The sequence below is a fragment of the Oryza glaberrima genome, chromosome 1 (genome assembly GCF_000147395.1).
Source record: "Oryza glaberrima chromosome 1, OglaRS2, whole genome shotgun sequence".
Taxonomy (NCBI): domain Eukaryota; kingdom Viridiplantae; phylum Streptophyta; class Magnoliopsida; order Poales; family Poaceae; genus Oryza; species Oryza glaberrima.
Genome location: NC_068326.1, coordinates 4476096 through 4591022, shown reverse-complemented (window position 1 = coordinate 4591022; position 114927 = coordinate 4476096). Strand labels below are relative to the sequence as shown.

Here is a 114927-nt window from a genome sequence, read left to right as displayed (position 1 = left end):
TTCTTCTGATCACGGGCGCTCTGTTTATTCCCGAGAAGTTGGATTTTTACCTTCAGCATATTGTGACTTGTTGTCTTCTGCATTCATGCTAGTTTCGATTATAGGAGAGAATATCTACCATATTTGATGCTCTTTGGTAATTATTGAACTTTGGAATATTCTCCCCAAAATTTTCAGCGTCTTCTGTTAGATATAATACCCGCATGTTGCAGGGAATAATTTAGATATATTCGAGAAAAGAAACTCATGGAAGAAAATTGGTAAATCATGTCAGTCGTGATATCTATCTAAAGCACTATAATAATTGATATGAAATTGTAATTATTAATATAATCAAGCAATTTAATATAAAATATAAAATTTTAAACCGTTAGTATAATTTACTATACAAACTTCAAACCCAATGTACAAAACAATGTCTTTCTTTTTCAGTTACAGAGGTATATATAATAAGAGGTATACACATAATTGTGAATGTGTCTCTTTAGATACACGAGCAAATAAACGAAGACTATTAATAGATCTCATCTCTTCGAGATCCTATAAAATGTAACCACGTATGACTAAACGAAGGGAGATTAGAGGAAGTTAATTATACTGTTGTTTTCTAACAGGGATTTTATACTCAAGTCAAGCTGAAAGCCTAGCTTGACTTAACTCGTCTTCTTCCAACGGGTTAGCCTACCACGTCTATTGGGGTGCAGTGTGAGTATATCACCATGTAATTAATAACATGGTCTATGCTATTGTCTCGTGGATCATAAAGGGAGAGGTTCTCACAACGTCTCAACTCGAACAGTAGAACTAGAGATTCTTTTGCAATGATTTTTGAGTGGAAAACCAACACGATAAAATCGCCGCTCTAGTTACACCGATATATCAATTCTGTCATGGAAGAAAAATTGTAAATAAGGGCATGCACACTGACAATTAATAGTGAGCTCTTATAGTTTTTAGCAAAGTAAGTTTGCTCATATAAAAATATTGGAATTATAGTATGGACTTTAGTAGTAAAGGTTCACATGTCTCTCTTCTTTCTATGGGTTGTTACTTTGTGATTTTCGTGTAAAATTTTTTATATGAAAATCACAAAAGAACGATCCAAAGGAAGACAGACGTGTGAACCTTTACTACTACCTTACATTACTCATTATAGGAGAGATCTCTTTAAAATGGAGAGTGCTTTCCTAGTGACTAGAGCCATATGTGGTGGAGAGAATTAGAGAAACGTATGTGTACACGCTCACTCGCCTTACACCTCACGTTACGACTTATATATGGAGATCACGCAGACATTCTGATCACGCATGCTGATATCTCCATATGATCCAAGTTATCGCCTCTACGCAGCACACACGAAAACAATCCAAAGTTTGCCTCATCCTCTGTCTTATACGCTATCGCTCCTCTATGTTTGGGCGCTGCATGTCGATATCGACACCCGGTACTGCACGACTTATTTGGTTTGGTTATGACTTATGAAGATCGTGCATGCATCTTGATCACGCATTCTGATATCTCCATATGAACTGAGTCAGCGCCTCCATACAACACGTGCAAAGACAGTCTACGGTTTGCCTCCTCTTCTTTATTGTGCTATTGTTCCTCTGCGTATGGACACATACATTAGTTCGCATGCACGCAATGTGAACTCAAGCGAAATTGTTTATTCTTGTGCGTGTGTGGGGAGAGGGGGGGGGGGGGGGCGAGCAAACTCGCGCGCCGTCACGTGTTCGTATCTTCGTTCAACGGTGATAGTATATTTTTTTATCAATTCTTTCCAGCTTATATATTTATGTAAAATCAATAAAAAATATATTTTGAATGTTTTTCAACATGCTCTAATGCTTGTTTACGTACTTATATTTTTCATGGCAATGTGATCGGTGCTGTGGCTGTCGTTCGATCGATACCTTTTGCGTTGCTTCATCAAGATACTGAGCCATCCTATTCTATGTGGGCACACCGTGGACTTCTTCTTTCTCCCCGTATAAGAGACCGCAGTACAGCTTCTGTAATAGTGTTGGAAAGTCTTCTCTTAGTATAGTCAGCTGTCGTGTCGGCTGTCGTAGTTAATTAACAGTTTAATACGATTGGTGTGTGTGTGTGTGGGGGGGGGGGGGGGGGGCAGTAGAGCAAGTTTAATAGCATAGCTAATTATATAAATCTATATTAGAGTTAATATATATAGTGGATGAGCTATAGAGTTATCACTATTTTTCTTCTTTTCTTCGAGAGAATCTATTCTATGCCACTGAGTTTATTCCAGTTCAACAATTTGCCACTGGCATTGTCTCTTTCTATAATATACTGGTGACTTTATCAATTATTGTACAATATGCCATTGGGATGGGCATCTTTTTTAAAAAAATACCGAAAATGCCTTTAGAGACATACATGGTTAACAATTAATTTATCTCATTAGAAAGTTTCAGAAGAATATGAAAATTTCTATATGGCCTCCTTACACAACATGGAAGCATGTAAATAAGTTTCAATTTTTTTGGTATTTTTATTTTTTAGAAAAAAATATTGTGTGGTATATTAGAGAGAAATAGCTTACACAAAAGATAATAGCAAAAACATATCCTATGTCGCATATGAAAGATAATTTACATTCAAAACAACAACACAAAAAATATCGTATATATCATATAACAAATAAGTTATATTTTTAAAAAATAGAAACAAAAAAAATAAAACTTATATACAGACTTTTATAGTGGCTAAGAAGGCCATATAAAAATTTTCATATTTTTTTGAAACTTCTAATGATATAAATTAACTGTTAATCTTATATGTCCATAAGTTATTTTAGGTATTATTGAAAAATAAGCCCAACCCAATAGCGTATTGTAAAACAATTGATAAAATCGTCAATATATTGTAGAAAGAGACAAAGTCAGTGGTAAATAATTGAACTATTACAAACTCAGTGGCATAGAATATATGCTCTCTCTTCTTATCTCTACCTCTCGCCTGCACATTTAATGCATTTATTTTGAAATATACTAGCAAAATGCTCAACCTTTGCTATGGATAAAAATAAAATATATTATAATACGTAATAGACAAAAAAATTATTGAATATGTTAATTAGTACCACGTGTTTGCATTTTTGAATATATGGTATTCACTTGTTTTAACTAAATATTTAGACTATTTCATAATATTAGAAAATATCAAAGGTAAATTGTAAAAACTATAATCAGTAGGGGAGTGATAGATTCACCATCACCACCGCTAGAGACTTTTAAATGAGTATATACATATGTAAAGAGTTAGCTTTCATTGAAAGCCAATCATTTTTATTTTTCAAGTTCTCTTCTCCACATCACTTTATAATTGATTTAAGCTTACTACTCCGTATTAAACTTGCTCCTTGTATATCATCGTCATGTCGGCTGACGACCCAGCAAAACTCCGGTCCAAAGCCGGAGGGCATCCGCGACGACGAACACGCACTTGTACTTGCTACTATAGCTTGTACTCCCTACAGGGCTACAAGTACGAACATTTGGTAAAATCCTTATCAAACACGACGAAAAATCTTCCCTCTCGAAGGCTCAAAAATCCTCGAACATTGCCTATGTGATTGGTCCAAGCATGAGATTGCTGATCGACTGCGTGGGTTAATATCGTAATCTTTATTTATGCGACTATTAGTTCTTTCGAACTTTTAATGTTCTGGCAGATGAACAGATTAATGAGCATCAGTCAACCACGTGGGCATCTTTTGTTTAGCTGAACAAAATCAAGCATGCCCACACATTCCGGCCTCCCAAGGGAAAGTATATGTTGATAACTATATATCTTAAATGAAAACTTAAAAACCCTTTTTGTAAAAGTTTTTAAAATAAGTCTTTAAAAAAATCACACATGTTGGTAATACGTAAATAAACAACCTTACAAAGTTGCATGAACAAATTTAACTTCACTAATGAGTTACAAAATTAACAAATAACACTATTCATTTTTTTTCTTTTTCTGCTATGTTTCTCAATTTTATCTCACAGATGAAGTTCAGTTTATCCTTAAAACTTTGCATGGTTGTTCAATTTGAGATTTTTTTTCCAAATCTTTTGAAAACTTTTATATCATTGTTTGAGATGTAAAAATGAGAAACATAGAAGAAACAATGATATTTTTTTAAAAAATAAAAAATAAAATCTCATAGATAGCTAAGGTAATAGTACCTGACAACCATGCAAAGTTCCATGAATAAACTTAACTTTATTTTTGAGATATAAAATTTGAGAAACATATATAGTAGAAAACGACAAAAATAGTAATATTGTTATTTGTTAATTTATATCTCATTAATGAAGTTGATTTTGTTCATGCAACTTTGTAGGGTCGTTCATATATTACCTACATGTGTGATTTTTTAAAGAATATTTTAAAAAAAATTTCAAGTTTCCACCTAGGATGTGATTTCCACCATATACTTTCCCCATCAGGAATAACACTATATGTGCATCTTCCGTAAGTGCAAGAGCATCTCAAAGAGAATGGCCAAATGGCTCTCCAAGCTAAATTTTGGCAAGTACGAAGAAAAAATACCCTCTAACAACCTCTCTATTCGGTTGGCTAAGCCATCTGGCTACCCAAATCACAACACTCACTGGCCAAACTTGGAGAGTCATTTCGGCTGGCCATCCATGGGCTCCACCACTCCTACCATCTCTCTCTGCCCAAACAGCAGAGGACCATGGCAGCGGTGACGTCGCAAATCGCAGATGACCATGGCAGTGGTGGCGTTACAGTAGGCTTCCTCGTCGTTCGCCGCCGTCAGCTCCCGCCTTGCGCGCGTGGAATCCGTCGCCTGCCTCACGCGTGCAGGGAGCCACCGCCGCTGTCGCCGCCTGCCTCGCGCGCCCGGGGAGCCGCCGCCGCCGTCGCCGCCCGCCTCGTCGCTGCCCACGTGCGCGGGAAGCCGCCACCGCCGTCGCCGCCCATGTAACATCCTGAAAATGTGTCATTTTCTAAACTTGCATCATGCTGATTCTTATGTTATTAATAACCTTCTAAACCTAAGAAAATATAATTAGCGGGACCTCCTAAAACTAACTCGCATAAAACCTCTCTGGTATTTAATCCCTTTTGTTTTTTTCATTTAAAAACATATTTGGCATTTCTTGTTGGAATTCTATTTTCGAATATTAAACCTTCTTTCGTCTAAAACTCTTTTATTCAAATTTAGTTTGAAAACCATTTTTACTATTATGAATTATGGTCCGAGAAATCCTCCAATCTTGCCCTTGAACCTAAACCAAAGTAATTCCAATCTCATTGGAATTAATTGTTAGCCCGTCCTTTGATCTTAAACCCATCCTTTGATTCTCGATCCAAATATTCAAATTTCTCTAATTTGATCTCGCCACCAATTTAATCTTTGTGGCTTGATTTCCTCTTCAGCACAAGAATAGTATTATTTTAAATATTGTGAATAATTGCTCTTGTGCTAAGAAAATTCCAACTTATACTCTTCATTCAATTTCCCTTTTATCCACAAATATACATAATACCAATTTTAGAATTGGTATCCTATTTATTGTCTTCAACTAATTCCCTTCAATATTCCCAAAAATATTTTGAGGAATATTATTAATTTCTCTTCCTATTTGAGTACTTCCAAATAAATTCCCTCGAACTCCACCTCTAAATATTGCACTCAAATAAATTAGAAAATCTCTTTTGTGAATTCTTTCCAAATTCAAATTCTTTGCTAAACCTAGTTATCCAAATCAAGTATTCAAATTAGACTTCTTCCTTTTTGTCATCGGGCCGAAACTCCGTTCTTTCTTCCTTTTGGCCCAATCCTTTTTCTTTTTATTTTCCTCCTCCCTCTTGGGCTGCCGGCCCAGCTAAGCCGAGCCGGCCAAAATCGGCCCAACCAAGCAGCCGCCCTCTCCCAGTGCGCGTGTTGCGCACGGCGCGCTGCCGCAAACGTCGCCGCTAAGGAAACGAAAGCCGGCCGCCGTTGCCCTTCCTTGCACGCCACTGCCGTCGCCGTGTCCTTCTCGATCTCCTCCTCCACAACCGCCTTTCACCACCGCATCTCTCCCCTATAAATAGCCGGCCATCCCTCCCCTTCTCTACATGAAAACCGAGCTCTCTCTCTCTTCTCCATGTCCGGCCATGTCATCCACCGGCCAATCTCACTCACCGGAGCTTCGCAAGCCAAACCCTGGCGCAACAACTCCGCCTCGCCGAGGTGATTCCATTTTTCCCCTTTCCCCTCTCCCTCCACCTTGAGATAAACCGCCACCACCACCTTCTCTTATAGCCGGAGCTGAGCTCTTTTCGCCGCCGTTCCGGCCATCTCCCTCTTTCTCTTGGCTAGCTACCACCCTCCCCAAGTGCGCGTCGCCCGGGAACACGATATACCGCCGACGTCGCCGCACTTTGGCCACTGGAAGCCCGGCGCCCCGCTCGCCCTCTTCTCTAGCTCTCTCTCGGCTGCTAACAGAAGAGAAGAAGGAGGTGACGGGAGGAAGAAGAAGAGAAAGAAAAAGAAAAGAGAAAAAGGCTGACAGGTGGGCCCATAAATAGTACCTTTTCGTATTTTCTAGATTTAATTCAAATTCCAATCTTTAGAAGCCCAAATTTCCTAAACCGTAGATCCGATTCCAGTGAACTTTAGACCTAAATTCATATAAATTCAAACTCTTCATTTTGATATCAAATTTGCTATTTTAAGATTTTATTTGAATTTCCTTAATTTATTCAAATACATTTTGAATAAATATTTGATTTAATCTTATAATTGAATTTACAATTTAAACTTATATTTGCCTGTCAAATGTTTTATTTTATTTCCAAAATACCCTTTAGCCACTAAAAAGCCGCCGGTTGGAACTTTACGCCTTCCATGGGGACGTTTGCGCGGTCTACGGACCTCAACGTCGGACCGTTGGTTGTAAAGCCCGGCATAAACCAGACCCAAGGTCTAAGTGCTGCTCCTGGCACCCCATGCCTTGATGCGTATAGCGGTCGGAGCTTCACTATCCCCTCGATCTCCATTGCACGCCGCACAGTTAACTCTCAGGCTCTGTGTGATCCAAGCCGCTCCGCCGCCACTCACGGTTGTCGGAGTAACACTTCCACCCCACTAAACCTACACCCACCTCCTATTCTTCTAGCCGATATGTTATCTATCGACACGGCTAGGAATGATACCAAACCTAGTCGTCATGCTGTCCAACTCTAGCGACGACTAGCAAACACCTAAAACCCTAGCCGATATTTATCCTACCTCGATATCGGCCTAAACAACTAAATCCTAGCCACTATTCTATCAAAGCCAACCTTGACCCATATTAGCCACATGCCTATTTAACCATATTAACTATCTAATATATTTCCTATCGTCCAAACCACGAGAGCCTCCACATAAAATATAGAGCCTAGCCAATATGCTATCCTACTCCATAATCGACTCCCATATAACTAAACCCTAGGTATTATACTACCTAAACCTATTGCCAACAAATATTAGCCCAACAATCCCTATACCCTATAAAGGAGATGGGTTATACCCTAAACCCTAGCCCTCTTAACCATTTGTCGTTTTCTTGTTATTCTATGGCTTTTTATTGAATTTGGATCTTCCTCTTCTACAGTAGAGTCTGTTATATTTTGGATGGCAACCTGTGGTATTTCAAGGATTGGATAATCAGGTTGCCTATCTCAGATTTATTTGCGTTGGAGCAAGGCAATTTATTATTCCTCCCCTTTGAGCATTATTATCCTATATTCTATATCTCTATTATTCCATGCATTAGCCATTCATGATTTTAAATGCATAACTTGAACATATAGCAAACCAGATATATGCTAGATTTTGCTTAGCCCTGCCTGGTTAGACTGCATAAATATAATGAACTTAGATTGGGACAGTACGGTAGAAATGGTTGATTTCTGGGTGGCTAGTATTGTTCCAACCGACATAAGACTGCCAAGTACATGTGAGGAACATACGAGTACGACCGCAATTCTCGTATGGGCATAGACCTAGCTGATTAAGTTATCTAGCAAAGGTGGTACCTCTGTGTAGTGGTTCTTATTTAAGTCCTCGCGCAAGAGGCAAATTTATGCCGCGAAGGGCAATTGTGATATTTACCGAGGCGCAGGTAAATATATGAGATTTAAGATTAATGTCATGACTTATTTGTAAACCCTGATTGCGATGACATGGTGTCATACAATCAGTTCTCTCTAAAGACCTCGGGAACGCCAGAACTTCTCTCACTGCTGATAACGTTACGTTCAGAGCGCATGGGGACTAGAGTTCATGGAACAGGTACCACTGATGTTAGTAACCGAAAAGCTTTGTCATGACAAGGCTAATGTGTTTGGCACGTCATGGATTGTGAGTAAAGCGTACATCTTCTGCAGTATGAATATCCTCAAAACTATTCGAATAGCCGTGCTCGCGGTTATCGGGCATTGGGACTCACAATGGCATCTTGATTAGAAACATAATTTCAAACTTTATTAAATACTGTTGCATTTAAAACATTATAGACTTTCCTTCTACATTCTCTGCTTTCTGCAAGTAAATCTAACCCCACTCAAATACTACTATTTCATGCATTCATTATTGATTAATATAATAGCTTGCTGAGTACGTTGTACTCACCCTTGCTTCAACCCCTCTTTTTCAGAGTCTATTTGGAGTTTTTGCCGAAGCTGGGAGTTCAATCACATAAGTTAGTTCCCTTTAAACCTAGTCTTCAAGTCTAGTATAGTTAGATGGTTTAATTCTATAGTAAAACGGCAGAGTTGAGTCATCGTATAGCTTCTGCTGTAATAGTTAGCCACAAGCTTGTAAATGTCCTATTATTTTATATACAGATATCTCCTTTGGAGTCTTGACTAAATGTATGCGATGAAGATCCAGATTGTTGAACATGTATCAATCTACTGATTCAGGGCTTGATACAGTTAAACATGTTGGTTTCTGAATTGTTAGTTTTGGGACCAGACAACCCCGCGCGCACGGGAAGCCGCCGCCGCCGTCGCCCCACGCCTCTCGCGCGCGGGGAGCCACCGCAGCCGTCGTCGCCCACCTTGTCGCCGCTCGCGTGCGCGGGGAGCCGCCGCCTGCCTCGCGCGCGCGTGCAGCCGCCGTAGCCGTTGCCGCCAGTCTCGTCGCCGCCCGCGCGTGCGGGAAGCCGCCGCCGCCGTCGCCGCCCACCTCGCGCGCGAGGGGATCCGTCGCCGCCGCCATCGATGGGCTGATGCGGGAGAAGAGAAAGAGAAAGAGGAGGAGGACGAAGGCAATGGAGGCTGATATGTGGGTCCCTTTTTTATTTGGAGATGTAAATAGAGAGACTGTTGGAGTGAATACCTAGTTTGACTACCCAAATTAGTTGGAGAGTTGGCTATAAAAATATTTAGAGAGTCTAATTTAGAGATACTGTTGGAGATACTCTAACAGAGAAGAAGGGAAAACGGTTCAAGATCGAGGTCACCGAAAGATGTCCTCTAGATTTGAGGTCTTAAGAAATATCCTCCTGTTCTCCAACAGATCAGACATGTCTCCATATAGGGAAAAACTTAGTGAAGGCCCAACCCGACCCATCAATCATAAAAATAATGTGGTATCGCTAGGCCCAGTCCATTACAATTCTTGACCAATATTTTTTTTTATTTTCCTTTTTGTTTTTTATCCACCTAATAAAGGGATAAACTACATCCAATTCGAATCCGATAAGAAGGGTGAATAGCTAATATGGTCCCTGAAGTTTCACTTCGGACTCAGTTTAGTCCTTGAGGTTTTCAATCGTTCAAACAAGTCCTCCAAACTAATTATTTGATAAAAAAAAGCCACGTGAGCATGCCAAGTTATCCTCGTATGCAGCGGTATGAATGAAATGACCATTCTACCCTTATATACCATATAGAAAAGAAAGAAAAGACATAACCAAAAAAAAATAACAGGCCAACCCATACCCAACATTGTTGTGGAGAGTGGCCGACAAAAGAATTTATACGATCAATGCTAAAACGATCATACATGTATGAAACATTTGTTTTCTTTTTTTATATGGTATATAAGGGTAGAATGGACATTTCATTCATATCGCTGCATACGATGATGACTTGGCATGCTCATGTGGTATTTTTGGTGGGTCTATGTAGCGCTCCGCTTTTCGTGAGGCGTTAAAAACTACTTCGGCAAAATCCTATATGTGAAAATTTCGTTCTTTGTGTGAGAGTCTAAGTCGTGCCATGGATCTCAATTCAATCTCCATCGTTGTTCCCTTTCGTCGCCATCAAAATCCTCCACCTCAAGATTCCAATTCCGATTCAAGTCTCTGAAATCAACATCCTGAAATCAATCGTCGATTCCTTCGTCCCTATCTCTCTCTCCCTCCCTCTAATCAATCTGCCTACCTACTATCTATCCATCGATCTGTCTATCGATCTTCCTATTCGTTTATCTACCCATCAGCCGATCTATCTGTCTATGTATCGATCTACCTATCTATCTATCTAACCAGTTGTCTATCTATCTATCAATCTATCTGTCCCTCTACCTATCTACCTTTGGAACCTATCCCATACCATTGTCCCAACTTCAAAGATAGGTCTCACTTGAATCCCTCTCATCTAATCCCTCGGAGCGCCGAGTATAACTCTGCTCCAAAGAAATACCGAATTTTCGCTTGGGTGCTTCCCCTTGATTCCTCCCTGCTTTGTCAGACCAAGCCTCAAGTTCGAAATCCAAATTCAATTTCCAAATCTCGTTTCCCTCCGAATCGATTTCCTCGGAAAAAGTCTAGTTTACCTCCCTCGGTTGTTATGGGCCGAACGCCCCTCCCCAGCCCATTTCCTCCCTCTGCCGTCCTCCTCCCTCCTCTTGCACGTGCGATGCATGCGCGTGAGCCGAGCCGAGAGAGAGTTCTCTCGTTCTCTCGTCCTCTTCCTCTCTCTCTCGCTGTTTCTCTCTCTCTCATTCGATCTCCCTCTCCCCGGCGCCGATTTCCCGCCGCCGCCGTTCGAAATCCGGCCGCACCCCCGCGTCGCGCGCGCGCTCGCTCGCGAAGTGGCCGACCGGCCGGTCGCCGCCGCCATCAGCCCTTGCGCCGCTGACGCCACGTGCTGCCGCCTTGCCCCCGCTCCATGACAAATCGACCGCCGCCGCCATCGCCGACGTCATCCATGGCCCCCGCCACTCCACGCCGCATCGTCCATGAATGGGAGAAGCACCTGCTTCCCCTCTCCTCAATATGGCAAAGGACCACCCCCCTTTTCCCCCTTCTTTTTCCCTTTCCCCGACCACCACCGGCGTCACCACCTCTGCACCGCTTGACCGCTCGCGCCACCCGCCTCATCTCCTTGACCGCCCCAAGGTCGGTTCTCTCAAACCGACATCGCCACCTATAAAACCCACACCTCCCACTCCCATACCTCTCGCTTCCTCTCCTCCATCACACCACTGCCGCCTCGCTGTTCGTCGTCGTTCTCGCCCTCCTCTGCCATCGTGCGTGTCGGGGACCTAGCGAGAACGAGGAGTCGACGAGGAGCTCCGTGCCACCCCCATCCTCGCGCCTCTCCATCTCTTCTTCCCCGGCCGCGCCCTCTCGGTGCCGCACCGCCCCGCCGTCACGTCCGCCTCACCGCGACTCCATCCGCGCCGCCGATACCGTTTCCTCACGCCGGTGAGCTCCTCGCCCAAATTCTTGCCATTTGCATCATCTTGGATAAGCCCCGAGCCGTTCGGTTGCTCGCTCGTCCCCCTAAACGTGCCGCCCCACCGATGCTCTGCTTCCGCGGCCGCCGCGCGCAGTCGCGCGCTACCGCCGGTCGGTCCCGCGCTGAATCCCGTCGCCATCACCCTCCCCGCGTCCCTAGCAGCCTCCCCGGGACATCGCCTTGGCCGCTCCCCTCCTCTCTCCCCCTTTTCGCCGCGCCGCCCCGCTGTCGCGTCCACCTCGCCGTCGCCATGACCCCCTAGGCTAGCTCGTCGCCGCCCGTTGCTTGAAATGAGTTCCCAAAGCCGTGTAGAAGCTCCTTCCCCGGTGAATTGGACTCTCGTTGCCCCGGCGAGTTTTCCCCTTTTCTCTGCCGGCGATGGCCGCCGCCGCAATCCGCCGTCGTCGGCCCTTCTCTCGCCGATTCCTTGCGCCGTGACCCTCCCCGTGTCCCCTTGAACCTTCCCAGGCTGCCGCCCCAGTCGCCGGCCTCCCAACCCGTTCCCGTGCCATGCCAACCCTTCCGCCGCTGCATAGCGCCGCCGCGAGTTCGAACACGGCGACCATCAGGTCCCGCGTCACCTCGTGCGCGTCGCAACAGCATACCGGTTCGGCTAAGCCTGAGCCCGTGCGCCCTTCGCTCTTTTCGCGCGCGGCCACGTTGGCGTGCCCGGCTAATCCGCTCCGTTGAATTGTTTTCCCCTTGACCTCCTCTATCCGTCGGTGTCCACCTCTCTCTCTCTCCCACCGCCGTTCGCCGGATTGCGTTGCTCGCCGCCGGCCGTCCGATGCCATTCCCGGCCTCCTCTCCCTTCCCCATCCGACGTGGCGTCCACGTGGATGCCACCTCAGCCGCCCGGCCCCGCGGAGACCGGTCAAAGGTCTCGTGGTCCTCCAATCCATTGCGCCGCCTTGCGTGCACCCGGCCCGCGTGAGCCGTGTCGCCGCCTTGTGGGTCCCACCTTGCGCCCAGCACGGTGGACCGCGTCCACCGGCTTGCGTCGCGTAAGCCGCGCCTCGCTCGGCCCTGGGCCGCCTCCCTCCCGCGCGCCGGCCCGCTTGCCTCGGCCTCGCCGCAAATGCCCCGGGCCGCGCCCTCTTCGCTCGGCCCAAGTCTAATATACATCCCTCCTTGATTTCCCTTCCAAAAAGGGATTTAATAAATCCTTTTTCCTTTGTTCCACAAATCAATTCCTTATTCCAAAATTCTGTGAATCATTTTCCCTTGGTCCCGCTTCTCAGTGAAATTCAATAATATTCTTGAGAATATTATTTCTATAAATTCCATACACCATTTCTCGTCTTCTAGAAATTCCAATTAAACCTCCAAAATTCATATATCCTCGACCGCTCGTCCGATTGACTCCGTTCCACTTCCAGTATTTCCATAAAATTGAGATCTATTTAATGGCACTACTAATTAGTCTAAATAGGATCCTTCTTTTGGTCTTTTGTTTAGGTTTTCGATTGTTTGCGTATAGTTGCGGTTACCGGATTTTCGTCGATCGCGGGTTTTCTCGAAGATTCGTGAAGCTTCGTGAAGACCTTGAGCAAGGCAAGTCATCCTTTGACCAATTGCTCCTATAATTGGAAAATCATTATTATTTTGTTTGCAACTTGCATTATTAGAATCACACACTCAACTTGCTTGGCCTCGGTATGCGTGCCAAATCGACGGACCTACCCAGTAGTCGCACTAATTCCTGTAGGTTGTACTACCCTGATTTCCTTGTCGCTCCACCTTTGTGGTACCTCGGTATCCGTGCTCTCTGAGCGCGTATACCAAATATCCCACATACACCGTTGTTTGTCGAAAACTTGGGAAATGGGTTTGAGAAGCCTTGAAAACCTGACATGTGGCGTCGGTGTGTTTGAAAATAAAATAGATTGTGAAAACTCGCGATGCGGGGGTCGTGCCTGTGTGGCACTGTCCCGTATTCGCATATAAGGACCGATTCTTGTGGGAAATTCATCCGAGCATATGATAGTGCGACCACATGGGTGGAATGGGACACCCCTGGCTGAGTAATTAGCTAATCAGGGGAGCCTTGATGCTGAGAGACAAGTGGATTCGCCAGGGTGGTGTCGGGGAGGACCCCTGGGCTTCCTGGCACAGTATGGTCTGGGACCTAACCTGTTGTTGGTCTGGGACCCCTCTCGTCAGCATATGGTAAACCTGTGTCGGCTTTGGAAATGCCTTGTCATGAAAGCCTTAAGGTCTCCCGACGTGGCTGATCTCACGGGCTGGGTGATCCGGGTTAGTAATGTCGTGTGGGTAAAGTGTACCCCCTCTGCAGAGGTTAACTAACTGTTCGAACAGCCGTGCCCACGGTCATGGGCGGATGTGAGGTGTTTCCTGTAGCGTAGAATTGCTTGCCTGTGCTTTGAGAAAAGTTGTTGTGGTGTGGGAATCGTTAGCAGAATCAGCCTATGTGGCAGATGGATGACCTGAGTGGTCAAGAAACGAATCTGTGTGATTCGAGATGTCTACGGGCATCATAGACTAGGCTTCCCGAGTGAAAGCGGATTGTTGTGCTGCTGGGCAGCTGGACTCTGGGAGTCCGAGAAAATGAAAACGACTCTAGGAGCCGATTAATCAAGTGGAATGGCTCTGGGAGCCGAGAAGTAATGATCTGACCCGGGAGGTCGGTACATTACCAAATGAGCTGTTGAAAAACATCTCTTAAAGTCGAGTCGAGACGCAAGTCTCTTTTCGGCCCAAACTTAGAAAGAAATAAATCACTTAGTGATTTCAAAATGATTTCAAAACAAAAGATTTGCAAAAACAACCTTGCCTCTCTTCCAAGCTTGCATCAAACACCTAAATTCCCGTGACTTGCTGAGGACGAAAGTACTCACCCTTGCTCTATATAAAAATATATATAGCTCCTCCACCTTAAAAAGAAGATAAAGTGAAGTGAAGAATAGGGTTTTGTCCTGGTTCCCAGCCGTCGCCTGTGGTGTTGGGCGTTAGTCCGTTGGTTCCGCTGCTGCTGCTGTTGTTGGTGTCCGCCTCATCCGTGTCGTCGGTTGCATTCTCGGGCTGTCTGAGCTGCAACCTAAGTTAAGGTAAATAAGTCCTCTATTTATTTTAAGGATTGCAATGATTCATATTTGTCACCGTGGGTACCAGCGCTATGTCCTGGGACTGGTACTGTGATCGCGGTTTCGTAGGAAGCGGTTCGCGCCGTTTTTCCTACGACACGCTTCTATCAGGTGCCATTAAACGGCGGTGCCAGATTGGGGTGTGACAGTCCAAGAACTATGTTAACTCAAATAATTAATATGGAGGGCTTGTTTGGTCGATTTAAAACCTCAGGGACTAAAGTGAGCCCGAAGCGAAACTTCAGAGACCATATTAGCTATTCACCCTAAGAAGAATCAAATCCATTGCCGAATTCGCCGGAGATCTCTGGTTGTTGTTTCCCCGGACCAGCTGGTTGCATTTCTCCCTGATGGGAAGAGAAGCTAGCTCGGCTGAGGCTGCTGTGCTGCGGTGTCATGGCTCCGCACTTCTACACCGGAGCTCCTCGCATCCTCCTCCTCCAGTAACGGCAGCGACAAGGTTCTATAAATAATGCTTGTTTGTTGATATAGAAGTCGAAAATAATGCTTCCATTATCGTTATCTAGGGAGTGTGGATTTTGATCAATCGAGAGGATGTCTTCTCGTTATTTGTACGTTACTCAAATAATTATGAAAAAAATTAAAAATATATATTAATATGTTATGTTATATTATATTTAACTTCTACATCTTATAACGAGAAAAACAAATTAAACTACAGCTTGTTAACATATATTCATAGTCAAATTTATTTTTTTCCGTTGCGAGATGTAGAAGTTAAATTCGAACTCATATGTTTATGTATTGATATATCATATGCTAATACATCTTCTTAATTTTTTTTCATAATTATTTAAGTGACATCCAAACAACGAGAAAGATTCCACATTAATTATCTAAAGCCTCGATCTCTACCTGATCCGTCCTCTCTCTCTTCACCTCGCCGCCAGCCTCGGGTGGCGCCGCCGCCTCCTGTTCATCGTTCTTGGCGACGATGGCGGGGCAGCTAGCTAGCCGCGCCTCCAGCTCCCGGTTCTTCTCCTCCGCCTCCGGCTTCTACAGCTGGTTGTTGCTGGACGGCGGCGGCCGCTGTCTGCTGGTATTAGCACGCCTGTACATTCTTGCCGTGTGCATCTTGGTCAGCACCGATTCTATCTATATAGATAGAACTGGCACCTACCTATAATCTTTATATTAAAAAAAATCCAGGCTCGATCGGTAATGTGCCGCCGCCGTCTACATCTGCATCTCGTTATAGTGTAATTATGTGTGAACTACACTGTAGTTACATGGTGTAGCATTTAGATTGTAATTAATTTTATTATTGTTCTATAGTATAATTTCTACTTATTGTTTATACATGTGCATCTCTCCCTGCTTCACACAATCCTGGTCTCCACAACCACATTGAAATAGTGTAGTAAGCCAAATGCGTCCTTGGCCCGAGGAACCGAGAAAGTTGCAGCTAAACCCAAGAGTAATTAGTGTGCTCACGGATAACGAACCAACAATTAAGAGAACGTGCCAAAGAATCACATATCTCAAGATGGGATCTGATGGTAAAAAAAAATCGTATGATCATATGGTGGAAAAAAATCAAATGATTTATAGCAAAACGGATAAAATATTATAAGTACCGGCTTTAAAACTGATACCTATAGTTAATCAAATCAGAAAATCTATCGTACGGTGTCCCGTGGCTGTGCGGACCATCACGAAATAAATTAAACGACTGGATAACGTTTTAGTTCTTATCCATTCCTTTTCTCTTCTCTATCCAAAGCTTTGGTCAACACCTTCGCATTTGGGCAAGCCAACACCCGCCATTCCAGCCATGCACCGTTGCAAGAGAAGCTCAAGAGAGAAGTTCCCGGCGGCAAGATGGCCGGCTGTTGCGTGTTCCTCCGATGGCCGTCGACCCTGCCCTCCCTCCGCTCCCTCGACGACAGCAAGGTGGCCAGCTTGTCGTCTCTAGCAGTGACGGTCGTCGTCGAGAATGAGTGGTAGGTGTTCTCCGTCGACTAGCTCATGCTCGACAGCTACCCATCCCGGTTGCTCCTCGAGACAACGGTGAGAAAGGATGAGAGCAAGGCGACGCTCTTCGTCGACGTCGCCATCCTTTTCTTGTCAGTGTTATGTGCAAAGTAAATCACAACTGATACCTAGGTATCAAGTTTGGTACCAAGTACCAGGGGTCTTGGGGTCTATACGATGTACGCCATCACGCGCATGTACAGCGTCTTGGGGTGGATGAGGCCTAGCCACGATGGCAAGAAGAGGTGGTCGTGCGGGCGGAATGGGGAGCGCCATGCTGTGGGCAGCGCTAGTGTTCGTGTTCTCCGCCGCCATGCTGATACAGCTGATACCAGTATGGTACCAGCTGCATGGTACCTAGTACCTGTGACACCTGGTACCCAATACTTGTGATACCTAATACCTGATACCTGATACCTATGACACCTGGTACCCGATACTTGTGATACCTGGCACCTGGTATTTGTGATACCTAGTACCTGATACCTAATACCTATGACACCTGGTACCCGATACCTGTGATACTTGGCACCTAGTACCTAGTACCTGATACCTGTGACACTTGGTACCCGATACCTGTGATACCTAGTACCCTATGATACCTGCCACCTAGTACCTGCGATACCTAATACCCGGTACCTGATACCTGGTACCTACAGCATGGTGTACGCTAATTAATCACACATTAAAATTGTCCCGTGACTTCAGTTTTTCACGGTATCGCGTGGGCTAGCAGCCCTCTAATCAAATATGTCAGTTTTATATATTTTTATTCCGTAAAGGTTAGAGGTTTAAATGAGAGAATTTTTATGGTACAATATACTACAAGTATATACTAGCAGTATAAATGATCATACGACATAGATTGTAGCTGCAATGGCTTCAACTACGAGCTTCTTAGCCTCATGATTATGCGCTCTGCTTGCTGCCAGCACGTGCTATTGCGCTCACCTGTTGGCCAACACGCCCACCACCGCAGCTGCGCCTCCCGTTGTACTTGGCCTCCCCGCCGTGCCGTCGTTGCCTACACAGCGCCGCCGATGTTTGTCGTTTGGTCAATGCCATGAGTCGTCTCTCTGCTCCGGATAGATTAGGCATCTACGATTAATTTGACAATTAGAACGAAGATGAATCACGAATTACTAAATACCCCTTTTAAATTTGGTAGGGAATTCCAAATGTGCCCTCATTTATAATGTTAGTATATACTTCTAGTACATATATTGAACCGTAAGAATTCTCTTAAATGAACCGACACCTATAAACCGATAACTATTAGAAGTGTTGTAGTAGTGCGTACTGGCTGGACGCACCACCGATCGCTGGCAGCTCCATCACCAGTGACGGCGGCGGTGGCAGGCTAGGGGTATAACAGGTGTGCTGGGGCTCGCTCGTTGCACACCAAGGGTGGTGGTAACGGTGCCTGCGAGGAGACCTCCGGCTACTGGAATCCTATCGCCGCCACCACCGCCGACGAGGTCTCTAGGCTGTATGACTTATTAGGGAAGAGATTTGCTCCAGTCCAACAAAAAGTATCTCGAGGTACCGGTACCTCACGGTACCAAATCTTGCCCAGCTAGATCCAACAATCGGAAACGATTTGGTACTGTGAGGTACCAGTACTTCGAGGTATGTTTTTTTGGATCGGAGCAAATCTCATTAGGGAAGCTGCTGGCGGCGACAGCATGCATGGTGCGTCGACGAATGCATCAGGAGGTCGTCCACCATGGCGGCGCCGTACACCGCGTCACCGGCTCACCGCGGACTGATCATCGTCACATCATCCATGCTCAAGCGCATGCTGATCTGCATGTCATAATCCAAAACCCCAACAAAGTTAATTCTACAATATATTTCTTTGATCTTATATGAATTGATTGTTCATGATCGAGCTAGTTCATCAATGAAAAAAAAATTGTGATATAAGCCTGCCTGGTTGAAATGGCGCTGAATCTGCGAGGAGCTGATGAACAGCTGCTCTTGCTGCTGCTCCCTTTGCTGAAACTCCCGGGGGCTGCAGCTGCAATAATAATATATACACGTAAGAACAGAGGAATTCACAGACCATATATACATTATCGTCTCGATCAATCGTGATTTGTACAGTGGTGTAGAATTCCTTTACCAGTTTGACATAATGGTCCTTTACTTTTTAGAGAATCTTGTTATAATATTTGTGTCTGCTAGCTATGACTGACGACGAACATTACAGTAGTATTAGTCAACTTTCACGCTTGATTCTTAATGTTGACCTGAAGTTACTAAAGTACCACGTTAATTAATTAGCCATCCATCAATTTCGATCGGCCATCATGCAGACTTTTGGGGCTCGCAGGATCGTCAGCAGAGTGAATTAATTAACTGAGGTGTCAAGGCTAATTAATTCAAGTTGTCAAGAACATTAATTGCATGCCCGCATATTCGAATCAATTGCTAGTAGGAGTATGTGTATAAGGTTTTCCATTATCTTAGAGAGAAAAATGTGTACAATCATACTGTAAATAATGTACATGAAATTTCTTCTTTTCTTTTCTTTTCTTTTTCTTTTTTCTGATCAACCAGGTGTGAGACAGCTTTGGCGTTTGACTTCAATAAGAAAATGTTTAATTAATTAGTTAGTTATACCTTGAGCTGTAATGTTAGGTTTGCACTAGGAGGGCGGCCGCCGGAACCGGCGCTGGTGCTCATCGCCACGAGGCTGGCGCCGTCGCCGATCTGCTCTCTCAGGCACTGCAGCGTCCGGAGCACAACGTCCATCGTGCTCATGCCTCCGCCGCCGCCGCCGCCGCCGCTCGTCGTCACCTCGATCTCTACTAGGTCCTCTCGCTTCGTCTCGTCGCTGGCTTCCGGCGCCGCCGTCTCGCCTTTGTCGTTCTTGGCGGCGGGGCGGCTGGCTAGCCTCGCCTCCAGCTCCCGGTTCTTCTCCTCCAGCTCCGACAGCTTTGACTCGAGAGACTTTATGTGCTCTCTTGCCCTGATCAGTATCGATGCCTTGTCTTTCTGCTATTAAAAAGGAGAAATAATTAAGCAAATAGTACGCTAGTCCCTCCAAGGCCGATAATACTTATCGTTTTGGATGAGCGTGAGGTCAAACTTTAGAATATTTAATGATGAATTATTTTTAAAATATTTATCTTTTAAATATGGTGACTATATATATAGATTAGTATTAAAAAGTACTTTAATAAGATCATATGTTTTAATACTTTTATATATATTATAATGAAAAATAATAGTTAAAGTTGTTCAAAATGATAAGTATTATTAAACTGGAGAGAGAGTATTAGTCAAGGTCGTCATTAATCAAAAGAAGAAAATGTTCATAAAGAAGCTTTGCACATATATATATATATATGCACGTGTAATACGTATACAAATTAATGTACTATTAATTGTACCTTGGAACCCGTAGGGAGGACGGCCTTGAGGGCGAGGAAGCTGTCGTTGAGCTTCTCCCGCCGCTTCCGCTCCGACATCGTGTGCTGCAGCTGGTTGTCGGACGGCAGCGCCGCCGCCGCCGCCTCGGCCGCCGCCGCCGCCGCTTGCTGGTAGTAGTACTGGCGGCGGTACGTCGCCGCCACGTGCATGTTGGCGAGCACCGACATGGCCGTCTTGAACATCCTCTGCCCGCACGCTCCCGGCTTGGGCGGCCTCCTCGGGCGGAGGTGCCGCGCGTACCGACTGAACGCGCCGCCGGTCGCCGCCGGCAACTCTGTCGCCGCCGCCGAGCTCTCCGGGCTGCACGAGACGGAGGCGGAGCGGAAGGAGGCGGAGGAGGAGGTCAGCGAGGAGTACTGGAAGCTGCCGGCGGCGGCGTGGTGGTGCGCCGACGAGGAAGGCATGAGGAGGTCGTCCACCATGGAGGCGCCGTCGTACACCGCCGACTCGTCATCCATGCCCATCTGCATGCTGATCTGCAAACCATATATACCTACCAAATTAGATTAATCCTATCATTTTGATTGATTTTATGCATTGTTGTTGATCGATCAGAGCAAATTAATATAAGCTTGCCTGGTTGAGGTGTTGCTGAATCGGCGAGCTGACCAGCTGTTGCTGCTGCGGAAACTCTACTGGGCTGCAGCCGCAAGCAGGAACTCAAGTAGGTAACTAACATGTACTGATCAGCCAAAACCACTCAAGAACAGACGATTTACAGAGATGATATTGTCGTTGATCGATCGTGTCATGCACGGTGATCATCTCATCAAGATGTTTTAATTCAACACATATATACCTGCAGGCAGCGTAGCCGCACATGAAGCCGCTGTTGGCGCCGGTGGCGTTGGCGTTTGTGTAGCCATGGATCCAGCTGCTGCTATCCATGACTATATATGATCAGATCACCAGATCAATTGCTCTGGCTAGCTCGATTGATCAAACTAGCTATGAGTTGCACAGTTGATGCGCTGCTTATCACTATACATTCATACTAGTAGTATTTATATAGTACAGCTAGTCGTACGTTAAGATCGATCAGGAAATTAAAGGAAGCTAGTACAACACCGATGTGTTGTATAGAGTTGAAAAAAGTTAGAGATGCACGAGTGGCAGCTAGGTAGGGTGAGTCTGCAACTGATCTATCTAAACTATTTTAAATGACTAATACCACAAGCTAACATGTGGGGCTCTAAATACCCACACGTGAATGCTTTTGCTTTAGATATGATATTATATATCTAATCAACTAACTATATATGCTGTAAATTTGTAATTGGTTTTACTTTTGTTTTTATCTCTTATAATATCCGTTGTATATATATATATATGTATATATATATGTATACATATATATACATATATATATACATATATATATATATACATATATATATATATATATATATATATATATATATATATATATATATATCCAACGAAACCGCAGCAGCAGGAGAGCAACAGATCGATCGATCAATTGACCAACACAATGACTTGCACTTGCTAACCAATTAATCAGCGTGCAACTAAGCTAGCTTGCTGATGACTCTAACGAGTAAGAGTAGATTAATTAGTGACAAATTGGGAGATGGATTTTTGCCAAGCGGGAGGATATCTCCTATTCCTTGCATGTCACCTAAATTTAATCATATTTATTTTTTTGAAAAAAAAATAACTTTTATAAGTTGTAACAAAATAAACAAATTAATTCTAACTGATCCTTATGAGAATCTCCAGAAAACTTAGGTAAGTATATCTTGATAATGACAAGGTATGGGTGACTCATTGTCAAGAGTATATTGCCTACCACTAAAAAAATAAATAGTCATAAATGCGAGCACCGACATTACTGGTGGATATAGGTTCTATCAATAGGAACCTAATTATTTGATCTACACTTTCTACTTTAAAAAATCATAAGTATTTAGGTAACATAAAAGAAAAGGAACAACTATCCTCGAGGGAAAAAAATATTTTATGGGCAAATTGCTAGCGAGTATGCACATCTCGAGACCAGCCAGTGGCCTGACCACCGTAGGATGTACATCAATCGATTATAGGATCTTTCAAGTGCTCCTATGTACTCCCTCCATCCTATTTTAAGTGTTGTTATGGGTTTCTGTGTTCGATATTTGACCGTCTATCTTATTTAAAATTTTCTTATGATTAGTATTTTTGTTGTTATTAGATGATAAAATATGAATATTAATTTATGTATTACTTTTTTAAATAAAATGGATAACAATCTACTATTATATTTAAAATGTGACGGAGGGAGTATCAATGAAGGATGATGTAATGTAATATGATCAGTCCACGGTCAATTTGGTTTGGCTGGATGCATGCGAAAATGGAGAGAATTGAGCAGCTAGCGTCCGGAGACGGGAAGCTTTTGGATTAGACGACGGGTCAGATATTCTATGAGAGAGATCTCACATCATCTTCGTCGACACTGCCTAGCTATAGCTATCCGGCCCCGTTCTAAATATTTGACAAAACTTTTGGATCGTTGTGGTAGCTAGCTAACGCGCGATCGAAAGATTGGAGAAATATTTCCAGTCTAGGTTGAATTTCCGGCGCAAATTTTAGAAAACAAATATGATGGTCATGATGATGATGATGTAGAATTAATTGATGATTAGCCAGTTGGTTGCTAATTAGCCGATTAATCGGTAAACCTAGTTAGAATAGCTAAATCTGCGCATTCACGCATCTTGATGATTCATTCATTTAATTTAGAATTCATTCGGAGAAGTTAAGATGCATGCATGGAGAGAATCTACAGTACTACATATACATTTGTTTGCTTGGGCGACGACACAAAGAGAGCAAATCAGATAATAATGAGTTTGTGCTAAGTTGTAATACTCCCTCCATCTATTTTTAATAGTCATATTTTCAAATCTGAAAATTTTATTTTTGGTAGTTATATTTCAATCCAACAACCTATCCTCTTAATTACTTTCTCGGATTTAATGTGTGACACTCTATTCTTCAACACATGATTGGCTACATGGGCATCGAGAAATGTAAATATTAATGAATCACTTGTTTACGAGAAATAACTAGTAGCATGTTTAAATGGATGATAAATAGAATTATTTATCCTTGGTCTGTGTGCCAGGATGAAATATGACTATCAACAATAGATGGAGGGAGTACATGGTAACTAGCAAACAAAATTAGCGAACCAACTAACCAATCATATGAAATATTTTCTAACAAAAAAACCCATATGGGATACGTACTACTGTTTTCTTTCAAAAAAAAAGAATGTGAAACACGTGACTAGTAGTGCAAGCAGGATCCGGATCATCAACAGAGGAGTATTGTTCATGTGAGAGAACAATGAATTAACGCCATGAACATTGCCGATTTACTGCGGCTACATGATCGAAAATATTGTAGCACACTGTTAAGTAGTACGATATCCGAACCTTCCGTTCTCGATCGGACGGTCTACAGTATTCCTAATCCGTAGTACTATTCATTCTTTGCATTAGTACCTACAATTAATGCAGAGGATCTGAATTTGTGCTAGTAACGTTATTATTGGAGAGACATGAGTTCATAAGATCTCTTGATCGCATCCAACGGCCAAGATCAGATTATTAGCCACATACCTACCTATTTTCCATATATAAAAGGTGTTTTACATTATCTTTAATGATTTGAATTTATTTAAGTTTAACTAAATTAATTGATAGAGAGATAGAGCAATACTTATATTACACAATAGGCACCCCTATCTCTAGGCTTAGACTCTTTCAGAACACAAGATTGTAAAAACATATATAGGAATACTGGAATGCGAAAATCACAATAATAGAATATAGAAATACATGTATAATAAATAGAAAATTGAAAAACACATGAAACCAACCGCAAAAAATAAAATAACATAAAGAGGTTGGAGTGGACGATTTTCTTTTCTGTCACTGGAATCTACAGGAAAGATAATATTTCTTAGGATTTTCAGTCACAGAATTCTTAAAACTAGATGAAACCAAACACATTGCCGCGGGAGCTTATACGATAATAGTAGAAATAACATGTAACATAGCTAGATGTCATAAGCTTATAATTTTTTTTTTATTTTTTGATCGATCATTAGAAAAGGCCATTAAGTTGATGTGGTTTATGATATTTTAAATAGTATATAGATTGATAATCCAAAAGTAAAAAAGTAAGGTGACGTGGCTTCATGAGAGAAATAATTTGGACTATAGATTAATCATCTAAAGGCTACGGACAATTGAGGTGATACGGTTTAATGAGAGAAGATAAAAGGCATTAACTAGTGGAGATGAACGGTACATGTATATAGAATATTGTAGAAAATAATAGGGAGATATATGCTGAAATATTATGTAAATTATGTGGGATGATGATTGAACATGCTTGTATTTTAAAACTTTTAAATATACTAATATATGGATGATATAGCATGTTTACATGAGGTTTAAGATGTAATAATTGCTAATGGATGATAATGTTGCACTTTTGCATAATAAGTTTTAGGATTCAGTGGGTTGTAGCTTTATAGATACTACATATCCATATCCTCTACTTGGCTCTGTCTTCTTCCTTAATATAAGTCCAGGAGTACATGTAACTATATGTTGTTTTATGTTAAGATAATCTACAACAGAAAACCATTTTCATTAAATACACCACATTTCTTCTATCTTGAAAATGTTACTTTTTTTCTATAAACTCGGCTAAACTCGAAGCGGTTCAAAAGCAATTAACTTAACTTATAATAAACTCCTTAAAACATTTCCAACAGCCTCTCCAAATTTAGCTCTCTAAATTTTTATTGGCCATCCAAAATATTAGAGAACTAAATTTATTTTTTCCTTCAAAAATCTGCCTATTACACTCTCCAATCTTATAATAGATCCCACATGTTAGTCTTACTTCTTTTTCTCTCTATTACACTACCCAATCTTTCCCTCTAGATTCACACCCTCCCCACCATCTTCTCTCTCCACACTGCTCAGTAGCAGGCGGTGGACGAGGCAAGCATAGGATGGCAGGAGGCGACAGCGACGAAGCGACGATGGCAAACAAGGCAAGCACAGGTGGCTGACGAGGCGTGCACGGGAGGCGGCACAGGAGGATAGGGAAAGGGAAGGGAGGACAGTGCCGTCTCCGCCAAGTGAACCAGATCCACGCGAGAGCCCAAGGGGGTGAAGAGCTCTCCCAACGCTATTGTCTGTCCCTTCTTTGCTAGATCAGGTGTCGACCTCGCCGTCCCTTCCTACCTCACGCAGATCAGGGGACATGGAGCTCGGTGGGACGGTATGGAAGAGCTTGACAGCAACAAAGAAGGGGCGGTAGTCAACAGATTTTGACTCGAGGGGGGCAGAGGACGAGTTCAATGGAGATGGGGCGGTAGTTGACAAGGTGAACAAACTAGGCGGCGCCAGGGAAGGGGCAACAATCAGTAGAGGACAAGCTCAATGGCACCGGAGAGGAGTCGGTACCATGTTAGGAGGAGGAATAGTGTGTGTGGAGCCCACTATTGACATATTGTGTATTATCGTTTTCTATAAGAAAATTACTTTTTTATTATATGTGTAAGTTACTTTTAGATTTTACTAAATTACTTCTTAGGTATTTATGAAAGTAAATTGAATAAAGCCTAAAATTAATCTACATAAATCAAATTTACTTCCAAATTTTATTCTTATTCTTAAATCATCTTGTAGCGAAGGTATCTCTAGAATGGTATGGTTAGTCCTATTTTTTTCACAATATCATGAAATGTTACTTATACAGATGTAAAAAAGTCAGTTGTAATACCATGAATAGTTATTTTTATTTTTCTAGTCACCTCTCTACTATTATAAAAATTAAAAATGTTTTTTTATACTTTGGTACGTCGTCCGCATATGAGTTGGTTTTTAAGTCTGTTCGCTTTTAGAAATACAAATCCGATTTTGAGTCGGTTTTTAAGTTCGTTCGCTTTTGGAAATATAGAAGGAATCATATAAGAAATAGCTCTTTGAAAAACTCACATGCTAACTTGAGACAATCAAACTCCTAATTGCAGCTCATGATTTTCTAACAAAATATATATCCAAGCGAATTTAACAGAGTGAATTTCACCTTTACTAAAACTAAAATAGTCTTCACCCGTTACAACGCACGGGCATTTTGCAACAGGCATTTTTTCTAGTCCCTCTAATAATGTACTTGCTTCTAATATTGTGAAGAGAAAAATAGACCTATTTTCCCTAGAGTAATTATTTTAATAACGTGAAGGGTCACTAGCTTCTATTCTTTTAGAATAACTTCCAATGATGAAAATTACTTTTTTTTAAGAAAAACATAGTGATTACTTCAAAAATATATAAAATAAATGTATTTACCCGTCAATCTTCTCCACATTTTACTTCACATAATTTCTTAATTCAACATCTTCTACTATGTTTACTTTCAGTGATACGGAAAGTTACTTCTATTGTAAACTTAGTTACTTATAGGGTTTAAGTAAATTACTTTTGACTGTTTAAATATATTTAGTATTGGACTCATTTTTTCATATATTTTGAGTGAAGTACAATAGTTCAAATGGATTTAAAAAATATAAATCATCAAATGTTCTGTACTTCAAATAAAAAAAGGAGCTATAGTGCAAAGGAAAGGCAAGAAAGGAGCTATAGTGCGAAGGAAAGGCTAGTGAATTGGTTGGTACTCGCTCCGTATTTTAATGTATGACGCTGTTGACTTTTTAACCAACATTTGACCATTCGTTTTATTCAAATTTTCTGTGAAAATATGAAAATATTTATGCCATTCTTAAAGAATATTTGATGATGAATAAAGTCACAATAAAATAAATGATAATTACATAAATTTTTTGAATAAGACGAATGGTCAAACATTGGATAAAAAGTCAACGGCGTCATATATATTAATATGGAACGGTGTTATATATTAAAATATGGAGATAGTATTAAGAAAAGGCCAGTGAATTGGTTGGTATTGACCCCAGCCACGTGAATAGCGTTCTTTTTCATACAAGAGATTCTTGGTACGTCTGATCGACGATCTGCACATGTGTCGCTCGATAAGTCCAACATCGAATGTCCGCACGAAATAGATTTCATCACTAAACAAGGTGACCGCGCATATGCGCTAGGTAACTTCCTAGTTGGACTTAAAAGAAACTTTCTAGTTGAACTTAAAAATAAAAACTCAGGTCATGTTTAGTTTATGTCTCAAAATTTTTTAAAGTATACGGACACATATTTAAAGTATTAAGTATAGACTAATAACAAAACAAATTATAGATTTCGCATGTAAACTGCGAGATGAATTTATTAAGCCTAATTAGTTTGTCATTAGTAAATATTTACTGTAGCATCACATTATTAAATCATGGCGTAATTAGGCTTAAAAGATTTGTCTCGCAATTTACACGTAAACTGTACAATTGATTTTTTTTTCTCGTCCACATTTAATGCTCCATGCATATATCCAAATATTTGATGTAACGAAATTTTTGAAAGTTTGAAGAGAACTAAACACCGCCTTATCTTGATCGGTGCTGTACGATGTGGAATACTGTGGTATGTACTGTAGTAGTACACAGTAGCTATTTTACCCGGCCATCTCCTGCATTGTGTGTACTACTGTGTACACACACGGTAATGGCGCCGTCCTCCAATCCTACAGTCTAATTTATCCAAAATTCCAAGCCGTACGTGGCCGGCCACGTACGTCGGGTATAGCAGCTGCCACAAAGAAACCGCCGTTTAAGTCGAAAGAAGAAAAGTCTCTTGTAATAATATTTACGCCATTGCTTGTCCCGCTGCCACACATGCACATTCATCGCTTTTCTGATTGAAGATATATAGATTTTATCTAAACATTTTTTTCATGTTTTTTTAAAGTACTACAAAAATTTTCTATATAAAATTTACTTTAAATATCAAATATATTTATTTTAAAATTTATAATAATTAAAACGTAAGTAATCAAGCACTGAATATCCTAAACTTTATTTCATCTCAACCTATCTCAAGCACCCCACCTGAGGACTGAGTTAGGTACCCCAAACATCATTCGGTGATGGTCACGGCGCTGTCCCTTTACTCGCGCACGCAGGATCGATCGATCGAGCCCAAATCAATTTTTAATAAAAAAAAATTTAACAGTATATGTTTAACGTGTTAACGTGTTCTTCTTTTCAGTTAGATACAAGACAACTCACAAGATCCTAACCGTGAAAGTCTTATTTTAATTTAGTTTATTTTGGAACGGGGGAAGGATAGGTAGCAATGTGATCAGTGTTGTTACGTCGTTTCAAGAGAGAGACTTCCTCCTACTACTCCCTTCATCCTAATTTAAACGTTGCAATGAGTTTTCATATCTAACTTTAATTGTTCATCTTATTTGATTTTTTTAAAAGAAATAAAACATAAGTCACGCATAAATTATTATTTATGTTTTATCATCTAATAACAACAAAAATATTAATCATAAAAATTTACGAACGATCAAAATTAGACATAAAAAATCATAGATTCGCTTAAATTGTGACGGATGGAGGACGTGTACGTACGGGCACAACACGTAGTGCTTTTTTTCCGTAACAATGGGTTTGTGAAAAAGTCTTCTCTTAATACGGATCTAATACTTGAATTGGTACGGACTACGGAGGAATTAAGGCACCGTCCTGTCTCGGCTGACTCAGCAACTCCGGCCCAGAGCCGGAGGCCGGAGGGCCAGCCTCCGCCATGAACTGATTGATGAACTCATGAACACGCACTTACTTGTACTTCCCTACAATATTGAACTCGTTGGAAATTCTTCTCGAAGTATATAGGATGATACCTCAATTGGAAAAGTATTTTCTATACGGTGTAGGAACATGTTAAATACCTATTATCGAATTTGTTGGAAATTTCTCTCAAGATTATGCACCGGATACGTCGATGGGAAAGTATTTTCTACACCTTAGTGCTACAACACCTGAGTTATATAAAAATTTAATGAAATTTGATAAAAATATATTACGATAATATAAGACAATATACAAATATGCAAGTCTAAACTCGATCTACATATGAAAAAACAAATTTTATATGCTTGTACATGTAGTGTTCATTGCTTGATTTTATTTATTTTGTTTCTCTAGTTATTGAACAAATTTAGTCTTGCATGTTTGTCATCCCAAATTGATGTTACCAATTTTTTAAATTTTTCTATAACTATTTAAGTTACAAGCAAATAAAGGGTGCCATGACACTTAGAATAGAAAAACCCAGAAATCTATAACTTGCGCGTGCAATTGGGGGATGATGGAGAAAAAAATGAATACAAAAGAAAAAAGATTATTTTTCATCCACCCTACACATACAATCTTTATCTTTATCTTTACCTATATCTCTTCTTTATCTTTATAAAAACTAGCAAAATACCCGTGCGTTGCACCGGGTAATGTCGTGTTCGATAAATTTTGACTGAATGATTTTTTTAATCACAAAGGGGTTTTAAACAATTATTCCACATGTATGTGTATGATATGAACTATGTTCATGACACGTTAGCGTAATGATTGTATCATGGGAGGAACAAACGGTGAATGCCTTACGTCACTTTTATGCAAGAGTAGATGGACAAAAATTTGTATGATTAAAAAAATGTATTTAAAATAGGTAAGTTTATTATAAAACTAATGAAAACCAGTTTTTGCATATTTACTCATAGTCTCGTAGTGGTAACACGTGGATGATATATAGCGTATAGACTTTAATATGTCGTGTTTCGTAGAAATTTTTGTCTCAAACAAATATTAGAGTAAATATTGCGATGATTATGATGTGAAAAATAAAAAAATAGTTAAAAAATGTCACTCGTCTGTGAAGTATGTACCTGTACCTTAACACTTATTTTTCAACGGAAATCAATTTGGTGGATTAGCAAACTATAGGAAATTGACCGCAATTAACAAGTCTACTACAATTGTAGTTTTTTTTAAAAATATATCAATTGCCTGGTTAGATAGGCTTATCTCTCTCGCTACACATTACAATTGTCGATTGAAAAGGTTAATGAGAATTTTAATATTGGGTGTAATAGCTCTCTCCCTAGTTGTTCCTGGGATGGTGTACCTCCTGGTTTGGATGGAGGGTCTGGTTGCCGGCGATTTGACCGCATCAGAAAGTTAATGGAAATTTATGTTCCGCTCAACAAAAAAGAATTTTAATATTGGGATTGCTATACACTATAATTTAAAAGTTGATGAAATTTGTTTCTTGATTTTGCACCGAAAGCCCATTTCTTCCTTCTTATTTAGCCCTAGGCTAGTATCCCTTTCACTTTTTCCCCGTATTAGAGCATAAAATTCGGGATAAAAAAGACCAGAAAGATCACCAATCGGTCAGATTCGGCCTGGGCGGTTGCAGGAGGCGCACGGTGCAATAGATCAGTTCGCATTCGGGAAAAACAACGACAAAAAACCGGACGAAAACCAAAAAAAACAACGGACCAAAATAAATCGGAAGCTTTGTGTTTTTTTTATATATATACATATAAATATATATTTTCTGAGTAATTGATCATAATTTTCCAGCAATTTTAAATGGATCAAAATAATGGCAAAGAAAATTATGTACATAATAAAATGAATTAATTCGGCAAAATTAAATAAAATCTTATTTTGGCCTATTACTTCCATAACCGGCCCAAAAAATTGGCCCGACCTGTTTAGCACATGTGCACGTGATCGCGCGGCGAACGGCCCATCTAACGGCGACAGCCCAACGCGGGGCGAACTCTGCATGGCCCAGTTGTCTTCCCTGGCCCAAAGACCGCGTGACCCAACAGTGGTGGTGGCCTAGTTCGGATCGGTCCCGCAGCGATGAAATAACCGGCCAGAGGGGGCATACGAAAACCTTAATGTCCGACGAAATCGCTGGCCGATGAAATCCCCTTTCTCCCCTACTCTCGTTGATCCAATCTCTGTTTTTCTTCGTCTGTCTCCCTCCTCCACCCGAGTTGTCGCCGACCAGATCGACCACCAGCTCTAAGCCATCGTTGCTGCTTGCGTGGATCCGCTGTCGGCGCCTGTTTCCTGTTGTCTCTCCGCCTCCCTCTCACGCGGATCCGCCCTCCCTGTTTTTGTTTGATTTTGCTTAAGCGGGGGATGATGACGTACGGACTCTTGGACTTACAACCGAAAATACGGAAAAAAAGAGAGGTGATGATCAGAAAGTTATGGATATTTTAAATATTTAAGATTAAGATTAAGATAAATTTTTTTTTTGAAAAACCCGACATCTATCGTATATTTATGGCAAATTTTGCTATAGAACACTTCGACTTCGTGCTTTTAGCCATAGGATACTATCCGAACTCATTTTTGGGGGAAAACACTCCATAAACGTGGTAATTTACCAATGGACACCGCGCCGATTAGAATAATAATTTCTAGTTGAAGAGAAGAGAGAAATCGTGTAAAATGTCAAAAATACCCTTGGGCCCACATGTCAGCTCTCCTATCTCTCTTCTCTTCTCTCTCTATCTTCTCCCAAGCGATGCCGGTCACCGCTGCCGCGCGGCGCTTCTTGAACCGCACCCACATCCGCTTTAGGTCGCTCGCCGACGGCACGTCCTCCCGCCCGTAGCTCGCCCGCCAATTGCTCTCTTCCGGCAAGATCGGGTACATCAGCAGTGGGAGACGCAGCAGCAGCTGCACCCAGTTCCGAGCACCGCGCCATCCTAGATGCGCGACGGATCCCCATCGCGACCTCTCCTCCCTCTTCAATCTCTCTCGATCTCGTCCGGCCAGTCGCCACCGCCGTCTGTCTTTGCACCGTCGTCGTCGTCGTCGCCACCGCCGCTGCTGCATTCGCCGTCGCCATGCCGACACGTTCGACATGCCGACGCAGCCGTCACCTGCACGTAGCGCCACCGCCACACCACCGCCGCCCCACGCAGTGAAGGCATAGTCACCACCACGCCGCAATTGCCGCAACCACCATCTCCACGCGTTGTCGGCATCGTCGCCGCCGCAAAACGTCTCCCGGTGCTATACTCCGCCACTACCGCTGCCGCACGACTGCCGGCGCTCCCGGCGCTCCACTCCACGGACAACGGCGCTCCCGGTTTTTTTGACTGGAGACGACGCTCCCGGTTGAAGAGAGATGGAAGATATGAAATGTGGGCCTAAGGGCATTTTATAACTTTCACGCGATTTCTCTCTTCTCTTCAACCGAAAATTAGTATTTTAATCGGTGGTGTCTATTGGTACATTACCACGTTTATAAAGTGTTTCCCCCAAAGGTGAGTTCGGGTGGTGTTCTATAGTTAAAACCACGAAATCAAAATATCCTGTAGCAAGGTTTTAACCTATATAAATCTTATAGCGTTTGTTCTTTAAAAAAACCGACTCCTACTAACAAAACCGGAGACAACCGACCACAGCCAGACTTATCCCCACAGTCCAGAGGCCACAGCTCCCAGCCATCCATCGTTATCCACAGGCCGCAGCCGCCATACTCCTCCTCCACAGCCGCCCCCTCCTCCTCCTCACACTCCCACCCACCCCCAGCGCCGCCGCACACCACCTCCTCACCACCACCACCACTACCTCTGCCGCATCCGCCTGCTGCCACCGGCCCACGTCACGTGGTCACGCCTCCCCGGCCTCGTCGCCGCCTTCCTCCTCCCTCTCCCTCTCTGTCCCGAGGCAGCAGCGGCGGGTCAGGGGCTCCCGGCGCGGCGGCTCCTCGACGCAGCAGCTGCCCAGCGACGCGGCGGCTCAGGACCTCCACAGCGGCGGCCTCCCTCTCACCCCTCCCTCTCCTCTCATCCCCTATGTGATGTAATTTATTTTGTGATTTCCTCTTCTCTCATGTTATGTATGATTTATTTTGTGATGTGATTATTGGATTGTCTCATGTGCTGGATTTATTTTGGGATGATTTTGTAATGATGCCGATTGGATGGGATTTAGTTTTTGGTTAGATTTGTGATGATTTGGGATTGGTTGTGGGATGTTCAGACCGGATAAAGCGGAAGGAGGTGCTTCTGCTTTAGTTTTTTTAGGGATTTGGGATTTGTTTGTGTGTTTATTTGTAGCGTCGATGTAATCTTTTTTAATTTAGGTTTGTGAGCTTAATCTAGCAAACTGAAGCAGGAATCGGGCGCTTTTTTTGGATGCGGTGGGGAAAATAGTGCCAGATCAGATCAGAAATCGGATAACAGAAATCAGATGCGGTGTGAAAAATCGCGGTGATGGACGAAAAAATGTGGGTGAAAAAGATGTGACGATTGGAAAAATACGAATATTTATATTAGTTACGGATTAAAGATGTTTTTGCCGGTATTTTGGTACGTCATATGTGTATGAGTCGGTTTTTAAGTTCATTTGTTTTTTGAAAAATATATCCGTATTTGAGTCAGTTTTTAAGATTGTTCACTGTTGCTAATATAAAAGGAATCATATAAGAAATCTATTTAAAAAAACTCGCATGCTAATTTGAAATGATCGGAGTACTAACTGCAGCTCATGATTTTCTAAAAATATATATATCCAAACGAACTCCCACATTGAATTTCATCTTAACTAACCATATAACAATAATAAGATTAAAATTAAATAATAAGATTAAAATTAAAATAGTATTTAACCGTTGCAACACACGGTTATTTTTTATAGGACTCATCAAAAGATTCGTAGTGTTTTTGTCATCCTACTTGATATACCAACTCTGAAAATCTATACTTTTACCTATATTAGCTTTATCTCTACTATTATATATATATATTAATCCGGCTCCAACTCGGTTTTGTTCATCGCGGCGATAGGCTTTGGCTCCGCGTCCGGGTCCGTTTGAGAGAGAACGCGGTGTCGCGCAGGAATGTGTTTTCATTGGACTCCCTTTTCCCCGAGTCCCTTCCCAGCGAAAACGGATCCTCTGAGACGCAGAGAAATCTACGTCATTGGAGGACATCGCTAGGCCGCTCGTTCGGCAGCACACCAACGGGCACCTTCAAACTGCAGCCTCGCTCTCGGCCACTTCGCGCTCGCCAACGCATGGCCTTCGCCGACGGTGCGGCAGCGCACGCATGGCCGCCGAGTGCATGCTCCGTCGGTGGCGCCGGCAGAAGGTCCTGCATGCACACCTCCAAGTCTCTCGATCTCCTCCGTCCCGGCGGCCGGCGAGGGAGAACCCATAACGAACACACCAATGCGGCATAAACATATCATGAATATATTAAATTGGTAAAGAATCAAACCCTGGATATATATGCAAACAAAAATCTTCTGTTTGTTTATCACTGACTTTATGCCTGTGTCAAACTTATATGCTTCCTTTCAGGCAATCGTTGGACTGTGCAGGGTTGCAGCTGTTATTGGGGTTTGTTGGTGCAATTTCCTAACTGTCATTTACATTGGTAAGAGGCTGCTACTTCAAACCTTCTTCCGAAAATCCCTCTCATTCAACCTCTGAATGTCAGAAATTTCATGTCTGTCACTATTTTCTGAATGTACGCAGTCCACTGTATTAGCGACAAATGTCACTGATATTTCATATTTGATTAACTGGAACAGGATTTGTTAGTGCTCACACACCGCCCGTGCTCTACGAGAAGTATATATGAAGATCAAGTTGATGATTTCCTCTGCAATATTCTTGGCCTGCTGCGTGACCAGTATCAGAAACTCGATCAAGTTGTGTTGAGCAAGAAAGTTTTGTCAAATTAATTAGTTATATTAAATCTAATTTAACATCACAAACATATTTTGTGGTCACGATTATTATTGAGAGGAAAAGTCTTTTACAGTGGTATATGTTTGACTGTCTTGATGTGTGATCACTGATCAAGTTCTGTTGAAACCTTCAGCATATATTTATATTATTCTTCCATTATATCATCACTGTCAGATTATCAGTGCCCCCTCAGTAGTGGTTATACAAACGTTGATAGTACTCCCTCATTCTCTAAATGTTTGACACCGTTGACTTTTTTAAACATGTTTGACTGTTCGTTTTATTCAAAAACTTTTGTAATATGTGTAAAACTATATGTATACATAAAAGTATATTTAACAATAAATCAAATGATAGAAAAAGAATTAACAATTACTTAATTTTTTTGAATAAGACGAACGGTCAAACATTTTCAAAAAAATCAACAGCGTCAAACATTTTAGGATGGAGGTAGTACTATTTTTTCCCACACATCAGCATATCTATTTTGTTGATTTTTAGCTTCAATAATCTTATGTGTGCTGCTTAGTAACAAATTGTGTTTACGGTTTGTTTGCGTGTTGGTGGCCTGGCCGCAAATAGCCCAGTGGGCCGGCAGGACGTGGGTTGGCGGGTTGCCACAATACACCTCGCGGAAGCTGCAGGCAACCACAACCCGCCCACCTACCTACTCCCTCCGTCCCTAAATATTTGACGCCGTTGACTTTTTAAGGGTCCCTTTAAATCGCAGGGTAGAAAAAACAAAGGAATAGGAAAAATACAGGATTCTGACAGGAATTGAAGTGTAAAACAGAGGATTACAAAACACAGGAAAAACACAGGAATGGTCGTTTGATTGGAGCGCAGGAAAAACGCAGGAATCGAATGAGAGAGATAGACTCAAAGAAAATTTTCCAAGAGGTTGGAGCTCTTGCTAAATTTCCTCTAAAATCCAGATGCAATGTGCCATTCTATAGGAATTTCATAAGATTTGGAAAGCTTCAATACTTTGAATCAAAGGACCAAATAGGAAAAATTCCTATAGAATTTGAATCCTATGAAATTTCTATATAAATCTTTTGATTCAAATGGGCCCTAAAGACCGTTCATCTTATTAAAAAAATCTAAGTAATTATTAATTCCTTTTCTATCATTTGATTTATTATTAAATATACGGTCTATATATTTCACAAAAGTTTTTGAATAAAACGAACGGTTAAATATATTTAAAGAACTCAACATGTAGAGATGGAGGGAGTATATCCTTACCAATGCCGCCCACCGGCCACCATCTATCGTCTACCGGCGCACGAAGGCCCCGCTGCCCGCTTCGCTCAGCACGCGGGAACAAGTCAAGACGGTGATGCCGCGCCGGACGTACGTACGCCGACGGTGACGCGACGACCACCACCACGGCGTACGGCCTCGATCGGTGGCCCGCGCGGGGCATGTACAGGTCGGCTTTCCAGGGGATAAATGTGGCCGTGCCGGACGATCGATATATATCCTGGCCTCCTTTAAGACGAGTCGACGTCAATGAGCTCGATCGATTATGTCGCTGTCTCCACCACTGGCCGGCTAGCTGCTCACCGACCAGCTCACTTAATTAGGTCCCTGTTTCAAATCAAATCTGATCAGACTTTATGCCAATGTGATGGGAAAGGGCCTGTTGACTTTGGTGGCAATTTCAATCATACTATTTTTTAAGGTAAAGTTGCTAAAATTTTAGCTACGTTTAGTTTGTTATCAAATTTGGTAAATACATAAGAAAACCTGCTAAATTTTGGCAATATTGCCATCTTGTCAAAATTTGGTAAGATTTATGCATAAATTATCTATGTGTATATGGTTGTTCTTTTAAAGATATTTTTTGATCTTTTAAATTATCTATATGTGTGTATTTGGGAAAGTTGTCCTTTTGTTTTTCTTTTCTTTTTTTTTTTGGGGGTTTTGCATCTAGAAGTAAAGGACAACACTCGTTGCTTGCAAAATGCAGGGAGAGTGGGAGGCACGGCTGCACGTGGCAGTGTCACTGCTGCCGCAGCTGTATACTCTGGATGCTGCCCCAATATATTAAAAGTATTTCACTATGTTATTAATTTATAATTAGAAATCGCAAATATTGACAGCATATTCTTCCCACAGCAACTGGATCATTAGGAAGTAGGAACACATAAATAAGGACTGCTTTAATTAGTAGGTTAATAAATGAAGTAGTATTTATTACTGGACTAGAAAATTCCTATGCATCGCAACGAGTGGAAACAATTTTAGTTATACATATCTGCTCCGTACATGCGTGATTTTTTTTAAAAAAAACATCATTTTTAACATTTTTGCAATTTTACATATATATATATATACACGTATATACATATAGATATATAAACATATATATATATATATACATATACATATATACATATATACATATGCATATATACATATATATATATATATATATATAATTAAATTCATCAACTCTCACAACTAATTATATATGGATAAGGAGCCGGGCTCTACTGACGGTATTGTACCGCGATGTCCTCGCAGAGTATGGCACTGAATTCAAGCACTAGGAGATAATAGACATGGCTCCGCTGATGCGTTAGGCATCTACCCCAACAAGATCTTCACGTCCTCGCCCCACAGCAACGACATCGACATGGTTAGGCCATTAGCAGGACAAGCTACGCAAATCGAATGGCCTTGTGAAAAAGGGGCTTCCACGTTGGATGGACTGCTTAAAGAAACTCATTCTACAATGCATGTATCCTAACAGTACTAACACGAAATTTTCTATTTCAACCCTTATGTTTTTATTCTAGTCCGCCCAAATCTGATACATCCAGAATTTTATAAAAAGGACCCTAGCAACCACAAAATAATCACAAAGGGAGTATAAAACAACCTCACTCTCCACTCCCCAATCTCTCACCGTCGGCCATCACTCCCTCTCCCGGTGTCTCTCCTTGGAAGCACCGGCGATGCTTGGTCCTTCTCCATCTTCGCCGACGCCACCCCACTCCTCGACTCCTCGTCTCCTCACCTAGAAGGATCGAGCTCAGCAAGATCATGGTCGGCGTCTGGATTGAACCCGGTCGGCCCAGACCGAGCTCAGGGGTGCGGAACAAGCCCTTCCACCACCTGCTCCTTCCTCACCGTGGTGCCTCCCAGCAGCCACCGGCTTCGTACCCTTCGTCCCTTCCTGCACCGCCGCTCCTTTCCCCCTTCCGGCATTCGCCCTCGCCACGACGGCGGTGCAAATTGAGGTTTTGCCCCGAATCTCATCCTCCACTCTCGCACCGACAACAAGTTCCGCTGCCGCCTCTTGCGTCTCCCACGGCGACGAGCTCAGTGCCGCCGTCGGTGCAAGCCTTGACCACCGGATCTAGCCTGGCACGAGGCGACAAGGCCGGAGATGGAGCTCGGCGGCATAGATCTGGTCAGCGACGGCGTAGAGCTAGGGGCTGCAGCCGCCGTCAAGCTCCTCCGGTCCATGGCGGGGCGCGATCTCCTCTCTCTCTCTCTCTCTCTCTCTCTCTCTCTCTCTCTCTCTCTCTCTCTCTCTCTCGCTTTTTGACGGTTCTGACAAAGCCACTCGTTCTCCATTTGGTTGCGAGGGACTCAACATATGCATACATGGAATGGAATCTCCTCGGTGGCAGGTTGGGGCTGGATGCCACCTAGGAGCACCGTGAAAGGCCTTAGGTAGTGGCTTTAGGACATCGAGATTTCGTCTAGCTGACGTTTACACCAATGCAAGTTAGCACATTTTTCATTTTTGCGATTCGCTAAGTACTCTTTCTGTTCCAAAATATTACAACCTAGAAATTTATCCTTATATTACGAATCTGGACAGGGGTCCTATCCATTCTAGAAGGATATGGATTTTTATCCATCGAGGGATATCCCCTCGTTACTTATATGTCATTAATATAAATTTTTTTAAAAAATGACAACATAGATTAATATGAAATATATTACTCCACAAACATGCAAACTCAAATTAGACTTCTACAAGTTACAACAAAAGGAACAAATTAAACTGAAAATAGTTATCGTACGCTCGTAGTTATATTTGTTATTTTTGTTAGAACTTGTAGAAGTTGATAACTTGCATGTTTGAGTGATACATTTCATATTAGTCTATCTCGTAAAAAAATGACTATTTAGGTGACAAACATGAAACGAGTGGATATCCTTTTGAGAGATGAAAATGTCTCTTTCTTGTTGCTTACGTATCATCTTATAAAAAAATTATCTAAAGCCTCGATCTCTACCGGATCCTCTCTCTTCACCTCGCCGTCGGCCTCCGGCGGCGCTGCCGCCTCTTCGTCGTTCTTGGTGTCGTCGGGGCGGGTGGACAGCCGCGCCTCGAGCTCCCGGTTCTTCTCCTCCAGCTCCGACAGCTTTGACTCGAGAGACTTCACGTACTCCCTTGCTCTGTTCAGTATCGACGTCTTGTCTTTCTGCCATTAAAATTGATCGAGAAATAATTTAAGCAAATATTAGTCAAGATCAATACTAATCAATAGAAGAAAATGTTCATGAATATGCTCGTGTATACGTTCGTAATACGTACAAATGTACGTATTAATAATTGTACCTTGGAGCCGGGAGGGAGGACGGCCTTGAGGGCGACGAAGCTGTCGTTGAGCTTCTCCCGCCGCTTCCGCTCCGACATCGTGTGCTGCAGCTGGTTGTTGCCGGACAGCGGCGGCGGAGCCGCCTCGGCCGCCGCCGCTTGCTGGTAGTAGTACTGGCGGCGCCTGTACGTCGTCTCCATGTGCATCTTGGCCAGCGCCGACATGGCCGTCTTGAACATCCTCTGCCCGCACGCCCCCGGCTTGGGCGCCCTCCTCGGGCCGAGGTGCCGCGCGTACCGCCTGAACGCGCCACCGGTCACCTGCGGCGGCGGCAGGCCGGCGGTGTAACGGCCGTGCTGGGGCTCGTTGCGCACCAAGGGTGGTGGTGGTAATAATGGCGCCACCTGCGAGGACAACTCCGGGTAGAATCCCGTCGCCGCCGCCGCTGCCGCCGACGACGAGGTGTCCGGGCTGTACGACACGGAGGCGGAGCGGAAGGATGCCGAGGAGGATGACGAGGAGGGGAAGCTGCCGGCGGCGGCGGCGACGGCGTGGTGCGTCGACGGCGAAGGCATCAGGAGGTCGTCCACCATGGCGGCGCCGTACACCGCGGACTGATCATCGTCGTCATCCATGCTCAGGTGCATGCTGATCTGCACGTCATAATTAATTAATCCAACGCCTACCAAATTAATCCTGCAATTTCTTTGATTTTATACGCATTGTTCTTGATCGATCAGAGGCTCGAGGCCTCGAGCTAGCTAGTGAATCAATGTACAATTAAACTGCAGCAATTAAGCTTGCCTCATTGAGACGGTGCTGAATCTGCGAGCTGATGAACTGCTGCTCCCTTTGCTCGAACTCCCAAGAACCGCAGCTATAACCATATACGTAACTGATCACCAGCCAAACAACGCAAGAACAGTGGAATTTACAAATTACAGAGACGATATTATCGTCGCGATCAATCGATCGAATTCCTGATCCGAGAGATGGAGTAGCTACCTGCTGGCAGCATAGCCACAGGTGAAGCCGTGGTTGCCGGCGCCGGTGGCGGTGGCGCCATTGGTGTAGCCATGGACGATCCAGCCGCCGCTGTCCATGATATGATCAGATAACCACCACTTCTGTTGCTTTGCTACAGCTCGATCGATGATCTAGCTATGTGTTTGATCGGCACAATATCGATATGATACAGTTGATGCTGAACATGCAGACATATATAGTTATATACTAGCAGTATCTAATTAATAAAGTATAAGATGAGGAAGCTACGAAGAGCACAACTCCGAATGTGTGTCCGAATACAAAAATATAGCCATTGAAGGCAGCCGTAGCATGGAGCAACTGATCAACTGAACCAGTAGCAATTAATCCACGTGGGAGATATATAAACACATTGTCTTGTAGTAGCAAATATATATTACTACCACATATATAGTATATATGTAACGTACATTTAGTATCTGGAATCAGTGATTGATTAAGAGATTCATGTGGAAAAAGAGAAGAACTAAAGGCGCCTGATGACTATCATAAGCCATTAGTAGATTAATTAGTGGCAAACTAATTGCCTGAGTCTGGAGTATCATACTCCACGGTCAATGACGGAATCTAACTAAGATATATCAATGGAGGATGGATAGATGATAGATCAGTCCACGGTCAATTTGGTTGGCTAGCTAGCTGGATCGATATCCATGAGAGAATGTGGGAAAAAGAAGCAACTGCTAGCGGCCGGAGCCGGGAAGCTTTAATTTATTCAGAGATCGATCGACAAGAGATCATCTTCGTCAACACTGTGTAGCTAGATATTTGACAGAACTTTTGCATCTGTGTGGTACCTTGCTAGCGAAAGATTGCAGGAATTAATAATCCCAGTTCCGGTTGAGTTTCTGATGACTTTTAGAGAATGATGATGATGATTAGCCCGTTGTTGTGACAGTAAAGTCGTGGATGCGTATGTAACTTCATTCACCCACTACAGGCCCAAATCAAAGTCTCAAACTTAACTGCCTGTATGCCTGTATTGGTCTCGCAAATCCGACAAAGGTAGCGAAACTATATCTACTAGCTACTCCCTCCGTGTCTGGTCACAGGACGTTTTAACTTTAATTAAAGTCAAACTACTTTAAATTTGACTAATTTTATAGAAAAAAAATAGTAATATTTTTAACCTAAAACTAATATATTATGAAAAATTATTCAATTATAGATATAATGAAACTATGTTGGTGTTGTATATATTACTACTTTTTTCTATAGAACTAGTCAAATTTAGAGTAGTTTGATTTTGACGAAAATCAAAACGTCTTATGATAGGGAGTAGTCGCAAGTAACGACGTTGAATTGTAGTATAAGTACGAGCATGCGTATATGTTGCAAGGGATGTTCCAACTTTCGATATTTGCCCCCATTTATAGCATCACTAGGAAAAAACCATTATATTTTTACGGAAGTTGGTAATCGATTTCTAATAGGTGTTTAGTGAACTGCTTATGTTTAGGCGAGTAGAAAATTATCAGTATCCCGATTCGTATTATAGTATCTTACGATACTATGATCCAACCAAGCCGAAACAATACCGATCTCATCTAGTATCCTAATTTTTATAGTATCTCAATCCTACTATTCATTACTAAACGATCCTACGAAATCTTAGGTGTTATCTCAATTCTACGATCCCTACGATACTACAAAATATTATTTAAAATAAGCTGGTTTCAAAATATTGTAAATAAATATGCTCAAGTTTATATAAAAATCAGTTAAATATATCAAAACCAACGTGATTCCTGTTGATAAATGTCTCTATTTGCATGACATATATTATTACTATATTTTTTATATAGAATGGCCATATGTAAATAATATAAATATTAATTAAACTTTAAAAAAGAAAATTTCATAGTATCCCGGTACTACGATATGATCCTACGATACGATATTACTTTGAGCAAAATGATATTGTCTAGGATCCCAATCCTGACAACCTTGGTAGAAATAAGCGGTTTGTATGAGCGGATTGTACATCGGTGTATGAAAATCCATTTTTACGGGCCACCTCTAAAAATAAATTTAATCTTTTCAAAAAATAGTTGTTAATTTGCAAAAGCCTGATAAAATATTTTGTATTTTACTAGAGGCTCTATATACACTATGTGCATGTGAATAGAACATTTCACATTTTAGTGGGTGCAAAAATATTTTCATAAGTTACATGATTTTCCATACGAGATATCTACAAAGTTTATCGACTACAAAGCTATAGGTCTTGTCGAACTCTAAAATTTTTATATAGAACTCGTATTAATCTAAGGTCTCTCAAATATTTGTATTTCAAAATAGACGTAGGACCTTGTAACGAATATACAGAACCCTAATCGATCTCAAATAAAAAAAATAACTACAAAGCTGGAGATCTCGTCAAGAGCTATACTTTCATATAAATATGTCTTCATCTGACTTCATATATGAAGTTTGAAACTTTTTTCTTAAAATATGTTGTTTGTTTCAATTTTTAGAGTCTGTTCCTTAAGAACCACCTATGAAAAACATTTTTTTCATTATTCTTTGAAATAACTAAAGTTAATAAAAATATTTTAAGTTCAATTGAGATGAATCGATCTCTATGATCATTACAATGTTTTCTTTGTTATGGCCAGGTCCATATTTCTATAGATTATTTGGAAAAGGATTGATCACTTACGTCATGTTTCCTCCAATATGAGTTGGCATGTTATCTATTTCGACATTAGTAAATGACTATATCTCTACTATTATAAAAATTGAAGTTGTTTTTGCCGGTAGCTTGTTACGTCATCTGTGTTTGAGTCGGTTTTTAACTTCGTTCGCTTTTAGAAATACATATCCATATTTGAGTCAGTTTTTAGGTTCGTTCGCTTTTGAAAATACAAAAGGAGTCATATAAGAAATGTCTTTAAAAAACTCGCATGTTAACTTGAGATGATCGGACTTCTAATTGCAGCTTATGATTTTCTAAAAAATATATATATTCAAGCAAATTCACACAGTAAACTTCACCTTAATTAAACCGTATAATAATGATAAGATTAAAATAACCCTCACCCATTGCAACGTTGCAACGCACATGCATTTTTTCTAGTTATAGTAAATATTTTAAGAAAATATTGCCCAAACAATGTAAGGAAAATACTGAAAGAATCTCGGAGAACTTTGGTTCACCTTAATTAGACTTAAAATAACTTTTCAAAGTATGGACTTATTTTCTTAGTGCTTCAATAAACTTCTTTTTTCATATAGTAAAATTCAGTGCGACAACGTTTAACCTCTCATCAGCAATTCTATTTGTGAAATCTCCATAAAAGTGTCAAGACTGTACTCCTAAAAATATTTAATTTTGGTAAAGACCACACTGACATCTCACAATTTATGAAAACATGTCGATTGGTTAAGCACGTGCGAACTTAAGTGGTTTTTCAGGAAAACTAAGTAGGTAGGGGCGCATTTGTAATAAAATGACTTGTGGGTGAAATACTGAACTTCATGTGACTTATGGGGTGGATTTTACAAAATTCCCTAAAATTTATCTACATTGGACTTGGTTACAATTTGTTAACGACAGTTTCTTATGAGAACCACCCTTAAAAAATTGATTTATACTTAAATCTCGCCTAAAAATTGTGTAAAAATATTTTCCTAAGAAATTGGCTATAAAAATGATATTTGCAGGCGGTTTTTCTTTTTAGGAAAACCACTCGTGGAAATAGACTAATTTCTACATACAGTTTCCTTAATGAACCGACCGTAAAAATATGTGTTTTCACGGGTGTTCTATAACCCGGAGACAATCTCAATTATTTCGTACTCCCTCCGTCCAAAAATAAACCAAGACAAAACCTGATACAGTGAATCTGAATAAGCCCGATCTAGATGCTTTATTTTGGAACATAGGGAGTAAACAGCTTTAAAAAAAAAAGATAGTTGTCTAGGGCATCCATAATGTGGCTGGTGAAATAGTGGAAAATAAGCATTGAATGCATCCCTATTACTAGGTAATATACATTGTGGAGGTGGTAACAACTACTACCAGGGTATAAGTTTACTACTAGGTATTAGCACTTCATATAGATCTCGTCTTTTTTTTTAATTGTGGCATTACACATGTTTGAAAAAAAATTTAGATGGGTCATATCTTACTATCCACTCTACATATATATATATATATATATATATATATATATATATATTATAATACATCTTCAACCTATTTATTATCATCTGACACAGATCCATCTTATTACCTAGTTTTACAATAATAAATATTGACGATGTCAAAAAAAACATAGCATAAGTGAAAACTGTTTTTTTAAGTAGTGTGTAGGCCACAGGCTGCTGGGCTAGGCCGTGGCTGCCAGGAAGGCGGGGTGTCGACGTCCCTTCGACACCGCCGCCGAATGGGAGAAAAGTCCCCGTCAAAATTAACACTCCGCTCGCGTACGTGAATGCGCCGCCGGTAGCCGTCGCCGACATGCCTGCACTGCATGCGCAGCACATCGATAGCAACAGTACCTACCCTAACTACCCCGGTGGTCAATACTACCATTTCATAGCTAATCATAACCGCACGTTTCGCAAATCGAGGCAAAGCATTTTAAATTCGGAGTAATTCCGATCCATCGGTTTGGTTTGACGCATTTGTGGAGTAGTATATGTATGGCAAGAAAGAGTGTAATACTTCGTAATAGGATAGGGTTAGTATGGTCCAATATATATGTGCAGCCTGCTATCCACGTTGATTAATAATTGATGTACTGACGTATATATATCTATACTACTGAAGAAAAAAAAAACAAAGTGAGACAGTGAATCTCCTACCACCTTCCATATCAATGGCATGTGGGTACTTATCTGGACCTCCGTCCCAAAAAAAAAAAGACAAACCCTGATTTTCGTGCCCAATGTTTGACCGTCCGTCTTATTTAAAAGAATTATGAAAAAAAAAATCAAAAAGACAAGTCACGCATAAAATATTAATCATGTTTTATCATCTAACAACAATAAAAATACGAATTATAAAAAAATTTCACATAAGACGGACAGTCAAGTTGTACACGGAAACCCATAGTTTAGCTTTTCTTTTTGGATGGAGGGAGTACTCCTTAAAGTACTTAAAGTACATGAAGAGAGTTGCAGGAGCAATTATTTTTCAACTGGACAGAGAAGTGGGTGCCTGCATCCATTTTGAACTGTATGATTTAATTTTAGAATAATGTAAGGGTTTTATTTGCAAATTTTAATTTTTCCAATCTCCTTTCATGCTTATTAAGAAAAGTGGAAAAAAAATCTACATACAACTATTCTTAAAAAAAATCAAAGTTCAAAACTATTATATTCCGTCTAATGTACAATGATGCATCATATTAATTTTCCTCGAGTCTAATATATTCATTTAAATCTTTTACAGCGTTTCAAGGCGTTTAAAAGTTTTGCATACATTTCCATTTTTTTTAAAAAAAGTGTCCTGTTTAGTACCCCTAGCAGCGTGCCGCATCGAACTATTTTTCCATTCCTTCAAGAAGAACATGCCCGGAGGGTGTTGACAACACACTCACAACCGTCATATCGCTAGGGATGCAAGTGGGTAGTTCCACTACCCGCATAACCCATTTGCTAGTTTATTTTCTATATGATAGTACAAAATTTTAAAGAAAAAATAAACTAAAAATGAGATAAGCGGACGAAAAAAAAACCGTTTACCCGCCCCGCTTGCATCCCTACGTATCGCCCAGCTGACCAAGCAAACTCTATGAATCATCATTGTCTTGTATTTGGTTTGATGAACCTCCTATCCTTTCTTTTTTTCTTTCTGGGTATAATCTATGGGATGATGTAATTATTGTGTGATATTAATAAAGCTTGCAAAAGGAAAAAAAAAACTTGTACTCATATGAGCATGTTGTAAAATATTTTGTCTGGATCGAACGCAAGTTGGAAAATCGATCTCTCCTGCCAATCTGATATCTGTATTTGTACAGTTAGTAGCAGCATGAGATTATTGACTTTATATGGATGAATAATGTATTCATATATAGTTCACTGCCTTGCTTTACGCAATTGTGTTATGAAAAATATGATTTTTTTTCCTTCTATCTTCGGTTGAAACAATGAACAAATACTCTTTACCAATAGCAACAACAGGAATATTAGTTTTTTATGTACCGAAGAAAAAAACCAAGCACGTCATAGGTCGACGTGTATATGTTCGTCTTTCATATCTCTGCTCTATAAAATATATAGTGTATATAGGCTCGATTTATACTCCTAATACATTTCAAATCAAGACAGGCATAACTCATCCCCAATTATATACTCCCTCCGTATTTTAATGTATGACGCCGTTATTTTTTAACAAACGTGACCTTTCGTCTTATTTAAAAAATTTATGTAATTATCATTTATTTTATTGTGACTTGATTTATCATCAAATATTCTTTAAGCATAACATAAGTATTTTTGTATTTGCATAAAAAATTTGAATAAGACGAATGGTAAAAGGTTGGTTCAAAAGTTAATGGCGTCATACATTAAAATACGGAGGGAGTATAACCGTATACAAAAATGCCTTGCGTCGGGCGCCCGACAGGCACCGTGCCTCCGTGCCGTCCCCACCACGCGCCCCACCACACATGCCCTAGTAACAAATCACCCACATAATACAAAAATACTCTATTAAGGGAATCCCTTTCATTTTTTTTCTACTAACAATGTTTCAGCAAGTATACTCGTGTTATTTCACTATGTATAGACCAAATGTTACAGTGAATTGAAATATCATTTCGCTATTTTGCTGAAACATTATTTTTATATATGGTGAAGCAACTTCAAAAACCATTGTTCTATATATTGTAGCACAATGTTTCATGAGATGATTTGGTTGTGTTTCAGCCTTTTAAACGATTAAGACATTTTTGATCTACCTAGTGAAACAATTTTGATCTATTTAGTGGAACAACGGATTTTTGCAAAAAAGAAAAAAAATCGGACGCCTGATTTGTAGGTGGCCCTATCTATATAAGCACTCCCTGCCAAAAACAAAAAGAACAAAAGCAATCAACCTCCCAAAAGGCCCAAATAGAGGCCTGGCCCATCAACCCACGAAGGCCCGGCCCAATGCAGTTCTTCGCCAATCTTCTATTCCTTTTTTTTTCCCTTTCCAGTTCCACTTCAGAAAAAGGGGGAAAAATCGCATCCGATCCGAATCCGGCGAGCCGAATCAAATCCTCCCCTCGAGCACCAGCGGAGCGGAGGAGCAAATTCGCCGGAGACGAGACCCCTCGCCGTCGTCGATTCCCCCAGGCGAGCCGGCGCATTCATTCCTCCGCGGCGAGCAGAAGCGGTGGCCTGCCTGCGATGGCGGCGGAGAAGCCGGCTCCGGTGAGGGTGCTGTACTGCGGCGTCTGCGGCCTCCCCGCGGAGTACTGCGAGTTCGGCCCGGACTTCGAGCGCTGCAAGCCGTGGCTCCGCGCCAACGCCCCGGGCGTCTACCCCGACGAGCTCCTCGCCTCCTCCTCCTCCGCCGCCGCCGACGTCGACAAGGTCGGGGAGCGGCTTCAGGGCGTCGGGATCTCCGCCGCCGATGGCTCCACCAGTGCAGGTTTTTTTTCCTTCCTCCCCCGGCTACTTCTTTCGTGATGATTCTCTCTGTTGTATCAGTAGGATGTCAGACTCCGATCTGGGATGGGATGGTGCACGAGAGAGAAAAGTGTATCTAATCTTTGCGCTACCACTGTGTAGGGGATGCTTCTGCGTCGAAGCAGGAAGAGGTGAAGCGCTTGCCTGGTGGTAAGGTCAAGAAGAAGGTTGGTTCCCGCAGCTCACTCACTTGGTTATCCTGCAACTCAGTTATTACTGTCGTTTGCATATGATGTCTAAGCCATAATAGTTAGTTTAGTGTGTGGTATGGTGATTATTCGCGTACTGAGATACTCAAAATGTTAAATGTGCTACTACAGTAATGGTTAGCTCAGTGTGCTGGAAGAAATATAATTTTTGCTGGAAGTTTAGTGGGTGGTATGGTCATTTTAATACACATCAGCTATTGTATTGGTGCCTTCTGGTTTGAGTCCAAGGCTGTCAAAGTCCACGTGTATGAAATTTTGGTTGATAATAACATCGTTTATGATGAGTTTCCTTTTGTCTTACAGGATAAACAAGAGGTTGTGATTGAGAAGATTGTCCGCAACAAGCGCAAATGTGTTACTGTGGTGAAGGGTCTGGAATTATTCGGTAAGTGTTGTTTTCATAAACAATTAAATGACTGTTTACGAACTGAAAGCTAAAACCGGTAAGGTGACCAAAATGAACATGGCTGTATTGTTAACACTATAGAAGAAGATGTATTTTCAATATTGAATCCCCGTTTATACTGAAGATATGGTATATTTTTATGGATTATACTTTGTTTCCTGGACAATTAGGTGTCAAGCTGAGTGATGCTTCAAAGAAGCTGGGGAAGAAGTTTGCTACAGGAGCATCTGTTGTTAAGGTATACCAGTAATCAGGGCTCATATTGGCCTTTGATATCAATGTAAGCATTTTTTTTAACACCTGTTCTTTATTGCCTTTCTTAGGGCCCCACTGAGAAGGAGCAAATTGATGTGCAAGGGGATATATCATATGATATCGTGGAGTTCATTACAGATACTTGGCCTGATGTAATTCATCCATCTTCTCTTCAATTTATTGTGGTTTTACAGTTTTCTCTCTTTTTATTTACTCGCATGTTTGGTATCATTTGTGATATTCTGTCCAGGTGCGAATTCATTTAGTTTCATAACAATAGATAGAAACCTATTCAATTGGATTATAACATTTAGTTTCACATTTAAAAATAAACAAAATCGAGTAATAATATACTTCTCTAGTCCGTCTGTATGTGATGTTCCTTGAATGTATAGGAGTAGAGAACCATGGTAACATTTGGTGACTAGATATTCAGTGAAAAGTTATATCCTGTGGAGGTTTTGGTTTGTACATGGAGTTCCTAACTCCCATTCATTAACTAACTGGGAAGGTCTAAAGTTGAGTCCCAAGGCCCAAGGGCAAGGAGGAAGTCCTATGGACCAACAGAGCCTGATATACCTCTCTATAACACAAATTTGGAAAATTGTGACCTGGGAGTGTTGTTATCACCACCATTTGAATGCCTCAGCTGTTAAAATCGTAGTATCTTCATCAAAGATGTAACTATGCTATTTATTGAATTATTATCATTCATTCCTACCTTTCAGGTACCTGAGTCAGCCATTTTTTTCATTGAAGATGGAAGGAAGGTTCCTGCTGCTTGATGTTTTATGGCCACAAGGCAGAATACCAATGGAGTTACAAATATAGTAGAAATATAAGACAAGAGTATGCCTGCAGCTAAGGCATGGGCCTTGCATGAGCTCCTCAATGCTACTACTCCTTCAAAGACAAAAAACTGTTTCTTTTCATTTCTGGTCTTAAGTTCATCACAACTGGTGTTTTATCGACAACTGGTCCCATGTGTATCAACTTTATCCTGCAAGTTAGTTTGGTATTGCTAAGCCATTTGAAGTGGCAAATGTTTTGTGCGAGCATCAGGCTTCATATTTAACGACATGCAAAGAAGAGTGCAAATTAGTAGTGTTTCTGCCCTTTCTGCTTTCATAGAGAAAGGTTGTTTCACACTGCAAGTTTGGATTTGAATTTGATCTTTCGTTGAGTTCTCGTTCATCAGGGCTTCTAACTGCAAGTTATGGTTTGTAATTGGGGTTGTAATTGCAGAATTCAGGATGATCATAATAGGGTGTTTTTGTTTGCAAGAACTACATACGGGCTGTAGAATAGGCAGAGACGAGTCTGCTGGGCTTCTATTAGGCTGTATTGGGTCGGCTTCTATTTTACTTTTCCAGCTAACCAAGCCCAAATTACGTCTATTTAGAACAGAAATTCGGCAGGCAATTTTAACAGCGATTTTTATTTCAAAGTTCATTCCTAGAGGAGCTTCGCAATTGTGATCTACCTCAGAGTCATAAAGAAATAAAATAAAAATAAAACAAGTTAAAAATGGTGAAGATAAATAAAATGTGATTTTTTAAAAAAAATTATCTTCACCGTTATAATTATTTTTTTTAAAACAACGCACACAAGATAGTGCAAAGTTCTGTATTGATTTAGCAGTAAAAAAATAAGTCTAGCTCTAGAAGACTATAACTAGGAAAATAAAAAAATAGCGACACCTCGCATCTATAACCGAGACCCACTATTGAGAAGCAAAGCAGGAGCACAAACACCCCTAAGGGAATGGCAACTTCAAATGACGTCTCCAGGGAGAATACAACGTCGAGAGCGCCGCCGCCGCCCATCCTAAGAAAGGACGTGGTTTTCGCCTGAATAATCTATTTGGGAGAGGGGATATTCCGCAACAACGCCCCCATGCAGCGCCCGCAAGCGTCGCCGTTATCGGCCTAAACAGGCTAGAATTTCGCCCGTAATCTTTGTACCCTCCCATGCCGAAGTGCACCACCCAGCCTCAGCAGCTACTGCCAACTAAACACCTTCAACACGCAGCCACTACGCTGACGCCTTGTCGGCGGTTGGCCAACAAGTAGGAGCCTCCATCCATGTAGTTGGATTGGAGAGAGAGATGTTTAACAAAAAGAAAAATCAAATGCTCCTTTTCGTCTACGTTGTAGAGTAAAACTGTGTGCAAATTATATTTCAGCATGCACACGACCAATTGAGACTTCAAAACATAAGTAAGATCAAGATTTTATTTCTCTGCCATCTCCTATATATCCCAACCCCTGCTGCTGTTGGCTGCCTAGCTGTAAGGCGTTGCAAGTACCCAATCAAGCTTCCATTTTGCTTGGTCAGTATTTAATGGCCACGTCATGGGATCAATATGTTTTATGATATGACTAGGCAAATTAAGAGGCTTGTTAGTCACTAATATCCATTGCTGGAACACAAAGTTTTGGTTTACAAGTAAAGTGTAGGAATCGACAAGGCCGTGTTTGGTGCAGTTCGAGTAGTCCATCGTTTTCACAGAGATTTCTTGTTTATGGAGAAAAGGAGGGAATATAAATGGTTGGGGCCGTGTTTGGTTGGTCTCAGGTAAATAGCAGATAGCCAGCTACACTCACGCACTCTAAAAAATAAAAAATAAAAATCGTTGCATAATCAAAACTGGTAGAAAATGAGTGGCAATGTGACGTGTAATTTAATTTCAGCCGAGAATCTGAGCACCTGTTTGTAAGCAGCACGTTAATTATTGACTACATGGTTGAGTAGCGTAAAATTAGCAGAAAAAACATGCACAAGATCTGTCCACAAAGCTTAGTTTAATTAATCTTTTAATTTCACGATCGATCAGTTGATGAATATTACATTTCTTTTAGTAACTTTTACGATGGTCTTTACTAATTCAATTGTCAGCATCATCACGTAGAGACGATTTTAACTGTTAATTTATAAGTTCTGTACTACCAATAAAAGTAACCGTTCTACCAGCATAACGTATTCATCAAATTGACAGTACAAACAGATATAATTCATTAGATCAAAAAAAAACATAAACGACCTATATTAATCATACCACATTTATACATCATCATTATGAAACATCCCTACATCTCGCGGTCGACGAATCAGCGGCAAGTAGAAGAATTCAGAAAGCAAACGGCCCCCACGGGAACGAACGAAGAAACGGATGGATGAACAACTATGCTTGGCTAGCTTTCTGTAATACGTACGACGTCAGCGTCATCAGCAGCCAAGCCAGCTCAGCCAGCTACAGGGGAATGCGTTGTGGTTTTCAGGCGCAGGAAATTGGAGAGATGGGATTTTGTAGCGGCCACAGCAGGAGCAACAGCCACAAGTACGCACTGTACTCACATAGGCATAGGCTGTGTTTTCACGCTAAAATTAAAAGTTTAGTTAAAATTGGAATGATGTGACGGAAAAGTTAGAAGTTTACGTGTGTAGAAAAGTTTTGATGCGATGAAAAAATTGGAAGTTTGAAAAACTATTTTGGAACTAAACATGGCGATAACCTAACTAAGCTAGCCCCCTCGTTTATTAAGCCAATAATTAAGACCCCACACGACTATGATAATTCATGTGGCCAGCATTACATTTAGGCTCCATTCTTTTCTGGCTAACATACAGATTTTTAGGGTTTCTTTAGAACACATGATTGAAAAAATGTAGAATTTTGACAGGATAAAGGTATAAAACAGAAAATTACAAAATATAGGAATTAGAACAAAGATAAAAGACTCAAAATAAAATTTCCATGAGGTTTTACCTAATGTTAAATTTTCTTCAAAACTTATATGGTAAGAGGCATTTAATAGGAATTTCAATGAATTCATTTGTTCCATTCCTTTGATTCAAAGAGCTTTCTATGAAAAAAAAATCTATAGGAATGAATTCCTCCCAAATTCCTACAAGTTTTTTTTAATCGAAGGGGGCCTTATCTTGGTTTTCATTGGCATGTTTTCAAACTGTTGATCAGTGTATTTCGTCTGAAAACTTTCTATATAAAAGTTACTTTAAAATATCAGATAAATTCACTTTTCAAGTTTAAGATAAGTAAAACTTAATTAATCATATGCTAACGGTTTTCTTGTTTACTGAACATACTCAATCTTGAAGCAAACCCTAAGGTGTTTGCTAGCCTAGCTCAATCCGGCCTTATTATACACGTTTTGATATAGAGGTTGGATTCAATTTTATTATCGAAAAAGAAAAAGTTAGCCTAGCTCTCTCGCCTTCGGTTTTGGCAACCTTCTCTCCCACTCTCTCCAAGCTAGATTTCTGATGACTAATAACTCTCGCTGGTCAAATTTATTTAATATTAGAAACTCAGAATCTTAGAGCGCTACTTAGGTCACTGAAACCACTAGATATCTTTTTTTAAGAGAGTTCTTGCTCACATGATGAATTGGTTTTGTCCTTAGCTTTTGTACAGCTTGTGCATCCACTAAAATCCATGGGGGAGATGCACACGAGATTTCTCTCGTCACCGTCTCTGCATTCAAGTGATTCAGCCCCAACCACCGTGCTCTGAATAATACTACTAGCTAGTACATGGTGAACTACTACTGTTTCAGAAATTAAGGGAGAAGATTAAACCGAGTAAAGTATATATGTACCTGACGACAAAATCTTGTCATACAGCTCCTAATAAATCTGCTGAATAATGACAAAAGCTTCACGTACTTCAGTTACGACATTAATTATACAGTGAACAGTACATCGACAAATCATGAACTTGAATAGGAGTATTAGTACCTACAGCTAACAGCCTTTCTGATGGATCATCAGCTCCTAAAACTGAAAAAACCTGCATATATGAGACATGCGGCACAGTGAATAATTAAACAACCATCGATCACATGATCCCATTTTTCTGCAATTATTAACGAAAATCACAGTCATTAAGGCTCAGTACGATTCCCTTGATCAAAACGTCCACGAATGCTACTGCCATTAGTTTTTGCATTAGTCAGAGCATGTACAATAACATGCTATAAGTCAGCTGTAAATATATTTTAAAGAGAAGAAGAGAGAGAAGAGCAGCGGGCTATATATATGTAACCAGCTGCAGCACAAACTCTAAGACATAATGTATGTATGACAAATAAGACCAGATATTAATAGTATAGTAAGCAAATATTGTATGAATTGACTATTACATTAACTATAGATAATTTGGAGATAGTAGTTGGCTATCTACTGATCTTTGGAGTCTGGACTCTGCAAGTCAATAGGAACAGGGAACTTGCAGTCCTATACTCCTATACTAAAAGTGGCTAATCTATTGTTTACTACGAGTGGTAAGGTTATGCTCAGGAGTCAGGGCATTACTAATTGCAACTAGTTAAATATGTTTAATTCGTAGAATAATAGCATCAGTGGTAAGATTATGCTCAAAGCATTACTAAATAAATTAAATAAGCATCTGTGGATATGATAATCTCATTTGGTGAAGTAGTTTATTTTTATATATTTTTGTTGTTTGGTAATTTTTTTTGTGTAAATCTTTGTATTCGATAATATTATTCATTCCTAAATATTAACTGGCATTGTTTCCACTTTGACTGCTAGTAATAATTTTAATTTGAATGATTAAACTTCGATGAACGAGAGCTTAATAATTATATTTAAGGCTCAACACACTTTTTAATAGTATGATAATATGGTATCCTTTTAAATATTTTAAAATTCTTATAGAAAACACAAGAAGTTAAAGTTTAAATATGAATAATATTTGTTACTAATATGAGGAAGTATTTTGGAGCAGGGGAGTATTATGTTTAGAAAATATGAAACAATTAGAGAAGATATGAGAGTTGTATATCATATTGTATATAACTGGGTTATCCTTTATAAAAGAAAGCATGTGACGTACCTCTAATTCAATTAATAAAAATAAAGTATAATAATAATTATATATTTCTATTCTCTGCAACAACTAAAAAAATAGGAAATGAAAAGGCGTAGTTTGGTTTAGATTATTGAGCATATTAGTACCGTGAAATATCTATTTGCATTATAGTAATAAATTAAATATTATGAAAATAATCTTATCAAATTGCTTAAAATAGGTGGTATACGGTCTATGTAGCGGTCGAAGTTTTTTTTTTTTTTGAAGTATGGAGGAAAGAAATTCATTTCAGTAATCTGATGAAAATAAACTAAAACGATTAAAGGCATTAGTATCACAACCAAAAACCGTCTAAACATACTTAATTTAGCGTTGTATGGAGGTTGCACCTAGATTTGTACTAAAAAGTACTCCCTTCGTTTTCATACATACTACTTAGTTTGAATGAAAGTGTTGCAGATGTTACTGTTTTTTTTATAAACTCTATCAGACTTAAAAATATTTAATTAGAAAAGAAGTCAAAACAATACCATTTTTTTAAGAAGGCGAAATACCACTGCACCGCCAAATCTCCTCGCACGGAGTGGCGCCAGCCAAGCTTAGAATTTCCCGGGAAACACACTGTCACCTCTGATGATCAACGAAAGGTTAATTCCCTCGATTTTTTTTTCCAAAAAAAGAGAACAGTGAGAGAGAGCGAGTGAGAGAAAAGGCAGCAGCAACAAATGATTTGGTGAGCTCGAACCATCCGTAAGGTCACCCGTCTCTTTTCCCCCTCACCTTCTTCCTCCTCTCGCCCCCTATAGATCTCCTCTTCCTCCTCTTCCTCTCCACCACCGCCGCGCCGCCGCACCATCCTCCTCTCTCTCCGGCGGCAATGTCTTCCAACGGCAAGCCCAACCCTCCCCCTGCTGCTGCTGCGGCGGCGGCGGCTGGCAACGGCGCCGGTGGCCCGCCCAAGATGTACCAGCGACCCATCTACCGCCCCCAGGCGCCCGCCGCCAAGCGCCGCCGCGGCGGGAGGTCGTCCTGCCGCTTCAGCTGCTGCTGCTGCTTCTTCTACGCGGTACTCGTCGTGCTCCTCCTCGCTTTCGTCGCCGCCGTCGCCGGCGGCGCGTTCTACCTCCTCTACCGGCCGCACCGCCCGGCGTTCACCCTCTCCGTCGCCCGCGTCGACAAGCTCAGCCTCTCCTCCTCCGCCACCGCGCCCGCGCTCACCGACTCCATCGACGTCACGCTCACCGCCAAGAACCCCAACAAGAAGCTCGTCTACCTCTACGACGACTTCGCCGTCACCGCCGCCACCGCCGCCAACGCCGTCCCGCTCGGGGAGGGATCCGTCCCGGGCTTCGTCCACGACGCCGGCAACATCACCGTCATCAAGGCCACCGTCTCCGCCTCCGCCCTCGGCGTCGACCCCACCACCGCCGCCACCGACATCAAGAAGTCCGGCGAGTTCACCATCACCCTCGACCTCGAGACCAAGGCCGGCGTCAAGGTCGGCGGCCTCAAGACCAAGAAAATCGGCGTGCTCGTCCACTGCGAGGGCATCAAGGTGGCCGCCCCGGCGCCGCCGCCGCCGCCGGCGAAGAAGAAGGGCGGCGTCAAGCTCTCCGTTGCCGACGCGCCGTCTCCCGCCGCGTCCGTCGACGACACCACCCCCTCGCCGCCGCCGGCGACCACCGTCGCGCGCGTGTGCCAGGTCAGGATCCGAGTCAAGATCTGGAAGTGGACCTTCTAGTGACGTCGCCCAAATCCTAGGGGCCGCATTGCAAAATTTTCGGGGGGCAAAAAGAAAAGTTGCTTTACTTCTTTTTTTTTTTTCTTCTTCACGTTGGAGTGTAGTAGAAATTCAGACCAAAATCAACCGTCGGATGCTGTAAAAAAATGGTTTCTGTTTGAATTTGACGAAATTTGGCTGGGGGGAGGGAAGAAGCGACCACGCCGACAAGTGATGCGAGGGAGGAGTCTTCTTTGGAGTGTGAGGCTTGATTTTTTTACTTTTTGTAATATCTTGGTGTTAGTGCAAGTACAATTTGGGGATTTGTTATTTTTAGTAAATTTGTACTCCAAATTTATCTGAATGTGGCATCGCACGAGTAACATAATATTCCCAGATACTCTTTCTTTGAATTACTTTTTTACTTTTTAAAAAATGTGTAAATGAGATGAGAGAGAGGGGTGTCGGTGAGGCTCCATGCTAGTAGCTGAGTTTGACTGAATTTTGTACGCAAGGGAAAGGTGTGAGATATTAAATTCATGTGTAGCCTTTTCATGTGAAGCAAGCACAAATGAGGAGGTGCCGGCTGCAGCTGTGCAATGAATTGCGTGACATTTTTAATTCCGGGCGTTACGTGACTTGTGAAGAATTAGTGGGTCACTAGTCATAACAGTGGCAGTAGTGTAGTAGCAACCGTTAGGCTTAATTGTGTAGTACTAGAAAATTAAGAGTTTGATGTAAACTAATCAGTACTGGTACTTAAATAGAGTAGGTGTTGAGCTGAGCAAGCATACAGTCAGATATATGAGTATGCAACAACATTAATTAAGCTTTAATATATGACAAATATTTCACTAGCTTTATCATGAAAATTGCTTTCATGTTTAACATTTTCTTGGTACTACTCATATATAAGTGGTACTGTGGTAGAGAAACAATGATCAAAACATAGAATTGCTCATATGTAGTTTTAATATATGAAAATGAATCGGAGCATAGTTTGTGGTAATGAGTGAGGAGACGATTGTTTACCGGGATTGGTGAGGCCTTAACATAAAGGTCAACACAATCATTAAAGCGGGTTGCATCTTTTCCCAACACGTCAAAGTGACAAAAGAGGCCATGTTGTAGCAAGCAGAGTACCGAAGTACTTCATCCGGTTTATTTTAAACGCAATCATGAATTTTTATGTACAACTTTGATCATTCATCTTATTTAAAACTTTTTATAATTAATATTTTTATTGTTATTAAATAATAAAACATAAATAATATTTTATACATGATTTATGTTTTTTTTAAAAATAAAACAAACGATTAAAGTTGGACGTAGAAATTTATGACTGTGTTTAAAATGGGACGGAGGGAGTACTTTGCTGTTTACTCTAACACAATCGACAAGAAGCCACTAATTAATTGTGTCAGTCGTGTGAGATGAGAAATGAAGTAGATGAGATGCCAAACCGTAGACCAACCGCAACGAGGGATCCTCGGCCGTGTGTCTGATTCTCTCAAGGACGAAACGCTAGCTTCTTGACAGCCTACTTGTAATTTGACAGCAGACACTCCACCTGTCTTTGCTAATACTGATCATGCATACTAGTCGAGTGATAAGCAATTCACCTCTCAGAGATACTGTAGTAATTATGGTTGTAAACGTGAGATACCTGTACTTGTCTGCTGTATCGGTGCAAGCCATTTCCGACCTTATCGAAGTTTCATGCTAAGTTGTAACTACCGTGTCATGCAATGAAGAAACTCATTATCTGAAAACAAAAAATCATGAAGTGAAGAAAATCGTAACTGCGTGTTTCGTCCTGACCATATGGGCTTATTCATGGTTTGTAGACAGGCCCAAATGGTATTGGGGGTAAGAGGCCTTGTGTAGGCGAAGGTTTGTGATTGGGGTTGATCAGGCCAGCGGCCCAGCTACTCTCTTGGTACCGTAGAGACAAGGAATGAAAGAAGGAAACAACCTGTTTTTTGGTTTTTTGTATGCCGTATACGTGACGTGGAGCGCATATATCGGTGTACCAGAAGAAACTACGAGCATTGTTCAGATTGTTGCCACATTTAACACAAGGCTGTGTTTAGTTCCACATTAAAATTAAAAGTTTAACTAAAATTAGATGTTCGAAGAAAAAAGTTGGAATTTTATGTATACAGACAAGTTTTGATATGATGGAAAAGTTAAAAGTTTAAAGAAAAAATAGGAAACTAAACTCAGCGCAAACTTTCAAACTTTGTCAATGTTATAATTGGATAGGGTATCAAATCAAACATACTTTAGCCAATATTATCTTACCAACATTTAGTAATTTCAGAAACTTCTACTATTAAAAAACTATCGAAACTTAGGCCTCGTTTAGCTTGCGAAAAGAAAATTTTTGGGTGTCATATCGGACGTTTGACCGGTATCGAAAGAGGTTTTAGGACACAAATAAAAAAACTAATTTTATAACTCGCTTAGAAACCGTGAGACGAATTTATTGAGCCCGATTAATCTGTTATTAGCAAATGTGGGTTACTGTAGCACTTTGTAGCTAATCATGGACTAATTAGGCTCAAAAAGTTCATCTCGCGATTCCCATACAAACTGTGCAATTAGTTTTTTTAAAAAATCTATATTTAATGCTCTATGCTTATGTCAAAGATTCGACGTGACGTTTTTGGAAAAAAAATAGGAACGAAACAACGTATTAGCAAGGCATCAAACCAAATGCTTCCAACCTTATCAAAATGTGACACTAAAATTAAACGACAATCAGAACAAGCCCTACAGCTCCGGTCACGGTGTGCCTCGGGACAGGAACGACGTAGTAGTACGATCTACTGTATACTCCAATATATCGGCAGAAACAAACAACGCCGAAACCCCTGCTTTTTTTACTGCCCCCAACGTCACGCACTTTTCTCTCGCAACAGCGGCGCGCGCCTTGTGCTACACGACGCGCCTCGCTTCCGCCACAAGCAAACCACACCCCCACCCACCGAACCCAAGCGCCCAAGCCACACACACTGACACGAACCGGACCACGACCACGACCCGAGCCCGAGCGTGAGACCTGGTCAGTCAACGAGTCAACCGCCTTTTCTCTTTCCCCTTTCCCTTCTCATCTCCTCCTAGCGGCCAAAAAACCCGCGCCTTCCCGAAGCGCGCTACCACCACTACGCGGCGAGGGGGGGCCCCCGGTCCCATGCGGCGCCACGTGGCGTCACGCCTGACGCCTCGGCACGGACGGATGCGCGGCACGACGCGCCGTCGCCATACTCTCCGCATCCGACGGTGGTGGGTGGTTACATATACGTGCCCTCCCCCCGCCTACGTGTCCGGCTCAAACCAACCACCAGTCCACTACTCCACTCTCTTCTCCACTTGGCGGCGCCGCGGCGGTGGCGGCTCGATCGATGGAGGCGGAGGAGGCCGCCGGCGGCGGCGAGCGGAAGCGGAAGAGGGACGGGGATGCGGTGCGGGATGACGAGGAGGAGGAGGAGGAGGAGGAGGGGGTGTATGAGGGCATTGCGGAGGAGTCGGTGGCGGAGCTGATGCGGTGGCTGGAGATGGAGATCTCGGATGCGGCGCCGGAGACGGAGACGAAGACGGAGACGGAGTCCGGCGACGATCCTGCCGGCGCCGCCGCTCCGGGGTTCGTCACCATCAACGGCAACGAGGAGAGCTGCGGGCCGTCCTTCTCCGCCGCGGCGTCGACGGTCATGGCCTCCGTCGACACCCGCGCCGGCGCGCCGCCCGCACCGCCCGTCCCCTGGCCCCTCCCTCCGGCGGCGGACGTGGTACCGGCCGAGGTCGTCGTCGACGGCGTGGGGGAGGAGTGGCTGGTCGAGCTACTGACAAGTGGGCCCGCGGTGGCCTAGGGAGTCGTGGCGTACGTACGCGTGTTTTTCCTTTTGCCGTTTTGGGGTTGTACAGTGTCAGGTGTCAGAGAAATGGTAATCGTCAAGAATGGAAAATGGGGATGTGATATTAATTCTGGAGTAAAGTCTCATCATCGGTCCTAAACTTATACCGCTGTGTTATCCTGGTTCATAAGCTTGCAAATCAACCGTTCAGGTCTTACTTGTAGATCACTCGTTTAAATCTTCCAACTTGTTCAGTTGTGTCACCCCAGTCCCTAAACAGGACGGTCTAAAAACTTTATATCAAAAAATAATTCATAACTTTTTAGACCGTTCTATTTGACTAAGATGATATTCAAATCCAAGTTTAGAGACCGGGGTGACATAACTGAACAAGTTGGAGGACCTAAACGAGTGATCTGCAAATTTAGGGACCGGGATGACACAGTCGAACAAGTTTGAGGAACTGAACAGTCGATTTGTGAGTCTAGAGACCGGAATGATACAACGGTATAAGTTTAGAGACTGGTGGTGGACTTCACTCTTAATTCTTCCTCTTCTTTTTCTTTTGTAATTTTGTTTGTTTTCTTCTTGGATGATAAATGGTGGCTTGCTCGTGTCGGTGTCAGGTTCCCTTGGTTGGCTTTGGTTTAGAGGGAGGGACTGTGAACAGAAAGAAACGTCGTCTCGTCGGGATAGAGCCTAAGGGTGTGTTTAGTTCATGCGAAAATTGAAAGTTTGATTGAAATTGGAACGATGTGACGGAAAAGTTAAAAGTTTAGTTATGTTTAGTTCCTTCCAAAGTTAGAAGTTTGAGTTGAAATTGGTACGATGTGACTGAAAAGTTATGTGTGTATGACATGTTGATGTGATGAAAAAAGTTAAAAGTTTGGATCTAAACACAGCCTTTATGTGTGTAGGAATTTCGATGTAATAGAAAAGTTAGAAGTATAAAGAAAAAGTTTGGATTTAAACAAGGGCCAAGGAGAAATGCTACTGGCTGTATAACTGTATGTACGTAGCAGAGCTTCCAGATTCGGTTGCTCCCGCACTTGATTAGTGTTAGTATTTCCCGTGTATGCAAGGGAGCAAAGCACGCAAGCAAGAGCTAATCCAGCACCGGCCATCAACACGTACACAGTACATTCGCCGTGTGCATTGTCAAATGGTATACTCCCCCCTTAAAAAAAATTTACAACTAAATATGATATATCATAATAAAACAAATATGAATAGGGATATGCCACATTTTGTGGGACAAAGAGAATAGACACGGTAGCAAATTATTAGGGATGCAAGTGGATAATCCCGCTACCTGTATAAAAACCCGCTTGCTAGTTCATTTCTCACATAATAGTATAAAATTTAGAAAAAAAAATAAACTAGAAGTGAGATAAGCGGGCTAAAAAAATCCGCTTGCACGCGCCGCTTGCATCCCTACAAATTGTACGTTAGTGGGTTTTTCCCCAATGTGGACCTTCAAGCTTCCGGGGCCCGCACATTCATACGTCCGTGATGTCACATACTCTTTTCATCCAAAAAAAAATCCAATCATAAGAATAAATCTCGACGAGCACTATGTCCACTGTGTTCGAATTTTTCCTTAGAATTTCTTTTACAAAGGGATTAAAAGCAATAAAGGATCATTTTGGACCTTTACCTTATCAAATTATTGGCCATGGACATCACATTGGGTTGACCTGTGAAAACCAAACTCTATTAATGTAGAAGTAATATTGAAGTTATCGATGGATTGGTAGGGCACATTTTGTAAAAACTCAGAGTGACCTACGTTATTTTTACTTATATTTCTTTCATCCCAAAATTTATCAATCTAGTATCAATATTAGCTTGAACATAACATAGTACTGTAAATCTAAATATGCCCTATATCCAAATTTAAGATTATCTGTAATGTATAGTCCAAGGTTCATGTGAGAATGCACTCGGTTGAAAACTGCTCACAAATGTTTAAACTAGCTATGATGAGGCCCTTCTTAGTAAAATAACCACAACTCTTCTCTCTACCCGAATATCTCATGGTGTTAGGCCATGGTATATCCCTCTCGTATAAAGACATGTCCTTTGCCTTATACTTCATCCCAAAGTGATGCTACATAGTGTTATATGGGGCATATCCGCGATACCCTTGTCCAAATTCATAGTACAAGATAATAACATTTTGGGATGGAGAAAAGATGTGCAGTGTGTAACACCGGTCTTAGCTACTCTATCTCGGTCTCTCCTCTTAAGGCCCTTTTGAATCAAAGGATTTATGTAGAAATTTCATAGGATTCAAATCCTATAGAAACTTTTGTATGCGGCTATTTGATTAAACAGATTTATGCTTTTCAAATCCTATGAAATGACTCATTGCATATAGATTCTAGAGGAACTTAGTAAGAGCTCCAACCTTTTAGAAAATTTGCTTTTAGGCTATCTCTCTTATCCGATTCCTACGGTTTTCCCGCAGTTCAATAATACGATCATTCATGTGTTTTGTATTAATCTGCTTTACATTTGAACTTGTCAGAATCTTGATTTTTTTTCTATTTATCCGTTTTTCCAATCATGCAATTCAAAGTGGCCCTACATATCTAAGGGCCTATTTAGTTCGCGAAAAGAAAATTTTTAGGTGTCACATTGGATGTTTGATCGAATGTCGAAAAGGGTTTTTGGACACGAATAAAAAAAACTAATTTCATAACTCGCTTGGAAACCGCGACACAAATCTTTGGAGCCTAATTAATCTGTCATTAGCACATGTAGGTTATTATAGCACTTATGGCTAATCATGGACTAATTAGGCTCAAAAGATTCGTTTCGCAATTTCCCTACTAACTGTGCAATTAGTAGTTTTTAAAATCTATATTTAATGCTTTATGCATGTGTCCAAAGATTTAATGTGATGTTATTGGGAAAAAAATTGGGGAACTATCAGAAATTTAATACGATATAAGTATATATTGCGTGTGCTCTCCTATTGGCTGCATACATCATATTATGGAGGGAGTAATAATTTATTTTTGAAGGGTTAACCTACGAGTACTACAGTAATGTATGAACAAGAACTGTACTTTCCCGGATCTGCAGCTCTGCGAGCGCCATAACTTTTACTACTACACAGTCCCACTACAGTACTCGGTACTGAACTTTAGCTTCAATTCAGAGAAAAAGGTCGTCCATCCAGACTTGCAGCAGGCAGGCATCGATGGTGATCGATCGATCCATTGATGGCCGATCGGTAGAGTAGAGGCAGCAGTATCAGTATGGCTGCATCTGCATAGCGATAGTAACAGATCCCTGCCCTTTTTATAATCGTAATGCAAACGTTGGCAGGCTACACAATACACAATGCAGTGCTCGCATGCAAAGTATGGCCAAGCAAACACATGCATTCGACTCCTCTGCTAACATCTGCTACTGCACTGTTTTTTTTTTTTTCCAAATTCTATAATGGTATATCCTCCGTCCTAAAATAAGTTCATTTTTTTGGACAAAGGCCAAAGCCCAGCTTTTATAGCAAAGCATAACAGAGTCTTACAACCGCTGGGACTGCCAGCTCGAGATGTCAAGCATAGGAGTTTAAGTAGGACAGAAATGCTGCTGGCACAGCCCTAACAAGCCAGGGATAGAACAAAAAGGCGTTGGGAGTCCAAAAGAGAAGAACACTACTGAGGGGGGTCACCGTTACGGTGACATTAGGCGCTTGAGTCTCCTGCCGCTCGGATACTGGCAAGCAATAATCCGTGTGCCTTCTCCAGCTCGCCCCTTTGTTGAGATGATGCCAAAGCTTTCCACTGTAACATGAAGGACAGGGCTTTGTGAGGCAGAGAAACAACATTTCGCAAAAGAATATTGTTAAAAATCCAATCATTCCTCACGCGCCAAATAGCCCAAGCTCCTGCAACAAAACAACACCACAACACTCTCATATCTGATCGCCTCATATTCTGAAAAAGGTTTAGAAGATCGTTTCTAGAAGTAGGGATCGAATTTCACCCAAAAGTATCTCTGTAGCAGCACCAAAGAAAACGTGCCGGAGGGCATCTAAACATTAGGTGATCTGTATCCTCTTCCAAGCCACACAGCTTGCAAAGAGGGCTACCTGACCAATTCATTTTTTTGAGCTGCTTAGCTACTTGAATTCTTCCTTGTAACATCAGCCACATGAACACTCTTGTTTTTAGGGGGGGTAGGGGCTTTCCAGAGTTCCTGAAGCAGAATGTCTTTGACTCCCCCAAAAACAATTTCCTTGTAAAGAGATTTTGTTGTAAATCTCCCGGATGGATTCAATTTCCAAATCATAATATCTCTCTCTGTCGTCAGTTGGACTATACCAAGTAAGTCCTGCAACCTTAGCCAATCAGGTAATTCGTCTTGACCTAAAGATCTCCTGAGATTAATTTCCCACTCCCCTCCAGACAACATTTGTTTCACAGTTTTGTCAGGGTCACTGCAAACACTGTGAATGTAAGGAAATTGGATTTTCAAAGGAGACTCCCCTAACCAGATGTCATCCCAAAACTGTACAGAATCCCCACAGCCAATTTTGTATGCACTACCAAACTTCATCCACCTTTTTACTTCATGAAGTCCTTTCCAAAATTGTGATCCCCCATCAGCAGAAGACTGAAAGAAACCTCCCCCAGCTGAGAAGTATTTTTTCCTTAGCAATTCACAGCAGGGGCTGGTGTTACCAGATTCTAATTTATAGATCCACTTGCAGAGAAGAGTTTCATTCATTACTTTGGTGTTATTCATCATTTGATCATCCGTTTTTTTAAAATATTTTTGTTATTAGTATTTTTGTTGTTATTAGATGATAAAACATGAATAATACTTTACGCGTATTATTTTTTTACTTTTTTCATTAAAAAATTAAATAAGATGGACGGTCAAACGTTGGACTTAAAAACCTACAAATAAATTTATTTTGGGGCGGATGGTGTAGGCTGATCAACTCAGATGAACTGAATGAATACTCTGCTGATGGAAAATCTGGCACAGATTGAACGCAACCACAGCTGCACAGGCAAAGCCCTGAATCCTGATTTGTCTGTCTGCACCTTTATTGGGCCGAGCCTGAATGGGCTTTTAATCTAACAGCCTACTTTGGACCAGGAGAACGAGAAGGCCGGCCCACTGTTCATTTGCCGAGCAAAGTATAGAGATTTCTCTCCGTTTCGACGCCTCACCACGGAGACTGAAAGCTGAACCCGATCTGCATCAGAATTCAGAAGTCAGAACAAACTGACTGGCTGGCTGGCTGTTCATTGAAAGATGGACATTACTTTGATACCATATTCAGTTACATACACGGATAAAACTAGTTAGTTCAACTCAAAAGCTTAAGCTGAGGAGAAAACACTAGCGATTCACATATACTACTACCACGATTATCACGGCCCTGTGCAATTATCACGGTCATGTGCTTCAAAAGAGAGAGAAAAGAAAAGGAAAAAGAAATACAGTGGTGGTCGTGCCAGAAAAATGGAAGCCTTATCGATGTGCCTGTGCAAGTGCAACTCCATTTCTCATCCATTCAGGGCTTCAGAGTTCAGTCTAGTTCAGGCAACTCGGTTCTTGAGCGCATATGAGCAGTGCAGCAAAAGAGCAAAGATAAAAGATCACTGAAAACCTTTTTTTTTTTGCTGAAAAAAAAAATCCATCATCATACTGTTCTTCAGTTCTTCGTTTTGGAGGGGCCTGCAAAAAGGAGTACTATCAGAGACTTGCTGGTCAAGCCCCATGGATTCAGGATCACTGTCTGTTTTTTCAACCGATGCATCATTGACCATCCCGTCCATGATTTCATACTTCTAGAGAGTAGAGAGAGCTGCTTGCTGCATGAGAGATTTTGCGAGGAACAGAATTGCAATGCAAGGCAGCCTGAAAACTGTAACCTAGGCAGTAGCTAGAGAGGCAACGGCAAAGCGGTTTGCTTGCAATGATCGCCATGGCTGCCTGCTTGTGTTCTTTCTTTGCGAGTGCAAAAAGGAAAAGTTGCTGCTTTGGGCGCTGATTGATTCAGCCAAAGCGACGTCGCGTGTACATGCCTGCCTGCCTGCCTGCCTGCTCGTGCCAGCGTTTGCGTCGCCTGCGCTGCACTGCACTGCAACTTCGTTGAATTCAGTCACTTTTGCTGCTGCTGCTGCTGCTGCTGCTGGTCAGTGGTCACTCCCATTTCAGAATTCAGAATTCAGATATCTCTCGGTGTCTCTCTGCTAGTGTGGGCGTCAACAACGACGAGGAGATGTGGTGTGGCTTTTGCTTTCTGAATGATTGTTCTGAAGATAAACGTACTACGTTCAGTTAGTTGCATTGCATCCAAAATTCAGACATCATGCGGATATCTAACATAAAAGAGCCATCCTTTCTTTCTCTGATGGTGTGTATCATCACAGCGAGTGATGGTGATTTCTGCTGTAATTAATCATTAATCCCACCATTGCCTGATCATGTGCTGGTAATTTTGCAATAACCTAATCAATCTGCTCGTGGTTGTTAGTACAGGAAAGAGGAGAGGAAAAGCATCATTGGCCTGTGTTCTTGCTAGGGTAAGGTTGGTGGAGCCTCGATCGGTTGCCACATGCAGCTCAGCAGAATGCCTGCACTTTTCCCCTTTACAGCACCATGCATTCATGCAACTATTCGGATCAAAATTTCAGTACTGATAAACACTATGGATCACTTGCTGCTAGTCAGTTTACATGTTCAGATAAGTTTTCGGATCTTAACAAAATTCAATAACATATATTAATTTGTCATGAAGATTTTAGTATGATGTTGTTCTTGCTGAAGATAGCAAATATTCCGATCACTTTCAGAAAAAAAAAAAAGGGGGGGGGGGGGGGGGGGCAAGATCGAGTTCAGAAAAAATGAGAATAGTACAGTTAAACATGGTTAGTGCTAGCACAAATGATTAATTCATGAAACTGATACATAAACATTAAACTAATGATGAAATTAAGATCATCACTGTACCAGAGTACTACCTTATCCTATCCATCTTGTTCAGTACTCCTAACAAATCGATCACGTCATCAGGTATGGATCGAATCCATCACCCAAAATCCTAACCAATTAATGCCACGCACGAACTCAAATCATTACTACGCTGTTTCTCAACTATGCGCATGCAGATCAACTGTGATTGGCTTAAAATATACACAAATTAAATGGCATTATCCATTTCTCTTCTCCCCAAGATGATCCATCTCACGAACCAAAACTAATTAATACTCCTAGTTGCATCCGTGCCCCACGTACTAATTAATCGGCAATGAATTATGCTGTCTTGTCCCTGAATATTTACTTGTGTTCTTGGCATTTGCTTCCATCAGGCATTCAGATAGATATTCAGACATTGGGTATAGATAGATCTTTGCATTAAGGTTTGTGAAGAGACAAGAGCATGTGAGCCCAACTGTCTTGATGGCTTGTTAATTTTGTCAGGTCCACGTACGAACAGCAACAAACAACGGCTCAACTAGTGTAGCTGTGTATGAGTAATTTATACGCGCGTGAGGATGAGGAGAGTACCGAGTACAGGAGATGGACCAACTAACTGGAGGCAGGACACTTCCATTAATTTCTTGGCTCCTAACTACATTTTGAAGAAAGATGTTCAGACAGATTTTAGATCAAGGAAACAAATTTGGGGGAATTTTAGGTTCAAGCAGCATGGAACTTTATTTGCTGTTGTTGTCTGAATTGTGTACGGACACATGGTTTGAGAAATTTCAAAAAAAAAAAAACAATATTGCGCTGTCAGAGGGGACCGATACTAAGAAATTCAATAATGGAAATTTCAAAATGATTAGAAATTCCATTTCAAGATCTGTACCATGGCTCCATCCGCATCTCACCACTTGCAGTGGTATAGCCACAGCAAAGCAATCCTAAGGGAATATGAAAATGGTCAGAAACGATATCATTTCCATGGGAATGATTCTCGGTTGGTCAGAATTTTCCGTACCTAGCACTTCAACTATCTAATGACGAATTCAAACAACGCTCGCAAAAATTAGAATTTTTTTCATACACGGTCAGAATAAAAAAGATACTGAGTCCGTCAGGAATCTCCTCCACCGTTTTCATCCCTAGCGTCTATGTTTGTTGACATATACACGATAGAATTTTGATGTTATCACAGGGATTGAAAAAAATATTTTTTTATTAGCAAATATTCAACGTAGTTAGATTTACCCAGGCTCTTCAAATTTATTGGCTCTGCCACTACCAACCAGGACGGCCCTGCAGACACTTTGGTTAATTTTCTTGCTGACTACAGTTAGATGATACTTGGATTGATCTGGAAAAGTATATTGAGCTGGTACAACGTCGTCTTTTGTATCGCTGTGCAAATTAAGCTAACCTACCACTTCATTCGGCATGCATTGTATGGTGATTTTGATGGCCGGGACGAATCAACAGATAGACCTGGGTAAAAGAATAGGTTGGTTGCTGATACTTTACTGCACACATACACCTGGACCGCCCTATTCTGACTCCTGCTGAAGAACATAATACAAGAGCAGTAGTTGGGTTGGGTCTTGGTTTTCCAATCTACTAATTAGCATTACCTTAGTCATTGGACCATACTCATTTAAAAGATCTAGTGGCAGGTTTTATTTAAAGATGTCTACTCTAATCATAGAAGTTCCATGCAGTCTGAACAAGCCTTTATAACTTGCAGGTTCTGTTGAGGGAAATACAAGGTCAGATGTATTCTCATTTCTTATTGACATGTACTCCCCCAGTTCCAAGACATAGGCGGCGTTTGAATCTTCTAAAGATGAAGATGAAGATTAAGTGTTTCACGCAAAACGAAGTGATAATAACGTGTGATTAATTGAGTTTTAATTATTACAACTTGAAAATGGATTAATATGATATTTTAGAACAACTTTCACATAGAAAGTTTTCGCACGAAACGCACCGTTTAGCAGTTTGAAAAGCGTGTCACTTTAATCCAAAATTTAATCCACAGTTTTAGGTGGATTCGAACGGGGCCATAAATATTTTTAGTTTCGTCATAAGTTAAACTTGATCAATCTTAAAAGAGTTTGACTTAGAACAACATATAAATGCTTATATTCTTGGACTAGGCGCAATAATGTAGTACAATTTTTGCATGTGTTCTTCGGGGGAAAAAAACAAAATACCATCGTTTCACACAAAAAGAAATTTGAAAACAAAAATGGGGATGGTCTACATATGTGTCCACGTAGGATCACCACGTGGTCACGTGGATGAATGGCAAGTTAGCAAGCAAAGGTGGCGATCGAGAGCGAGCACACCGGTAACTTTCAGCTTTGCATGTCACGCAATCTCAGGAACAAATGCCATCTCGATCAATGCCAAAAGCGAAAGCATGAGAGAGTAGGTCAAGCGACCACGACATATGGAGACAAGCATATACACTACACATACTTCCTTTTTTCTGGATCGATTTAATTTGTTATGTACATATATATGGGTTGATGTAGCCTTGATGTCTTCAGTTCATGCAGTGCAAAGAAAGAAAGGGAAAAAAAGTTTCCTTCAGTTTTCAGGGTTGATACATTTTCGGTTGTTGCGTGTATATAAGCTTCTGCTCTAGAAGCTTTATCATCTTTTTAGTTTTTACAGGTTGAAATATGACATGGCATCATTCTAATGTTGCTGTTGCTTGATGCTGAATTGATCGAGTTGCATATGGATAAGAGAAGAGATAAGATGAGATGATATGGTGTTTATTGTGGTTGCAAATGTTGCATGGTTTGCTTGCTTCAAGAACTGGTCGAGCATGAAGTGAAAGACAATTAAGCTCCGAGAGTAATTTGCTACTAGTATTGTATTCCAAGTTGTATAATTCTTTTCTTGTCTTTGATTAATTAACTAGAGGATCTGACAGTCTCCCACGGGCGCAAACCTATTTTGGACTATCGATTTTCGTAATCTGGGCTCTTGGAAGGGCATTGCTTGCTTGTCTGTTACCGTGATCACGAGCAGCTCAAGTATGATGACAAAAGCTCCTAATTTATCCGAGTAAACTAATCGACTATCGCTGTTAATGCTGTTCTTTTTCTTGTTTTTGCCTCTAACCAATGATTACCTCAAGAGCACCATGAACAGCCCGTGATTAGCTACTAATAAACCTGTTGTTTGTGATTTTTTTTTTTGCCAAGATTAATCCCATTTTCTTTTGGTACGTGGTGCATGAGCAGAGCTCAGCTACAGCAGCAGATGAGCTGATATATGGGTCTCGCTGGTGATGGCGACGCCACAACCTCGAGTCCCGACGAAACCAAACGCAAACTGACGCAGATCGGCTGTCAGGATGGGTTTCAGATTCAGATAAACCCACCACCATCACATTCTGCAATCAAATTCGAATTGCAAATGCAGATCAAAACGCCAGAATCCGATGTCTGCTCATTTACTTACTACGCTGGGAGGGAGCAGCCGTGCGTGCGTGGTGATCGGTGATGGTCGACGCGCCCTCGTGATCAACCGACAAAGCCGTGGCACGAGGAGAGAGAGTGAGAGAGAGAGAGAGGGAGAGGGATTTCTAGGGTTCTTGCTGCTGCTGTGCATACTCCGATCCCATCCAACCCACCGATTTCGCAACAGTAAATAAAGTAATCAGTGAGAAAGAACGGGGACCAGGCTGTCGATGCAGGAGAGGAGAGTGACCCCCCACAACACAGACCAAGAATCTACAGCGAGAGGGACAGACAGACAGGCACTCTGATGCATGAGAGAGAGGACGAGCTTGCATCTCTGAGGGTGTTTCTTGGGGGTGAATAGTTTACTTAGCCCCAAGCAGAGATTCCTGCTTTGTTCTTTCTTTCTTCCTGATTAGTTGGTTAATCCTTCATCTTTCATCAGCTTATGATGATCTGGGTAGTGGTGGAGGGAGGAGTGCAGGGGCAGCAAGCAAGGAATGTTTACTGTGCTGGTTCTCGCATCTTGACCCAAAGCTCTCTCCTTCTTCTTAATCTCCTCTTCTTCTGTTGCTAATTTCTCACTAATTTATTCCTTAGCTACCACTAGTCCACTGCCTTGTGGTGTACTGTACTGCACTAACCAGTAACCACCAGTGGTACTAGTACAAGCTTTGCTTGGCTAACCCCTCTTCTGCCGCCTCCTCATTGCCCTCTTCTTCTCCCTCCCCACATGGGAGTGTGGCTGCTCATGGCGTGGTGCCAAAATGGCGGTCAGGCCCCGTCGCCTTCCTGCGGGAGGAGGAGCGGCGCCGCGCGCCACCCGAGATGGTTGTGATCTGTGATTCTCTCGCATTTTGGCGCGGCTGTTCTTGAGTTGGCTGTTCTTGGTGTGAGGCGCAATAGGGGAGGAAGGGCGAGATGCGGTCGCTCGCTTGTTGCGCGGTGCTTCTTCTCGCTTCGGTTCTTGGATCTACAGGTGAGACGAGCTCCGGGCATTCGCCATGGTTTTCAGGTTGTTTTTGCGCCTCCTGTTTTTTTTTTTTTTAATTCTTCTTCTTCAGGTTGGGATCATATGATGGGGTTGTAGATGCTGGTCCAGTAATCTGGAGATTTGGTTGTTTCTCCATGGTTTTTTCTGGGTTAATTTAGAATGCTGTTTGAATTGTTAGGAGAATTTTTAGAAGAATGCTGTGTGATTTGTTAGGAGAGCTCATGGATGGATTCTGTGATGCACATGCTGCCTAATTGATCTGTGAATGGGAAAAAAAATGCAGTTGCCTGTTCCTACTTCAAAATTTGAGCAAATTTGGGAGAGGATGTTGTGAATTTTGTTAGGATTGAATGGGCTTCTTCTCATTAAGAAGGATGGTGCAATGTCGGTGGCTTGGCATATCTGGTTGGCTGTGTGCTAGGCATCTCGTGCTAATTACTAGCCACTTTAAATTCCATCACATGTGCTTTATTTTCCACCCATTTGCTTGTCTACTGGGAAATGCTTAACTTCGCTGAATGTGTATCTTCCCCACTTGTTGCATACTACACCTTGTTTTCTTTTCTGATAATTTTGGTGCTGTGCACCTGCATTGCATTACCATTGTTCTTGTTTTCCTAGTTGCTAATTTCATACGGCAAAACAACATGGACAAATTGCCTCTAGTACTAATCCACACTCACAGGGTGGTTACCAACTTGTTTGTGCAATTTTGAGCTTAGTAGTTGGATATCAGTGTACGTACTTGTGGCACATTCCATGACCCTGTTGTGTTCTTTACTCCACTGCAGGTACTGATCTGGGTCCTTCTCCTGTGGTCGCTAACTCGCCAGATGCTCAAGATCAAACTTCTAGCCCTCCTGAACCTACAATCGCCCTCGGTCCAGTAACTCTTCCAACAGGTTGCTCTGAATTTCTAATGTGGTGTGGCATTATGGCTCTCAAGATCATAACCGGCATTGACAATTGTCCTTACAATTGCTTTGTCTCAGCACCCTCTGCTCCATCAGCAAGCCCTCCTGTGGCGAAGGGCGCTGTCAGCCCAGCTGTTCCCACTCGACCACAAAATGCGCCTACTCCAGTAACACCCCCTAAAGGTAGTTCGTCCCGCGGTTAGATCATGATGTCGCATCAATTCTAATGAGTGTATCACTAACTACGTCTTATGTAGAATATAATGCGCCTCCTCCAGTTGAGCTTACGCCTCCTGCTCCCACTCATGTGGCGCCAGTAGCTCCCCCGCAAGCTGCAGTTGAAAATCCTGCACCAGTGCTTCCTGGGACACCTGCTTTGTTGCCTTCTGTTCAGGCTCCTGCTCCATCTGTGGCCAGGAATCCTAATCTACCGATAGTGCAACCTCCTTCTGTGAACAATCCACCAAGCAGACCAATTGGATCAGGTATATATTCTTTCTCTGTTTTTTTTTTCTGAGAGGCAGCGTATAAGTATATATTCTGATAGTGGCAACTCAAAACCTTAAGTTCCTGGACTTCTTCATGTCCATGTCCAAAAAGGTTCCTTACAATTATGCAAATATTCACCTGATACATTTATTTCTCTAGGGAATGGCGTCCCTCCGTATCCACCACCTCAAAGAAGTTTACCTGCCATTCCTCCTTCCACTTCAGGTAAACTAAACTATTTGCTTTGAGGTCAATCAAAATAATCATGTTGTGTATGCTTGTGTTTTTCCATTTCTTCAATAGGAGTTCCGCGAGAAAGTGTAAAACCTCCAGTTGCACCACCTATTATTGCACAAGCACCACGTCAGCAAGCACTGGCACCAAGTAGTGACCATAGCAATGGTGAGAATGAAGTATAAACATATCCAATCCTATTGATCTGATGATGCTTTGTAAGTCCCTTTGTTCTAAATTTTTGGAGGTTTTTGTTTTTAAATATTTAGGAAACTCAGTGCCCCCAGCAAATACATCACCTCCCCATAAGAATAGTCATATTCCACGTGCACTGCCACCAAAGGAATCCAGTAGTCAAACTGGCACAGCTCACAAACCGCCAATTAGAGGTAATCTCAGAAAATTTCATTGGGTTGCCGGGCCGTGGTAGCTTGGATATGACAAAGTTGCTTGATTACAAAAATTCCTCATTTCAGGATCAGCACCTGCAGAAACTCCTTTGCCCCAGAACACAAATATGCCAGCAGTCCCAAAGAATGGATCATCAGTTTCTCATGACCGACCCCCTTCAACAGTAGCTGCTCCTAAACCAGCAACTTCTAGCAGATACCATGGTCGGGGTGGGGCACCGAAGAAAGGAGAACACCTTCCATTTGCCCCATCTTATCCACCATCTCATGCTCAAGGTTTGACAAAATTCTTCTACCAACAACCTAGTTATTGTCTATATTGAGTCATTTAGATTCTCAAAAGTTTTGCATTATAGGTCCTGAGAACTCACGGGCTCCAAGGCAGTCTGGGGCTAAAAGGCAAAAGCACCATGCACCTCCACCTATGTTTCGAGGTAATGTAGGCCATTGCTGTCTAAACATATTTGATAGGCTGTTTCTGTGTTAATTAATGCCCTATTTGTATGGATTTCACAAGAATTAGTTCTTATCCTATGAGTACCCATGGGAAAAAGGAAAATATTCCATTCCAAATGGGTCCTGATTTTATTTGATAGCACTAACAACTTAATTATTCTCCTGCCCAGGCCATACGAACTTGCCTGCGTATTCTCCATCTTCTGCACCAGTGTCATCAAGGACTCCCACTCATTCAAACAAAAGTACTCTCAAAGCCTTAATTTATCTCCCTGTTAAATATCCATGTTTCTCTTGTCTGATGAATTTTGAAAAAAAATGCTGCCTTTTTCAGGGCCTCATATTTCTCCAACCATGCCACCAATCCCTCCCCAACCAGGGCCGAAAGCACCATCAGCCCATCCTATTTGGGCATTACCTCCACCACCGCCTAATCTAGGTGCATGCTTTATTTACATGTTCACATACCTAGTATGTCCTTTCAAGATTTACAGATGGATATAATATATGTGCTCTTATTGTTTCATTATCTAATGAGCCTTATAAATGCAGATTGCAATTCATTAGCATGCCCAGAGCCTCTAACAGATCCACCTGCGGGAGCCCCATGTGTTTGTGTTCTACCAATCAAAGTTGGAGTCCGCTTAAGTGTTGATCTGTATTCATTCTTTCCATTGGTATCTGATTTTGCGGAAGAAGTGTCATCTGGGGTAAATATGGCACAGAGACAGGTTCGTGTTATGGGTGCAAATGTAGCTGGTGATCAGCCTGACAAGACAGTAGTTCTTGTTGACCTAGTACCAATGCAAGTGAAGTTTGACAATGCTACTGCTTTTTTAACGTTTGAAAACTTATGGAGCAAAAAAATTTCCCTAAAACCATCAGTTTTTGGGGACTACGAGATTCTGTATGTTGTATATCCAGGTGTGTATTCTTGCTTGTGCTTTTGATGTGCCTTCTCTATTTGGTTTTGTCACTGGTCAATGCCACCAACTGCTATCAATTTATTATAGTCATCTGGTTGATCTCATAAACAACAGCAATGTCAGACATAAACTTATTCCATCTTGCACTTTCTCATTGTTGAACATGCTGAATTTCTGCACCACAAGTTTTCACCAAAGATATGGATTTTGTGCAGGGCTTCCTCCTTCTCCACCTTCAGCACCGGAAAGTGTTGGTGACGGGGCATTTGGAAACAACAGAAATGCAAGGGCAATGAAGCCTCTCGGGGTTGATGTAGGCAGGCCCAAAAAAAGAGTCAACGGCAGCCTAATTGCTATTGCCGTCTTGTCTACTGTTATAGCATTGATTATTTGCACTCTAGCTGCATGGTTGCTGATAATCAGATTCAGGGGTTCGGATGGCTTGGCTCAAAGATTTCCACATAGCGCACTTCCAAAATTTTCCAGATCATCTGGTATGTGTACTCATCCAGCATATTTCCTCATACAGCAGAACAGCATTAGTGTGCTTTTTCAGTCATCATTGGGACCTCATAATCTCTGTTTTTTTTTTTTCCTATCTTTTCTATAGGTAGTGCATTTAAATGAGCTATCAAAGTCCTGGTTTCATCTTTAACTGATCTAGGTTTAGCCATTGCCACTGGAATCAGATGCTCCCATCTAGCAAGAGCTAGTTTCGCTGTTAGCCGTCCGTCCTTGTTGAGAGAGTGTGAATCACTCTAATAGGGTTTATGGGCTTACTAGTTTTTAAAAAGTTCAAGCATATGCCTGGGACCAAAAAAAAATGCTTATTTAAAATGGTGATGAACAGTATTTGCAAGTTGCAATGACTTTTCAGATAATGCCTTTTCTATAATTTCCACTTATCGTATCGTTACCCTGTCATGACAGTACTGGTTTCCCTCCTGAAACATGTTGAATTATTGCAGGTACAGGTCAAACACTGTTAGCTGGTCGCTATAGTTCACCATCAGGTCCATCAGGTTCATTGGGCTCAAGTATCGCAACATATGCAGGACAGGCAAAGACATTCAAATTTGCTGAGATTGAGAAGGCCACAAACAGCTTTGATGATTCAACAGTACTTGGAGAGGGTGGCTTCGGATGTGTCTACCAGGGCACGCTTGAAGATGGAACCAGGGTTGCAGTAAAGGTTCTGAAGAGGTATGATGGCCAAGGCGAGAGAGAGTTCTTGGCTGAGGTTGAGATGCTGGGACGCTTGCATCACCGAAATTTGGTCAAGTTGTTAGGCATATGTGTAGAGGAGAACGCAAGATGTCTGGTTTATGAACTTATTCCGAATGGCAGTGTAGAATCCCATTTGCATGGTAAGTACTTGAAGAATTAAGGCCACCAGCCTGTAAAGTTTAAGCAATTGACTGAAAGATCTGCCTTTGACTTTTGTAGGAGTGGATCTTGAGACAGCACCACTCGATTGGAATGCCCGCATGAAGATAGCCTTGGGGGCTGCACGAGCTCTTGCATATTTACACGAAGATTCAAGCCCTTGTGTGATTCATCGTGATTTTAAGTCAAGCAACATCCTATTGGAGCATGATTTCACACCGAAAGTGTCTGATTTCGGACTGGCCAGGACTGCAAGGGGGGAGGGGAACCAGCACATCTCCACTCGTGTCATGGGAACATTTGGGTATGAATCATATCCCTCATCCCTCTGTGTTCTGATGGAATCACAATTTCTAATGCATAATATGACTATGTCTTTCTTCTCAGATATGTTGCACCGGAGTATGCCATGACAGGACATCTCCTTGTCAAGAGCGATGTGTACAGCTATGGAGTAGTGTTGCTTGAGCTCCTCACCGGTAGAAAGCCAGTGGACATGTCTAGGCCCGCGGGGCAAGAAAACCTAGTTTCATGGGCTCGCCCGCTTCTGACAAATGTGGTAAGCCTACGTCAAGCTGTTGATCCACTTCTTGGCCCTAACGTACCCCTGGACAATGTCGCAAAAGCAGCTGCCATCGCATCAATGTGTGTACAACCTGAGGTTGCGCATCGCCCGAGCATGGGTGAAGTAGTGCAGGCCTTAAAACTTGTTTGCAGTGACGGTGATGAGGGCCTCGGATCAGGAAGTTTCAGCCAGGAATTGGCGGCACAAGCTGCAGCAATCTATGATGTAACTGGCATGGAAGCTGAGAGGGTGCTGTTATCTGAGATGTTTGGCTCAACCCCTGTCTTCACTCCCGCTGCGGATTCAGGTTCTTTCCGAAAGCAGTCCAGCTCAGGTCCACTGATGACAGGCAAGAACAGAAAGTTCTGGCAGAGATTGCGAAGCCTATCAAGAGGGAGTATGAGTGAGCATGGTGCCTCACCAGATTTTGAGACGCGCTCGCAGTGTAGTAATAGGTGAGGTTTTTTTCTGTTCCCTTTTCAATCTTGCGAAGATAAATATTCAGTTGAATGGAAATAGAGAGTTTTCAGGCCTAGTTTCTGTACATTACTCATGTGGAGATAAAAGGCTGTATAGTTCAGAAATCAGGATAGTAGCAGGGCAGAGCTTGAGCTGTGGAGTATTCAAGGATTTAATGAGATGAGCTCAGATTTGGTTCCATACTAGGTTTGTCTGCATTTGGATTTGTGATGTCGTCTCTTTTTCAGCTTGTCAGTTTGAGTTCATTTGTGATTTTCTTTGTTTTCCTTTTGGTTTGAGTTATGATTAGTTGTTTGGTAGGAACTGTTGATGTATAGATTCAGACTACATTTAGAAATGCATTTGTTGCAATGAAGATGATAAGCTTCTTTTTTTCTGGCTAGTTGCAGCTTCTGGCTGATTCCACTTGTTTCAGAAGAAACTGCCATGTAAATCTGACAGAATTGCTTCTGTTCTTCCATACCTCTAACCCAGTGGATGATGCTGCTGCATCAGCAACTTGCGAGAGTTGATATGCTTTCTTGAGAATATGGCATAAGTGCTCTGTTTACTACAAAGTATTTTTTTTTCAGAGAAAAAGCCGCTTTAGGGCCTGTTTAGATCCATTTGGAATAGCAAATGGCAAATGGCAAAAGTTTTGGTGGCAAAAGTTTTGGCATTGCAAAAGTACTAGTTGGTGTTTAGATGCATGTTAAAGTTTTGCCATTCTAGCAATAAAGTGAGAGAGAGAGAAAGAGAGAGGGAGTGGTCTCAAAGCACTTTTTGGCATAATTTGCTACTATGGACTAGCAAATGCCAAATGCCAAATTGCCAACTTTTGCTACTAGTGTTTAGATCCAAAATGGCAAAAAATGCTATAAAATAGCAAAACTTTTGTCATTTGGAAGATCTAAACAGGGCCTTAGTTTATCATGCCCTTTTTCCTTCAGTTTGGGGATGAAAAGTTTCGGCATTGATGGTGCAATCTTCCTACCCTTTTGTTATACTTTACCAGTTACACATCTTCCATTGAAAGGTGCCAAATTGCTATCATGTAGTGCTAATTAAGAAAGCTAAATCATGTATATCCTTTATTCCATAGTCCTCACACTGATTGGAAGAACGGGAAAATCCTAAGCTTTTTTGAGGATCAAAACCTGAAAAATTCCCTTATGAAGATCAAACAAACACAAGGGCTCAATGAAAAATACAGTTCAGAGAAAAGAGTAACCTTCGTGTAGGTGCTACCGGGGTAGCCACTGAATCCGGCGGCGGGAAGGTCACCACGGTGGCGCGGTTGTCGGCGGTGCCATCGCCGGCGGCTCGCCGGAGGTCGGCGGCGCCACCGGGTTGATCCGCTCCCGTACGTGGATGAGCAGGCAAAGGCGTCTTCGGCCTTCCAACTAGGCTGTTATATTGGGCCTAAATGGGCCTATTGGGCTGTTAGATAATTCAGCCCGGTCTAGTGAGAGGTGTTTTGGGCCGGCCCTATTACGGTGTCTCCTAAGTACTTTTTTTTTTTTTTTTTTGCCCTTCGTTTACCTCTAGGGCTCCTGTCCTCTCACCGCTCGGCCGCCGCCGGCGACGGCGAAGACAACATCTCCATCGCCATCTCGCCATAATAATCCATGGCTTTTCCTCTGGCCCGTTAGCCCTAGCCACATTACGTTGTTTGGGGATTGGGAATTGGGAATCGGGAGAGATTCAGAGATGGGAGATCACCTGGGGCATGCCAGATCGATGTGACGCCGCCGAGCGCCGGCGGCGAGCGGAGCGGCAGGGGGCGAGGATTGGCGCTGCGTTCTCCCCTCCCTGAATTCTTCCGCCCCGTTTCTGGATTTCTCGGTCGCAATCCAGGTAAATTTTACTTGATCAACAGCATGCTGCATTTCGCTTCTGTTCATCGTGCATCGAGCTAGGTGGTAGAGAAGGGGAAGAGACGGGGATCGCCGGGAACGCGAAACGGCCGGAGGTCGCTGGCCGGACCGAGCTCCTCCGGCCGCCGCCGGCGGCTTGAGCCTTTACGCAGAGAAATGTTGGGCCGCCGTGAGCTCCCTGGTACCTCGTCACAGGAGTCAAATTCAGGCCCATCGATTTTTGAGAGGGATTCGGCCCAATCAAGTAGTGGATGATTGAGCCGTATTTCTGGATTACTTAGGTGATGGTGATGAACTGATGATCAGGTAATTTTTGCATTTTGCTCGCTGATTTCGATCTTTACCACTAGGAGTTTTACATTTTGTCCTCTACATGCACCGGAATTTTCATCTCTCTCTTGTTTCCGGCCACCTATCGGCCGTCGCTGCAAGAACATAAGCATTGGCAGACGAAGAAAGAAATCAGAGATGTGCCTCATGAAAAGTGAGACTAGATGGGAAAAATATGTACTACAAATCTTTATATGTAGTAGTACAAACATGTAAACTACCGTAAAAATCAAGAAATAGGATTTATCCATATCACGATGAGTAAAACTTTTACTTATGATTAAAAAAATATTAGAAGTAAAATTTTTACTCATGGTTACATGGATAAATTTTGAGTAAATTCTCTATATACCCATGAAAACTCACATAATCTCTTTCATACCCCTGAAATTTATTCGATCCCTTCTATACCCTTAAAATTTTGATCCTTTCCATGCCCTGCCGTTACATTTTTCTTCTTTTCACTGTTACGTTTGGTTGCAAATGTCTGTTATGCCCTTGATGATTAATTTAGGTTTGAATATAAGCATGAAAAAGATTGAAATTTTTGTTTGAGTGCAAAGTGTGTGCATTTTATGAAACTAATGAGACTATAAATAATTATATATCAGAAAATATTGACATAAATTTTGAAAATAAAAAAATGTAATAAACTAAAAAATTTATTTGAAAATTTAATAGGATAATGGATTTTTTTTATCGGGAGCATTCATAAAAATAGTATCGTGAGCATTGGTAGTCATATCTTTGTATGAATGCTCCTCATTATTTTATGATTTTTTTTAAAAAAATAAAATAAATACATATTTTTTATTTCATTATCTAAAAATAAATTTTATCATAAATAATGTATCGTACAGCAAACTCATAACTATAATAGTTTCATGCGACAAACTTTTACATTTTCAATAATGTAATTCATAATTTTTTTATGTTCATCCAAAGGGTAAAATGGACATTTTTATAGAAATCAGACGGTCAACTGACGGGATTGGCATGGAAGGGATCAAAATCAAATTTTGGGTATATAAGGAAGTAAGCAAAATTCAAGAGTATAGAAGGAATTAGCTAAAATTTCAGGAGTATACAAATGATTTTGTCATTGTTAAACGTCTGTTTTTCGATCCTACCGTCAGTGTTCGTCTAGACCATAGTCTAGACGCTAGACGATTGGTTATCATCGAGTTTAGAGCCTAAACCGAGAATTAGACCGTTTGACCATCTAGTTAGTCAAAGACGGTTCTAGTTCTAGACTGTCTCGACCACACAATTAGACAGCATCGAGATGAGTGTAGACCGTAAAACTGTCGCTTAGACTATAGCCTAGGCAATGGACCAATGCATTTTTTTTGTGTGGCAGGACATGAAACTTCGTGCCCTCCCCAAAACCAATATGTTTTAGGGTTTTCATCCTATTCCATACTCTTCTTCTCTGCTCTAAGCCACTCGCAGCCACGAAATCGCAATGCTTCTCCTTTGCTAGTTGCTACCGTGGACCTTACTCCCACCTCCCTCCGACCCACGACTCTATGAGAGGGGCTACATCTTGGGACATGTGTAAGTGTGTTTAGTGTATTCATTTGTGTGCAAAAATAATATGTCGATAGTAGATGTATTGTCTAGACCATGTAGACTTGCATTTAGACTAGCTAGAGTCTACAGGTGGCGGTGTTGGGAAGGTGGTGCTCGAAGAGGAAAAATTGGGGCGCGCTAGGAACTTTGTGCTAGGTAAGATGACTGAAAGGGTATTTCGGTCATTAAAAACTGTGACGAACTCAGTGGTACTGAGCAGAGAATCTCTTAAAAAAATAAAAAGAAAGAAAGGAAAGTGCATTGCCTAGATCTCCTAAAGTACCTATATGTAATTTATCTTTTATGGTGTGTATTTTTTTTTGGCAAATTATCTATATATCTATTGTCTACAAATTAGCTATTTTTTGTCGAATCTTTATTTTGTTGAGGTATTTTGCTATATCCTTCCTTACTTTATTTTCCGTATGTCGTTAATTGATCTTAGCTATTGTCATATTAGATGTTGACTTGCTGGGTCAGTGCTCCAAAACTCATATCATTAAAATAACATTTTGTTATACACTTGCTCCGTCCTAAAATAAGCGCAGCATGAGTTTTCGTGTCGAACTTTAATTGTTCGTCTTATTTATTTTTTTAAAAAAAACTAAAAGACATAAGTCATGTATAAAGTATTGTTCACGTTTTATAATCTAGTAACAATAAAAATAATAATCATAAAAAAAATTCAAATAAAATGGACAATTAAAGTTGAATACGGAAACTCATAGCAGCGTTTATTTTAGTACATTCCCATTTTTCCTTCCTCCGCCGTTGGTGCGGAGGGAAGCGACAATATGATCAACCATAGTACATCCTATCCTAGGCCCCCATCGGTTGGCTTTTTTTCTAATAAGCCAAAACGGCTTATTATGGAATAAAAATAAATTTGTAGGTAAAACTTTTATATATGTGTTCTTTGTAACTTAAAAGCCAATGCTGAAAAAAAAACTACATTGGAAATATCTCAAAATTAAGTTTGAAAATTCAAAATTTGGCTTATTGTAACATCCGATGGGAGCCCTACTCCAGTGCAGTGTTAAAACACAGATCCTGTAGGAACCAAGCATATCATTGGAGGGGTTTAATTAGAGATAGTAAACGCATGCACATCTTTTCATTAGCAGAGAAAAAGCGAGGCTAGTACGTACGTTGAGCTAAGGGCCTCGGGCTTGGGGTGCCATTCCATGTCAACGGGCCGGGCAACAAAAGTTTCGGCTTTCTCCCTCCTTCACCTGTCTCCCCCATCATCACCATGCATCCATCCATCCATCCACATCTCTCTCTCTCTCTAGACATGGAGATGCAGAGGCATGCACGGCCATCTAGGCTAGGAGGAACGAGCTGGGTGTAGTAGTGATGGCCTACACAAAGTTTAGATTGGCCCAAAGTTTAAAATTTGGTTAAAGTTGAAGACGATGTGACTGAGTTGTGTGTATAAAAGGTTTAATGTGATGGAAAGTTAAAGTTTGAAAAAAAAAACTTTGTAACTAAACATACCCACTACAACCTCGATCGCGATGGCCGCCAACATTTACCGCAACTTTCTCTTCTCTCTTCTTCTTCACACAGGATCAATCGACGCGACCCCCGGGAGAAAGTTACTACTCGTACTCCGTCATCTCATCCCTCTCTCTACCTCGTCGTCTCCATCTGCAATTCTGCATGCATGAGCCAATCGATATACTCCTACGCCATGACCATGATCAAGCAAAGCAATGTACACCTGCTGCTGTGAGAGTTGCAATTCTCCACAGTGCATCATCGATCATCAATTACTGCTGCTGCTGCTGCTGCCAGGTAACCCAGCAGAACACTACTACTACGAGCTGGTACAATAGCAGGCTATTAGCCAGCTATAAACATATTTTAATGAGATAAACGATAAGAGAGAAAAACAGCAGGCTACAGATCTGTAGCAAGCTGCAGCATAAACTCCAAGACATTGTGTATAGATGAATTGAAGTTAATAATGGGCTATGCTATTAAACTTGCTCTACTCCAGCAGAGTAGACTAGTGTATGGTGTTTCTCTCTCATCTGTGATGGATGGAAGCATGCGCACACAGAAGAAGAGGAGAGAGAGGGGTACTCACTCCTACTGAGAAAGGGACACGTGACGAGGGGGGGATTGTCCGGTAGCGCTTGGCGGCGAGCCCTGACTTTGATGCGTGGGAATATTTGGTGGCAAAGTAGGCTGCACTTGTCTACCAAATGTCCATGCTCAATTCCAAACTTGCAGCCCCTCTACTACCAAGCTCACTATGCACACACAGCACAGCTTGCATTGCATATATATTTTTCCAGCTGCTCCTTGCTTAATTTTCTCTCCTCTCTCTCTCTCTTTTGATCAGGCTCAGGCTCAGCAGCAGAAGCAGCAGCAGTAGTACCCCATCATCATGCATCCATGGTGAGAGATGGATGGTCACTCACATGTGAGCAGTAGTGCCGATCTTGCCGGACTCTGCAGGGCCACCCACTGCCCAACCATTTCTTGGCTAACTTGCTACGACTACACATATATACCTAGCAATGACATGCATGAAAGCCAAACACAAACTGCTCCAATATCTCTATCTTCTTCTTTAGTTTCTGAAAATGCACATTGACATCATTTCCTCTTCAATGGAGTAGATAAACTAGATAAGCTATGTTTGAGGGATAAATTTAAGTATGACACATAAATGGGGGCTATTGCTAATAATATAATTATACTCTTTCCATCCAAAATATGAAAACATTTCTAGGCCACTGATTCTAATGCACAAACAATGTACATTTTTAACCAATGAGATGCTTGGGAAAAGGAATACTATAAGCAATTCAAATATCAAAATTTGACTACTGAATTGAAGTGACTAGAAGAGAATTCTTTTTCCCTCCACCTTTGTTTTTGCTGAAGAACCTAAAAATGTTTATATTTTCAAAAGATGGAGTATTTCAAGCTTGGTCTATGGTGTTTTTTTTAATATATTCAGGGATTGTTTCCTGTTTCTGCTGCCATGAAATCATGAGGATTCCCTGGAACAAGACAAGGGGGAAATACAAGCATTTGAGATCACCAAGGCATGGCCAAAAGGAAAGAAATGGATGGCATGGCTGGCTTGCTGGAGCTCTCGTCTGTGTCGTCTGTGATCAATCATGATTCCGTAGAAACTACCAAAGCATGCAAAAGGCCAATTGGCATAAAAAAAAACCCTGGTTATTTTAATTACCTACAGCAGCAGTTGCTCCTATATCTATATATGCGTGTTTCTTCATGTTTGATAGTATATGAATTATGAGTATATAATGACAGAATCAAATAAAACTTTTATGTGTCATACTTGAATTATGAGTATATAATGACAGAATCAAATAAAACTCATCGTGCAAGATTCACTGATTTGCATGAAGTTTAAAACGACTGCTTTCTTGCAACAAAAGATCTTAGCATTCAAAAGCCTAAAATTGTGTAAGATGCAGTGTAATACAGTACATTCTACTATTCACTTTCCAGAAAAGATGTAGCCAGTAGGACATTCTACGGAATATCTTGACTGTTCTGTCTTGAGGGAAATTAAAGTAGCTAACTCTACATAATAGTTGCAATTAATGCCCATTCCATGCACCTAGCTAGAAAAAATATTTATATTCAAATGGAAGAACAGTTTTTCTCTACCATGCATGAAGCTACAGCACACACCATAAGCTAGCCCATGCATGACTCTGGAGGGAATTGGCAACTTTATCTGACATTCTGCCTATATATGTTGTTAAATGCCTAATCTAATAACTGCAGAGTACACACAATTAAGTACTGGTGTGAAGAAGAATATGCAATGGTCCAGGCAGGGATAATAATACGGTTTATTCTTGTCAAAAGTAACATGCCTAAGCCCTAAGGTATGTCTATTGATTGATGTACTTACATTTGAAATAGGCATTGGAAACTATTTTATTTGTATAACCAAAATGTGAAATGAATAAAAAGAGTACTCCAATATTAAAAAAAAAACAAGGCATGAACTTTACTGATAATGTCACAATACTGTTACTGCTGAGAGAGTGAGATTACACTGGGTAGTGTTTATTTCCTTGTCAACGTTTTATTTTAAAGGCGGTTTCAGTAACTATAATGACATAGTAGTTCTCAGCTTACAGCCTTACACTGCTGCATTGATTAAAGTTCTCGAATTACTGCTACGGCTTTCTGAAGCAGTACCGTGTTTTCTTCTGAAAAATGTTTCATAACATTTCACTCCAATTTCATTCATTTTAGCAGAGAAAACATTTACATGTACTCCAATTCAGTTTATCAGAAATGAAGGAAACCTGTGCAGTTACAACTAAGTATATACGGGCAACAACATGTGCATAACATATGAAAACCATTAGCCCATAATTAAACACAGATTTTGAAAATTTTACTTCATCACACCACATTTATTTTCCAGATAAGTTATTAATTAAGTGCACCCCCAGCTCAAAATGCATGCAAATCCATTCTTCAGGAACTAGAAATTTAAGGGAATGATTAATGGTAACAACTGATTACAAATGGAGCTCTAATGGCAGTAGCTCTACACAGCTTTATGAGCTGAGAATGTCTAAAAATTTTATTATTACAGTAGGAAGATGAATTAACTATGATATATAGCTAGCATAAACAACAGTATATAATTTGAAAAGTTCCATATATATGAATTGAACAGCCCATACCCTCCCAAAAGAACATCGAATTATTAAACCTCAATTGGAACATCAAAAGAGAGAGAGCTGGGTAAATTCGACTCACTTACCCAGCTATGAAATAATCGTGACATGATCATCATCATCAGGCAGTTCTTGTCGAACGATCGATGAGTAGCCCACGAACAAAATTTGTTTGGATTTGCTTGCATGATTCATTCGCTATTCATCCATGGCGGCCGAGGTGGTAACTAGCTATGCCATGGCTTGTTGCTGTGGTGGTGGTGGTCGTACGGCGCCGCCGACGACGCCGACGTCGTCGACATGCAGGGATCGAAGCCAGCCATGCTCATTATGTCGCCGTGGGAGAAGGCTCGGAGACCCAAGAAGTCCCTGGTGAGGCCGTCGTTGCCGGCTCCGGCGACGCCATTGCCGGTGTCACGATCGGACCTGGCGCCCCTGCTGCTCTCGTCTGCTGCGATGAAGTGGGACGCTTCGAAGGCGAGCCCGTAGCCGCCGGCGCCGACGCAAGTGCTCGACACGTTGCTGGTAGGAGGAGGAGGGGGAGCATTGGTGGTGGCGGCGCTGCTGCTGCTGTTGTGCGTGCTCGCCGCCGCCGCCGGCGCCATGTGGGCGTGGCTCGACGGGCGGCTCAGCGTCGCGCCCATCTGCGCCGCCTTCTGCAGCAGCGCGGTGGCGGACATGTGCGCCGAGGAGGCGGCGGGGTGCGGCGGCGCGGATGACGTCGACGAGAACCCGAAGCTGAGGCCGGCCTGCTGCGCGCCGCCGCTCTCCGGCGTGGAGCTCCCGATGAACTCCTGGTCCAGCCTCGCCGACCCGTACATCGCCGCCGGATTCCCCGCGCCGGCCATCGCCTCCAGCTGCTGCTGCTGCTGCTGCGCCGTGAGCCACGACGGCGCGAACTGCTGCTGCTGCTCCCTCTTGAGGCACAGCTCTTGCATCAGCCCATGCCCCCCCATCGCCATCGCCGCCTGGTGATCAAGCACATCCGCCACCTGCGAGAAGAGCATCCCGCCGCCATGCTGCTGCTGCCCCGCCACCGCCGCCGCCGCCGTGACCGCCCTCGCGCTCTCCTCCGCCAGCGCGTCGCAGAACGCCCTGTGCGTGATGAAGCTGTCCCGCCTGCACCCACACCGCAACCCGATCATCAGAACCTCCGACGACGGCCATGGCGGCGGCGGCGGCGGCGGCGACGAGAGACGACTGACCGGGAGAAGAGGGTGCCGCAATCGCAGCGGTACTCGCGGGTGCCGCAGACCTTGGAGTGGGCCTTCCAGTCGGAGTGGACGGCGTAGCGCTTGGAGCACTTGTCGCACTTCCACTTCTTCTCGCCATGCTTGCGGCTGAAGTGCTTCTTGATGCCGGTGAGGTCGCCGAGGGCGCGCGCCGGGTCGTGGTGGACGCAGCCGGCCTCCGGGCACACGTACACCTTCTTCCTCACCACCTCCTTGGGGTTCCGCTGCTTCAGCTTCCATGGCAGGTTGTGCCCTCGCCGGTGCAGCTGCAGGTTCTGGTCTCGCTGGAACCCTTTCCCGCAGATCTCGCACACGTACCTGTTCGTCGCCATCAGCGTCCTCGGCGACAGCGCGATCACCTCCGCCTCAGGATCTACCCATAATTAGTTAGTTAGTTCATCCTAAATTCGATTAACTCGATCGCGATCGAAGAATTCGGTGCTGACCTGGGTTGCCGGGGAGGCTGCGCTTCTTCTTGGCGGGAGGAGGAGCGGGGTGGGACGAGACGCTGGCCTGGTCGCCGGACGCCGACGTCAGGTTCGACATGTTCTCCTCGGCGGCGGCGAGCAGCTGCTGCTGCTGAATTTCGGCCAGATCCTTGAGCATCATCTGGACGAACTTCTCTTGAATTCTACCAGCTGCTGCTGATTATGATATCTGAACGTATGATCAATCGATCGGCGATGGATCGATATCAATCAGATCTCGCTGCGCTGGTGGTGATCGATCGCACTTGCACCCTGTAACTTACACCGATCGATCTCTGACGGCGAGGCCGGCCGGGACGACGACTAGCTCCACTGATGCTGCTGCTGCTGCCACTAGCTATCTACTGGTGTGCACCTTCCTGCAGTGTCACTACCGGCATAGACGGAATCATGGAGCTTGGCTATAATCTCAGCAAGAAACGAGGTGATGATCGAACGATCTCAAATTCTCAATTGGCTTCTCATCACCCGATCGATCGAGAGAAGAAGAGAAGGGGAGATCGAATATATTGGCTGGTTGAATCAACTATCAAGCTAGGGTTGATGAGAGAGAGGAGAGGAGAGGAGAGAGGAATGAGGAGCAAGTGTGTGTGCAAGTGCAACCCCTCCACCCATTGGATGACACCCACAATTCACACTGAACTATAGCTTTCTCTCTCTATCTCTATCACTGTGTATTTCTTTCTTTCTCTTACTAGGGTAGTAGTAGCTTACTCTCTCTAGCTAGCTAGCTAGCTAGCTCCGTGTCAGCAACACCCCACAAGGATCGCTGGGCATTCTGTCTTTTCCTTTGCCTCTCTCTCTCTCTCTCTCTCTCTCTCTCTCTCTTCAGACTGTGATGCACTGGACTCAAGAAATCCCCTGTACATGCCTGCCTGCCTGCTTACCTGCTGTTACTGTGCTCTAATCCCATTCTATGCTCTTCCAATGGATGTTAATTACTGCCTCCAAAGCTAGCTGGGAGATTAGATTTTAGGGTCCTCTTTGGAGAGCTCCTGAAGCAGCACCTGATAAAACTTAATATCTCTAGGTATTAGATATCTCAAGTTACTAAAATTTTTACCTGTGAATACTTTCTTTAAGGATTGTAAAAATTCTTCTTCCGAATAGTGCCCAGATATACATGAGCTAAAGTGCAAAGACAAGTAGTGGACAGGTGGGACATGGGTCACAATTGACAAGTCTGAATTTTGCTTATGATCACCATTGCCCTGATTAATTGTGTAGGGCCCTGATTAATTAAAGCTAATGGTGTTCCTGAGCAGGAATTCATACTGAATAATTGAATCTTTTTTCTACATCTGAAACAAAGCATATAGGTAGTGAGTGTTAACTAACTTCGAAATGTTGGAACAGGGCGTGATAACACCAATACATGAGACATAAAGGTCGATCTGAGATCATCCACTTTTCTTTTTTTCCACATTGTTCTGAATTCTGATCGGTCACTGTGCATGCATGTGTATCTTTCAGCATATGCACATCTCTCCTCCAGCTTTGGGTTAGGTATCTTAATTACAACTGTTAAATTAGTGGAGATAAGTGAGCAGCCATGAATGTTTGTTTGCTTCAGGTAGGGCAACAAAATTAGGGCACACACAAACAATCAGCTTTGGCGATCTTAAAAGTGGGGAAGGAAAGCTAGCAGCTAGCTAGTATGGTCTGATGAAAGGTTGGTATGATTTCCTGGAGAATGATGGGCTTCTTCATTCATTTATGCTGTTAAGGAAGGGAGAAAAGTGTGCTGAGTTAGTGGGTGAAGCAGGCTAAGCAAAAGGGTCAGCTTTTTGCATTTACACACACATCATTGGCCCATTGATTGAATTTCACAGCTAAGTAGTACAGAAATAGTAGTAGATTGACATGCATGCATGCCTGAACCCTGATGCAAAATTTTATATATGTTCTCCTTCCATGAAAATTTTTAAAAGGTTGTGCCCAAGTAGCTTCCAACCATTCAATCTCCCCTCAAGTTGATTGGGGGCTTCACAAGTTATTTAATACTCCTTTAGAGCTTAAACATGATTTTTTTTTCATGAATAAGAAAGATGGTGTGACATTCCAGCCCAGGGCTTAATAGAATTAATAGAATACTTATATCAACAAGTTGCAACTTCTTTTCCGAAAGCCGATTTCCAAAGAACTCCAGGGTTAAGCGTGTTGGTCTATGAGGGAAATCTATGACCTATGAAAGCTATTAGATGTAAGCGGGCCCAGCCTGGGGGAAAGCGGGACGTTATAGATGGTAACATAATACTTAGCTAGATGCAACCCCGCGCATTACGACCGGATATATAGATAATTAAGGATGGTTGATAAACATATAAAAAAATAGTTGTGCTAAAAACATTAGAGGAATTAAGATTTGCGAGGTGAGACAAGGCGAAAATTAGGTGAAGATCCGTCTGAACCTAACCTCTAGTTTGGACCTTATTAGCCATTTGTATAGACGTAATAACTAATCTAACCGCGGATGTTTGAGGGACCAATTGATCCAATAAATAATAAAAATATATTGATGATGTGGCTCAGCGGGGATGAAATTCTATAATAATTTTTATTTACTGGCTTGTAACTCTATGTTAGAAAGTAGAACGCTGCTATACGTACGATCGCAACGTCCGACTTTGTTACGACGTCAGCAGCACATGTCAGATTCTATTACCGAAGTGAGACATTTATCGTCCGAGTGATTGAGCCTTCCATTGTGGCCGTGGTCGTACACGGTAGCTAGACAACAAGGACATATGTATATCATTTTCCTAGAAAGTATTATGTTTGCTGGAATACATATCTTTTTTCCTGAGTAAATTGTGCTCGATGAAGACCGGCCAAACTGGAAAAGTAAAAACAAGCTGAAAAATTAAAGCCAATGTCAATGCAGATGCAGTTATGGTTGTCCTGGTGTGTGTCATGTGTGGCAGGGGCTTTGTACTGCTACTCAGATTAGGTCATCCAACGACAAGAGCACAACCACACTTTGTTGCAAAAGCCCCAAATTTAAAGCCTGATCTTGGGACCCCTACCAAAGCAAAAATCTCATCTCTGGCCCGGCCTTCTGCATGCACCCCAATGCTTTCCTTTCATCTCTGCAGGGCCACACCACCATATGCCCATGCACATCCATCCATCGTCCGGCTTCACCTATGGTTTTTCAGATTCACTTCACACATCCCTAGTTTGTGCTACTCCTAGCTACAAATTGAAATTCCATATTGGCATCTCATTGTTCATTTCAGGCCCCAATATTGGGCCCTCCAGCCAGCCAGTACGTATGTCCTAGTGTCTCATGCTAGTCAACAATGACAGGACATTGGTAAGTTACCCAGCTCTGTCTGTTCTGAAGCACACAGAAATTTTACAGCATTTTTACACACAAGTCCAATGTCCATGAAAATTTAACCTCCGAAATTCCTATGTTCCAAAAGAGGCATGAATCCTGAAATCCGTGAAAAATCAAATGAATCAGTTCATTGATATAGGGATTGGGGGAAACTCATGTTTTAAAATAGGGCTTCAGTAAGATTTGTTATTCAAGGCGTTCGCAAAAACAAAAAATGGTGTTCGCAAGACTTGTTATGCAAGTACTTAAAACCTATATATATGAGAGGAGTAACTACCAATGTTTATTAAGAGGTGATGAGGCTTGAAGCCGAGCCAGCTAGCCCACCAACTTGTGCTATACGGTAAAACTCTAAGGCCTTCTTTGTTTAGGCTTATAAAACAGTTATGAATCGAAAAATCTAAGGCTAAAGCTAAACAAATAAGTAATTTTTTCGTTTGGCTTTTTTAAAGCCATAAGCTACTTTCACTATTAAGTCAAAAACTAAGTTGGAAAAACTTTTTTTGACTTATGTGAGAGAGATATATGACTCTATCATTAAACTTAGGACTTTAAATCCTTTAGCTTATAAGTAACTTAAAAGTCTAAACCAATAAATCTAAACCTAAAAAAAGCCCCCAAGTCTTTCTCTAGACTATAAGATTCAAATGGTGGAGCTGGTGCTGCTACGGATTTATGGAATTCTTTACCACTCCAGGCTAAAGAAAACCACACGAGGGTTTTAACTAGCTATGACCCACTGAGCCCACTAACCAGTACATTTGTTCTAGTGTGATGATAAGTCAACAACAATAGGACAGTGCTAAATTCACCGAGGCGCATTTTCAAGAATGGTAAATTTACAGTATTTTCACACCTATCAGCTCAATGCCCGTGAAAATCCTGCAAAATCCGTATGTTGCAAGAGAGACCTAGATCCTCTGGTATAACATATAAACTTGTGAAAAAAAAAACTTGTGGATTAGGAGGAAATCATCTTCCCAATAAGGCTTAATATATACTCCTTCCATCCTAAAATAAGTGCAGCCGGTGAACTACACGGCTGCACTTATTTTGGGACGGAGTGAGTAATTCAAGTACTGCACCTATATATGACACTCCACTCAAATGGTGGAGCAGGTGCTACTATGTACATATGGAATTATTTACCAAAATATGAGCTAACAAAATCACCTGAGGATTTGAACCAGCTACCTGCAGCTGCAAGTTGGTCCCTGCAGGCATAGATGGATGCAGGACATGTAGAAAGAAACAAAAGAAGATGTCAGCAAATGAACAGTTTATAGACCCGTGGGTTAGCATGTCCTTCACTCAAAAAAAGTGAACTTTTAAACTACGCATAGCTTGGTTATTCTTTCATCTTTGCTAATTAGTTTCCTTTGGAGACAAGCAAGGGATTTGATAGATAGATAGATGGGTCAAATATTGTTCCACGTCAGCTTCACTTTGCTTAATTTGATAAACTGCTCTTGATTTGTACTGGTGATCCAAAAAGCAAAACAGCTACTGCGCCAAAACATTGTACGGCCGATGCATATTCTTATAGTCCATGAATATAATATGATTGATCCGTGAAATTGAATTGAGTTTTCTAAATTCTTGGCAAGTCGTTGATGGAGCCTTCTTGAGAGGTTGGTCTCGTGGGCTACTTTTTCCAATATGTTCCTTCGGTGTAGCCAGGTACAGTGGATGTAACAATTGATATCGACTTATGGTACAGTGATCATGGCCCCATTGTCTGGAATCCAATGTTGGTTTTTTGTGTATTATGATGATAAAAATAAATTTCTTCCTTTTTTTTTTTTCAAAAAGATCCAATGGGTGGATGGCATGGCGCGCTATTTATACATTTTTTTTTCATTTGTCCACAAAGAATTTGTTTTTAGATAATCAATGCATTGAAATTTGAGGGAATGGGGGACAAATGCATATTAGAGTTTGAAAAGATAACGGACAAATACATTAAAGTTGAAACAAAGTTTAAGGGCATTCTAGTTTTTTTTGGCTTTCTATTAGGTCCAATGATTGTTCCCCATTTCCAACTTACACCATCAACACCTTCGACACCATTGCATTGTTCATATGGTCTGGTGAGATGGTGCATAATGGTTAACTAGGACCGTGGCAACCTTAATGTTCAAGATTTTGTTTTTTTAAGGGGAAGGCGGGATTATTGCCTGATCAATTAACCCAAGGCTTGATAATTATTCTAAAAAAAATTCTCCTCTTTCGCTCACCAAAAGATATATACTACTACATTAATGTAGTGTATATTAGAAGACCAACGACATTTTTATCTTTGAAATGTTGAGCCATCAGCCACCATATGGTTCATGAAGGGTCCAATAATATAATTAGCATATATGTTGAAGTATTTATTACATTTCAGGTTGGTTCGTTGAAATGTGCTTATTGAACATTAATTTGTCTGTCCCTACTAATTATCTAATGTAGGAATATTTCCATATTTGTAAAGACATGATTCATTTTGCTGTCCTGTAGCAGATCGACGATATAATGGACCATGTCATACATATGTCACGATGCGTTGGTCGTTGTTGCATTGGCAAGCTGTACATAAACCCATGTCGTTATCATTTCTCGTGTGTTGCGGTATCCTTGTCCAATAGTTCATGACATTATTATCCTCTCTTTTTTCTCAAAAGATCATTCGTGCCATTGTTATCAGCTTGCTGCTCGATCATATGATCTGCCTTTGTTTACTGTAGGACTATGCACTTCACTACGACTTACATTGATCAATCAACTTCTCTAATTAAGAACAACAACTAATTAATTAACTCCATATTAGGATTAATCGGATATATGGTTAATTTTATCATTTGTTGGTATCAGTAGTTGGCTTGGTAATTTAAGCTTAGGCCAGCAGGCCATCGTCGGCACACAGATGAAAAAGGTTAAGGAATTAATTAATTGTTTATCATGCAGGGATTGGTGATCCGAATGGCAGCTAGCTCGATCGGCAGAAGCAAGCAAGCGAAAGACACCAAACAACTTAAACAATCGAATTGTTAATTGAAACCGAAAGAATGTCGGATGATGGTGTAGTGGTACATGCATGTTTGCATATGCTCCACGACAAAAGGAGGACATCGTCGGCGCGAGACACAATTTAATCAGTTAATTGTTGCTCATCAGCCTTGGTCATCATATAACTTTGACGGCTATACTCCCTTCAGTTCAAATTTTAAACCAGATAAAAATATATGACAAATTACATATCTAATGTTATTTAGTACCATGAAAAGTCCGAAATAAAAATAAAGGATGTGCTCAAGCCTCAAAGTCCAAGGCTAAGTCTATTAGGCTAAGTCAGATATATAGAACTAAAATAAAGTGCATACCTTTATTAAAAAAAATTCAAAGTGAATGCATACATGGTTAAACAAGAAAACACATAGCTATATAGTTTTCAATTACACAGAATTATCTAAAAGAATGCATGTTATCTTCTTGTCTTTTAGCTTGCATCACTCTTGGTTTTTTTATGCTTTCACAGTATGAGTAAGATACTATTTACAATGGTGTTGCACTCTTAGAATCGGTAGGCAGAGATCTTTTATTTCGTTTTGGATAAAATAATTCTTACAAAACTTTCATTATAGAATCTCTATCCGATATTTCAGCGGATTATCATTGCAGGAGAAGTGGATTTGTCCCATAACCTTAATGATTCCTTTAAAAAAAAAAGAATAGAACTTAATGGTTGTGTGACTTTTGACGGAGGCCGAAGATGTGAACAGTTCCCATTAATAAAAACATATAGTATTCACCAAAAGAAACGACATACCCCTAAGTCTCTGCAATTCAATCAAGAGGAATGAATACTTTGTGGGTTTTCAATAAGTATGTTCATGTGCTCGAGTATCCTTCTCTGCTTGATTCTGAGATAATCTGATACGCGGTTAAACAACATTTGCAAGCTAACTACAGCTTTGGTGGAGCGATGATTTCTGCAATAAATTAACTTGCTCAAAAATCAAATCTACGATATTTTGAGAGAAGCTAGTCAAGAGGCCCAATTGATAAAGTAAGGAAAAGAAAAGAGGCCCAATTAAGTCTACACAAACACAGGCCCAAACCAGCTGAAGTACTGGACCATCCTACGAGGCCCACATCAACTACTGTTGGGTTCCATCTGAACTTGGGCCTATTTTTTCTGGGCCAACCAATGACCTCGCTCACGACAAAAATTGCTCAAAGGCCGAGCAGGCGAGCACACAATCATCGTGGTTAAGCACTTAACTGTCAGGCTTTGGTAATTAGGAACTCCATTTTAATATATGACTCATTTAACTTTTAAATTTATTTGAATCGATTATTTGTCTTTTCTACAAATATACTAATGCAATATTGATGGCAGATCCAATGATGCTCTTTTCACTTTACTTAACTAAATAATTTAATATATTAATATAGTTGTCAAAGCACCGTACATGAAAAAAAGGTGATATATGGTCCTGAAGTTTCTCTTTGGACTCAATTTAGTACTTAAAGTTTTAAATCGTTCAAACAAATCCTTTAAATTAATTATTTGGGTTAATATAATCTTTAGACCCACAAAAAGTGCCACGTGGGCATGCCAAGTCATCCTCACATGCAGCGGTATAAATGAAATAATCATTGTACCCTTATATACCACATAGGAAAGAAATAAAAAAAAGATAAATATTTTCACACGTGTATGATCGTTTTAGAATTATCACTTACGATTATCGCTGGCCTGTTATTTTTTCTGTTTGTGTTTTTTCTTTCTTTTCTATATGGTATATAAGGGTAGAATGGCCATTTCATTCATACCGCTACATGCGAGGATGACTTGGCATGCTCACGTGGCATTTTTTTGGGTCTAAGGACTATATTAACCCAAATGATTAATTTGGAGGACTTGTTTAGATGATTTGAAACCTTAAAAACTAAACTAAGTTTGAAGCGAAACTTGAGTGACCATATTAGCTGTTCACCCTTAAAAAAAGTAATTAAGGAAATGTACATTCCAGACCGCCCCAGGGTTATTGAAGCTAGCACACAGCATTGGCGATCTCTGCACGCACGAAACGATGTCAGAATCAGATCTCATCACGCACAAGAACTCAACTGCTAAAATAATCACTCGCAGATTGCATTGATGATGCCACCACTATGAATTTATCTATGCATATATTCAAAAATGAATTTTATATATACATGTATGCGTACGTACTAGTTAATGACAGTCAGAGAGAATCTCACCGGTCACGTAGTATACATATATATATATATATATATATATATATATATATATATATATATATATATATATATATATATATATATAGTACAATCGTATAAAATTGACTTTGCACGCAAACAATATAATGTCCTACCTCCATATTTTAATATATGACGTCGTTGACTTTTTATCCAACGTTTGATCATTCGTCTTATTAAAAAAAATTATGTAATTATCATTTATTTTATTATGACTTGATTCGTCATCAAATGTTCTTTAAGCATGACATAAATATTTTCATATTTGCACAAAAATTTTAAATAAAACGAATGGTCAAACGTTAGTCGAAAAGTCAACGACGTCATACATTAATACATTAATATACGGAGGGAGTATTCAAGTTAATTAAGCTAGCCGACAAACAAGTTTGCATATATATAAGCTGACAAGGATGACACATGACCAATTAATTTAATTGAAAAGAAATTAGACCGATGCAAAAGTAAATAACCGTTGCATTTTCAATCGACAGAACCTGAGCACCGGGGGTGAGCGCTCTGAATTTGATCTGAAGGTGTGAAAAGGGTAAGAAAATTATTGTCCGTATCGATATTGTTTCCATAAAAGTAATAGAAAAGATAGAAAAAAAAAGAGTACGAATTACCCTCCTGAACTATTGCGGTCGACCGGATTATACCCCTAAACTCAAAAACCGGATATTTTACACCCTTAATTATTAAAACCGGAAAAATAACCCCCTAAACACTTTTTTGAGCGGTTTTGACTAGAAATCACATACGTGACGCTAACGTGGCAATCCAGTCAGCAAAACAAAACAAAATAACTCCCTGGGCCCACTTGTCAGATTTATCCCTCAATCCTCCCTGCTCTCTCTTGCGCATGATCTTGGACTAGTAGCCAGCGATAGGTGGCGGAGGTGGACCTCGCCCGGTCGGCAGCAGGTGGTGGAGGCGGACTTCGTCCGGTCGGCAGCAGGCGGTGGAGGCGGACCTCATCCGAGCGGCAGTGGCGGACTTCGTCCAGGCGGCCGGCGGCGGAGGCGGGCCTTGCTCAGTCGTTGGGTGGCGGAGACGGACCTCGTCCAGGCGGCGGGTAGCGGACCTCGTCCGTCTTGGTTGAAGTCGATCCTCTCTTTGTCGTGGTCGGAGAAGATGCGGTTGCCGGGGCGGCCTCGAGCCCATGACGAGCTCCACGGAGATGGAGGCGTGCCGGTGCTCTCCTCTCCTCTGCTCTCCTCTGCTCTCTGCTCTCTCCTCTCCACGCGCGCCACGGAGCCGGCGCGGCCCCTTCTACGACTCCCGCAACCACCTCCCCACCATTGGGAGCCGCGGCGGCGAGCCGATGCACGAGTGGTCCGTGAGGAGGTAGTCGTGCGAACAGGACCGTGTCGGCGCCTAGTCGGCCTCTGCCTCCGCCATCGGCCGCCCGCCGCCCGAGCAAGCGCTGCCTCCGCCATTGACCGACTGGACTGCCTTTGCCTGTGGAGCCGCCTGCCTGCGTGTGCACACGGGAGAGAGAGAGAGAGAGAGTGTGACCGGGGGGAGAGAGAGGGGGGTATTACAGGTGGGCCCAAGGGAGGCATTCTTTTTTTTATTTGCTGACTGGATTGCCACGTAGGCGCCACGTGTGCAAACTCAAGTCAAAACCGTTTAAAACAGTGTTGAGGGGGGGGGGGGGGGTTAATTCGTCCGATATTAAAAGTTCGGGGTGAATAATGTCTGGTTTTCGGTTCAGGTGGGTAATTCGGTCGACCGCAATGGTTTAGGAGGGTAATTCGTACTTTTTCCTAAAAAAATATATATCCTTCTTTTCTCTAATCATACATAAAATTTAGTTCAAATTTCTTATTGTCACTATAAATAATTATATTCATAAATATAGAAAATTCCCAAGATTCCTTAAAAATAATATCATTTCCGATCATTTTCATCTTGTCCAAATTACTACAAAGATAAAGAATACAACGAAGTGAGTGTAGCTCAAATGATTAGGTTAATCAATCCGGGTTCAAATATTTGACTTGATAAGGGTGCTCGTGTTTTTGCTAATTATTCTTTTTTGGTAGATGTTAAAGGTTTCGTGGTATCTTTGTTAATCTCAAGATATGACAGTCCAATATTTTGGAGGTGCTTATATAAAGTGTGCATATTTTGTATTCATATGAGTGAGTTTACGTATATTGTAAGTGTCTATGTTTATAGATGTTTCTTTTAAAAAAAAGTATGCAAGAATACTCGAAGAAAATTGGACATGTTGTAACCATAGGAACATAATTCCTAAAGTATTGCATAAGTATCAATTAATCTTATAGGGTAAACAGTACTAGTAATAATATTAATTTTGTCTAAAGTGTGACGATGATTACTTCAGTCTGATATCAACTTCAAAAAATAACCAAATCTAGTTTAACTGCCCAAGTATCGAGGCTAAAGCATCTCTTGCATATACATTGACACGGATCCTCTGTCATATTATATCTAAAGCAGCAGTGGCTACCAAGTGAACCCACGTATCAGTGACAACTATTACATATATCGAACTACATACAATCCTTACTAGTACATACCACGTTTGAAATTCTTGTCAAGCTGAGTTTAGCTAGCTAGGTATGGTAGCTTCAAAAAATTACTACCTCCGTTTCACGATGTAAGTCATTCTAGCATTTTCCCACATTCATATTGATTTTAATCAGATTAACATCAATATGAATGTGGGAAATGCTAGAATAACTTACATTGTGAAATATGTCTAGATTCATTAACATCAATATGAATGTGGAAAATGTTAGAATGACTTACATTGTGAAATGGAGGGAGTAATTCCTCAATTCAGCCACGTCGCATGAAAACTTCAAATTTTATAGGTATATATGTAATGAACGAATAATAATCAGCTTTACCTGACTGATTATTGAATATATTGATTGATTCGAAGCTTAAATAGCGTACACGGGTGAACAGTGTGGGATCGTGTGCTGCAGCTGCATGTCCCGATGGATGCATGCACGCATCGATCGGCACATGAAATTTCGTGCCCATTATTATACTTTTATTTTTTTCCTTACTTTTTTCATCGCCGGGAATTAAGCAGCAGGGCACGTGCCACGCCACGCCATGATGCATGCATCCATCGAGCAAATTAAACAAAAATTAATATGCATCAACTCGATCTCACTCTGCCTTGCAATGCACTGCCTTGCAGTGTTAGCAACCCTAAACTGATCTTTACTCTACGTTTCTTCTTCCATTTCTTCTCCCAAAAGCAACGTGAATACATATATCTTAATTAATTAATTAATTACAATTAACCACAAGAGGAGCGGAAAAGCAGCTTACTGACAACTAATCACATCAAATTAACAAGATCATCGCTTAATTACTTTTGCCAATTGGTTTGCATTGAAGGTTGTTTTGATCATGAGAAAATTCATTGGCAGGGAAAGCAAGCGGCCATTAATTAGGGTTCTAAGTTTGGGGGTGACGTATACTAATTCCATTAATTACCCACCCCCACCACAAGCACTTTAAATATGTTATCTTGCTGCCATAAAATAATCGCCTTCCAAAGTAGGGATTATACGCCAATCATGTGTAGTAATTTAATTTACACCAAACCAAAAACACATCACATCAGGACAAAACAGAAGAGGAGAATACTTAATTTAACCGAGAGATATGCATGCCATGCATGCATGGGTGTAACACTACCAGCCAGAAGCTGCTGTTAAAAAAAAGGTTGAAATAATAAAAACAGTAAAAAGATAAACATTGAACTAGTAGTACTGTTTAATAATCACATTTAGATCCAGGAATTTTCTCACAAACCCCTTTGATTTCCAGAAGAACACATGAGCCCAAACAAAATTTAGTATTATTTCGGCGTGGAATTTTTCACCCCACCCCCTCTAGATTTCTGAAATGGCGGAGCTAACCCAGCTTATGTACATGGAAGGCATGGAGCTAAGCCATGGTAGAGAGGATCAGACGGAGGAAGACGACTATGGGACACGTGGCGGCCCCGCGGGCTAGGTGCAGAGGGCGCCGACCTCTCTGAGGCGCGGGACGAGGCGGCCGCTGAGGTGGAGGCCCATGAGGCCCTCGAGGCCGCCGACGGGGTCGCCGCCGACGAAGAGCGCGGGGAGCGCGGCGCCGCCGCCCAGCGCCGCCTCCTCCTCCTCCGCCGCGCCGCCCTCCAGCTCGATGACGGTGGCGTGCGCGCCGACGGCGGCGAGGAGGCGCCTCATGACGTGCGCCATGTAGCACCCCCGCCGCGCGAACACCACCACGGGGCTCTCCCGCACCAGCCGCCCCACCCTCTCCGCCGGCGCCTCCTCCTCCCCCGCCGGGTCTATCGTCAGGCTCCCCCGCCGCATCATCCCCGCCGCCGCCGCCACCGCCTGCATCTCCGGCCGGCCACCGCGCGCACCGTGAAATCAAAAAACACGAAAATAGCGGCGGCGGCGGCGGTGGCGCGCGCTGTCTCTCACCTCGCCGTCGATCCGGAGAAGGGGGTGTATATATAAGCCGGAGAGGGGGGAGACGACGAGAGCACATGGGGGAGGGTGACGTCACGGGAGGAGGAGGAGGTGGGGCCCTGGGTGGCGTCACGTGGCCGGACTATGGAAGCGGCCATTAATAACTTGTCGAGGTGACGACGACGACGCATTGAGCTAATCGTGGAGGAGAAATTAAAATAGTTTAAATTTGATTTAGAGATTGACCTGACCCGGCCTGATTAAAATTTTCTTATCTCTGTCCTGTTTGTTTCGTTAGTGACAGAAATTTTATCGTTTTTATTATTGGGATCCACAGTTTCGTCTGTTTTTTTTTTAATTTAGCGAGGAAGAGAGATGGAAGAAATCTGGTGGCTGATGTGCATATGCTGGGCGCCATCGGAATTCGACGACGGCAGGTAGAGTAGATTGTTCCTCAGCACATGGCATGCAACTGGGGGTCATCATCTCGTCAAACAAAGAACTGTACTGTACTGTGCCACGTAACGTCCGTGTCACTGCATGCATGCTCAGTAGTACATGCTAGCAGAGCTGGAGCTGAGGTGAGGTTAGCAATTAATCCCTCCGTCCTAAAAAAAAAAAACAAACATTGGGTTTCCGTGGCAACGTTTGACTGTCCGTCTTATATAATTTTTTTTATAATTAGTATTTTTATTGTTGTTAGATGATAAAACATGATTAATACTTTATGCGTGACTTATCATTTTAATATTTTTTATATTTTTTTTAAATACGACGGACGGTCAAATGTTGGATACGGAAAACAGAGTTTGTCTTTTTTTTTTTTTTACGGATGGAGTAATTAATGGTCGGCTGGCTCAGTGGCAGCTAGCTAGCTGACGACGTCACACAACTGGAGCTGGGCTAGCTAGCTTAGCTGCCGTTGACGTCGCTGTTTCCGCCGCTCCGGCGAGGGATCGAGATCGATCGCCGACGTCAGGGCATATATGCATACTGCATACATGGAGGTAGGTCGGCAGTGGCGACGACGACAGTGGATGGATGGTCCACGCGCTCACGGCAACAATGGATGGAACCGAAGCTAATGGAAGTAGTTTTCTTGTGATCTTATCCCGGCCGGCCGCGCCACTGCAGTGATCAATCGATGATCATATCATATCATATCGATTTGGAGGCAAGAATAATGCGAGTGCGCGCGAGATCCACGTTTCGTTAATTGGAGGGCTTAATTAATTGCATTACTGGGATCGAGCTTAATTTGCAAGCATTTCACTGATAGATCGATCGGTACTAGCTTAATTAGTTTGCCGTCAACTTTACTCTTTCGTTGGCCTAGCAGCGACCAGTCACGCTCAGTGACGGTCGGTTCGGTGCTAGACTTCTTCTGGGTCTATGTATTAGTGTTGTCGGTACGTGGGTTATTTTTTTTCTTTTTTCTTGGTTATGATCTTCCATGCTTATAATTTTGTAATTTTTTTCTGTTCTATCAATATAAATTTCACATTGTCTAATGCGAGTCATTAAAAAAAGAGATAGATAGATAGATAGATATTGTGCAATTTGATTGGTTGTTTTCAGGATATGAAGTGGTTATGTCTCAGGGTCTCATTAATTGTTCACTATATGGGTTATAAACCACTATACTAAAATTCAAATTTTCAATTTTAAAATTGATTTTGATGTTTCTTACATATTTTCAGTACTTATTTTTAAGTCGCTAAGATTATATATATAAAAATTTTATCTATAAAATATTTTTCAATCACTAATAGGTTATGGTTTATACTAAATCATAGGCAATCAATAGACTAGATCCTCAGCCATCAATAGTGCTACGGCCAAGCTACACAACCCAACGAATCACAGAGAGATATAATTCTTCTTCTTCCTCCTGTCCTGCGAGAATCTCCTTAATTGCCCACAAATAAATATGACTAGTACGTTAGTGGAGCAGTAACAAAGATTTATTCCGTGAGGTTCTAGCTTGTGATTCGTAGATTAATTTGTTCTGAACATGTTTTGGAGGTCAACGCCAACTTTATGTGTGTGAGGTCGTCGTACGTTTTAATTTCGAGATACTCCCTGCTTCCTTTTTATGCTACCAGTACAAGATCAATGCGTCTCATCGATATATCAATGTATCTCGACTAGAAATTAATCGCACCAATCATGGACTTGGGCTAATAATTCATGCACGGTCCATCGTCGAATTATTGCGTTTCTAGAGGTCGATCGGCTTTCGTCACCATGCACGTACTAGCAGGCCACCACCACGTACACCACCATCTTCTTATTGTGTGGGGCTATTGACTACTCCCTCCATATTTTAATTAATGTATGACGTTGTTGTCTTTTTAAGCAATGTTTGACCATTCGTTTTATTTAATTTTTCTAAAAAATATAAAAATGTTTATGTTATGCTTAAAAAACATTTGATGATGAATCAAATCACAATAAAAAATGATAATTACATAAATTTTTTGAATAAGACGAACGGTCAAACGTTGAACAAACAGTCAACTGTGTCAGACATTAAAATATAGAGATAGTAATTATTAAGTGCATCTATATATTTTCTCCTGCATGTATACTATAATTGTAATAGAAAACGGCGGATCAGCAAGCTTTTTTGGAACACAAATTAATGACTAGGATTTTCAAATTTCAATGTGTGTTACAGTTTCCATGGTCTTCTTCAGCGCTGAGCGAGCTTCCAGATAGGTCGGCAGCCACTCAAACTCATCATCGTTGATGTATCCATTAGATAGACATCAATTAACATTCAGAAAACTTATCGATCACCGAATAAAACTATTAGTTGTTCAGGTTTGATGGCACTGCTGTGGCTTCGCCATTGGATGAAGACATGCCTGTGAACGACAAAAGAACTTAATTAGACGTGGAAAATATTGTAAGTAAAGGATATATAAAGTACTGCAGTTAATTTCAACAATTTTCAGTCGGCCATACAGACAAATTAAGTTAATGTGATGGCATTTTCTACTACGAAAACAAATTAGCATCAAAATTCAGTTAGGAATTTCGGCCACTGTTTTTCATCCCCTCATCCATACATAGAAAAATCGTCGGTTAAGAAAACTTATCAAATGTTATAAATTTCTTGTCATAGTCTTCTAGTACATGCCCTTGTGATCAGCGATTATATTACTTAGAAGTTGGTTCTTTTTTCCTTTTTTACGGAGAGGGGACAAAGAGAATAGTTTCATTTTGAAGATAACACTAGTAACTACAACTAATCTTCCCAAACCAAGTATGCGCATTGACATTATCAAATATTTGGGAAATTTAAAAGTAAATAACATTGAAAAACATCATTGGTGTGGTGGTGGTGGAGTGATTGGTTCGATCGGGTTCAAATCTCAGTGTTTATAAATATGTCAGTGTGCATCCTTAATACCACCTCCATTCCAAATTAAACATAACAACCTACTAGTACTACTACGAATCTGGATATGCTTCATATATAGATAGTACTACAACGTGTCTTATCCAATATTAGATTAATAGGTTGCTATATTTTAGGACGGTGATAGTATTGATGTAGAGGCTAGAGGCCAGAAGTTATATTTCCATTAAAAAATAACTCAAGGATCATGATCTTAATTAGGAATACGAGTCGATGGGAATTTTATATGTGGTGGGTTGTACTCTCACTATCCCATAATATAAGGCACGATCAAACTTGGTATGGTTTACAAAATTAATCCTTAGCTTATAATTTTTCATATATTATAAGATTTGTAATAACCAAATTATAACCATATAGAAGTACATTCAAATACCAATCCAACGATAATTTTCAGCAAATAAAATTCAGTTCATATAATACTAACCGTTGATCAATTCTTATAAAAGTTAAATTTCAAAATATGTACGCATCTTATGTTATGAGATGGAGTAGCACACAATTGTAACATGTACAAAGCTGGCAAATGCACGGCAGTCAATCTGCATCGACACAAATGTGGGAGAGACTTAATTAGCTGGATCCCTATCAGCCGGACCTCCTTTGGGGGGGGGGGGGGGGGGTTATGAAAATCTAAATCAGAAAATAATATGTTCAATCTTGATCTTGAAAAAAAGAGGAAAAAAGATCACTCAGTTCACAAATCGTCCCAAGTGGAACTCTGGAAGTAGGCCTTATAAGCTGTTGGCTATCAAATGAGTTGGACCGTATGTTGATCCAGCAGATATATATGGGCTGAAAAATACTGGTATTGGGCTAGAGACCATACAACTGTTAACCAGGCTCCAAGCGACCAAGCTGCCAGCTTTTGGGTTTAAGGACTGGTATTGGGCCGAAAATTATCTCCACTACTAAAGTTTGGTAATTCGATCTAGAATATTTCACTCACAAAATCTTGGCAAAAGTTGTTAGAAATATAATATGTTAGTTAGAGATAAGAGTCAAAAAAAAATTATAGAGATAAGATATATCCTAGAGAAGTAGAGATAGAATCCTATAGATAAGATACAGTTCTAGAGATAGAATCCTAAAGATAAATCTACTCTTATACTTGTATTGTACTCTAAGTCTCTATCCCATATGTACTCCTATATATATCTCATGAGATAATCGATGTAATAGACGAGAAAACATAAGAATACAATATATTAGATTTTTTTACATGGTATCAGAGACCTAGAGACTACCGTCGCTCCATTAGTCTTCCGCTCGCGCCGCCCCGGGGAGATGACATCTTTTTAGTCTCGCTGGGGCGCGCATCCATCAACCACCGTGAAAAAAATTCCTAAGTAATGATTAGTATTAGATTAGATCTTCATTAGCTAGCCACATAAAAGCCATGATCCTCATGAGCAGAAGCAGCAAGCCAACAACCACAACCATTGTCGTGCGCATGCATGCATGGATCGTGTGGCACATCCTCGGGAAGGCACGAGAAGGTCAAACTTCGGTGCACAGGCGCATGGACCTCCCCGCGCACGACTTCATCTACACCGACAGTACTGATCATCATCAGCCGTACGACTGCGCAATTGTCTTCGCCGATGCAACATCGCCGATCGTCTTCATCAACAAGGAAAATACGTCGCCGCCACTTGTCCACAAGGATGGACATCTCGTGCCCTCTAACAGATTAATCTGCAAGACGCTTCATCGATAACATCGACCGTGTTCTTTACGACGGCAACGACTGCGTCACCGACGACGGCATCGATCACGTCATCTACGACTACAACGACTGCATCAACCCGACATCACTATTGTGATGACCACTACACGGCGCAGAAGGAACAACCAAAGTGGTGGCCTCATCGCCAACGATGTCCTCTGACATATGCAAGACGTTTCCAATGGCATCCTCTAACATCTACAAGGTACAAGATGCTAACAATTGCAGTTTCGTCTTCACACCATGGCGTAAATATTTTTTTTCGCCTTCGGCTATATGCGGCTACAACAACTACCATGACTACGGCTACTACATGATCGGCTACATCGACGAACGTCTACAACAAAAATCATTGACGAAAACTCCAGTCAAAGTGTCCATGTCATCGCTATCATCCATGACACTCCTGTTATGACTGCGGGAGGGAATAGAGGAGAGTCAAGGGACGACACAGATGGGGACGCAGGAACCAGGTGGAGGACCGTCCATCAGAGATGCAATCGATGATGGTGAGTCGATGGAAATGAAGAAATAGAAGATTTCAAATACAGTCGCAATCGTTCGCTTCGCTCCTGTTACGACTGAGGGGGAATGTTAGAAGTATAATATGTTAGTTAAAGATAAGAGTCAAAAACAAATTATAGAGATAAGATATATCCTAGAGAAATAGAGATAGAATCATATAGATAAGATACAGTTCTAGAGATAGAATCCTAGAGATAAATCTACTCTTACTTGTATTGTACTCTAAGTCTCTATCCCATATGTACTCCTATATATATCCTATGAGAGCATCGATGTAATAGACGAGAAAACATCAGAATACAACATATTAGATTTTTCCACAAAAGTAACAAACTAAACATAATTTACACATCTCAACCTTATCAATATTGGTGATGCCAAAATTTAACACTACTAAATTTTGGTAAGTTGATTTAAGTATCAAAGTGAATAGCCCCCTTAATTTGCACTCATTTGCGTGGATTTCACCAAACGGAGAGCGAGAGGGATTGAGATAGCATTTCGTCTTCATTTTTCAGTAGTACAGTGATAACTTCCATCCAACACGTGCAAAAATGCCAATCTGAGAGAACACGTACATATAAAAACGATTTTTTGAAATTTTTAATTTTGTTGATAGGAAACTAGGAGCTCTCTAGACTATAATAATCGCTAAACCTATCCTCACAGCTGTCATTAACTCATTATTATTATTATAGTACTAGTACTAGCTTTTAGGCCGCAAAAGCTACAGAAGAAAGAATTAGAAAAAGTTCAGCATTTTAAACATGGATAAAACATAATATACTACGTATTTTTTTTCGTTCATCTCACTGTTACATGTTGGGAACTTTTTGTTTGGTTCGTTTGTTTGTTTATTTTTGTTTACAGAGCAGCTAAAAACGTTCCATCTTGTTTGGTGATGCCTTTGACAATTGTTACTAGACCACGTGCCATTAATCGTGCTAGCTTAATTTATGCAAATCTCAACTTAGAATAATTATATAATTAAGATTCTAAAGACTTCTAAATTTTTGGAAATTTATTAGGGGGATTGCTGGAGCATAATTTTCTGATAAAATATCATAATTTTATAATTGGGGATCTATTTAATAGATATGTTGGTGATGCTCCTAAGTATTAAAACACGTGCTGCTCCTTTCGATTTGGAAAGGCTAATAAACCAGGCATTAATTAGAGCCCAATTAGAGTCTGGGATTAGGAGAGAAAAGTATGACCCATCGCATACGCATGGGCCCATCAATTGGGCCATGGCTCGAGTCATCATCCAGTGATCGAGACAAATAAACACTACTTTGACCTAGTAGCTTTGTGTTGACTTTGACTTTCACCTTGCCAACCATTTATGTTTCTTTTTAACTTTGTCACTCCTCTTTAATACTAACTAGATGACACCCCGCGTTTTGCTGCAGGATATATGTTAGATAATAGAGAAATGATGAATGATTTGGATTGAAATATTATGAAAATAATTTGAGAACGATGATTTAACATGTGTATGTTTAGTTTTAGAATGAAGTAAATTGTAGATATAATTACTATGTGTTTGCATGTTGAGTTTCGTGAGCTTAATTGGTTGATGTGATATGCTTGCATGTAGGTCTTAGTAGTGCTAATAAATACTATACTTGCATGTTGAGCTTTAGGTGTGTAGTGAGCATTAGTTTTATAGAAAGAAGAGATACGATTAGCCTTTTATCCACGAACTGAAGGAACCTGATCCTCTTTGAGTTGTGCCTCAGGGTTTCAGCCACAAATCAAACCAGTGTTACAAAATATTTTTATCCATTAATTAATCGTCTCGTCGCGTAAGGGCATGGGTCAACACGTACCCTAGTTATATTCTCTATAGAGTTTTGGATACCACACGAGGACATCCTCAGTCCTCGTTCGACTCAAACAAGTCACGAAAGACGAACAAATCTTTGATTCGGTAGAAGCAGCGTTAATGCCAAATTGCGGGACCTACATAAATAAATCTTTCTCCAATCACTTGCGTAGTTGCCTCCGTTTGTCTCTCCGCTGCAACTAATATTTTTTTTATTTTTCTTAAAGGCACCTTATGAACTATCACGACAGTACAAATTATACTCTCGGACCATAAACGGGATATTTTACACCCTAAACTGTCTATACCAGGTGAATAACCCCTTGACTCAATCCGAAACTGTCTGTCCTACATGACGTATACGTGACAATCCAATCATCATTTTTCTTTTTAAAAATGGTGGGCCAGCTTGCCAGACACTCTCACCTCACTCTTTCCCTCTTACCGACCATCAGCGGCATTGACGATGGCGAGGCATGCCTCAATTGTTATCGCCACCCCCTCTTCCTTTCTTCCTTGTTCTCGACCTCAGCAGGCGACGATACCAACAGAGGCAAGGTCCTCGCCTGTTTCCGCCGCCCGCCACCTGTTTCACCACAACGCCTTGTCTCCGTTGGATAGAGAGGGAAGGAAGGAGGTAGGGAGGAGCCCAACAACCTTCGGAGGAGGTGCGATCGACCAGCGGCAGCGCGACGCAGCATGATGGTGTAGACGGTAGGGGCGAGGCTACTGTTGCAGCTCTGATGTACTCCTCTTCAGCTTGCCAGACCTGGAGGAGGATCCCACCGGCGATGGGTTGTGGGATTTTTTTTTCTGACACTTAACAATCGGCGTCACATTGTGCTCTATTTGTTCATCTTTGCCCATTATTCGATTTATGCTCAATTGGAGTTGTCCTAAAAGCAAGTTAGTATCTTGTGGAGTGTCAGTGTTTCATACAGAGAAGATGGTTGCTTCAAATGAGATCTGAGTGGGCCAAGTTTGAGGAAATGATGAGTTTTTTTTTTTTAAAAAAAAGAAAACTCACATATTTCTTCAATATAGGGAGTTCACATACAGATTGCATAATTGATTTTAACATATCTCAAACAAAGAGAGATTAGGTTGCTCGCAATGAAACAAGCTGATAGACGTACAACAGAACTTGCAAAAGGCCTCCAAGAAATACAAGTTACAGAAGGCCCCTGAAATATGCAAAGGACTCCAAAAGAAATAGAAGAAGCAACTCAGTCCTTGATTTGCTTCTTCTCCCGATTGACCCAAATGTTGAAGCTGACGGAGAAATGACATTGACCATAAAAGATGGCATCCAACCACAAACTCAACAGGGACCTCGCGAAAGCGAAGATTGAAGCAGACTCAATGAACTTAGTAAGTTTCAGTTTAATCTTGAAGATGCCTCATCGAAGACAAGGAAGGGCACCAAATCGGCAGCAGCCACCTCGCCAAAGAGGATTTGAACGGCCAACGCCACCTCGTCATTGTGGAGGAAGAAGACTTCCCACCACATGGAAAATATGCTGTGCTTGACCCAAACACAGGTGAATAACTCCATAGCAACCTTGCAGACAACATGAGGTGCAACAAGCTCCAGTTGAGCTCAAGCCATCCATGGAAGGAAGCATCCTAGACGAAGAAGACGAGCATCGTCATCTCCTTCGAGCTATGTACAAAAGGGGAATAGGAAAACCTACAACGAGATAAACCCGACAGCTCCTTGGACCCTCCCCCTTCGTCGGTGACAAGCAGCCGTCGGAGGCGAAGGGGAGAGGGCCTTCGACAAAGGGGAAGGAAGTTGCCTTTTCACTTTTCACCGCCCATCAATAGGGAGAGAAAGGATAATGGTTCCCGAGGAAAATAACAGTTAAGAATATTTTGATGAATATAGGAAGAGGAAGTTGACGAAATGATATCTACATTTCTTAAATTATTATATTTACCTATAAATTTTAATTAAAAATATAACAGACATACGAGTGCACATAAATAAGTTTATGTTTAGATTCAAATATAGAATTTGACTTTTTATTGGACGAGTCACGGATGGTGTACTCCCTCTGTTCCAAAAAAAAACCAATCCTAGGTTTGAACCTGAACCCATGTGTGGTTCAAACCTAGGATTAGGTTTTTTTTAGGATGGAGGGAGTATATTGTAAGGGGAAAAGGGAAAATGTGAGAAGTACAGTACAGTGAACACTATCCACAATTGCATAGCAACCGATACTATCAATGTTCTCAAAAAGAAAAAACTGATACTATCAAGGGGGGCCACCGGACACTGACAGAAGTAGGGAGTAACCATTGGGCAAGCTTCAGCCAGCTGGAGTAACAGCCGGTCAAGCTTAGGTGGTGTTTGGATCCAGGGATTTAACTTTAGTCCATGTCTTTAGACACTAATTTAGAATATTAAATATAGACTACTTACAAAACTAATTACATAAATGAAAGCTAATTCACAAGACAAAATTTTTAAGCCTAATTAATCCATAATTAGAGAATGTTTACTGTAGCATCACATAGGCTAATCATGGATTAGTTAGGCTCAATAGATTCGTCTCGCGAATTAGTCCAAGATAATGGATGGGTTTTATTAATAGTCTATGTTTAATATTTATAATTAATATCCAAACATTCGATGTGATAGGGACATAAAAGTTTTAGTCCCATCTAAACAGGGCCTTAGACTCAGACAGCTACGGTCGGACGTGCTGGAGAGGGTGCACTTTATCTGTACGGGGACGTATAAAGCGATTGCATCCGTTTGCGACTGCACTCCTCGCGATGTATTTGTTCCGTTTCCATTTAAACCCCTGTTTGAAATACATACTCTGGAAAAATAATTACAAAATAAGTATGACAGACCAACTTTCATGAATTTTTTAAAAAGTTGAGGCCATGGTAATTAAGTTCTATCTGACATGGGTCACTGATATATGAACCCTCTGCCAAATGAGTCCATGTATCACTCATATATGAAACCTCTACCAAGTGAGTCCACGTATCAGTAACTCGAAGTCATAAAGAATTAGGGGACACATCAGGCAGGGAGAGACATCTAGAGAGAGTAGTCAAAGGCTGCACAATTGTGATATACTCTTGTCAGTTTTTAACATATGAAATCATTGATTTTTTTATTTTTTTGGGAATCCAAATTAGCCGAAGTTCGCGGTTTTACTGATGGAGTTCATATGAACAGTAAAATTTTCAGGGTGTTGTCAGATGCCAGTCGTTCATGCTCATCGGTGTGGCCGGATCACTCCTCGGATCAGTGCCTTGTTTTCTCGAGGTAAAAACAACTACTTTCTTCAATTCCTCCTACAAGCTTAACCAATGGTGCAATGGTGTGCAAGATTATATCAACTATCAAGTGAAAGGTTTGAAAGATTTTTGTGATGAATTATGCAGGGTTGCGGTGCAGTTCTGAGATCATTCTTCCTGCAGTTTTGCCATGTCGCAGACAATAGATCAAGCTGAGATTGTAAAGCTGCTGATCGAGGCAATAGGTACGCCCCTTATCATCACCTTGACAAATCAAACTCTGATTCTTCTTCTTCAGACATGTTCCTGATCTGCACCGCTCTTCTCACGTTTGGCATGGGAATGTGCATCATGTTCTACGGCTCCCGGAGCATTCAGAAACCAGGAATGCAAGTCGATAACTTGCACCTGGGATCCTTCAACCTAAAGGTAACTGATCCTTGCAGATATATATTCGTATACACAGTAACAAAGATCACCATTAGCCATGTGTTTAGCTGTTGATGCTGATAGAGAACCGTAAAATTCCATTGCAGAAGCTGAAAGAAGGGGCCAGGATCCAGTCGATCACGCAGGCGAAGACGAGGATCGGGCACGCCATACTCCTGCCACGCCGCCGCCGCCTCCTCCTCTCCCGCCTGGCCACATCGCCCCGGCAGCCTCCTCCCCAGCCGCCTGCCGGCTTGCCCAGAGAAGAGAATAGAAGCGAAGAGACAGAGAGGAGGAAGGGAGAGGAGGGGTAAGAGAGATGACGTGGCATCTTGACATGTGGGGTCTACGTAGGTCCCACGCTGACTCAGCCGCTATGTAGGATAAAACCGGTGTCGAAACCACCGAACAACCTATTGTAACTGGTTTTGATTAGTTAAGAGACGACGGATATCTGGTTTTGTGGTTGGGGGACGATTTTCTAACTCGATGACAAGTTGAGGGACCTTCGATGTACTTTTTTCCTAACAAGGCTCCAAGCGACCAAGCTGCCAGCTTTTGGGTTTAAGGACTGGTATTGGGCCGAAAATTATCTCCACTACTAAAGTTTGGTAATTCGATCTAGAATATTTCACTCACAAAATCTTGGCAAAAGTAACAAACTAAACATAATTTACACATCTCAACCTTATCAATATTGATGATGCCAAAATTTAACAAAATTTAACACTACTAAATTTTAGTAAGTTGATTTAAGTATCAAAGTGAATAGCCCCTTAATTTGCACTCATTTGCGTGGATTTCACCAAACGGAGAGCGAGAGGGATTGAGATAGCATTTCGTCTTCATTTTTCAGTACAGTGATAACTTCCATCCAACACGTGCAAAAATGCCAATCTGAGAGAATACGTACATATAAAAACGATTTTGTTTTGGAGTTTGAAATTTTTAATTTTGTTGATAGGAAACTAGGAGCTCTCTAGACTATAATAATCGCTAAACCTATCCTCACAGCTGTCATTAACTCATTATTATAGTACTAGTACTAGCTTTTAGGCCGCAAAAGCTACAGAAGAAAGAATTAGAAAAAGTTCAGCATTTTAAACATGGATAAAACATACTAATATATATTTTTTCGTTCATCTCACTGTTACATGTTGGGAACTTTTTGTTTGTTCGTTCGTTTGTTTTTGTTTGCAGAGCAGCTAAAAACGTTCCATCTTGTTTGGTGATGCCTTTGACAATTGTTACTAGACCACGTGCAATTAATCGTGCTAGCTTCTAGTACAAAAATATCTCCCTAGCAAGCGAGTGTCTCGCACTGCTGTGTTAACCAATAATTTGTGCAAATTTCAGCTTAGATTAATTATATAATTATGATTCTAAAGACTTCTAGATTTTTGAAAATTTATTAGGGGGATTGCTGGAGCATACTTTTCTGATAAAATATCATAATTGATCTGTTGGTTATGCTCTCAATATATATACTCCTAGTATTTAAACACGTGCTGCTCCTTTCGATTTGGAAAGGCTAATAAACCAGGCATTAATTAGAGCCCAATTAGAGTCTGGGATTAGGAGAGAAAAGTATGACCCATCGCATACGCATGTTCCCATCAATTGGGCCATGGCTCGAGTCATCATCCAGTGATCGAGACAAATAAACACTACTTTGACCTAGTAGCTTTGTGTTGACTTTGACTTTCACCTTGCCGACCATTTATGTTTTCTCTTTAACTTTGTCACTCCTCTTTAATACTAATACGATTAGCCTTTTATCCACGAACTGAAGGAACCTGATCCTCTTTGAGTTGTGCCTCAGGGTTTCAGCCACAAATCAAACCAGTGTTATAAAATATTTTTATCCATTAATTAATCGTCTCGTCGCGTAAGGGCATAGGTCAACACATACCCTAGTTATATTCTCTATAGAGTTTTGGATACCACACGAGGACATCCTCAGTCCTCGTTCGACTCAAACAAGTCACGAAAGACGAACAAATCTTTGATTCGGTAGAAGCAACGTTAATGCCAAATTGCGGGACCTACATAAATAAATCTTTCTCCAATCACTTGCGTAGTTGCCTCCGTTTGTCTCTCCGCTGCAACTAATATTTTTTTTATTTTTCTTAAAGGCACCCTATGAACTATCACGACAGTACAAATTATACTCTCGGACCATAAACGAGACATTTTACACCCTAAACTGTCTATACCAGGTGAAGAACCCCCTTGACTCAATCCGAAACTGTCTGTCCTACATGACGTATACGTGGCAATCCAATCATCATTTTTCTTTTTAAAAATGGTGGGCTAGCCTGCCAGACACTCTCACCTCTCTCTTTCCCTCTTACCTGACCATCAGCAGCATTGACGATGGCGAGGCAGGCCTCAATTGTTATCGCCACCCCCTCTTCCTTTCTTCCTTGTTCTCGACCTCAGCAGGCGACGATACCAACAGAGGCGAGGTCCTCGCCTGTTTCCGCCGCCCGCCACCTGTTTCGCCACTGTGCCTTGTCTCCGTTGGATAGAGAGGGAAGGAAGGAGGTAGGGAGGAGCCCAGCAACCTTCGGAGGAGGTGCGATCGACCAGCGGCAGCGCGACGCAGCGTGATGGTGTAGACGGTAGGGGCGAGGCTACTGTTGTAGCTCTGATGTACTCCTCTTCAGCTTGCCAGACCT

At 41.6% G+C, this 114927-nt stretch overlaps 8 protein-coding genes, 2 long non-coding RNA genes and 1 pseudogene across 12 annotated transcripts; 5 read left to right on the top strand and 6 right to left on the bottom strand.

The window, feature by feature from the left end:
* Positions 1-4642: 4642 nt before the first annotated feature.
* LOC127753766 (uncharacterized) lies at positions 4643-9235 on the bottom strand (annotated as a pseudogene).
* An 8330-nt stretch (positions 9236-17565) lies between these two features.
* Positions 17566-21203, bottom strand: LOC127771295 (putative transcription factor bHLH041). Of its 2 annotated transcripts, none has more exons than XM_052297179.1 (6): positions 21043-21203; positions 20820-20883; positions 20204-20719; positions 19431-19808; positions 18738-18825; positions 17566-18611 (listed from the first exon to the last, which is right to left on the bottom strand). In XM_052297179.1, the coding sequence occupies exons 1-6, from the start codon at positions 21129-21131 to the stop codon at positions 18586-18588; spliced, it is 1161 nt and encodes a 386-aa protein (XP_052153139.1). In that variant the 5' UTR covers positions 21132-21203; the 3' UTR covers positions 17566-18585. The 2 variants fall into 2 exon arrangements, with proteins under 2 accessions (XP_052153139.1, XP_052153145.1); XM_052297185.1 differs by having other exon boundaries at positions 19431-19805.
* Positions 21204-34057: 12854 nt separating this feature from the next.
* On the top strand, positions 34058-35048 carry LOC127760645 (uncharacterized). Its single transcript, XR_008015115.1, has 3 exons — positions 34058-34491; positions 34589-34664; positions 34822-35048. It is a non-coding gene; the product is annotated as an uncharacterized LOC127760645 (long non-coding RNA).
* A 3985-nt stretch (positions 35049-39033) lies between these two features.
* Positions 39034-40198, bottom strand: LOC127760336 (putative transcription factor bHLH041). Its single transcript, XM_052284577.1, has 2 exons — positions 39570-40198; positions 39034-39432 (listed from the first exon to the last, which is right to left on the bottom strand). The coding sequence occupies exons 1-2, from the start codon at positions 40194-40196 to the stop codon at positions 39205-39207; spliced, it is 855 nt and encodes a 284-aa protein (XP_052140537.1). The 5' UTR covers positions 40197-40198; the 3' UTR covers positions 39034-39204.
* A 7551-nt stretch (positions 40199-47749) lies between these two features.
* On the top strand, positions 47750-50287 carry LOC127762108 (translation machinery-associated protein 22). The gene is made up of 6 exons (XM_052286476.1): positions 47750-48187; positions 48328-48392; positions 48738-48819; positions 49011-49078; positions 49164-49247; positions 49824-50287. Exons 1-6 carry the CDS (start codon positions 47944-47946, stop codon positions 49878-49880), a joined length of 600 nt encoding a protein of 199 aa, XP_052142436.1. The 5' UTR covers positions 47750-47943; the 3' UTR covers positions 49881-50287.
* Positions 50288-55689: 5402 nt separating this feature from the next.
* Positions 55690-57281, top strand: LOC127761831 (NDR1/HIN1-like protein 6). Its single transcript, XM_052286164.1, has one exon. It carries the CDS (start codon positions 55827-55829, stop codon positions 56688-56690), a length of 864 nt encoding a protein of 287 aa, XP_052142124.1. The 5' UTR covers positions 55690-55826; the 3' UTR covers positions 56691-57281.
* Positions 57282-60014: 2733 nt separating this feature from the next.
* LOC127760236 (uncharacterized) lies at positions 60015-60786 on the top strand. The gene has a single exon (XM_052284459.1). It carries the CDS (start codon positions 60077-60079, stop codon positions 60539-60541), a length of 465 nt encoding a protein of 154 aa, XP_052140419.1. The 5' UTR covers positions 60015-60076; the 3' UTR covers positions 60542-60786.
* Positions 60787-70890: 10104 nt separating this feature from the next.
* Positions 70891-78317, top strand: LOC127778934 (receptor-like serine/threonine-protein kinase ALE2). 2 transcript variants are annotated; one of them, XM_052305587.1, is made up of 16 exons: positions 70891-71971; positions 72742-72852; positions 72943-73047; positions 73122-73349; positions 73513-73578; positions 73657-73755; positions 73857-73976; positions 74064-74273; positions 74354-74431; positions 74624-74698; positions 74788-74892; positions 75006-75377; positions 75595-75873; positions 76348-76746; positions 76826-77069; positions 77153-78317. In XM_052305587.1, the coding sequence occupies exons 1-16, from the start codon at positions 71878-71880 to the stop codon at positions 77787-77789; spliced, it is 3222 nt and encodes a 1073-aa protein (XP_052161547.1). In that variant the 5' UTR covers positions 70891-71877; the 3' UTR covers positions 77790-78317. The 2 variants fall into 2 exon arrangements, with proteins under 2 accessions (XP_052161547.1, XP_052161555.1); XM_052305595.1 differs by having other exon boundaries at positions 70895-71935.
* A 3779-nt stretch (positions 78318-82096) lies between these two features.
* LOC127785704 (uncharacterized) lies at positions 82097-83303 on the bottom strand. The gene is made up of 3 exons (XR_008019854.1): positions 83066-83303; positions 82717-82929; positions 82097-82618 (listed from the first exon to the last, which is right to left on the bottom strand). It is a non-coding gene; the product is annotated as an uncharacterized LOC127785704 (long non-coding RNA).
* A 2758-nt stretch (positions 83304-86061) lies between these two features.
* On the bottom strand, positions 86062-88689 carry LOC127785693 (protein indeterminate-domain 7-like). Its single transcript, XM_052313097.1, has 3 exons — positions 87938-88689; positions 87465-87864; positions 86062-87378 (listed from the first exon to the last, which is right to left on the bottom strand). Exons 1-3 carry the CDS (start codon positions 88098-88100, stop codon positions 86487-86489), a joined length of 1455 nt encoding a protein of 484 aa, XP_052169057.1. The 5' UTR covers positions 88101-88689; the 3' UTR covers positions 86062-86486.
* An 11666-nt stretch (positions 88690-100355) lies between these two features.
* On the bottom strand, positions 100356-101074 carry LOC127757429 (monothiol glutaredoxin-S2). Its single transcript, XM_052282932.1, has one exon. The coding sequence runs from the start codon at positions 100976-100978 to the stop codon at positions 100601-100603; it is 378 nt and encodes a 125-aa protein (XP_052138892.1). The 5' UTR covers positions 100979-101074; the 3' UTR covers positions 100356-100600.
* Between the last annotated feature and the right edge of the window lie 13853 nt (positions 101075-114927).

What these genes read in the sequence shown, in the direction of transcription:
- LOC127771295 (XM_052297179.1), bottom strand. Translation starts at nt 21,131, where the DNA reads ATGGATAGCAGCAGCTGGATCCATGGCTACACAAACGCCAACGCCACC. An exon ending in TGCGGCTACGCTGCCTGCAG is followed by an intron (nt 20,884 to 21,042) that starts GTATATATGTGT and finishes TTGCGGCTGCAG; the next exon opens with CCCAGTAGAGTTTCCGCAGC. An exon ending in TCCTCCCTACGGGTTCCAAG is followed by an intron (nt 19,809 to 20,203) that starts GTACAATTAATA and finishes CCTTTTTAATAG; the next exon opens with CAGAAAGACAAGGCATCGAT.
- LOC127760336 (XM_052284577.1), bottom strand. Translation starts at nt 40,196, where the DNA reads ATGCACCTGAGCATGGATGACGACGATGATCAGTCCGCGGTGTACGGC. An exon ending in TCCTCCCTCCCGGCTCCAAG is followed by an intron (nt 39,433 to 39,569) that starts GTACAATTATTA and finishes TTTTAATGGCAG; the next exon opens with AAAGACAAGACGTCGATACT.
- LOC127762108 (XM_052286476.1), top strand. Translation starts at nt 47,944, where the DNA reads ATGGCGGCGGAGAAGCCGGCTCCGGTGAGGGTGCTGTACTGCGGCGTC. An exon ending in GAAGGGTCTGGAATTATTCG is followed by an intron (nt 48,820 to 49,010) that starts GTAAGTGTTGTT and finishes CTGGACAATTAG; the next exon opens with GTGTCAAGCTGAGTGATGCT. An exon ending in CAGGAGCATCTGTTGTTAAG is followed by an intron (nt 49,079 to 49,163) that starts GTATACCAGTAA and finishes TGCCTTTCTTAG; the next exon opens with GGCCCCACTGAGAAGGAGCA.
- LOC127761831 (XM_052286164.1), top strand. Translation starts at nt 55,827, where the DNA reads ATGTCTTCCAACGGCAAGCCCAACCCTCCCCCTGCTGCTGCTGCGGCG.
- LOC127760236 (XM_052284459.1), top strand. Translation starts at nt 60,077, where the DNA reads ATGGAGGCGGAGGAGGCCGCCGGCGGCGGCGAGCGGAAGCGGAAGAGG.
- LOC127778934 (XM_052305587.1), top strand. Translation starts at nt 71,878, where the DNA reads ATGCGGTCGCTCGCTTGTTGCGCGGTGCTTCTTCTCGCTTCGGTTCTT. An exon ending in TCCAGTAACACCCCCTAAAG is followed by an intron (nt 73,048 to 73,121) that starts GTAGTTCGTCCC and finishes CGTCTTATGTAG; the next exon opens with AATATAATGCGCCTCCTCCA. An exon ending in TGTAGAATCCCATTTGCATG is followed by an intron (nt 76,747 to 76,825) that starts GTAAGTACTTGA and finishes TGACTTTTGTAG; the next exon opens with GAGTGGATCTTGAGACAGCA.
- LOC127785693 (XM_052313097.1), bottom strand. Translation starts at nt 88,100, where the DNA reads ATGATGCTCAAGGATCTGGCCGAAATTCAGCAGCAGCAGCTGCTCGCC. An exon ending in CAGCCTCCCCGGCAACCCAG is followed by an intron (nt 87,865 to 87,937) that starts GTCAGCACCGAA and finishes AATTATGGGTAG; the next exon opens with ATCCTGAGGCGGAGGTGATC. An exon ending in TGCGGCACCCTCTTCTCCCG is followed by an intron (nt 87,379 to 87,464) that starts GTCAGTCGTCTC and finishes GTGTGGGTGCAG; the next exon opens with GCGGGACAGCTTCATCACGC.
- LOC127757429 (XM_052282932.1), bottom strand. Translation starts at nt 100,978, where the DNA reads ATGCAGGCGGTGGCGGCGGCGGCGGGGATGATGCGGCGGGGGAGCCTG.